The sequence below is a fragment of the Ammodytes marinus genome, assembly GCF_949987685.1.
Source record: "Ammodytes marinus genome assembly, chromosome: 7".
Classification (NCBI taxonomy): Eukaryota; Metazoa; Chordata; class Actinopteri; order Uranoscopiformes; family Ammodytidae; genus Ammodytes; species Ammodytes marinus.
In genome coordinates this window covers 24,328,282-24,472,460 of record NC_137211.1, presented here as the reverse complement: position 1 = coordinate 24,472,460, position 144,179 = coordinate 24,328,282, and the positions used below count along the sequence as shown (strand labels likewise).

General features: G+C 41.1%; 8 protein-coding genes across 10 annotated transcripts in view; 6 read left to right on the top strand and 2 right to left on the bottom strand.

Moving 5' to 3' along the window:
• Positions 1-45,201: 45,201 nt before the first annotated feature.
• Positions 45,202-56,979, top strand: efhd2 (EF-hand domain family, member D2). The gene is made up of 4 exons (XM_080031168.1): positions 45,202-45,764; positions 51,477-51,624; positions 51,727-51,861; positions 53,067-56,979. The coding sequence occupies exons 1-4, from the start codon at positions 45,478-45,480 to the stop codon at positions 53,196-53,198; spliced, it is 702 nt and encodes a 233-aa protein (XP_079887294.1). The 5' UTR covers positions 45,202-45,477; the 3' UTR covers positions 53,199-56,979.
• A 2,916-nt stretch (positions 56,980-59,895) lies between these two features.
• LOC307252933 (protein FAM107B) lies at positions 59,896-63,537 on the top strand (the record flags this gene model as incomplete). The annotated part of the gene is made up of 4 exons (XM_080030755.1): positions 59,896-59,947; positions 61,418-61,520; positions 62,567-62,708; positions 63,400-63,537. The coding sequence occupies 4 exons, from the start codon at positions 59,896-59,898 to the stop codon at positions 63,535-63,537; spliced, it is 435 nt and encodes a 144-aa protein (XP_079886881.1).
• Positions 63,538-66,398: 2,861 nt separating this feature from the next.
• Positions 66,399-71,649, top strand: LOC307253080 (troponin C, slow skeletal and cardiac muscles-like). Its single transcript, XM_080030936.1, has 6 exons — positions 66,399-66,507; positions 68,353-68,383; positions 69,248-69,394; positions 69,521-69,635; positions 70,191-70,327; positions 71,343-71,649. The coding sequence occupies exons 1-6, from the start codon at positions 66,484-66,486 to the stop codon at positions 71,372-71,374; spliced, it is 486 nt and encodes a 161-aa protein (XP_079887062.1). The 5' UTR covers positions 66,399-66,483; the 3' UTR covers positions 71,375-71,649.
• A 3,304-nt stretch (positions 71,650-74,953) lies between these two features.
• On the top strand, positions 74,954-85,473 carry LOC307252932 (biglycan-like; the record flags this gene model as incomplete). Its single annotated transcript, XM_080030754.1, has 8 exons — positions 74,954-75,206; positions 75,495-75,607; positions 76,762-76,975; positions 77,184-77,294; positions 77,462-77,555; positions 79,990-79,994; positions 83,874-84,103; positions 84,834-85,473. The coding sequence occupies 8 exons, from the start codon at positions 74,954-74,956 to the stop codon at positions 85,026-85,028; spliced, it is 1,215 nt and encodes a 404-aa protein (XP_079886880.1). The 3' UTR covers positions 85,029-85,473.
• Positions 85,474-86,109: 636 nt separating this feature from the next.
• LOC307253299 (phospholipase A and acyltransferase 2-like) lies at positions 86,110-88,876 on the top strand. 2 transcript variants are annotated; one of them, XM_080031281.1, is made up of 4 exons: positions 86,110-86,232; positions 86,706-86,826; positions 86,939-87,156; positions 87,678-88,876. In XM_080031281.1, exons 1-4 carry the CDS (start codon positions 86,215-86,217, stop codon positions 87,774-87,776), a joined length of 456 nt encoding a protein of 151 aa, XP_079887407.1. In that variant the 5' UTR covers positions 86,110-86,214; the 3' UTR covers positions 87,777-88,876. The 2 variants fall into 2 exon arrangements, with proteins under 2 accessions (XP_079887407.1, XP_079887406.1); XM_080031280.1 differs by having other exon boundaries at positions 86,939-87,237.
• A 264-nt stretch (positions 88,877-89,140) lies between these two features.
• dedd (death effector domain containing) lies at positions 89,141-95,336 on the top strand. The gene is made up of 5 exons (XM_080031025.1): positions 89,141-89,420; positions 91,401-92,046; positions 92,716-92,820; positions 92,948-93,085; positions 93,840-95,336. Exons 2-5 carry the CDS (start codon positions 91,476-91,478, stop codon positions 94,244-94,246), a joined length of 1,221 nt encoding a protein of 406 aa, XP_079887151.1. The 5' UTR covers positions 89,141-89,420; positions 91,401-91,475; the 3' UTR covers positions 94,247-95,336.
• Positions 95,337-99,566: 4,230 nt separating this feature from the next.
• LOC307253317 (voltage-gated potassium channel subunit beta-2-like) lies at positions 99,567-108,241 on the bottom strand (the record flags this gene model as incomplete). Its single annotated transcript, XM_080031300.1, has 15 exons — positions 99,567-99,656; positions 100,433-100,521; positions 101,035-101,155; positions 101,480-101,574; positions 101,868-101,988; positions 102,118-102,203; positions 102,560-102,646; positions 102,837-102,880; positions 103,405-103,449; positions 103,943-103,987; positions 104,822-104,901; positions 105,196-105,233; positions 105,381-105,424; positions 105,568-105,899; positions 108,191-108,241. The coding sequence occupies 15 exons, from the start codon at positions 108,239-108,241 to the stop codon at positions 99,567-99,569; spliced, it is 1,368 nt and encodes a 455-aa protein (XP_079887426.1).
• A 33,704-nt stretch (positions 108,242-141,945) lies between these two features.
• LOC307253310 (paired box protein Pax-7-like) overlaps positions 141,946-144,179 on the bottom strand; it is a gene marked incomplete at both ends in the record, with an annotated part of 41,582 nt that continues 39,348 nt past the window's right edge. For both annotated transcript variants that reach the window (XM_080031292.1, XM_080031293.1), the window contains 2 exons: positions 141,946-142,061; positions 143,638-143,899. In XM_080031292.1, coding sequence (XP_079887418.1) covers positions 141,946-142,061; positions 143,638-143,899 — 378 coding nt within the window. The remainder of the gene's footprint in view (positions 142,062-143,637; positions 143,900-144,179) is intronic.

Sequence of the window (144,179 nt, the reverse complement as noted above, 5' to 3'; positions counted from 1 at the left end):
CTATACATCATTATAACAACGTTTATAGGTCATAAAAGTCGAAAAGTATCATAGGTCCTCTTTAAAATATTTACAGTAGCTACTAAAAATTAATAATATTCAGAAACTCCACTCTTGTATCTCTTCCAGCTACCACAATGTTTGAGAGAAATGGTAATATTGTGTATTCTGGAATGAATTTTAGATCTTTAAGTCCATCTCATGAAAAATGGGAGCAAAAACAAAAGTGTTGCGTTTATATTTTTGTTGAGTGTATATATATATATATATATGTGTGTATGATTATGAAAACCTTTCAAGACATCTTGACAATATTCAATTTCATTTTGTTTTGTTTGTGTGTGCATTTGTTAGAGCAAGCTTATTAGACATGAAGAAGAGAGTAAATCTAACCTTTTCTTTTAACCAGTGGGAGAGAAGCCTGAGAGGAGGTGGAGGGTGGAGGTAGAGAAGCATGAGAGGAGGTGGAGGGTGGAGGTGGAGAAGCATGAGAGGAGGTGGAGGTGGAGAAGCATGAGGGGAGGTGCAGGGTGGAGGTAGAGAAGCATGAGAGGAGGTGGAGAAGCATGAGTGGAGGTGGAGAAGCCAGAGAGAAAGGTGAGGGTGGAGGTAGAGAAGCATGAGAGGAGGTGGAGAAGCATGAGTGGAGGTGGAGAAGCCAGAGAGAAAGGTGAGGGTGGAGGTAGAGAAGCATGAGAGGAGGTGGAGAAGCATGAGTGGAGGTGGAGGTGGAGAAGCCTGAGAGGAGGTGGAGAAGCCAGAGAGAAAGGTGAGGGTGGAGGTGGAGCAGCCAGAGAGAAAGGTGAGGGTGGAGGTGGAAAAGCCGGAGAGGAGGTGGAGGGTGGCCCAGGAACAGCTGTTGATGCAGTTGTTGCTGCTTGCGGAAGTTGCAGCTCTGCAAATAAAGTATTGAAACAAATAAATGAATTAATTCCAAGGAAAAATAACAGTAACTACTTTGAAGACTTAAGGGTTACAGCAGTGGATTCACTCTCTTAAAGGCTCAGGTAGATGAGGTTTAAATGATGCAATGGTCTAGATGTAACATTTATAATGTAGGTATGGGCACGTTTAGTGTATTCCATGACTCAAGCACCATTGCAAATAAAAATCGTAGAAAGTAAAATATAAAAGCAAAGAGGAAAAACCACTACGCTTAACGTCTAGGCCAGGGGTGGCCAACCCGCGGCTCGCGAGCCGCATGCGGCTCTTTGCCCAGCTTCGTGCGGCTCTTCAGTTCATATCAAATTATGTGATAATAATATATTTTTTTTTTTTATACTTTTTTTTTGTGTGGGCCTATGTGTGTGCATGTTCGCAAACGTTTCATGCGGCTCTTATGTTCGTTTTACATGTTGCCTATTATTTCATTTTTTATTTTATTAATGTGTAGGCCCTATGTGTATGCCTGTTCGCAAATGTTTAATTGAGGACGCAACATAACGTTCGCAAACGTTTGGTGCGGACGCAACATAAAACTGCCCGCTCAGCTTGGAGGGAGGTTTTCCGTGAGTAAACTATTTGTGTCAAGTTCGCTCCGATACAGAGTGGGAGAGTTCATATTTTTTGTTGAACGTTATGCCAAGCCATTCTGCCTTATATGCCAGGTGTCATTTGCGCATTTCAAGGCTTCAAATCTTCAGCGCCACTTCAGCTCTCTCCATGCTAAAAGTAAGTCCCACAAAGCAACATGCATAGTAAGAGAAAAACGCTATTTTAAATTGTTATATTTTTGTTTGTGGACTTGGTTGAACTGAGAGTTTGTGTGTGAGGCAGTGCACACAATGTTCATTGTTGAAAATGACTGCCCTGTCGTCTTAAGTCCAGTCCTGTCATTATCACAGGGGCGGCCTTAACGATCTGGGGGCCCGTTTCAAGTCCTAGTGTGGGGCCCCCTGTTTTTTTTTTTTTTTTTTTTTTTAATAAATAATGCTTGTGCATACATGTGCAAGCTCCCCGCGAAAATAAAAACGCCCCCCCCCCCCCCCTGAAATCTTACTGGCCACTCCAGTGCCCCCCCCCCAGTTCAAATGTTATTTTTTATTTTCATTTTATTTTTTTAATTAAATTTTTTTCCTGATATGTATCCTAGTTCAGAGATGATATGTATTATTTTTTCTTTCTTAACTTTTTTTGATAGGTAGTTGCCAAGTTCATCACACAAACACTCCAATCCACTGATATGAGATCAGTTTGCAATTTTAAATTACTAAATTAATGGTAGGACTGTGGCCACTAGAACTGGTCTCTGGTCAGCAAAGGTCTTGAAAACAGCATAAGTGTGCTTGTGACATGCGTGCCACCCATGCACGTGTATAGGCACGTGTCCCAGCAGATTTTTGAAATCTGAATAAAAATATTAAAGTTTGTAGTTCGCGAGTGTAACATGTTCTTAGCAAGGGCAGACTTTCATAAATAAAGGTTTATATTTTTAGCAAGATATTTGGTCAACAGCTAGTGGTCATCCGTCCCTCTGTCCAGTTGTTAGGCATCTGGCTGCTAGCAAGTTATGTTGTCTTGCTAATTTTACTATTCATCTGAGCTGAAATAAATATTGACTTTTTCCTTTATTATCTTCGCGAGAATGCACCAGAATGCTTAGATTACATGTTAAAAACACAAAAAAATCTGCCCCCAGACCCCCCCTTCAGGGGTTTAGTTTTCTGACAAACATTACAATGGATACTAACATGATTTGGGCATTTGGGATTATAAATCATCTTTGAATTGGTTGTACAGCATATCACATGCTATTCATTCAGGTGTGCGATGGCCACCCCACTCTAACTCTGTGGCCCACCTTGGCCACCCCCAGTCAAAATTTCCTGGAATCGCCACTGTGTGTACCCGTGTGTACGATGTGGCTCTTTGCAGTAACACAGTAAAAAATGTGGCTCTTTGTCTCTGACTGGTTGGCCACCCCTGGTCTAGGCTGTTTAAAAAAAATCTAAGCAACATGTGAGGCTGGTGGACAGACATTTGAGCTGTATTTTACATGTACATTTTTTTTTAATAATTTTAGCCAACATGAAAAAAAAAGTGTACCTTTACAGACTACACTTGTTTCCTTGTTTGTCAAGGAATCAATGACTCGCGCCCATCTCTATATACAAATGTATATACAGTATATACTAGAGTTTACATATATTTGATGAATTTAGTGACACAGCACCCATTAACCAATACACTATGGGATTATAATGTAGGGCTGCTCGATTATTGCAAAAATTACAATCACGATTATTTTGATTGATATTGTATTCACGATTATTAAAGACGATTATTCACTGTAGGGATGCCCCAAAATGGAAATTCTGTAAATTCTTTCAACATTGCATAAATTAAACTCCCAAATGTGCTCCTCAAACATAGCCTACAAATAAAAAGCCACCCTAAATAAATAAACAGTGAAAACTTCCAATCTAAGAGTAAAATTTATATTTTATAGGGATGTGATTGTGAACAACTCATTTATTTGCACGTTGAGGAGGTGTGAATCTACAAAAAGATCAACTCATTGCCTTTTTTTTTTACAGTGCAGGTTGAGTTGCTGAAAAAAAACTGCACAGCAGCTGCCAACGTAATATTCAGACTTCAGAATTTGCATCAAAGCCATAATGATCATAAAAACAAGAGGCTTTATTTAAACGATGTCCGTGGTGGTTATTGTAATTTGTTCGGCTGTAGACTGAAACTAATAACGGAGGGAGGCGGATCACTGTATATTTTCTCTAGTCGCGCTGACAGTTTGGCGACATGGCTCTGTGTATCCAGGCTCAAGAAATGCAATCCGATCGCGGAAGCCTTCCACATCAACAACGTTAACGGGCAGGATATTCCCGGTTCATTTTAGCCGTAAAGCCACAGGGCTTTTCTGTGCGGCGGCTCACACTGGCGAGGTTTCACTGTGAATGACACCGTTACCCACCGCCAAGGAGTTTCAACTGGCCACTTGCTATTTCGTTCGCACAAGTTTGTGTTTCGTTTTAACATCAGTCTTGGGCGAGTAGCCTACTTTAACTTTATGCTGAATAAACCAAATTTGCACTGCAATCGCTGAAAGCAAAAGTGTTCGAGCAGGGACGGGGCAAAGCGCACACAGAAGGGGTCGCTGCATTTACCACACAAGACACGGCGTGCGACATAATAATCGTTTTATTACGATTATCTTGTTTTTGTGATCGAGAGAAGCCAAAATCGTAATCGAAATTGAATTTCAATTACCGTACTTTCCGTACTATATGCCGCACTGGACAATAAGCCGCAGGTGTTATAATGTTTAATTACCATATGTAAGAGTTCGTGCACAGAAGGGATTGTCGGGAAAGAGATGGCTGCTTGAGGAAGCTCCCACATTTCAACAAACAAGTTGCATATTTGCATAACGTACGTAAGTGTTACCATTTTGTGCAATAGTAGCTATTAGGGATGGGTACGAGTGTTTTCGCTACTCGTGTGATCGCTTGCATTCCTCGAGGATCAATCGATTCCTCGTTAAACTTTTTTCTATTTTTAGGACGCAACGCATCTGTCTACAGAACAACGGTTGACCGCAATAAAGCGCTCAATGCTTATGTCAAACAGTCAAAGTTGCCATATGATATTAAGGATTTATTTTCCACAAGTTTAAAACACATTTTCCTAACTGAAAGTAATTAAATAAGCGGGCCACAATTTAAACCGATCGAGTAGGTCTGCGGTGGAGAGAGAAAAAAAGCATGGGCTGTAGTTGGCTAACATTCAAAATAGACATTTAAAATAAGAAGGGCAGCAAATACAATACAATTATTGTCCTACAATGTAAACACATAGATAGGCTAAATAACTCACCAAAGCAGTAGAAGTAGTAGGCTAGTATATCCAACCGCGTAGCCTAATGCTCACTCCTGTCCGTGACTAATTACCGCGACTAATTCCTCGTTAACGGAACGTTACACCGTCGGCTTTTGAATCTCAATCCTATATTCCATAATAAAGGCTTCTTAAATGTCGAAGTCAGCCTGGCTTCTTAACGTGATTTTCCAAGTTTTCCAGCACCGCATTCAGCTCTGCGGTGCTGTGGAGACCACACAGTGGCTGCGCTGCACGGAGGTGGCAGTTATTTGCGGTTTCTGTTTGACACAACGCTTAGTTTATTTAACTTGGATCAAAATATTTAATTTTGTTAAACTTTATATCCGTTTTGTGCCGTTTTATACACGTATAACATTTTAAAATAGGGGCGGCCCGCCGGCCGGCCTAAAGGCTACAAACACTAAAAAATCAAAAAACGATTTTCCTCATCCACCAATCGAGATCATTTGAAACGAGGAGTACTCGATTACTAACGCCCATCCCCAGTAGCTACAGAATATATACTGTGCTGTGTAATAACAGGGTCGAAAAACGGGGAAAAAGTCGCGGCTTGTAGGCCGAGAAGTACGGTAATCGCCCAGCCCTAGTATAATGTAATAATTCTTAACTAAGATGATCTTACTCTTCAGCAGGCACTATAATGCACATTTTCTTCATCAACTCCCTCGCTGATCCATCATTGACAGGGAGGTGGTGAACCATGTCAGCTTTAATGTTTCCCTTTCGGCCATGTTGTGCCACAAACAGCAACGGGAAGTAGCCAAGAGCATTTAATTTAGTGACCTGCAAGATATAGGGTGAAGAACAAGTATATGGAATTACACAGTGACTTGACAAATAAGTTTAACTGGAGTTTAAGCATGTAAACAAGGCTAATCAGCACCAACTCAAAAGCTTCAACTTCATGTTCACCTCTTGGCAGCAAAGCTTTTTGCATTCAGTCACAAAATATGTATATATTATGAACATTATTTTTTTTAGTGAAAGTGTAACAGGCATATTAATCAATGATGTAAAAAAAATCATGATTTGCTACAGCCCTAATGGTAGTTTCACATTCACTAAATGACTAATTGATCAAAAAATTATCATTATGTAAATATGTATGCAGCCAAAACCCTTGTTACATTGAAGGGATTAAAACTCACCAATACTTGGGCTGACTTCAAGGACCTGTGCTGGTTCTTGTTTGCCTTAACGCACAATGCCCAACTTTTAAAATCGTTTACACTCTGCTGAAGAGGGCAGTAACAATGATTGCAGGTCTTCCTCCTTGTTGAGTTTGGGGCCTGGCAGGAAGGGCACGGCTTGGTCTTTGGGTGTGTCATTCTGAAAATGATAGTGGAATGTTTGATGTCAGCTCATTACAGTACCAAATACATAAATATGGTAGCCTACGCAGTTACATTCATATGTATTAGTCCTATTGCAATTGGAGTGATTGAAGCTATAATATGCAGTCAATAGGCTACTTGTGATAGAAAACTTCCACTTTAATAGTGTTTATTTTATTGATGCACATTGTAAATATACATTCAAAGACAAATGGCAAGGTGTATCCCATCTGGATGTAGGCCTCTGTAAGAGCTGCCAGTGGAAGGGCAACAATGGTATGGTTAAATTTCTATCAGGATTAGCCTATCCTCGTGTATGGATTTTTTTTTAAATTCAAATGAAACGGCAAATATAATAAAACTAATAAAGTTGTGTGAAATGTCTATTTTGCTGCCGGGGGAACTTGTAGGCTAATACATGTGTCCTCATACCGTGCAGGCTCTGTCACTACACGATCTGAGGAGCCACAGAGTTTGACTAAAGGAACATGCAATGTGACGTGGACTACAGTCGCACTTTGACGTTCTAGGAGTGAGACTGTGTTGCCCCCTTGTATTCAGCCCGCTGCTTCAAAACCTCCGCGCTGTAATCCTCGTAGAACCGGAGCTTGTGGCCGTGGTATTCCAGCTCGCCTTGTTTACGTGCCTCTCTCATGATTAAGTCTTTAATCTGGTATCGGTGGAAGCGGATGATGACGGGACGTGGTCTCTCACGCAGGCCAGGTTTGGGTGCCAAAGTGCGATGAGCTCTGGTTGATTACCAAAAACCTCGACGAGAAGCTCGGAGAAAAAGGCGGTGGGGCGTGCGCCCTCAAGTGACTCTGGTAAGCCCACAATACGAACGTTCTGTCTCCTACTTCTCCCTTCCAAATCCGATAGTTTAGATTTCAGCGACTTGTTATCTTCCTGCAGTGAGGAGCACGTATCCTCAAGTTGCTCCAGGCGTCCGCAAACAGCTTCTGCATTCTCCTCGAGATCGGTTATACGTTTCCCGTGGCCTGAGACCACGGCCTGGATGTTGTCTAGCTTAGTGTCCATGCTGGCGAACGATGACTTGAACTCAGCGGCTATGGCTGCTCTATGCTGCTCAAGCAAATCCGGAATGGAAGCCGTTGAGCTAGCACCAATGCTAACGCTGTCCGAGGACATATATCTGACTCTGCCGAATCTCTTTTTGCGTTTTTCTTTCCTTTAGGCATTTTTCCAAATCAGTGTTAGTGTTACCGGCAATACAAGCACAAAAAAAAAAACGGTGAAAATAGGGTTTAGTCAGTTAAGTCTGAAATAGTTAGTGGGAGCTAGAAAGCGATCGCACCTACTCCATGCTCTGTAACCCGGAAGTCCGAGGCTGTGTTTCTAACTTTCTTTTATAGCTTCTTTTAACACAGGCAGTGCTGACACGTTATTATGGAACCCACTGCACTTCTAGGCAAGACCCGCTTCCTGCGCTACGTTTACGATTGGGCATACGATTCAAGCGCGACAATTGAAAAAAATGTATAGGCAATGTTTAAAAAGTGCATCCCGTGTATTACATTTCGGTTTCTTCTCCTGCGAACTGATCTTGTGCAACATGAATTAAAACTAGGCTACCACAAATGTCAAGTTACCTTGAAAATAACTGTTTTCCCCCTCCAGGTGACGATCTGCTTTTTAAGCCACATCATTATTTCCTCCTGTAGAGAGAGCCATCCTTACAATGGCTTTATAATCTACATGACCCGGGGGTCTGGTTTGATTCGCTATATTTACAAATATGATATCCATACGCGTCTGGCAGACAGTCCTATGAAACACAACAGAATCACATTAGGCTATTTAAATCACACAAAAAAATTTTAAACAAAATACATTTGTTTTTATCATTAATGTTAATAGACCTTCAAAGCAGGGAAGTTGGATAGATTTTCGGTTGATGAAGGCGAATCTGAGGAGAAAGATGAAAAAAATAAGAAGCCTATAAAAAAGTATAGGCTAACAACTTTTAGATGACAGAAACTGAGTTAACGTTTAGGCAAATCTGAGGATAAAGATTCTGGCCTATATATTTTAGAAATATTATTCCAAATAGGCCATCTTAGCCTATGGGGAAAGGGAACGTTAAAAGTAAAAACAAAAGTAGGCTATAAAATGATCATTAACGGCTCTAATGACAGTAACTGAGCTAATGGTTAGGCCAGTTATAGCCGTTAACGCTTTAATGCTTTCATTATCTATGATGGCTTTCTCCTTTGATTTGATAACAGACTAACAAAAACATGAAAGTGGAAATACATAATGGTTACATTACCGTTTTGATTGTTAATTTTGAGTGACGTATTGAGAAAGGTTAAAGCTGGGGTGGAGAATTTGCGGAGGAAATAGCAGTTGGGATAGAGATTTTAATCCAAATACCTCAACCGCTTCACTTGTTCTCTTTGGTCCCTCCCTGACAAGCTCTACACCAACAACCTCGGTGCCTTGTGTTTGTTTTGTTTTACTGCCGGCGTTCACCTAGCGGTGAATAAAAACAAGACACAGTTTCCACCGGTTATGGTGCTAGTAGACAGTAAAATAAGTCAGTTTGTTAAGGGTCCCAAGTGGCCAGGACAGTGGTAAAAAGTAGATGTTGCGGTAAAAGATGAATGAAGCAACGAAGCTTTGTGTACATCTTCCGAAATCCGTCTCTTTAATTCACAATTATCACAAGTAGGTCAATCACATACAAATATAAACTCTTATAAATAAAACACAAAAAGTGCCACCACATTAAAATAAACAGCTCATTTTAAAAAGTGGGGTGAAAGACATCTAACACATAAGGTGACAGTTTCCATTGTAGATCCTGATTGATTTATTACCAGATTCCTTGTCCTCTAGTGATCACAGTTGTAATTATTATATAATTTCTATATTCATATTAGGCTATTGATCACGCAAATTAACAGTAACGATCTCGTGCAGCCGCAGAATTACATTTCAACCAGACATAAATAGCCTATGTTCAGTGGCACAGACGTGAAAAAAACTCCTGTTAATAAATAAATATATAATGAGATACATACAATACAATAGGTTTATTAATCTGAATGTAGAGCATGTTCTCGATGTGTAAGGTGGCCGCATATGAACGGCACGAGGGCTGAGAACTACGCTACTGATCAGATCAATGATCGATCAAACGTATTATCATCAGGAAATGATAAAAACATCCCGATGGAGATTTCTATGGAGTGATTTTGTTTTAAACTGTACAGGGTCGCGTTGTGGCAGTGACACTCTTTCTTCAGTCGGAGCTGCAGCGTAAAGTGAAAACAATCTCAGAGTAGGTTACAATTCTGACCAATGAAATGAGTTCGGGGCGTGGCCCCATCGTGTTTCCGGTGGAGCTCCGTTTCTCCATGGGTCTGCAAATAGGTACTCTTGAGTAGGTTTGGGAGTTGATTTTGAAGCCATCTTCAACCCGAAAAGGTCCAACTAGCTCATCTTTAAAGGCAACTATTAGTATAATTTTGTACTCTGCCATCTCCTGCTCCCTTCCGGCCACCACAAAAAGCGCAGAAGGTCTGTTTCTTCTTCTGGAACTTGGTGATACATGGCCAGTGTTGCCAACTCTTCAGTAAGGAAAGTAGCTATTGGCTGTCCAAAAAGTCGCCAGATGACGTCATCGCCTAATTTACATATTTGTAGACCGGGGTTTTATCATAGATAGTATATGTATGTATGTATGTATGTGTATATATATATATATATATACACACATACACACACATATATATATATATATATACACAGTAATATTTGAATAGGTGGTGTTATGAACGTGACAATCGCATAAACAACCAACGTGATAATGTTAAGTCTAGCAGTAATCATACATGCTCATAGTTTTAAAAAGCACTGCATGACATTTTGAATTGTTTTTGCTGAGCTTTCTCTTGAGATGCAGCACACGCTGCACTGCAGCACTTCTGTTATTTGGCACATTGATCACAGGTTTTTTCGTGGGGAGGTTGATGTAGTAATGCCCATCTGTATGACGTACTGACCCGGACACAGAGTCAATAAACCGCTTGTCTTCTTGAGACATTTCCAGAGTGTCGTTGCAATTATGCTCAGGAAAATCTGCATTGTATTGCTGGATGAGTTGCTCTTCCACTGACTCTATGGAAATCCTGTTGACTGTGACTGGGTGCTGTTCACTGTCTCTGTGTTCTCTAAGCGGGCCATTAACAGTCCAACCAAGAACAGTTTTCACAGCATATGGGCCGCTGTCTTGGCTGTGGATAACATCCCATGGCTCAACAGCTTCATGAACATTATTACCTATAAGGATCCCTATTTCAGCATCAATGCATGGCAACTTCACTCCCTGAAGATATGGCCACTTTCCCACATCCTCCTGCAAAGGAATTACCGGGATGCTTTTTGGGGTGAAAACCTTAGGGCCCGTGTCCACCTACCGCCTTTTTCCCACCGCAAGCGCCTTTTTTCAATTGATTCCCAATGAGAAGCGGCCCGCTCTGAGAAAAGGCGCAGCGCCCATCGTTTTTTTTTCAAGCGTTTTTTGTCTTTTTGTGCGGCCGCTTCGAGATTTGCAAGTTGAAAAAAGTTTAACTTTTCAGAAAGGTGGTGGGGACGTCACCACCGCTTTTTTCAAAGGGCCAATCAGATAGTAGATCGTCAGGACTCGTCGCCTTGGCAACAACGCAACGCAAAAAGATGGAGGAAAAACTCGTTCTTGCGGTGTCCGTATACCCGGAGCTATATGATATGTCAGACAAACTATATCACAATCGTGATCGAAAGGCCCGTTTGTGGGAGCAGATCGGGATATCTTTGGATGTTTCTGGTGAGTGTTTTTAATTGTGTTCATTTCATCCTACAAGTTGTTAACAGACAGTTGTTTACATTGTAGCATTGCCGTTAACGCATCAACGGTGATTAACGTTTGTTTTACACAATCTGATTATAGGGGATCGTTGCCAAACAAAATGGAAATACTTAAGGGACAAGTACAAAAAGGAAAGAAAGGCTGAGAAAGAGAAGAGGAGTGGGGCAGAATGCGAAGTCAAGAAAAGATGGAAGTTCATGAATATATTGGCTTTCCTGGAGCCACATATCCAGGACCGGGAGACGTGCTCCAATTACAGGGAGGAGAGTGAGGAGACCGCATCCTCCCTACTCAATGCCATGTCCGAGGTAAACAGGGAGCAAACAGTTTTTATTACCGATAAATGCTGAATGTAGATTGGACGTGTATTTGTGTGGGTAGCCTACACTAATAGCTTAGTCCAGCCCAAGTTGACGCACCCCCAATCCCCCACACCTTCATAAAAACAAAATGCAACAAGCTTTTTTTATAGCCATATTAAAGGTGGCATGTTTAATCATGCTAAAATGACCAGAACACGCATTTAATAAAATAATCACGATCGCAACAATGCGCTCTGGCATTTGAATTAATCTGAAACACTGTAACACTGTTTCAATATAATGCAAAAAAGTTATGCGCCAGCTTCCACAAGCCCGTCATCATAACACAGGCTTTGAATTGGCCTTGGCGATTTCCAGTGCCTCTTTTTTCTCTCCACACAAAGCGCTCAATTTTCCCAGAGCACATACGCATGCCCCGGCCGCTCCCGAGAGGTTCCACCCGGTAAAACAAAACAAAAAATACACAACATTTGTTATTCACCATCTGCCATATTAAGGCTTTATACTTTTTTATATGTTACTGTCATTTTATTCCTTGATTTTATTTATGAACTACATTAACTGAAATATCTTTCAACCAGAGCACCTGGAGCGATGATGAGGAGTCGCAAGAGGACATCAGTCCTCGTGGTCCACCGCCACCCCTGTCTACCTCACCAACACCACTCGAGATATCTACTGCCTCATTCAGGCCCCTGCGAACAGGAGAAGGGCTCCACCTCCACAGAATAAAATAAATAATTTTCAGCAGGGAATGTTGGAGGTCCTATGCAAGCAGGACACGAGCGAGGAGGATAATTTTTTATTAAGCCTGGCACCGGCCTTAAAACGATTGGACAAAAAAAAAAAAAGCTCTTGCTAGAATCAAACTACAGCAAGTTTTGTTTGACATTGAATTTTCTGATTAGTCTTTTTTTTTAACTAAATTAAAAAAAACATCCTCCTCGCTCATGTCCTGTTTGAATCTAATCTAATCAGCAGTTACATTTGTCTTTTTTTTAAAAATATGTACATATCATTCATACTGTTTTAATGTTAGTAATATAATAAGTCTTTTCAACTGTTAAATTTGTCCTTTTTATTATTTATTTCTATATTTTTATTGTAAATATGTCATTCAGTTCATACACAGTTCCATACAAATATGCTTTTTCATTAAATAATTTAATTCACTCTATGCCTTTTGAAGTTATTTGTTTGTATTAACATTTCTGTAAATGATGAATTTTTGAGCTGTTACTTAAAATTAAAACAGGTAAATGAAGATATAAAAAATATCAGTCTCCCTTACCTATAAAAGCAAGCTTTTATTGTGAGGTCTATCATTACAGATTACTCTGCTTAATATTTTCCCCATCAATATAATAATAAAGTACAAGAGTCTCAAGTCTGTATGATTAAAACATATGTATTTATTGTTTAAGAATTGATTGGATTCTGCACTACTACTATTACTACATCTATACTATCATTAAAACTATTTATTCAACTATACTAAAGCTATTTACTAAAACTATACTATCATTAAAACTAAAGCTATTCATTTACAACTATGTCCTCAGATTATTTCATTTTGCAATAACTCCTGTCATGGAAAAATATGTGGTGAATTTTTCACGGACAGCAATGGCTTCTTTTGTGGCATTATTGCTACCAACTCGTCCAATGTCTTGCACACCCAGGTTTGGCTCTGCAGGTGGGACTACTGCTGCTGTAGGCACAGAGCTTCCATTTTCCCAGCGCAGGAAATTGTGGAGCATGCAAGTTGCCTTCACCACGGTTTCGGCAACATCTGGAGACACACATAGAACCCTCCTATAGAGCCTCCACTGAGCCACCATGATCCCAAAGGAGCACTCGACCATCCTCCTAGTGTGGGACAGCCTGTAATTAAAAATAAGTTTCTCTCCCTTTGTATGCCCAGCATAGGGCCGCATGATGTCACGCCTTAGGGGGAACGCCTCATCAGCCAAAAACACAGGACCAGCACCAGGAAGAGGGGCGTCATCTGGGAGATCAAGTGTCCCTTGACGTAGGGCCCGACCAAAAGCAGAGGCATGCAGCGTTCCTCCATCGCTGTTCCTCCCATATGCTCCCACATCAACAACACGAAAACGATAGTGTGCATCAACGATGGCGAAGAGCACAATCGAAAAGGTCCCTTTGTAATTGAAGTACAATGAACCGCTGCATGGTGGGGCTTGGATCACCGCATGTTTCCCGTCAATAGCTCCCAAGCAGTTTGGAAGAGCCCGGAGGGAACTGTATTCCTCCGCGATCTTCTTCCAGTCGTCTTTTTTTGGGACAGGCATGTATTCGCAACCTGGTATCAAGCCGAGGCGTCTAATAGACACGCATGGACCGGCGTCTAACTCACACGCCTTGCCTGACCAGGGCGTGTGAGTTACACGCGCACCTCCCGCCGTCTAAATGAATGGAGGAATAGTCTAAATGAACGGAGGAATAGCACCAACAGGGGCCGACATGTTCTCCCAGGAATAGCACGACATGTTCTCCCAGCATTTCAATACTATCTAGCTGCAGCCCCCTCGGTGGTTAGGGTTAGGGCAAGGGGACAGGGAGAGGTTATAATATAGATAAAACATTGACGGAAAACCGCGGCCGCCATCTTGACTACGGGCGGCCGCGACAGCGTCCGCCATCTTGACTACGGGAGGTGCGCGTGTAACTCACACGCCCTGGTCAGGCAAGGCGTGTGAGTTAGACGCCGGTCCATGCGTGTGTATCTCACGCCTCGGCGTGAGATCGGGTTGGTATTCGTCCAGAAGGCAGCTCCATATCGCCTCACACACGTCCTTGACTATCCGTCCCACAGTGCAGTGCCCAACTCTATAGCTAAATGCAATAGTCCTGTACGAGTCTCCAGTTGCTAGGAACCTAATGTGAGAAAAATGTTGTTGCAATTATATTTGTCATAATACTCAATACCTGTTCTAATCTTCAGTTACATTTTATTGAATGCGTACATATAATAACTATTCTAATCTAACACACCGCACACACACACACACATATTTTTTAATGTGTAGCCTACATATAATCCTAACTGTTCTAATCAACAGTTACATTTTTCTTTGTTTTTTGAATGAGCACATATAATCCTAACTGCTCTAATCAACAGTTACATTTTTCTTTGTTTTTTGAAAGAGTACATATAGCCTAATAACTGTTCCAATCAACTGTTACATTTTAATTTTTTTGTCAAATACACAATTGTATTGTAGGATAGGCTAGATATGTAATAACAAGTTAATACACAGCAGACAAAGGCCTACACAGACAGACAGACTGACACACACACACACAAACTCACCGTAGGCATATGCATAGACGCTCTGCGGGGCGGATAGTCTCCCTGAAAGATGTGTTTTCCTTAGATATTTGCCCACCGATCTTGAGGAGTAATTCCTCGAACTTGGTCAGCCGGAAATAGGTCTGGAATCGGGGTCCGTCTAATTTTAACTCCTGGACGAGGCGGTGATACTCGCCAAATTGGTTTCTCCGGCGGATAGTTTCGTGAACCCACAGCCTCCTCCTTGCTCCGCGATTCATTGTCGTGATAGCGGGACCACCACTAAGATCCTCCTCAATAAAAAGCAGGATCAGAGCCAGAATTCTTTTCTTTTTGAAATCCATGTTAGGCATTTTTAAGGCTACAATAAACAGTGAGTGCTCAGACCGAGACAAGAGTGAAGACAAGTAAAAGAGACAAGAGGCAGTCATAGAAACTAGACGAGACGTTCGGTTCGATCAACGTTTATTTTGACAGCGTTCTCCCAGCGCATAAACGCTTGAAAAAAGCAGTCGAAAAAAACGCTCAGTAGACGCACTCCCGAGCGCAAAAGGCGCTAGGTGGACACGGGCCCTTAGGCAAGTCGATGAAGTCATTTACCTGAAGTCCAAGTTCTGATTTAGACTTACCAGTGCGCTTGAAACTACTGTTTGTTCTGAACAGGCCGCCTCCTGACTTTCTGCACCTGCCTGTTGGGAAACAGCATTCTTTCTTTGAATGTGCAGCATGTTCGGATGTTTTTTATCTTCATCTCCTATCTATTGTAAGAGTTAAGACACTATGAAACTAAACATCAGAGCAGCTACATGTCCTGATAAATGTGTTATTTTTGCAAAGTGGCCCGGCCCTTCGTAGATTTTTCTGTATGTGGCCCTCAGTGAAAAAAGTTTGGAGACCCCTGGTTTAAATCTTTAAATCCAGTGGTTGTCCAGACGGTCTCCCCTCCAAAGAGCAGACATGGAAAGCAGTAGAGCGACTTTTATGACGAGCTCCCGGTAAGCCAAGTTTTCCGCTTAAACCACTCCTGGTTGAACGATCTCGTCTTGTCCTTTCCCTCTTGAATAATGTTTAAATCCGTCGGGCGATGTGGTCCCAAACGTTTTATCTCCAACTTCTGTTCAAGTGGTCAAGTGCTCGCACAGTAGACAGATACTCAACACGATTCATCATCATGTAATGCAGTGGTTCTCAACCGGTGGGGCGCGCCCCCCCGGGGGGGCGCGGACACTCTACCGGGGGGGCGCGAGAGGGATGAAAAAAAAAAAAAAATATTTTTTTTTTTTTTTTTTTTTTGTAATTTCAATTTTTTTCCTGATATGTAGCCTAGTTCAGAGATGATATGTATTTTTTTTCTTTCTTAACTTTTTTTGATAGGTAGTTGCCAAGTTCATCACACAAACACTCCAATCCACTGATATGAGATCAGTTTGCAATTTTCAAGTACTGAATTAATGGTAGGACTGTGGCCACTAGAACTGGTCTCTGGTCAGCAAAGGTCTTGAAAACAGCATAAGTGTGCTTGTGACATGCGTGCAACCCATGCATGTGTATGGGCACGTGTCCCAGCATATTTTTGAAATCTGAATAAAAAAATGTAAGTTTGTAGTTAGCAAGTGTAACATGTTCTTAGGGCAGAATTTCATAAATAAAGGTTTATTTTTTTAGCAAGATATTTGGTCAAAAGCTAGTTGTCATCCGTCCCTCTGTCCAGTTGTTAGGCATCTGGCTGCTAGCAAGTTATGTTGTCTTGCTAATTTTACTATTCATCTGAACTGAAATAAATATTGACTTTTTCCTTTATTATCTTCGCTAGAATGCACCAGAATGCTTAGATTACATGTTAAAAACACAAAAAAATCTTCTGGGGGGGATGCGCCCAGACCCCCCTTCAGGGGTTTAGTTTTCTGACAAACATTACAATGGATACTAACATGATTTGGGCATTTGGGATTATAAATCATCTTTGAATTGGTTGTACAGCATATCACATGCTATTCGTTCAGGGGTGCGATGGCCACCCCATTCTAGCTCTGTGGCCCACCTTGGCCACCCCCAGTCAAAATTTCCTGGAATCGCCACTGAGACACACACAACTCCGCGTTCAGGCTGCACAGCACATTAATCGCAGGTAGCATTTTGAGCTAAATCTGGCCACTTTCCAAATCCAAGACTCAATAGTTGAAACATTCTCTGAACTGGGTTGTCAGACAGCAGTGTTTCCCATTGATCATAGACTTTGTTTTGTGAAGCTTTTTCATAACAGGTATACCTATTGTAGAATTTATTCTGTGTATGTTTGATTTTAAAAAAAAAACATTTCCTCAGTGTCTCATTGATACAATCTCATAATTAGCTTTTAAAGTGCACCAGAATTTAACGTTAAAATATAAGAAATTTCCGGACCCCAACCCTAAACCCAATGTTCAACTCAAAGGTGCGCCACTGGCCTAGCCCTTGTGATAATAACAATAATAGATTATCTATCTATCTATCTATCTATCTATCTATCTATCTATCTATCTATCTATCTATCTATCTATCTAGGGTGGTGTTTGTGTGTGTGTGTGTGTGGGGGGGGGGGGGTGTCAGGGTCGGTGGGGGGGCCCAACTGCAATGACCCAGCTTTGGGGGGGCCCAGCTTGCAGAAGGTTGAGAACCCCTGATGTAATGAATGAATGAAACGTCTATTTGTTATTAGGCCTACTGTATTACTACCTTAGCCGAGCTAGCAAGATCTGAGCAGCTCCCGCCGTAAACGCCGCCAATGAGAAGCGCTCTGGGGCCCTAAACTTCTGGCCCCACAGCCAAAACTAAAGGGCGTTTCAGACGGAACGTGTTTGTCGCCCCTTGCAATGCATTCTCAATGGAGAGGCGAACGGGCAGAGAGAAGGCGTGGCGTTCTGCCAGGCGGCACGATAAGCGGGCGCACTCCCGTGGAACTGCCGCGGCCGTGCTCGTCAAAACGTGTGCGCGAACACGCGGGAGCCGTCGGTATAGTTGAGAACTGTTTAACTTTTGACGTGAGAGCTCTTTATAGGTTCAGGCGCGGGAGTTGAAAATCCAGGAAAATGGATGAGAAAATAGTCATCGCTTTCGCTGAATTCCCAGAAATATTCAACTGCTTCTTGAGCGCTTACCGGGACATTAACCGGAAGGCGTTTGCTTGGCAGACAATTGGAGCATCGCTGGGCATATCAGGTAACATAATATTAGAAGTTTTAACTACATTAATAATAAGCTAGGCTAGGCTATAAAGTTGTGAATGCTAATTCAACCAATGTGTGCTATTGTAGCAGAGGCAGTGAGGCCTGTCAGTCATTCAGCGGTGACTCGCCAAAATTAGGTGGGATGGTTTATTGTTGATGCTGCCACTCGTGGGACCTGTGAACTAGCACTGATAATTAATTGTTCTTCATCTAGTTTTATTGTTTTGGCCAAAAGTACATATTCAGTTTGATATAAATAAGTCATAACATTTTTGATTGTAAATTATATAATTATATACATTTTAATTTAATTTGTAGATTGAAAGCCTCCTTCAGACTACTCCTGTTTGCCATGAAACTTCTCCCGCAGTGGATGAGAAGTATTCGGAGAACTTCTCCCTTACGAGGGAGGCCTCTTCACTGGCATTGTTTGACCCAAACCTGCCAATCCGCTGGATGCCCGCCAGTGGAACTGGGGCAGTCAACCCTGTCACTACACGATCTGAGGAGCCTGCACGATATGAGGACCGCATGCGCACAGGGTGTCCATAAAAGTCTTAAATTCATGAATCTAAAATTAAGGCCTTAAAAAGTCTTAAATTCATTAAAAATGTGATATGCTGGTCTTAAAGGGATAGTTTGGAAATTTGGACATAGGGCCTGATTCCCAAGTTAGCCTAAGTGTTCTTTATCATTGAAGACCGTTTTCAACACATTTCATTCAGTCCTTCTAGTTTTATAGTTTGCTCGTGCTAGGCTAGCGCACCTGATTGGGGTCAAACCTAGCCTGCTACTAAAACAGTTTTACCCACTCCACAGTACACCCAAGGCAAATCAATTATAACGCCAGACTATAGATGTAAATGTCTGTGTTGATAGAATAATGTTAGAAATAAAACCAACCTTGCATATTACATTTTGAGGGGTTTGTTGTGTCTCAGCAGCAGCGTTATATTCCTGGTAGTAGGCTTCGGTAGCGGCGGATTGATATTACCTGGAGGCTCTAATAGTTTGTTTATCTGCCGCTGTCATTGCTACAGACGCAGAGTACATTTCACAAAGGAATTTTATTAGCCTATTTAATTAACAAGATATGGCCACGTTTGGAGGACTTAGCGATGCGTCTGCTTTTGAAGACGATTATGAGGAATTTGTTGTATCCAACACTATAATCTCCACTAACGTTGTCATCAATCTGTCAGTAGGCTAACATTATGAAAGGGGCCCGCTTTATTAGCTAGTGTAGCCTACCAAACGTTATTACCTGTTCATCAGTGGCTGTTGATGCATCTGAAAAGACGGATGGCACCGCTTTCGTTTTCAGTGATGTAATGCTCTTTAGATTGCGGGGTTTCGTCCGGTCGAAATTGTCGCTACAAATATTCCGTTTGCAAACAGTTTCCACCGGTGTTTTTATGTCCAAACCAGAAGAAACAAGCCACTGGAAATTGGTGGAAACTTTGTGGTGCACATCTGTAGGGTTTATTTTTACAATTCCTAAATGCACACTGAACCACCGTGTTGCTTAGTCCTTCGTTTCCGCTTCTGTCCCACGCTGCTCTGTTTACTTTCTGCTGTAGTGATTCGGTTACACAACTAGCCGGAGCAAAGTAAAATTCCGCTGCTGCTGAGAAAGTAGTACCTCAAAATGCGATGATTCAGCGATGCGAGGTTGGTTTTATTTCTAACATTATTCTATCAACACAGACATTTACATCGATAGTCTGGCGTTATAATTGATTTGCCTCGGGTGTACTGTGGAGTGGGTAAGACTGTTTTAGTAGCAGGCTAGGTTTGACCCCAATCAGGTGCGCTAGCCTAGCACGAGCAAACTATAAAACTAGAAGGACTGAATGAAATGTGTTGAAAACTGTCTTCAATGATAAAGAACACTTAGGCTAACTTGGGAATCAGGCCCTATGTCCACAATTCCAAACTATCCCTTTAAATCCATTACTCAAAGGTCTTAAATTTGTCGGGGCAGGACTATTCAATGTTATATATTTTTTTTCTTCCTCGACTTTCCGAGAAGGAGCTGTAGAGAGGCTACTTTCTAACTAACTGCTCATATAAAAGTCCGACACTACACTAGAGTACGGCCGTGTGTGGCTGTGATCCGCATTTAAACGTAGAAGAAGAGTGTGTGTGCCCTGCCTCCGAATTTGAAGTCGGTCGCGTGAAAGCAAGAACGGGTAGAACGACCCAGCGAAATGCATGTCCTGCTATTTTAAATTCAGTGAGAGGTGGAGGGTGCACGACAAATATCATGGCTGGCTTTATTCACCCCGCGACCACACACTGCCGCTACTCCGTAGGTGTGCAACCACCCACCCGCCCGCTGGCGATGTAGGTAGGCTACTGACCCAAATGCGAATCACACAGAAACAGAGTTATTGTGTTTAGTAAAAATGTTTATGTATCTATATTTATTAATTAATAGCTGCTCATCAGACGGTCATTCGGGTCGCGTTGCCGTGAGCTCACAGAGTGAGACTCTACTTCTCACTCTGTCAGTCGCTTTCTTTCTCTCCACTCTGCCCTCGCTCTCTGACGGCTAGTTAAGAACTATTGCCTATCGTCCCGTCAATCGCAGACAGTAGCCTACATTTCCATCACCATTCGGTACAACCCTAATACCCGCAGTTTATTAACCTGGCTGCCTGCGATAATATGAAGAAAATAAAACATTTAGCAAATTACTGCAGGTCCCATGGGCATCCCCCAGTTATGCAAACCTGTATACAGTATGCTATGCCTACTTTACAGTAGCCTATTTCCCGATTTTGAAAGTGCAAAAACATTCACCTCTGGAACCAATTTTTAAATAGTTTCTGCCATAAGTTCTGAAAAATAAAGTTAATGGACTAAGTTTGTTGTTTATTGAATAAGTAGGCTAATTAAAATTTGAAGGACATTCTTCCCCATAAATTACCAGATTTTTGTATTTCATTCTAATAGCCTACTGCATGCTGCAGCTAACACATTTTCTTTATTGATTAAACTGTTCTTGTGACTCGATTAATCAGAAAATGTAAACAAATTGATACAGCTCTATAATGGGTTGAAAAGGTGTTAATGATGGGTTTTCACGTTGCCTTTACAGTGATCAGTAGCGGCCTTAGCTATGTTTCAACCCATTCAATTGAATGGGGCCCCGCCCTCTGGGGAGCCCCCAAGCCCCCCCTAAAAAAAATAATAATAATCTTTTTTTTTTGATAAATAATTCTTGAGCAGGCTACCGGGCCCTAGGCCTCATAGTAACTTTTCATGTTACATTGTCAAAGAGCTCAGTCACTCATGTCAATAACAGGGTCCAAAAAGGAATAAGCCTAAATATAATGGTGCACACTAGGCACTTTACACGCGTACAGACGCGTATGAAATCGGCCGTTTTTCCATAGGGAACCATTGGTTTACGCGTGTACATGGCGCGTAAATGCGTCACTCGCGCTAAAGCAACATTTTCACTCGCGCTAAAGCAACATTTTTACGTGCGTATATATTACGCAGCTACGCGAGGAGTTCAAAAAATGTAACTTTTGTTGCTCCTACGCGAGACGATTAGCCGCGTTGGCCAATCAGCGTTGAGCTTGACCCGACGTCACATACATTGGCAGGGTCGGAGAACAGTGTACTGTACACAGAGGCTGATGAGAGACACCGAGGAGAAAAATGTATTGCGGGCGGCCGGTGTTGTATGAAGCCGCTAGGGGTTAGAAGACGTGGGGAAAGTAAACCAGGAGAATGGACTTCCTGGTTAAGTGAATATGTGCGGCTGTGCTTTAGCCGATAAACAAAGTTAGCGCCGTATAGCATTAGTTAACTCACCCTGTTGTGTGCGGGCAGCTAGCGCCTCATATTATGAACCCAAACATGACGACTGTCCGCGGGACTTTCACGACAAGTAGAGCGAAGCACCGGTGTTGATCTACGCCAGCCACGGTCCCCTGTCACAGCCAGGTAGGGTAATTTTGGCTACTTGCCTTTATGTTGTGCCGCTGTGCACCGATGCTGCTGTAACTGTGTTTGTTATGTAGCTGCCGTGAATATGCAATGCTGTTTTAATGCTAGGCTATTTGTTTTGTTCAGTTTGTCTTTTTGCACAGTTGTTGGCCGTGTTGTTGATGTTTTTGTGCGGACATGCACGCTGTTGCGTCGGGTCTGATCAGCCATGGTTGATAAGGGAAATACAATATCGGGAGGGAGACTAGGCACGTTACGCGCGTATAACCATTTTTGACACAAAATGATCAAGCAACATTTTAGCTGCGTTACGCACGTAAATCTTACGCGTGTAAAATGCCTAGTGTGTTCGCACCTTTAGGAAATAAATCATCATGGGCCCCTCAACTAGTAGGGGAGAAATACAAAAGCATAAGAAAACAGCATTAGTAGCTCTGTCTAAGGGGCTTCATGATGAGCCTTTAGGGCCCCCACACACATACAGGAATACGATTTCTATGTGTAAATTCTATGATGTTCATAAAAAGTAGCTATCCACCCTGTATCTGTTGAAATGAGTCTCACCATCATAGAACATGGGTCTGCAGACCAATCTACTGTACTGTTTTTACAGTAGCAGAGTAAAGAGTGCTGCCTGATTAAGAAAAATCTGAAAAATAATGTTCCTGCTGCATCTCAGGATTTGATATAGCCTCTAAATTTTCCCCTCAAAGTGCACCAGATTGATGCATTTTAATTCAAAAGGCACACATTTTCTTCCGGGGGGGATGCCCCCGGACCCCCCCAACAAGGACCAGGGTCCCTCCCACAGTATCCCTAAATCCTGTGAGAAAAACTGACTTCATTAATATGTTTTTACCATTAATTGTATATGTGCTGAAAAGTCAGTGTACCTGACTGGATAGGGAGGAGTGGGGGGGCCCTTTAAGAGTCTGCACCCAGTGGCCCATCATCTCATAAAACTCTACTATCTGTTTTCTTTTTGTGGGAAGCATGCACAAGCATGCACAAGAAATATGTATTAAAAAAAAAAAAAAAAATACAAAAAAAGTGGGGGGCCCCACACTAGGTCTTGAATGGGGCCCCCAGATCGTTAAGGCCGCCTCTGACATTGATATTATATTTATTTGATGGTAAATGCGGGGGGACATTGTCTTCATTCAGACTGCTGAACATTTTTTATCTTCTGTAATTAGACAGCAGTTGTTAGCTTAAGTGCATTGAATATTTGATATTCAAACTTAATAAAACTCTTAACAGAGCATATACTGTAGGGTAGTTTGTAGATTTGCCAAGGTATTGGTATTCATTAGAGGTCTTAAAATGTGCAGATACCCTGAGATAGTATCTAGGAGAGGCTACTTTCTTCCTAGCTTCTGATATAAATGAGTATCACTTTATGTTCAATAAACAGACAAAAAGTAAACTTGAATGAGTCTCATTGAGTGACACACAAGCTATGCTTGGGTTGTAATACAGCTGGACCCCCCAAATATCGCCTATAGTTATTGTGTTTTAAATTTAATTCAAGGTGGTATTAAAAAAGGTCTTAAAGGTGCAGTGTGTAAGATGACATCATCGAGAAAGTTCTACAAAGTTCTAGAATGCAACGCTCCCTGGGTAACCCCACCCCTTTAGAATAATAACAGAAGCTACAGTGGCCTTCAAGGACAAGAACAATTCTAAATTTTAAACAATGCACCTGATGACATTCCAACTATGACACTTTCAAGATGGCGGCACTAGGCCTTGGTCTAAAATATGCAGAAATATGGACAAATATGAGACCCTTTCTAAGGAAAACAAAAATAATTAAAAAAAATGTTTCGGCTATTATGCACTAAATTAAATGTACTTATAGATATTATAATTACTTTCTACAAAATCTGCTAGGAAATAAAACCCAAAGTTCTACACACTGCAGGTTTAAAAAGTCTTAAATTTGACATGCTGAAACCTGCAGATACCCTGGCGCAGAACGGCCGCCATCTTGGAAAGCCCCCAGTCGCCTAGGCAACGCCTAAAGTTCCCAGAGAGCACACATAGGGCCCTATGATTTCCGTGATAGCGAAAACGCAGACGGAATCACGGAATTGGACAATTAAAGGTGGGGTTGAGAGTTTTTTCACTGTAATATTTGGCAAAACTGTCATAATAGCCATTCAGCTATATGTAGGTGAAGTGGTCAGAAAATATTTTTTCATCACTTTGCTCCCCCCTGCCGCTGTGCTGCCCCCAAAAATTGCCACCGCTCATGTTAATTTTGACCAATCGAGCGAGGCTCAGATTCTCCGTTCTTATTGGCTGTGGGACTGTCCGTTCACTTGGCAACGACGTTGATGCGTCAGTTGCGTGAGCGTTCATGACCCTAGCAGTCTGACACTACTGTTTGGACCTACTACGGCGGACAGCGAACAGCAATGTTTTCACCAACGAACTATCTATACTATACTATGCAACAAACCCTCAATTTACCATTCCCCGGATACCAACAACTAACACGGTGGGAGGACCATGTGTACACAGAGGCTGAGAAACACAGAGGAGGAAATGTATTGGGCCTCCTGGTTAATTCAGTGAATATGTGCCCGGCTGTGCTTTAGCCGATAAAGTTAGCACCGGTCGGATAGCATTATTTAACTCATCCGGTTGTGTGCAGCCACCACCTCCATATAATGAACCGAAACATAACGGCTAAGTCCGGGGAACTTTCACGAAAGGTACAGCTAAGCACCGGTGTTTATCTACGCCAGCCACGGTCCTGTCACAGCCAGGTAGGGTAATGTAGGCTACTTGCCTTTATTTTGTACTGCCGTGCTCTAGGGCTGGCCCGAATTATTCGAATACTCGTTCGGAAAATTAGTATTCGGACCTTAAATTAGTATTCGGAGCTTCGGTTTTTTTTTTTCATTTTTTTTTGCAAGAAGCTAGTACTGCAATATAATGTCACCAAATAATTTTATATTTGGATATAAAAGTTAGTAATATTTTAGTAGTAGTAGTAGTAGTAGGCTATTGCTCATTTAGGAGGATATTACATCATTAAGTGTCATAGCGCATCCATTACTTCACCTCCGAGCGCGTAACTATTCAACAAAATATGCAGATACTGTCAAAATCGGTTCAAGGGAGTATAGGGATTATTAACGTTTTTTTTTTTTTATGTTGTTTTGATGGTGTGTTTTTCTGGAACGAATATTCGCTCGGAAAAACCAACAAATATTCGAAGCCTGAAAAATGGCATTCGGGCCAGCCCTACCGTGCTCACAATGCTGCTGTAAATGTGTTTGGTAAAGTGCTCCCTTGCTGTTTTTGTGAATCTGCAATGCTGTTTTAAGGGTATTTGTTCCGTTCAGTTGCTGTTAATTTGTCTTTTGGCACAATTGTTGGCTGTGTTGTTGTTGCTTTTGTGCGGACATGATCGCTGTTGGGTCGGGTCGGGTCTGATCGCAGCCATGGTTGATTAGGGGAATACATATATGGGGGGGGGGACTCTAGCTGACGTAGGTGCGCTGGGCGCTTTGAACCATTTTTGACACAAAATTATGAAGATTAGGAGCAACATGAATGCGTATAGCTGTCGTTCGGAGGGAGGAGCTACAGCAGGTAGAGCGTTAGGAAAACAGCCGTTGGGAAACTCTCAACTGCAGCTTTAAAACTGAATCTACGGTTAAACATGGAATGCCGCGGAATTCGCCATTATTTTGGTGAAATTCAGTTTCGAGGGAAAAGGGAAACAACACGGGTGACATTAACGTCACGTAATGTTTAGCAGTCACTCCCACAACAATGTTGGAAGAAAACAAACAATTCCACGGTCCACCACCCCAGCCTAGGTGGCGGGAATGCAAACAATAGGCCCCGCTCCCGCTTCTAAATAGAAGCAGAAGAAGAAGCAGGAAGTTGAGGCGGCCGCAGCTGACAGCTGAAATGCCCTGTGTGCGCCGAATCTGACATCCCCCATGAAAAGCTTAAAAAGTTACGCACGTTTCTCGTCAAACACTGTAAACAGGGAGGAGCGCTGCCTCAAAATGTGACTAGCCTCCGCCAGACTCACCTGCCTCGAGTGTTTGATCAACACATACATGACTGCCGTTTTAAACCAGATCAGAGGGAAGAAGGTCTTTGTGGATGAAACAACGGATGCACGGGATTGTAGCGTCCTAAACAACGTCATTGGTGAGTTAACTTAGCAGCCTGTTATTATATTGTTGCAATAGCGTTGCTTTTGTAGAACAACATAAAACATACCTAAAAACAACATACCTATGAATATATTGTAAAACAACATGCGTAAAGGGCATATAGGCTAGGTTTTGTTTCATCATTTGGGGGTACAAATTATAGGTGGGGGTATGGGCCCCCCCCCCCTATTGTGACATAAACCTGTATTGAAACAACTTTAATAGGGCTGCACTTTTAAGAAAATACGTTTTGTAATTATTTGTATTGATTGATATTACCATTAAGAGCAGATATTTTAATATTTTATATCACGGTTCTCTCCCAAAACACATTTATATGAATATGTTATGATTTTGGCAGATATCACATGTCAGAGCTGAACTATAACCTGTAGAAATGTGTGAATTTGTAGAATGCGTTATGTGCTATAATAGACACCCTGAAATTACTTAAATAATTTATATATACTCCTATGCAAAAAACTAAAAATCTTTCTCACTACCATAGATCAGTCCTCGGACAGTGAAGCCTCAACTCCTGCCGGTCCTGCTGCTGCTGCTTCTCGTGCTCCTGCCCCTGCTGTAGCACCAAGAGCACGTAACGGTATGTACCAAACAGAAGCTGGATTGCCTTTATTTTTTACCCTTTGTTCATGCTGTGTTGCATGATTGTTGTTTTCCCCATGATAATTCTGCTGTTTGACTTTCCTTGTCATGTGATTGTGGCTTGATTATAATAAGTTATAACAAAGTTATAATACATTAATAAAGTATGGCACTGATTTACTGTTCACACAGCAACAAGAAGGACCAGGAAGAGGCCGAGGGAGCTCTCTGTGAGGCAGGACACGCTTGAGCAGCTTCTGGTAGAGAGCCTGCAGAGAGGGCAAGCCCTCCAGCCACCCCCACCATGCCTGGACCAGCAGTTTTTAAACGGCCTGCTTCCTTCCCTGCAGAGGTTGACACCCGAGGCTAAAGAACATGTGAAATTTCACATACATAAATTAATCTATGACTCGAGCACAGCAACGCTCAATTTGGAACCATTGGGGTAGCTTATTAGCAGCTCGGGTGACAATCTATGCAGGGAATGAACCAGTGCCTGCTTTTTTTTTTTTTTTTGCAAATCAATATTTATTTTATTTTTATGTTGAAATCTTTATTTTTTGTAATCAATTAATAAATATATATGTCTTTAACTTTCTTTCGTCACATCCTTTCAGTGTAACCTGGCAAAATGAATGCTGATGTATTGAATGCACAGACAGATATAAATTGTGGTACCTGTAAAAAAAAAAAATACAGCAATATTGCAGGATTTATGCTCATTTATTATGTGTGGGTGGCTCTTAAAAGAGCCGTTTCTGGAGTGCGTACGCACTATACGTTGTTCTGCCACGACAGCGTTCCTTCTGAGGAGAAGAAAGAGGCGAAGGTCTCCCGAACCCTGAGGGCCTCTCTCGTGGCGTTGTTCGTAGCCACTCTCCCCAGACCTGGCAGCGGCTCCTCCTCACTAGCCGGGAGGCCCCCTCCAGCGGTCGTCTTGTGCAAAAAGTTGTGAAGAACGCAGGTGGCCTGCACACACCTTTCTGCCAGCTCGGGATGCAGCTCGATAACACGCCGGTACATCCTCCACTGTGAAGACAGAATACCAAAGGCATTCTCCACCACCAACCTTGCTCGGGACAGACGGTAATTGAATACCCGCCGCTCTCAGGGGAGGACACGTCCAGGGAATGGCCTCATGAGGTCGGTCCGGAGTGGAAAGGCCTCGTCCGCCACGAAGACATGAGGCAGCGGTCCTCTGTGCTCAGCCCCAGGGAGTGCTCTTGCAGCAGGGAGCTGGAGGGTGCCAGCGCGGAGGGCCTGTCCAAACGCCGAGTTGGCCAGAATGCCTCCATCGCTGGAGGGCCTGTTGTAGCCACCGACATCGATCACCCAGAAGCACTTGTCGGCATCGACCACTGCCAGGAGAACAATGGAGAAAGTGCCCTTGTAGTTAAAAAACTGCGACCCAGAATTTGCAGGGGCTTTAAGGACCAAATGTTTCCCATCTATGGTACCACAACACAGAGGGAAGTTCCACCGCTGCTCAAACTTCTCGGCTATCACTCTCCAGTCCTCTTCAGTAGGCACAGCCATGTACTCCTCCACCAGGCTGTCCCAGATAGCTGTGACCGCATCAGACACAATGGAACCCACGGTGGAGGCCCCGACCCGAAAGCTACTGGCGATCGTCTGGAAGGAGTCACCAGTAGCCAGGAATCTGAAGCACAGAAGAAGAAAAAAAAATGTATTTCAAGTTTCTGTTTATATCTAATAATTATTTTTTTATAATAAATCTGTAGTTGTAGCCCTACTATTTCACTGATATGACTGATAATATCCTAAAATATCTACTTGCCTTATGTGTCCGGAGAAAGTTGATCAGTTGAAAAAGTAGCCGAACAGTTGGCAGCAGCAGTGCCGTGATTGGCTTGGAACGTTGATAACTTGAAGGCTCCGTTGGGAGGACAAAACACCATTGAGCACATTTATATCGCTTTTTCTTACTCTAAACTCCGCCAAACACTCATCATTAGGGCTGGGTATTGTCAAGAATCTCACGATTCGATTTCGATTCATTAAGTCACGATTCGATTTCGATTCGATATTGATTGAAATGCTTCGATATCGATTCAGTATCAAGTAGAAATACACAAGAAAGAGTAAAATAATTAAAATTGAATTTAAATAATTATCTATTTAATTGTATGCCTTGTGAACAAACAGCCATGGTATAACTCTCTCCTCTTGGAAATTGTAACATAATCTGCACAATTGACAGTGCTGTATTAAATGTAATGTATTTAAATCATGTCTTCTTTCTCACATGACATATTTGAACAATAATAACACATAAGAACCAGGTGCCTTAATTTCTGGTAACAAATAAAACATTAGCACAATACCAGTATAAGGTGTACAAAAGTGAAGAAAAAAGTGCTGTATTGGAATTCAGCTCTCATACAAAACGTAAACAGACACAAAGCCAGCGCAGGTCATATGGGTTTGCTGCTCTCTGCCCTTTTGTCGCCACTTTTAACAACTCGCACTTGTGTGGTGTGCATGCGCAGTGGCGCAGGAAATACTAATATTAAATACTAGTTTAAAAAAAATAAAAATGATTATATTTTTCTTTAAATTAATCGATTATTAACTTTTATGAATTGATTCGGAATCGTTCGAGAATCGCAATGCATCGGAGAATCGATATTTTTACCCACCCCTACTCATCATCCTCCATTTCCTCAAGACAGAATTTCCCATATTCATGGTATGGCAAATCTAAATTAGCCGATCTGTTGATATTATACTGTAGAGAACAGCAAATTCTTTGTCGGATATCAAGTTGTCTTCCAGACAACATGCCAAGAGCTCTCGGGACACTTTGAAAGACATTCTTCTTTAAAGGTGAATAAAAACAAATAGACACAATTGTAGCCTACTGTATTTTGTTTCCGCCGCAAGTAGCCGTATTGAGAGTTACAATGTTGCTTAGTGATATTGGATTCCACTATAACGGCAACACCTTAGAATCTTCAGAGGACGCCGTAGCTGTCCTCTCAACTGTCGTTGCTTTAAGTCCCTATTGCCCCATGAGGCCGCTGCTCGGGGCCTTTGCTCGCCGCAGCCTGTGATTGAGGCGGGAGAGGCTGGTAAGCCGGCGGGGCAGGAGGAGTTGCCGGCAGCGCCGTGACAGTGGTTGTCTGAGGTCGGCGGCGGGAGCCAGGAGCAGAGCGCTGCTGCTGGGGTGGAGGAGCAGAGCGGGAGACGTGTCTCTGGAACTTCTCTGCTTCCTCAGAAGCAGCCTGCATGTCGTCGACCATAGATGACAGGTGGGGCCCTAACAGCTGTCGTCGCATCGGCTCAGGGATGCCCGGGGTCTGCTGCAGCCAGAGGTGCTGTATGAGGTGCTGCCATGCCGCCGTTGGAGCAGAGGCAGAGGATGACGCCGGCTGTTTTGTCGACTGTCGGTCGGCCAGTCGATCGGGATCAGCCACCATTGTGGAGATATTGTGCGCCAGCAGGGCGATGTTGTTTACGACGGCCTGCTGCTGCATCATACACTGATGCGCCCTGTCTGTGAGCTTGGCCGTCAGCTGGTCTTTGGGAGTGGGGCGGCTTCGCTCCAAAAACACTGCACAGCGCGGGATCCAGCGGCGGTACCGCCCCTGTAACCCCGGTCTGTCAGACTCTCCGTCTTGGTGACCTGGATAAATGTTTTCACCGGGGCTCCAAGCCTCCCTTGCTCCGTCGCAGCACCGCTGAAATATGGTTTGATGGTGGGAAACATCGGCCAGATCGGGTCGAGACGGATTCCATGAAGCTGGTCCGGGCGTTGGGGGGCCTTAAGGGCCTTTCCCACCGCCACGCGGCAACCGCCTCCTTGCCGGAGGACTCCACCGGTGAGCCCGGCGTTTTTAGAAGCGGCTGCTGCCTCGGCGGCCATGACAGCGAGATGCTTCGGTGATTGTATCGTTGATAGCCCGACCAGAAGTCCACCACTTATTTCTCTCTTTCTCTCTCGTATAACGATGTTATAGTCTCTCTATATGAGCTTTTATGAAGAATAAAAGTACAGAGAGAAAATACAGTTCCGTCTAAAAAATATTTCCCCTACTAGAAAATCGTCTTCAATCACTGGTTCCACATGTTTGTGTTCAACGTCGAATATATATCCAATCTTTTTTAAACGACAGACACTTTAACATTGACTTAAAACATGGTAGATCCGTGTTGTTTATGTCTGTACTCCGTTTGCAACGATGCCTTGTATTCCCGCCTTGCCGCCGGGCGGCTGCCGCTGAAAGTTTCAACACGGGGAAAGCTGAGCGGTTGGGGAAAATCTGCGGAAAGTAGCGCAGATGCGGATCGTCTTAGAATCCATGATAATTCAATGCTACAGGATCGTCCTGAAGAAAATGGGAGCAGAACAGGGTCAACTATCCCCTGAAAGAGGCCCTGGTACATCTTCTTAATCAGGAGATGATCAACATGGAGGATAGCACAACAACATTCTGTGTGTCCAACCTCATTTGCCAGGTTTCCACTATTGGAATCGATAGAACTTTGAAAGGTTGTAATGCACACAGGATCCCAGGTATTTAACCCCGTAAAAAAACCTCAAACCAAGATAGTAGTAGGTGACGCAACCTATTGGCCAGGCCATCTCAACTCCCTTTTTCCCTACGTGGCAAAGATTCGACAAGACTATGGGTATGTTCAAATGGAACCCTCATTGGCGCAGAAAGCTTAAGCAAGCAGGATTTAAGATTGGATTTACAATGGATGGCGAGAACTTACTTGCTCCTGCAGCTTTCTGGGCAAATGTCAGCTCTAGCTTAAGACACCAGAAACGTGCATAGGGACACTGAAATCAAGTCTATTAAGTAAGAGACCATTATTAAAATAAAAAGATATGTTTCGCTCTGTCAGGAAATTACAGGTGTTTACGTTTTGTACCAGCTACAGGGATACCAAATTAACTGGCTGGAGGTGGGTGTCCTGCAAAGGTCCCAGAGGAGCTACTGCCACATGCCTCTGTAGTTGCTGATATGTATTCCTGCCTGACCAGGACATCAACCTTTGGAAGAGACCCCTTTGAGTGTGAGGAAGACCGGATCCAGGCAGAACAGACTTTCGCTGACCAGTACCCAGATACCACTTTTTTTTTTGACCAGGCTGTCAACTACAACTTCACACCATTCATAGAGGCACTCCAATACCTGATTGATGTGACAAGGAGATACTAACAGAAAGCTTGTGTGCTAGATAATAGAGACCAAGATGTCTGTTTTTATTAAATAACATTTTCAAGTTGTAAATGGCATTTGTCTTGTGTTATTCCTTATTCTTAACTCTCATATAACATTATGAAAAAAGTGCAGTGCTTTAACTCACATGACAGTAACCGATCCAACAGAACTATCATTAAAACAATTTTACATGTGAAATGTTTGCTTAAGGTTTGCAGAGAACCAGCTGTACAAAAACATGTATTTCAACATTGACAAAAAGTGCAGTCAGTGCTTCAACTCACATGACGGTAACAGTTCCAACAGAACTATCAGTTATTACAAATGTACATGAACTGTTTGCATAAGGTTAAAAACAGAACCAGCTTTAAAAAATGATTCACCTTTTAATCTTTTATAACGTCACCCAGAGAAGACAGTTCCCCACCAAGTACAGTGAGTCTGAATGAGTTCTCTATGCGGTTGTCAGCTCTGCATTTGAGGAACTGATTGGAAGTCAGCAGCCACTGCTCAATGCATGCTTGGCATGCAACAAGACTTTTGCAGCAAAAGGTGACAAATGGCTCAATCATGGGACCTGCTAGATACAATCAGAATTACAAATGAGTCCAGTGTTTGGTTAAGTGTTTTGTTTTGCCTTCTTTCATGCAAACCAAGCATGCAAATGCATCCTTGAGGGCAGCAATTTGGTCCTGCGTGAAGGAGAGTCTGCCTCCTGTTTGCTGATGCAAAGTTGGTTAGTTCCCGGATTGACTGTGACACATCTGACAGCTCCTGTGCTGCCAGGACCACCTCCTCAATCTTCTCAGCAACCTCTGGTAGCTGGGAAATATCATCTTGTCGACTGGAGAAGAGGACAAAAATCTAAAAAAAACTTTTTAACAAAATTATATTATATTTTCCATGTGGCAACATCCGTTCCACACAATTCTTCTCTTGACAATTTACAATAAATGAGTAGTTATCTTGTTATTTTCTAACAATACAATATTAATACTTGACAGTGACATTAAATATAAATATGCCATTTAACAGACGGCATAATGGGTCCACAACCACAACGGACTAAAGTAAAGTTAATGAGGACCACTGAAAGGTCTTAGGAGTACTACTCCAAAAAAAGGTACATGTGACAGTCAGCGCGTAAACGATTTATTTACCTATAAGCCTTCTCTTCTTATTCCTCGACTTTCAAAAAGACATATGACAGAGGCGCAGTCCGCCTACAAGACCATTGTTGTGACGGGAAATGTTAATTAATGTTAATAATTGTAGAATTGAGGACGGAGTAGAAGGACTTCCGGTTCATGGAGTCGCCTCCTCTTACTGGTGGCCTCTGTACCCTGATGTGGCACCCATCGATCGCGCCAGTGACGCCATTTATGCCGCAGACGCGTTGGAAGGCAGCAGCAGATGCAGCTTTCTCACAGGGACTTGGCCATGAAATGAAGGTGTGCCCCTTGGTGCAAACTGCTTAGAGCACTTGTACAATAACTCTGTGTGCTGATGATTGGGATGTGGCAAATTTGTCGGAGATCCCTCTGAAACTGTTCTGGTTGGCCATGTACCAAGGGAACATCAGCACCTTCTTATTAACAGGAACTGGTGGTAGACCTTGGCCATGTTCTTGATTTATCCCGTTCTCCTCCAACTTGTTAAGGAGATGATGGAACTGTGTCTTGGTGATTCTTAAATGCCGTGCAAAGGTGCAGTCGTCCATGTCCAGCATGACCTCCCACTCTGTTCCGGTCTTGAGGATTATCACTTGTTGTCTGGAACGCAGGATCATGGACATAAGTATCCTAAGTCAGAAAAAAAGCGAGGTTAAAATAAAGAATAAAAATCTATAGAATATATTAAAGTACTATCACTGTTTAAGTTGCTTCATTTCGAAATGATTAGAAAAAATCGGGTTGGGGGTGTTTTTATCTTATTTGAAATTAAGTGTTTGCAAATAACGAATGCTTCAATGCATGACACAATATTATACACATAGGTCCTGCCTACTACTACATCCTCATAAAAAACAATTGACTGCATTATATTGTTTGATCAAGGTGTAGGCTACCTAACACTCGTAACTAAACAGGCCCTGGTTTGCAGTGAGCCAATAGCAAACCCAAAAACTGTAGCAATCTTCTGTATTATAATTTGTTATCAACACAACCAATTAAACAAGAAATGACAGTGAAACAGATAGCCTACTATGCTAATCAAACTTGAGTCAGAGGCTTTTTGTCAATCAGCATTACGCCTAGGCTTATAAGAAAATAGCGATACGATTTTTTTTTCTTGTCAGACCCAAGAGGCTATTTTAATAAGGTGAGCCGGCCTCCACAAAACGGTTGACGGTTGATGCCAAAAATCAGCCCAGCCACAACAAGAAATGCAAGACGTGATGTTTTTATTTTATTTTAAATATTCAAGTAGCCTAATTAAAACCGGTCATAACCCATTGTTATTGTGTCTAAAGTAAATATAATGGGATTTCTCATTGAAGTTGTTGTATGGTTGTACCCGTTTATTCTGATACGGTAAATTGAAACAAAACTCTAATGAAACATCCCGTTAGCCGTATAAACTAAACAAAAAAAAACATTTATCAAAACAAACAGACATGCCTTCTGCGCCTACTGTCATGTTATGTTTTTGAAGTGGACTGCATATTTTCCTTGTAGTTTCTTGTACTTGGCAAGAGCTAAAACAGCAACAGCTTTTCTTCGGGCATCCATCGTTCTTCTCACTTTTTTTCCCCGAGTTCCGACTATGGTAACTGGAACGCAAGCAAGTCGGGGGTGACGTCACTCCCAGTTCCGACCTCCGACTTCCGATATGTTTTGATGTAACTGGAACGCACCACCAGTGTGGCCAACTGTTCCATTCTGTGCTGTAGAGCTGATGACATTCCAACCATGACACTTCTAACATGGATTCCTCCATAAGACGTACCCGCTCAATGTAAAAAATTTGATATTAATATTTGTAATTCTCCGCTCAGGAGGATACTTCAGATTATTGGCAGAGGGGATTTTACACCAATGAGGACATATTTATGAATGCGGATATTCATTTTAGCTAATAAATTACTCAAAACGTTACACAGTGTCCCTTTAACCCTGTTGGGAACAACAAAGCTTTGCTCACAGCCTCACATAAATATTGTTGTTTCAATAAATCATTGTACAAATAATGAATTGAATCTTTTTTCATCCTAGCATTTTTTCATCCTAGCATTCTAGTCATCTTTACTCGTAAACCCAAAAGTATTGCTGAAGATTGATGTGTATTCCACCTCTACCTTATTTTCCAGAAGGTTTGCAAGTGTAGGCCTACATCCTTTAGCGTCAAGAAATACAGAGTAACAGAAAGCATAAACGTGATCCATTAGAAGGTTCCTTCACCCTCATCCCCATGGATCTTTCCTTAAATCTAGTCTACTGTACATGAAGGATGTTATCACATCTTATTAAATGAACGATCCATTTTGTTCTTTATTATTTTATGGTCACTGTCAGCAGACATTTTCTGACTACAAATTTACATTTCATTGTCAAAACAAATTTCATTGAGGTCCCCTCACACCTTGGGTGTCATTACCTCGGCTGTTTAGTCTGGCGCCAGGCTATGACCATCACGTATATGGGTAAGTTTAGAATGTGAATGATTGTAATTTAGGAGGCTTCGGGTTTGACTATTTTCTTTGCAAGAACATGAATAAAAATTAAGAATAGTGTTAAACAAAGGTGTCTGGTTGAAATCCAGTGTCTCGTAGTAGGCTGTCAGCTGTGTCACTGTCAAACCTGTCCGCCGCTTACTTCTGGTGACGTCATGCGGCAGCGTCGTTATGGCAGCGCGTGCCCTAGGCTTTCACCGGCTAATATCTTTAAATAAGTCAAATACTTTAGCGAACTATTAAGGTGATTAAGCTTCACCTGAGCGTTTTTGTTTTTTTGCAAGACATTTGTTTATAAAGTCCCAAGAATAACAAGAACGCAGAACAATTAGGCATCAATAATAAAGTCATAGGTGCCTTTAGCTGCGGTTTGTGTGAAAACATGCATAGCCTAAGCCGTCAAATATTGATATATTTAGAATAATTCAAGGCCTACTGTACACATAGCGTTAGACTTCTGTATAATGGGGAGTTATATTAACTACGTCCCCATGCAGCAGTGGTTATAAAAACGTGTTGGGAAGCATGAAAATAGTCGTATTTAATGTGTGTATCAGATACGTAGTCTAATATGTGACACATATTTGTGTCACCATGGCAACGCGTGGGCATTACGGCCTAACGTCGGTTCACAACATTTTATGACGTCGATTCAGAACATTTCTGCCGGCAGGACCGAGCTATATCTGCGTAACATCTAAACTAAAGCTAATATGCATTCGCTGAATCAAGATTGTGAACATGAAGTACACATTTCTCGCTAAAAGTGTTATCAAAAAACCTTAAGATACAGAAACGTTTTTGACGTTGTGTATTGCTTTGTGTGTTGATTTCTTAATGCAGGACTGTTTGTGATTGGGTGGGATATGTTCGGGAGGGAAAAAAGGGGAAACAATTAATAATCCATTGTATTGCAGCTGTCTGATACTTTGTGATTTAATAAAAAAACCTTTGAAGAAAGATACAGAAACGGCCATAAAATTCACCATTTTACATGGCCTGCCGCCATCTTTCTTCTGTGCTGAAAGTGAAAACTTGAAAGTCACGTGGTGCGGGCGCAGTGTCCACTCTTTACAATGGAACGTTGATTCAAAACTTATTTTTGCTCTGAACCGTTGTCTGAGGGCTTGATCGTCGTTTGCGGAAGAGTTCTCTGAGGACGTTTTTCTCCTTAGACTGGGTCGTGTCACCGGGATCATAATCACCTGGTCCGAAATGAGCGCAACAAATGACAGCACAATCCGAGAAAGAGTTGGCAGAGAAGTCCCTTCTTTTTAGCTGAACGAAACGCACCCAGGCATTAAGCCTAGCTACATCCTTTTCCTATTCGGAAAAGTGTGGACTTGATGCCCGGACTTGTATGAATTCATACTTCCACCATAGACACAGTACCTCCCTATGTTGAAACCTATGGTAGAAAACACAGCAATTCTCTTTAAAAAGACTGCTGAAGTAGATTACCACCAACTACTACGCACTGCACAGAGGCAGTCAAGTTCAGCAACTCCTTCACGTGATGTCAAATGATGCGTTCGACTTCTGTGAACTTTCTGGAAGTTTAGCTCAAAATCGCCACTTTTCTTGACATTGACATACTTGTGTTATGAAACATTTATAAAATCCTGCATGTTCCTTTTGAAGGGGCGTGTCCGGAGTAGATTATTTATAGATTTTGATGTTTTTTTAACCTGCGAGTTGCTCTTTAAACCCTATAGAGCATGCATTTTACCTGCTAAAGAGGAAACTGAAGAGAGTAACCCTCCAAAACAAACAGCAACTGAAAGAGGCTGCGGTGAAAGCCTGGAAAAGCATCACAAAAGAATGCAAAAGTTTGGTGATGTCAATGGGTTACAGGCTTGATGCAGTTATTGCAAGTGAAGGATTCGCAACAACATATTAAGTCTTATTCACCTAAATTGATTTTAAGCCTTTCTGTTCCAATATTTATGCTCAGCTTAAAATGTGGTGTTCCTTTATAAATAATGCTATCTTCTCAGTTGTCTGTCAGTCCAAATGTAAATACCTGGAAATGAAAGCTCAAATGTTGATCTCTTGTCTCATGTTAATATTTTGGTGTCAAACCCAAATGTTTCCAGTCTACAGCATTAAGAAAGGAATTGGCCTCACTGTTCTAATACTTTTGGAGAGCACTGTACACACAGCAGACATACCCCGGGCGGGCACACACACAAACTCACTGTAGGCATATGCAAAGATGCTCTGCGGGGTGGAAAGTCACCCTGAACGCTGTTTTCCTTGGAGATGGTCCCACCGATCTTTATGAGCAAGACCTCAAATTGCCTTGGTCAGGCCTGGAATCAGGCTTCATCTAATCTCAACTCCTGGACGAGGCGGTGACACTCGCCAAATTGATTTCTCTGGAGGAGAGTTTCGTGAACCCACAGCCTCCTCCTTGCTCCGTGATTCATTGTCGGAGCCTTGATAGCGGGAACACTAAGCTCCTCATCAAGAAATATTAGAGACAGAATTCTCCTATTGTTGAAATTAATGTTAAAATTAGGCATATAGGCTATAATAAAAAGCAATGCTGCCCAGATAGAGAGAAGACAAGAGGCAGTCATAGAAACTAGACGAGAAGTTCTGTTCGATCAACGTTTATTTTGACAGCGTTCTTCCAGCGCATAAAACGCCCAAAAGAAAACGCTTAGTGGACACACTCCTGAGCGCACAGCCAGCGTTTAACGCCGGAAAAAAGCGCTAGGTGGACACAGGCAGAAATATCTTTTACTTTAATTTATTCTCTGTTTGAGCAAAACTTCTTTATCTGTACAGGTTTACCAGAATAAATAAATATTACCTTATGTCTTAAAGCTGGGATATGATTTCTGATTGGTCAAAGTTAACATGAGCTGACACTTTGACCAATCAGAGCGAGGCTCCGATTCTCTGTTCTTATTGGCTGTTTGGACTCTCCATTCACTTTGGCACAACTTTGTTGGTGTAGAGCGTGTCAGGGAGGGACCATAGGGGAGGAACCAAAGAGAACAAGTGGAGCGGTTGAGGTATTTGGATTTGAACAAGCCCCAACCTCAGCGATTTTTACCAGCATCCAATAAGGAAGTGACCACAACTGTAGTAACCCGGAAGTGCCACTGGGAGGTGGTACCAAGACTGAGCAATTTTTCTTTGACTCACTTGTTAAGACAGGCCGTTTTCAAAGTCTTATTAAACCTATTTACAGCCTGGTCCACAAAACCACTTTAGTCTGTATGTTTCGGTCATATCTCCATGACAACACTGAGGGGGGTGAATGTTTTTGGACCACGCTAGTTTTTATTCTTTTGGAGGTTAAAATGTATTGGCGCGATCTCTTAAAGCCACTACGAGTAAGTCGGCACGTTGGCGACACCTTTGAACAAAAGCGGTAGTATTATTACGACGCCAGGTGTCGTGAAGCTGTTTTCTAGCTCGTGCAGGCAGCGTGCAGGGCGTGCAGATTCAAATAATCAGGAAGCAATATGGTGCGTGTCCGTGTGTTGAAAGCAAAGTGTGAGGGCACCGGACTCTTTTCGGCTCCGTGAGTCTATGGGTGACACAGCATCAACTAATGCCAGTAAGTGCTAAACACACCTGATTGCAATGAGTTGATGCATTGTCACCTCTCACGGAGCTGAACGAGTCCGTGTCCCCCACACAAAGCGAATGAACGAGAGATGGCAGTTAATTAGTATCACGATGAGGTAATGTGTTTATGTTGTAAATAATGACTATTTCAGATGAATAATGGTCATCTGATGATGCTGGTGAGGCAAAGTAAACTTTGTTTTAGTAGGCTACCGCTCATTCATTTAGGAGTAAACACTGCAGTCCATGCTGCAGTCTAGGTTCGCTGCGTGAAATTGTGTATACGTTGCTTGGCAACGCCCTCCCGCCCGACTATCACTCTCCCTTTTCGCTTTTCTTCATTGCATTTTCTTTTTTTTCTTTTATGGTTCAGCCCCGTTATCAGTCATTATGACGACAAACAACTGTCTCAAACAAGGCTCCCGCTCCCATTCCCTCACCTGGAGGGATAGGCTTCTCAAATCGCGTAACTGCGCCACACTGAAATCTGTGACCAATACGGATATGTGACCATAGAGCATGCACGCGTGAACCGAAAATCGGACTGGGTGTACGACCAGATCAAATGCAGTAATAAAAACTATATAAAAACGTCTTTCTTTGCACTGATGGTCTCGTTTGCTGTTAAAGGTAATTTATGATTATGAGAGGAAACATGAGGCTGTTTAAAAGATATTTAAAAGTTACTCGTTGCCGCTTTAAGTGACAGCTCTCCGCCCGTTGTCACTCACTTTGCCTCAGATGTATATGTCAGCTATCTCCCTCACCCCGACGTGAGGCGGAGTAAAAATCTCACAAAATGGCAACGCGCACAAACCAGGATTATTGGATGCCGTGTGAATAACTGAGGTCAGCCCGGATGCTACATTCATATTATTTACCATCTATGGATTCGAATCTCTATCCCAACTGCCATTTTCTCCCCAAATCCTCCACCCCAGCTTTAAGTTTGCCTTCGTGTGTTTACATTATTGCTATCAGATGAAAAAACTTTTCAAGAAACTATATATCTTTCCTCTGCTTTCATGCCATAATGTGCCACAATGCCGCATCTTATCACAAAGCTGTCTGACTCTTTGAGTAGATCCTGAAATCCTCCTTTATCCTGATTCGATTTTGAATCGAATCGTGGGATTCCAGAAGCTGCAGATCAAAACCGGAACCGAACCGTTGGTATAAGAAAATCTTCTGTCCTATATTTTGATGGACTGATGCCCCATAATAGGAGGACAATATAGTAAGGTTATGTCGTAGGCTTTCACAATAATAAAACCTTGGGTCTGATAACCGATTTAGATGTTTAAAATACTGCACATTTTTACAGTTTTAGACAGTTTATCTTACTTTCATTTGCTGCTGTTTCTTGCTGAACTTTTTTATGTTTGATTTCTGAATGTTCAATGTCCACTAGTTAAGGAGGTGGCAGGGCTCAGATGGTTTATAAACCTTATGAGACAAACAAATGAAAAGTACAGTATTATAAGGTAATATAATATTAAAATTGTAAAAAGGCCAATATGTCACAAATGTGATGACAATAATTGTCACCCAAAAATCTTCTAATACTTGTGAGCGTAATAACACCTAGGTAGGACAACAACATCAAAACAACCATAGAGAAACCATAAACTACCTCTATCGGTGTATGCTACTTACTGTATTTCATATCAAAAGATTAACACAAGTTTATTTGGCATGCATTGATAACACTGAACAAACTATATAATTAATATTAATAATGACAGTAATATTATTGCAGAAAAGTTTAAACATCAAACATTTCTAGGTAAAGGTTAATTAATCCATGATTTCAACCTCATATATTTTTATTTTACTGTACATGTGCATTTGTTTACAAATGATGATAATACAATAAATTATAGAATGTGTGTGGGTGTGTCTATGGAGATAGAATGCTTTGGACTTGTGCAGCTGTAATGTTCTGTTGCCTTTGAACAATTCTGTTCTACAGACACTTAATAGAATACCTCACAGCCGAGACAGAGGGAACACATAAACACAGACTTTCCCCACGAACACAAGCAAGAAAACTACAAGGACAAAGTTTCCAAATATCACTACACATGGATCACAAGGTAAGAAAATCTAGCCTTGAACCTCTCACACACACACACAACAGAGAGATGGTTGTGTGTAACACCAAGTACCATCGCAGTTTTGTAGATATATTTTCTTGGTGTTAACTTGTGTGTAAAAAATGCCAGGTTAATGAAACCTGATTGTTTTTCTTTCTAGATTCCATCAGATGAAATGGGGACACTGAGATGCAGCGATTTGGAAGTGCCTCTGTTCACATTAGAAGACACTGAACAAGTGATCAGTTCATTTATAAATATAATCACATATGAGTAAGTCACAGGTTCAAAGCAGAAATTATGACTATACATATACACAATCAATATACAGTTTATTACACACACACACACACACACACACACACTGGTTAGTATGTTTGTTTTGCTTAACCATTGCTCATCATTCCTTGCAGGCAGTGGACGTTGATGGCAGATGGCCAAATTGAATCAGGCATTATTGTTCTGCTATCTGACATGTGTCATGACATTCTAGAGGGGCTCAGCGATTCAGTCCTGGAAGTGGTGGCACCTCAGGGTGAAAGCAAGATGAATGGCCAGAATGCCCAGAACTCCAGCACCCCTTCTATCACAGAGTAAGTCAAATGCTTCCACAGCAAACAAATACTTTATTCACTTAAACTTTCTTCTGAGTAATCGAAATTAAGTGTCCAAAAACACAAAGTTATTGATCAATATTGTTATTAAAACACTCTCAATCAGATTCTCGTACCACCTGCTACCAGGGTTGATTTATGTTACTTTTTAAAATAAAGACTTCTGAAAAAAGGTTAATATGTATATAAATGTATGAACCATTGCCAACCGTTGACTAATGTCTGATTGTCCTCACACTCTTTATAAGGAACCGGATTGAAACTCCACAGAGAAAGACTAACTTTCACAGGGTGACGGAGGAAGACATGCAAGCCAGCCTTGGGAATGTGCTTCACCGATGTTTTGGTGTAGCAATGGGACTCCCACAGGAAAACTCATTTGAGTCTAATATGCTACTGGGGTTGGTCGCAGCAGAGTTGAAGAGGAGGGTGAACCAGTCACTGGCCGTCATCAGGTCGCCAATCTCTTCTCCACTGTCAACGGAGTCTGGTGATTCAGACACATCAACTGCATCTCAAACTGGAGATATGGTTTACTATCTCTTCAATCTTTTGAAGAGCTTGATGATGAAGGACCTTGAGTCACCTAAAGATGAAGAATGTCAGGACGTTCAGGAGTTCAGCACAGACAATGCTGTAAAAATCCCCTCCTCATCAGACCTCTCAGTTTGCCAAACCGTAGAGCGTTCTGCCCGTTCAATAGAAGAGTCAATAGAGCAGCATAGAGCAGACCCTTCAGATTGTCAGAACGTAGAGCGTTTCAAGTCTTCAAATAGGCAACGAGAAGAACCCTCAGGTGTTAAGAAAGTCATGCTTTCTGAACATTTTGCAGAGGAGTCATCCAAGAAGCAAGAAGCAGAACCTTCTGGTGTTAAGAAAGTCAAGCGTTCTGAACATTTTGCAGAGGAATCAGTCAAGAAGCAAGAAGCAGAACCTTCTGGTGTTAAGAAAGTCAAGCGTTCTGTCCATTTTGCAGAGGAATCAGTCAAGAAGCAAAGAGCAGAACCCTCAGGATGTAGGGACACCAAGCATTCTCTCAGTTCAGCAGTGGAGATGCCACAGCAAAATAAGACCTTCCTTGTTGTGTTTCTTGGGAAGCTTCTGGACCACATCGCTCAAACCACCAAGACATCGATATACGAAGCTGACTTTGATGCGATGGTGGAATGTCTCAGAGAGAAGACAGTAGGAGAAATAAGTTCCCCTTTCCCACGCACTGTTGGAAACATCCACATCCCCATCTACAAAGAACTTTGCCGCAAGTTTGGCTCTGCAATGCTGCTGCAGGCTGCCATGGTGTCCTGTGATGTGGCTTTTGAAGAAGCTGTTTCCAGGTTATTAAAATCACAGCTACAGAAATCGTCACAAAAGAAAATAAGCTTTGCGACCAAACTAAGGAGCTTTTTTGGCCAAAAGACGATGAAAGTTACGCCAGGCTGTGAGAGTAAAACATCGGCCGCTCATACTACAGTCATCAGTCTTGAGAAACGCCCTCTGTACTGATGCAGTTGAAAGAACACATCCTTTTTAAGAGTGGTCTCGGCTCTTTCTGTTGTAGTTTGCATGTTCTTCTCCGGGTGCTCAGGTTATCCCACATTCCAAAGACATGCAGATCAATTGGATACTTAAAATTACCCATATATTTGATACACATATAATCCTTCATTTGGATTTCAATAAAAAAAATTAACTAACTAATATTGTTAATGACTGTTTTTCATAATTTACTATCATAATAAGAATAGAGGTCAGAGTACTTTCTCTTGAACATGTGTTAAGTTTCAGGGGATGAAGTCTGTCTGTAGTAAACCTAATTAGCCACTTGGTGGCGTCAAATAACCATTACTGTTTTAGCACACCCTGTTAACATTGAGACATTCACAAGCTTAACATAATGGTGTGCAACTCACACACAAACACACACATACAAAGGAAGGACACAGACCAGTCACTGGTTTTGAGGTTGTAGATACTCAAAAATTAAAAGTCACTAGTCAGTATTTCATGTGAAAATGTGTCTCCAAGCATTGCATTTGTTTCAGTCTCAAAATTCTGAAGAATACAATTTATGTCGACCAAAGTACAACGCTCAGCATCCATATGATAAAACCATGCAGGTTATTGTTGAATCAATATGATTTGTTGATGTGGTTATCAAAATAAAAAAATTATTATGAAAAGTTAGGTGTACTTATACATGATTAATATAACAAAAAATCTAATTTTAAGATACTGTTAGAAAATAGAAATACACTTAAATCTATTATTCTCTCAGTTAAAAGATATATAGCCAGAATATTTGGAATTTAAATAGGAATTTGTCATTTGAACACTTAACTGATGAAATGTTTAACTGTAAAACTTACCTTTTAAGAAATAGGTCATGCCATTAAGGTTTTTCTTTAGATTGAGGAAAGTCCTATGTATTTAGGCCTCTGATGCACCAAACATTACTCGTCGTCAAAACAAATTCACTGGTAAGAATCCATTGTTATGAAAATATTGTGGAGCCCAAAGTAGAAAAATGAACGACTAAAGGGATCTATGGCCCAGCTTTTCATGATGAGCAAACAAACACACAAGTATGTATAAAGGTGCAGTGACAAACCTATGCACTACTTGGGAAAACATTCACGTGTATTGCTGCTTGGCTGACAGACAAACTGTCTGAGCTGAAGTAGCACACAGATGTGACAGACGTAAGATAAAGGAAGATCACAAATGATGAAGTTAACATGTCAAGCAAGTTTCAGTTGCATGAAAAATGCTTTATAAATATATTAGTATGAGTGTTTAAGATGGAATACAACTAAAACCCTGCAACAATGTATGCTGAATTACATTGTTGCAGGATACTAGCATATGTGCTGGTTTATCCTGTTTGGAAAAAGGATAAACCAGGCATCCAAAAACCCTTTTGGATGCCTTGTAGTAAAAACATTTTTTTTAAAACACCCCAAAAAAACGTAATTGTTCCCTCCTGTTTTATTGCAGAGATGTGATTAAGTTTTCATAAATCTGGGTAACGTAATAAAACAATTTCAATGGAACTGTTTCATCAATAAATGCTGTGTGACTTCCCACCACATAAAGCAGGTGCCTTATTTATTTTTTTGCACACCTGCACCTCAGACAGCCTGAGTCCACGGCAAACCGACCATGAAAGAAAGACTGAGCCATATATCATTTACACAAAAGTCGCATGTTCTCTATACACACACACTGACCTGGGCATAAAATGTTGATGTACATCACTGAATTCCTACATAGGCAACTGAAGGTTCAGGTTGGAAACAAACGCAGGTTCTCAGTGTGTGTCTGCCTCTTTAAAAGGCGTGGTGACGTTGTGACAATGCTACGTCGCTAATGAGCCAACGTACAACAACATCCTGGAGTGGAGGTATTTATCTTATGTGAACTTGGAGCTTTAGCCCTAGAAAATTAAAACATAAAACGTTAGATAATCCAGTATATTGGTGTTTATTTGCTTCGCGCCCTGCCCCTGATACCATTATACATCCTGATCGTATATATATTTATGGGGGGTGGGGGGCAACCCGAACAGAAGGCTGTCTATAAGTCTGTGAGCTGACGCCTTCTTCTTCATACTGTAGTTAGCTAAATAACGCCCTCTTTTGATTATTAGCTACCCAGTTTGAAAATGGCCACAGACGAGCTCTCGTCCAAGCTCAGCCGTCGGCTGCAAATCGAAGATGGAGCCGAGGAGCCCGTCGCTGTGGACCTCCACGGAGAGCAGAATGGTTCGGAGGAGAAGCCGAGCACGGCCAACGCGGACTCGGAGCTGGGCGCTAAGCTGATGCGGCGAGACCAGCTGAACGAGGGACAGGGGGAGCACTCCCAGCCCAGCATGAGGGTCTTCAACCCCTACACCGAGTTCAAAGAGTTCTCCCGAAACCAGATCAAAGACATGGAGAAGCTGTTCAAAACGTGAGTGTGTGACAGTCCGGGTGAACACCGATACCTTTTGGAAAGGTGGGAGGCTAAATCTCAAACATGCCTCAGGGCCACTGGCTGTCCATTTTAATGTCATGTAATGGCAGTAGCCTATGTTTTGATAGGGAAACGCTCAGGAAGTTGGCAGGTTGAACATGTGGGCTGCGTCTTGATTAAAACAATGTGTATAATTTATTCGTCTTTATAGGCCTACCTTACTTCTGAAAAGCAGAGCACAGAATAACACAAACTTGAATCCATATTGAAGGATGAAGAATCCGGAAATAGTATTGTAATTGGTCAAACGGGAGCTAAAAGACAGTAAGGTGATGGGCGATGTACTTTATGGAATCCATAGTTAATTAGAAAACTAAACTTAAATGGTTAATCTATCAAAAATATTTGAAGCTTTGAAAATCAAATGCAGGACCTACCCATAGCCTATGTTTATTGTCTCCAGCGTGAGTGATGCAAGGTGGGGACATTAGCCTGTGAGAGTAATTTAAATTAAAAAGGTCAGTTTGTCATCAAGTACTACGTGAGTATAGAGTTCTCAGTCATGTGCCTGATGGTGTGGTTAGTATGTTAACAATAAAAAAGAAGGTTGTGAAATGAACCTGATAAGTGTGCCAGATAATCAGTAACCCTCAGTTCACTCTCAAAAATGAATTATATTGCAACATAGTTGAAATGTGATCACTCTAACACTTATGATCATACGGTCAGAGATGGTGAAAGATTAAAATGCATGGATATGAATGCTCTTCTACAGAACATTATGGTCCTAAGCCTCAGTGAAACAAGTTCTGCTAACGTTGGGGTTTCAGGTCCACCTACGAGATGTTCATTTGACAGAGGCAGAGCTGGTAATAGCAGGCAACATGATCAGAATCATGACGGAGGTAGGCCCTACCTCATATGATGAGGGGGTGACCACAGGAACATTTGCTTACAGCAATTGGCAGAAAGGAATATTCAACAAGGTGAATTTTAAACAAGAACACGAAGCTGTAGAAAAACACTTGAAAACATTTCCAAATATCAAAAGTTCATAGCGGCTAAAAAAAATAGCCTATGAATAAATGGGGGAAGTACTGTATAGTATATAGAGAGAGTGTTCTTTGGCTTTTATGTCTGATGATGAACAAACTATTATGAATAATGCATATAAAAATGTTAAAAGTATGTCAGATGATTTCTGTGGTTGGAAGAGACGGGAGAAGAAAAGTGGCTGAAATGTGGCATCATGGGAGATCTTGTACAGTGTGCAGATTTTAATTGTTTTCATAAAAGACAACAGAGGTTTTTAGTTTTTACTTCCATTTATCACTGAAATATCACCTCTTGTTCTCCTGAGCTGCAGTGATACAATACACAGGTCAGTCTTTTAAAATGGTCTAGTAGTGTGAGGCCGACGTTGCTGTCACTCGCAGAGGGGAAGTGGTTGTGGTGTACTATATTAGTCAGATGTCTATTTAAGTGTTGTTAGGCTTGCATGGCCAAATTAGACAGAGGCAGAAGGTGCTTTTGTTGTGGGTTGCTTTATTGGCTATTTTCACACACATCACTTAGTTTAATAGGAAAGTAATTATTGCTTAGTTGTTGGCCAGGCGGCCTGCAGTGTGACTTCAGAGTGAGTCACTGCTGAATTGTAGCTGAATGGCCGGAATTTAAGGTCATCAAGCCCTCAGCATGACGCCATGTTGCAACAATTAGTCATGATTGTGGGTGGTAGGCATGGGTGAAATGAGTGTGTGTTTTACTGTATACCTCTGCTTAGCACTTCCTCTTACTCATGCTATGTGTAGTTAGTTAACCAAGCTATGAACTCCTAAATTAAGAGAAAAATGGAAGCTCCTATTACTAGAATCTAGGCTATATCTTGTGACACATCTATTCTGTAACAATGGGGTCTTCTGTTCATTCTGCTGCTCCTCTTGGCATTCATTGGCGTGTGTTCAAGCTGAAGAGGTTCACACTGTTGCTCTGATTGACTCAGAGCTTTTGTCTTTGCATGTGCATGAACTCTGGCTGTTACTGTGCAAAGCCCTGCCTGGATTCTTCAAGTTCCTGTCATGTCCAGTCCTGTCCAGACACGTTTAACAAACTAGTACTTACGAACGCACTACTCTTTTTGTGTTTAGCCATTTTATTAACAGGGCTCACACACTCAATGAGACAGCATTTATCTTGTAAGTCAAAATAAACATTATATTTTGTGACTATGATGGGAAGCAAGTGTGTCCATGTTTAAACATATCAATAAACACATAACTACAATAACTGGATCTATTTTAACATGTCAATAACTGTTTTTTTTTTTATTATTATTTTAAAACAAGCCACTATATTCTATATTAAGCCTCTATGTATGTGTTTGATTGACAGCTGACCTGGCAAAGGCACAGGTCAAGACATTATGTACAGGAAAACATTTTTAGTTTTCTGCCCATTTTCATTCCATGGTGCACCTGGCCAATGAGCACAGAAAGCAGTGAGTGACGTTACGTTGGGAAAGTACCACTTCTGCTTTTGAAGCTGATACAAATCTAAAGGAGGAAATGGTTTGGAATGGAGAAGAAGAAGAAAAAAACACTGAGCTAGCTTCCTTCATGGGAAACGAAGCCCTTGTGTATCTCTTTTGCTTTCTTTCTCAGACGTCTCTCCGGAAAACAAATGTCTCAAAATAGATGTGGAGCCGTGCCAGCCAGCGAGAAAGAAAGAAAACGGATTGAAATGTTCTCCAACACAGAGAGAGAGAGAGAGAGAGACCACAGAGATTTAACTAGTGAAAGTGCTCATACTTGAGTTAAAGTTGATTGTAGTCTGTGACAGGATGGATAAGTAATAGAGGATGTAAACAAGTCAATAATTGCACGATTGACAGATTTTGGCCGCTCCACTGACTTTGAAGTGAGCATTCAGGAAGACATGAGTTTGTCTGCCAAAGAGGAAGTGCTTAAGGAGAGGCACAGACCTCTTCAGTTCTGTGTCGCACAGCTGACTGACTGCAGTTGTTAGCCTAGAGGAGGGGTTTAGGCAGCCCTGCTCTATGCTAACAGTACCTGCCTGTCTTAACTCCCCTTATAAGGACACAAATATACCCCCCTGCTACACACACACACATGACTGCTCTCTCAACACAGACATACGAAATTAATTTGCAAAACGACAACTGACCAGAAAGCTGAATGCAACATGTGACTTTCACAGTTGCTACATCAACACAGCATTGTCTTATTTAGAAGTGTATCATACAGTCTGGTAGGGTTAGGTTTCAAGCTCAAGTTACAAATAGGTAAAACTATGGTTGACTGAGAATGAAAAAAATAAAAAGTTTTTAGCATAGTTCCTTCTGTTAACCTAGGAAGGGATAGGAAATGTTGCTAAAATATGTATCGGACACACTGGTAACATCTGCAGCCAACTGGCTTTACACCTCATTTTCCCCCAGTGACTTGCTCCAAATGCCAGAGGTCCTGATTCAGATGTACTAAGTCGATCAGCTTAAAATATCATGTTATCAGGTTGTGTGATTAGCTGGATTGGCATGCTAACAGGACCCAACCCCTAAGGACAGGGATTCCTGTGTACACACCTTCATTTCAAGTTCAAAGTTCAGCTTTATTGTCTCTATCTCGACCTGTGTATATGTCTGTAGCACAGTGAAAAGCAGTTGTTACCCCTCTAGCTGGTCGAATAAAGACAGTATTCACTAGTCTCAAAATACATTATTAAATATTTATTAAAATGTAAACTTTCAAGGAGAACGAGCAGGCACTTTATCGCACAGCAAAGCAAAGCAAAACACACATCATTTTGTAATTGAATTGATCACAAGATCCTTGTTTTATCAGTCAGAAAAATTGCAATTTGAAATGTATTTAAATTATTCAGCCGTAAACTGACGAAGGCTTTGTCTAGTAAACAGTCTTGCCAGATAGTGCTGTATTGTTCTGTATTGTTCATTGTCAAGCAATCTCATGTGCTGACTCAAGCCATCACTGATTGTATCAAGTACTGTGTGTGTGTGTGCGTGTGCCCGTGCGCGTGTGTGTCACAGCCTGGTGTATGTTTTTATTCTGAGCTATATAGCTCTAAGTTAGTGAGCTACACTGGTGCACTAAATGAGATCTTCCTTCATCACCATGAACACTACACACACTGTAGTTTATTTGAACTAAATCCTAAATACACTGTCCTGCTGCCCCAAAGACTTACTAGAGCAGCAAACGGCGAAAATAGTTCCCAGAATTGCACTCCGGAACACATTGTCGGTTACTGTCTGCACATGGTTTTTGGTCACAATAAAGAAGACTATAGATTCAGAACAACGCCAGACCTCTCCTTTTTAAGTGTTTCTCTCCTGTGTGTTTAAAGAAGGTTTATTATAGATTTAATTACTAGGCTTTACACTCCAAACGGGGCAGCTATGCACATGAATACCTCTGAGGACTGTTGGACCTTCAGACAGAGTGTAAACTGCCTTTTTTGCCAAAATCCTATCTAGAGTCCGTGCAGCTTTTAGGTGGAGCACATTCGCTGCGGTTTGATAAAAAGAGGATGTTTATCATTCCGCTTTGGATTCAACACTTCCTGTGTAAACATTTTCCTCCAATCACTGGTCCACACTGGCTGAATCAGCGTGGAGGGGCAGGGCACTGCTCTTTGCTGCACACACAGGGGGAAGACAGTATTACTTCTTAGGAAACTTAAATGTTAGAATTCTTTATGGTTGGTGAACAGTTTAAAACGTATTGTTCTGATACGAACAATATCAATGACCATTGTTCTTCAGTTCTCAGTGGAAGTTAATCATCATCTGAAAATTATTGAAAGGGAATCAATCATTCATCTTCAGTCAATAACACAGACATGCCCTTAAACCTGCAGTGTGTAGAATTTTGGGTTTTATTTCCTAGCAGATTTTGTAGAAAGTAATTATAATATCCATAAGTACGTTTAATTGAGTGCATAATAGCTGAAATTTTTTTTTGAATTATTATTTTTTTCCTTAGAAAGGGTCTCATATATGTCCATATTTCTGCATATTTTGGACCAAGGCCTAGTGCCGCCATCTTGAAAGTGTCATAGTTGGAATGTCATCAGGTGCATTGTTTAAAATGTAGAATTGTTCTTGTCCTTGAAGGCCACTGTAGCTTCTGTTATTATTCTAAAGGGTTGGGGTTACCCAGGGAGTGTTGCATTCTAGAACTTTGTAGAACTTTCTTGATGATGTCATATTACACACTGCACCTTTAAGCCTGCTGACCACAGAAAGCACTGTCTCATACAAGTTAGTTTGTACCACTTGTTGGCCGACAACATCACAAGGCAAAAGTGTTGATACATTTTCTGAAAGGCTACACTGTAAAGCGGGTTGAAAAGCCAGCAGAAATAAAGAGGGAACAGATCTGCAATAATAGTTTAATAACGGGCTTAATGGAGCACAATTTAAGTCCAATCCTGGAAGACACGCATGATGTCTGTTACAATTTCCTATAAAAAAAAAAATCTGCTGTGGAAATGGTCTTTATCCGTTCAGTAGAAAGTACTTCGAGTGCAAACTGTAGACGGTGACGTCTGGGGATTAAAAATGTCACTAATCTTATTCAATCTCATTTGTCCAATGCAATAATCATCTCAAACTAAATTCTTTACACCGTCATTATAATGGGCCGCATGGTTTCCGTTGGTTCTGTCCAGGTATGACGCTGGGAGAGACAACTTCATCGACCTGATGGAGCTGAAGCTGATGATGGAGAAGCTCGGAGCTCCACAGACGCATCTGGGCCTGAAGAACATGATCAAGGAGGTGGACGAGGATCTGGACAACAAGCTCAGCTTCAGAGAGGTGAAACCAGAAGAAAGAAAAATAGTTTAGAGTCAGTCAGGGGATTTGATATTTCTTCTGATCCTAACATTCCTGTTCCTCTGTTCTTCCTGTCATCCTCAGTTCCTGCTGATCTTCAGGAAGTCAGCAGCAGGAGAGCTTTCAGAGGACAGCGGCCTCAGTGTCCTCGCTCGACTCTCTGAGATCGATGTCTCCACAGAGGGGGTCAAGGGAGCCAAGACCTTCTTTGAAGCCAAAGTAAGTTGACTCCAGAATTCTTATACAGTCAATGCAATGTGTTTTTTGAAGAAAAAAACTACACACACAAGATAACACGCGCATGTATTATGCTCAAGATTTGTTGATGTCTTCATAGATTATTCAAACGGCCTTATTACCTTTTGCTCTCAGCTCACATTAAAACATGACACTTGCAGTGTCAGGACATCTTAACATTCTCTTATGTTTTGTAAGTCACACTTGTACTGGTTTCCTTAGTTTGTTGTATAATGTTTATCTGTAAGTATTGTTTGTCAAATTCTATTGAGGTATGTGTTTTTTTATATTTAATATATATATATATATATATATATATATATATATATATATACACACACACACACAATGGTCTCTCGAAATAGAGATCTCGATCTCAATGGGACTACCTGTTTAAATAAAGGAATATACTGAATATAGATGCATAATGGAAGATGCATATCAGTACAGCAGCAGATTCAGTCCTCCGTCAGCGTCTGCATTCAGGCACTGTTCTAGGTGTACAGATGGTCAGCCATGTTTTGGCGGCAGGCATAGCCCAATACGTCAAATAGGAGAAAATAGACCTCAAGCCAAAAAAAAAAAGTGCTATGGGTTGCGGTTTCTGTTATAGAGCCGTCATGCAGCGTGTGTGTGTTGACTAAAACAGACGTGAATCTGTTACCGTCGAACACATGTAAGAAAAGTAAATAAATAAAATGTACTAAGAGGTTTCTGTGTATTCAAGGCTAAACGGTAAATTAATGGTGATTGGACTTATATAGCCCAAAGCGCTTGACATGTCTTACCACATTCACACACACACACTCATACACCGATGGCATGTTTAAATTATACATAAAAAAGCATGTCAAAATATAGAAAAAGATGCTGTGGATGACAGGTGTCTGGTTTATTTAGCAAGTGACTGTTTTAATGCAAAGTCTTAGTTGATGACTTGGGATACAGGTTTAGAATCACACATGGCACGTAGCTGGTTATAGAATGTTCTCCTTGAGTTCTTGCCTCTCTGCTTCAGAAGTTGATTTAGCTTGAAGCAACAACTTGACACTAATACACCAAAGGGCAATTACGCTACAGGTCTTTGAATTTAGTTTTTGATTCTGTACACTTGGCTGTGGCTGCACCTCCCATCACATCATCATCGTGTGTGTGTGTGTGTTTATTCCTTATTCCTTGTGTGACAGGTCCAGGCCATCAATGAGTCCAACCGGTTTGAAGCAGAGATCCGCCAGGAGCAGGAGGCCAAGAAGCAGGAGCTCGAGGACAAGAAACAGAAACGCGCTGCTTTCAAAGAACTGCAGTCAGCCTTCAAGTGACCACCTCTCTCTCTCTCTCTCTCTCGCTCTCTCTCTCTCTCTCTCTCACACTCCCTCTCTCTCTCCTTCCCCTCTGGACCTGCCACTGTCTGTGCCGTGTCGGAACTAATGCTGTCAAAGTTTGTCAATGTGTGTGTGTCTGAATGCGCCGTGTGTGTGTCAGACTGTGGTCCCCGAGTCAAACACAGGCTCAAAGTCACTAGTCTACACAGTACAATGGACTGGACACATAATGAGAATATCAACACTGTCTATGCTTAATGCCGATCTGTCTAGAATCATCTATTCATTTAGCTCTGTTCTCGGTACTGAGCTAAATTAAATGATGATTCTTAACAGTATTTATCGTCCACATCTGTGTCCCCGAAATCAGAAGAGATAATTGTTTCCTCCAATATCAACCCATGTGACCCACCAGGGCTCCAGAAAAAAATAGTTGAAGTGATTGTGACCATGAAAACATTCCAGAGTATTGAAAATCATTTCTATTATTATAAAAAAAACTGCTGTGCAATGTTCTTGCATCTAATAAACCTTCAAATGCACAAGCTTTTCCCTCCAGTGGGCCTTCCTGACTCAAATACTATTGTCCCACCTGAACGTGACACAAAAAAGCGCACGCCAACACAGCCCATTTTCAGTCTGGACACCCAATACCAGCTGTGTTTGGATCCTAAAATATGTAAACTTTGGCTAAAATGACCAAGTGTCCAGTTCTTAGTGTGTGTGATGACTAGTGTTGAGCGTACGCTATAATTTAAATTGAATCATTCCAGGACTCGTCGCAAAACCCACAGTGACACTTGGCAGACATCAGAGAAAAATCCAATGAGTGTTAAATGTTTTAGCGAATGAACAAATATCTGAGCTCTGCATTTTTACTGTCAGCTCTGTATTTTTGTACAATGGGATTAGGGTGGGTTTGGAGTTGGGATGGGTGTGGAATTTTGTCATTCAAAATGTTTTGCATGTACCCTCGAAGGTAACACCAAGTTGTTTTTAGAAACGTACCGAAATGTTATTTTTTTTTTCTAGTTTCGGCTATTTTTCCCCGTCCTATCAGATCTGTTAACATGTGATTCATTCTGAGATCTGGATATGTTTACATTAACCACATGAGCAGCCACCAGTGATCTGTTAAAAGTTAAATTTCCACATGGTCCAAGACCACTTCCTGTTTGATTAGCTTGTGTTCACTTTACCAAGAGAAGTGAGTAAGTAAAATGTTTTCACAACTGATAGGACTGATAGCCAAAACTATGCAAATACAGTAAGACCCAGGCTTTTTCTTTCTTTTCAACTGTTCGGTGGAGGTTTGACACAGTGCATCACATGTGCCATGATTAGCAGTATGACCATTACCACTGATGGTGTTTAAAAGCTTACTCTGCTTTACAGAGTAAGCTGTTGTCTCGCTGTGAGATTAGGATATAATAATAATATAAATGTTTACCTTTGTCTGCAGTGTAGATAGTGTGTCGCTACTTTGACATTAGCGCCAACGAAAGGGAAGTTGTGAGGTCCTGCAGAGATGTGAACAGTGCTTCCCCCTCATGTAAAATGCTGTGTTCACTTCTTAGCAAAAGAGCAAGTATTCTTCGCCATTTGAATCCAAGCTTGAATGCCAATCAGATGATATCCTGTGCTCCTTATGCTTGTGAAATCCAGCTGGTGTATTGTCTCTTATCAGGTAAATCTTTTTTTAGCAAAGAGATTGGCAGAGTTTGCACTTACTTGGTCATTTGATGTAAGTGTCTTAATCGAGAGAAATAGTAGATTTAGCCTTGATAGAGTTGATAGACTTTTATATTAATTCTGTCGTTCAAACGTCTAAGTGCTTATCCTGAAGATAGTTTGGTGGATTGTGCTTACTGATGTACAGCACTATCAATCACTTTAACAACACAGACTTTAGAGTTAACCGACTGCCATTTATTTCACAGATAATCATCTTTTACAAAAGTAGGTGTTGGTCATTCAAGCCAGTGAACAAGTACAAACACCAACAAATGTCAAAACAAAACATTTGTTTAAATTGATTTAAATTAAATGCAACCCATACAGCCCAAACCTGAACTAACGTTGTTCCAATCATTCCCATTCTAAGTGACAACTTCCTCATACAGTTGTGTAAGGCAGGTGCATTTTTAAGAGGGAGAAAGCAACCTTCATATCCCAAAAATAATCCACCTATGATGTCTGGAGGAGCCTGAATTGGCTACTTGCTAAGTGTAGAGACAATGGGATTTTCTACATGTTTATCTTTACATGGATTATTCCCTGTGTAGTGGACCAGCAGTAAAAAAAAAAACTGCATACTGTGTGTGAAGTACTGGACAATTATTAACCAAACATCGTTTATTGATTTGGAGTTGTTATTAATTGGTCATAGTGTTATATATTTTCATACAAATTAGTGATTCCAAGCAACTAAAGTAAAAAAAAAAAATTTGATGTAAAGAAGTGAAACACTGTCATAGTGTAGGGGGTCTAATGTATAAGAAAACTATTCCTAATGATGCAGTAGTGTATTCAGGCATATGGCCTCATTTGACAAGCATATCTTACTATTTTTTTAAACACACGAGTAAAATATCACTTCTTCAGGATTATCACTTTAAATAATTACCTGGTTACATGGCACAGAGCGATTTCAATTCTTAGATTTCTTATCGTTAAGTGTTTGCGTTGGGGCCATTTTGTAGAAACGTTTGGTCAATACTGTGTGAGATAATATGCAAGCTCTCATTGTGTTCTCGGTGCATGCCAGCATCTTACAATACATTGTGACTAAAATGCTCTTAAAGAATAATCAATCGAATCATTTCATCACAGTATGAAAAATACTGTTGTTTTTGTTTAGTTGTTTTTGGTTAAATGTCCTCCCAGTCCTTTGTTTAAGAGTGAAGAGAATTCCCAGTTCATCAGTGAGCTGGGCGGACATTTTGGGTTTTCAAGGTTTTAACATGTTCTGTTGTGTAAAGTGCAGGGTGGTCGTTGAGTAACTGTGAGTTTAGGTTTTTGTCATGTGTTTTTGGTGTGTAGTTTATATTCACTAATGAGGCTCAATGGCATCTGATGTCATCTGATCCTTCCCCACACAATTAAAAAACCCACTGTAACAAGACACTGTAGCTGTAATATTTGAATTTATGTGTTGATTTTTACTGATGTACCCTCTTTTTGAAATATTCCAAAAAACAAGACACCAATACACAATCATCTTTGTTTTTTGGGAAAAAAATAAAATAAGCCCTTATTAAATGTGCAAACCTTTAATTGTCGTGTCTACTTAGTTATCTGTTGATCTTGTTCAGATCAGGGAGCAAAATTATAATATATTTTAAAGTTCATTCCATGAGTCATGACTTAATTACTCATACAGAATAGAGATGCCGAGCTGAGTTTATTGTGGATTCCATGAATAGTTTTCCCACTTCATTCCTGCATGAACTTAATGTTACCAGAACAGTGCCAATTGTATAAACTACTGTCATTAAGCCCAGTCCAGTGAAGTATGTCACTCTACAGAAACATAAATGTGAATGGAAATTATATTGACAATGGTAATGACAAAATGTGATTTAGAAAGCTAAAAAAAGATGTGCTTAATATCAATTAGGGAGGGTATGATAGGTTTGGTTTCTATGGTTTGATGTTCATACCGTTTTCCTTTCTTGCTTTTTTTGTATCCTGAAAATACATTGGAAACTGTCTAATACACATTTATTTAGATTTTCAATAACATGCATTCTTTTATCACAATAAATTGTCAATAGTGTGTGTGTCATTGCCACCTTTCTGTCAAATGTCACATCCACCTGAAACCCAGCAATTTTTTCTCTGTAGGTTTGCTAAAAAAAAATGTTTTAGCTGTGATTTATAGCAGAGCAAGAAAGATTTGCAAACTTGTTCTCTTTAGTTTTGGACCGTGTAAGAAACTATTTTCAATTCCATCTTGACTGATAGATTCCAGTCGCCTCTAGACTGAACTGCTTCACCCAGTTAATATATTAATAAAACTGATTTTGAACTTTACTTAAATAGTTTTTGAATTCAAAACTCTGCAGAATGAAGGTTCTGTGTTCAGGCTTGTAACAATAATGGCCACCACTGAACATATCAAGTAAATTGTGTAGAACATAGCTTCGTATACTTGTCTGCATGCAATGCATTTAGTTGAAAAATCCCTAAAAGGTTTTATAACATGTCAGATGAGTCACTGTTTAATGCTTGGATCAGAATTAAAACACTGCTTACTATGATGAAGACATGCAGCCACTTAAACTCTGCCCAACTTTATTCAAATGATCTATGATTTCATTCAAAATGACTTTTGATTTTTCACAAAATTTGAATTTAAAAGTTGTAACTATGTCCAATTATAATCGACATGTACCTTTTAATAAGGGTAATTTAAAAAAATAGATAACTTAATTTTGGCAAACATTAAGTAAAAATTGTATATATTTTAAAATGTCAGCTTTACTGCGGAAAGTATCAGGCAGCATGGGCCTGTGCCCAGAAGTGTGGCAGTCTCCTACAGCTTCACTAGATTTAACATTGGGATGGTGGTTATACATTCATTTCAGGAGCTAGATAAAGCAGGGTTTATACTGCACATCTGCTTGGAGACTGGGAAAGGAACTAGAGTCTAGACGATGATTTAAGTCTTTTTCAAGACAGTTGTTTTATACAACCCAATATCCTGAATTTTCCTCAAGGGGCTTTACAGCATACAACACCTTCTGTTCTTACATTCTTGCTGTGGATAAGGATGTGTATCTGTAACATTGAAAGAGCACCCCTAGATAAGATACCCATAGATAAGTAACAGGCATTAACAAAATAAGTTATCTTTAATCTCATCTTCATCCACTTTTCCGGGGTCATGTCGCAAGGGCAACCGATCCAAACTTCCCTTTCCCGGGCCACATCGACCAGCTCCAAATTGGGGATCCTGAGACGTCCCTAGGCCAGTGTGGAGATACTGTATAATCTGTCTACCTAGTCCTGGATCTTCCACAGGGCATCCCCCTAGCTGGACATGCTTGTAACACCTCCCTATGAAGGCTCCCAGGGGGCATCCTTAACTTTTGACCAAAACCACCTTAATTGGCTCCTTTCCACACAAAGGAGCAGCAGTTTTACTCTGAATTCCTCAATGCTGACTGACCCTGTCATCTTAGCTCTAAAAGAGAGGACAGCCACCCTCCTGAGAAAACCCATTTTGGCCGCTTGTACATGCAATATAGTTCTTTGAGTCATTAACCAGCCTTCATGACCATAGGTGAGGGTAGGAACGAAGATCTGTCGGTAGGTCAAGAGCTTTGCCTTTCTGCTCAGCTCTCTTTTAGTCACAATGGTAAAGTGAGTGCTATAAAGCCCCTGCTGCTCTGATTTTCCAGCCAATGTCACACTCCATTGTCCCCTTACTCTGGCACAAGACCCTGAGGTACTTGAACTCCTTCATTTGGGGTAAGGACTCATTCCCCACCCGGAATAGGCAATCCATTTGTTTTCTGATCAAAACCATGGCCTCAGATTTAGAGATGCTGTTCCTCGTCTCAGCAGCTGCACACTCCGCTGTGAAGCGATCCAGTGAGGTCTGAAGATCACAGGCCGATGATGCCATCATCAAGACCACATCATCTGCAAAAAGCAGCGATGAGCTCCTCAGCCCACCGAACTGCAACCCCTCCCCACCACAACTAGGCATCGATATCCTGTCCATGAAAATCACAAACAGGATTTGTGACAAAACGCTGCCCTGGCGGAGGCCCGACCCCACAAACACGGACCCAGCTCTCGCTTTGAGCTTACTGATCTTCAGGTCCACAAAACACATGTTAACCATGTAAACATGCGAGAGTGAAGAGCTGGTACGTCGAATCCAGCGAGTTTCATCTTCTATCTGAAGTTCAACTATTGGCCTAACCCTCCTTTCAAGCACATTGGTAGTCTTTACCATGAGGCTGAGAAGTGTGACATCCCTGTAGTTGGCACACACTCTCTTGTCTTCCCTTTTTAAAAGGGGGACCACCACCCGGTCTGTCACTCCTTGGTATGTCACTCCTTGGTCTCCTTGGTCTGTCAAAGTTGGTCTGTCACTACTTGGAGTGACAGACCAACTTTCCCAGACAACACAATGTTGAAGAGGTAAGTCATCCAAGAGCCCCTGCACACCTTCAGCATTTCCGGACGGATCTCCTTAATCTCTGGGGCTTTGCCACTGTGGAGTTGTTTGACTACCTCAGTGACTTCCACCAGGGACATTGACAACGATCCCCCCCCCCCCCCACCCCATCAGTGACAGTGGCTTCATCCAGACATTCCAGAGTCTTCCCCCACCCTTTTACCCAACACACCATGTGATAGAATGGTGATAAAACCTTTGAATATAGGCTACATAAACACGGACATATAATAATAGTATATTTATTTGAAAAAAATAAGATCATGTAGAATCCCAGCAGAAGTGACAGAATTGTCTGCAGAGTCGACCAATGATGTCATGGATGTTGTATATGAAATATAAACGGGTAAAAGCCTTGTCATAAGGATTGCATGGCTTAGTCCCACTTATCGAACAGTGTCTCCCTGTTAATTGTGAACATGAGGGGCCGGACAGAGTGCCCAGTCAGGGCTCTCAAGTAACACTGCTCTCAATAGTATCACTGTCCGTCAGCTCCACACGATGGCTAATGTTCTCAGACAGCAGCCTCTCATGAAGGACCACCACAACACAGGTAGGGCTTAATTCTGTTTACATGTTCCTTTAGATTCTAATCCGTAATGTAAAGTGTATATCTACATGCAGCTGGCAGGGTTTTTAATGCATTCCTCCTCTGTGGAAGTGACCTGCTTAAATTTCAGCAAGCTCTTAAAACACATGATCACAAAATATTCTAGATGTGATGTGGTATGAGAAATGCACAATGTCTGCCTTTTTAGAATCGGTTCTTATAATCTTTGTAGCATTACATACAGTGTTACATGTGTGTTAGGCATGTCATTATATCCCCATGTCAACAATTGACATGTACATGTAATTCTGTCTTTCAAGTATACATACCAAAAAGAACAAGAAAGTAATATCAGTTCTTGTTGAAATTTGATGCAACATCCAGAGTTTACATATTGATGTTTTTTTTTTGGTTTAATAATTGTTATGCAACGAGCCTTTCATCAGTTTCTTCATTTTCTAGTTCTGTAATCCTACACCATTTCTTTTCTCCCGCCTCTCCTGGTTTCTAGTTCACTGAGCTAGATTGTAGATTTGGCATAGAATCTCTGTCACTGTTCCATTGTTTATCTGCTCCGTCATGAGCCATTTACATGTACACCTGCTGACTGACGGGATAAATTATACATCTCTACTTAAGCTATCTGTTTCCAAACTACTGTGTGTCCGTCCGCTTTGTTTTCCTAATTTTAAACTCTCTTCTCATGATGCTGATTCTGCTCCCTCTCCCAACCTAGCAGCTACCCAGCATGCAGCAGGAGCTGGCGCGCCAGGCCAGGTCATCAGGTGCTGCCCTCCATCAATCCTTTTCATGCCCTGAGAACCACCTCTCCTGCCCCTTCCTTCAGTCTCCCACAACGGCCAAACCATCCTTCCATCCCTCTTCCAGAAGTATTACTCCAACTGAATACACTTCACCAACGGGCTGCCATGTCCCTCAATGGTTCTTTTTCAAACAGCAGTAATCACACACATACAGATATCCAGCCAGCCTCCAGAAGCAGGATGATAAACAATACTCACCTTCAGAGCGGCAATCACAGAAGAGGTCGGTACAACTTTAAGAAGACAGGTCTCTGCAGTTTTATAACAAGACGGCAATCCAATGTGGTTGATGACATTCTATATTTGGCACCATCAGGATGAGAATATGTCTCACTCTAAGAAATAAGATAATTATATTTTAGAAAATGTTGAATGTTTCTTTTATGAAACGTTTACCTCCTACATACAGTATGTGATGTTATAAACCACCAAGCTACAAGCAATGCAAACACCACTTGCCACAGCGGCTGAATACAATAAGATGCATGTTTTTCAGAGTTTTTCATGATAATTCTACCATTTGAATGGGCAGCTGGACAAAATCTCTTTATTTTCTCCCTGCTGCTGCACAGTTCGATCTTCATGTGTTGAGGGATAAGACGCTGTTCTGATGTGTTTAATGCATTATTTCATGTGATTTCTCCGTCAGATAATGGAGTCAGAGCAGAAGCCCCTACAGGTCAGTCAAACCTCGTTAAGTCTTCCAGGACTCACAACGAGCTTCACAAGGAACTGCTACTGACCCACAAGAGGTAGGTACCATAGGAGCAACACAATGGTCAAATCCTTCCTAAAATATGATTCGGAAATCTAATGTGATTGTATTAGAAACAGGCCTTATTCCTTTTCATAATGAGGACATGTGCATAGGGCCACTATGTTAACTCAAGCTTTTGTAAAAATGAATGTGCTTTTGTATCCATCATCAAAATGCAGCTCATGTCTCTCTCTTTTCTAAAGCAGGTGTCATTAAGAATACATGAGAGTCTCTTTCTTTCTCTCACACACCTGCAATCATACACCTTCTCTCCATGCCGCTGCAGCCCCGTAGGCCACTGTGAGCATGAATCTGTGTAAAGTGATATGTCAATAGGAGGAGTGACCTGGCTCCACTGTCGGCTTGCCCTGATAACACACACCATAACAGTGAAAGCAATGGATGTTTGTGTTGCTGCCTGTTTATCTGACCTCACAGTTCACAAAATTCCAACCAGAAGTTCTTTTTTAGTAGATCTTAACACCGTTTTTCATGATCCGAAGATTAATTTAAAAGTATTTTGGTTCTTGGCTTCCAAATTTCAGAAACTGGTTAAAACCCTGTTGGTGATTTTATTTTCCCAGTTGTATCATGTGTGGTGGACAGCAAATATAATGCCATGAGTGTATGGGTAAGTTACAGAGACCCAAATGTGGTATCATTAATAAATAAATAACAGGATACAACTTCAACTTGAACTTACACATGTGAACTGGCTCAAATTTTCAGTTTCATATTTTAAGGAATGCTCAAGTTGCACATCCAATAATACACACGATAGCTCAAGCAAATCAACCTTTGCTTATAGGTGATAATGGCAATTGTGTTTCAATAACACCTGTGGGTTCCTAAGTCATTCAAACCAAATCCATTGGCAACAAAAATGGCAACAGGTATGGATGGGATGGACCAGAGGGGTTGTAGACCGACTTACAGAAATAACAGTTCTTAAATTGACATATTTCTTTCTTTTTAATTGATAGGGTAGAACTGAAGCATTTTCATCTTACGCCTGCTCTGTCTCTTCCTCTATGGGCTAAGGGGTCTGGCTCTGAGCAGCAGGTCTGAACTTCAGACGGTGCTGGAGAGGAGGAAGAGGGTGCAGAAGGACCAGGAGGTAGGGGAAGAGAGCAAGACTCCTCTGGAGGGCGTGCTGCTCAGACGTCAACAAAAACAGCAACAGGTAGGAAAACCTGTTTAAAGGCTTAGGTTAAGTATTTAAGATATTTTTTTTGGCATGTTTATGCTTTATTGATAGTGTAGAGATAGAGTTGAAATGGAGCAGAGAGGGGAGTGACATGCAGAGAACGACCGCAGGCTGGAATCGAACCCGGGTCCGCTGCTGGCCGAGGCCCATGGGGGGGACGCCCTACCAACTGAGCTAAGGGCGCCCCCACTTTCAGTTCAGTATTGGCAGTAAAGCTTAATTTAATGGAAACATATTGTGTGCATTTGTTATTCTGTCTGAAACACTCCCTCAGCTTCTCCCGTTATGACATCATAGTGGGGGTTCAAAAGGAGGACATGGAAAAGAGAGAGAAGGTTGTTTTTTCTCATACTTTGGAAATCTTTAGACAGACCAATGTCCCATATTACTTTTATGTTGAAAAGGGTTAGGTTTAGGGTTAACCTTAGGATTAGGATAACCCTAACCCTAGGTGACCTAAGGTGATGCACCTTCATCCCTTTCACAGTAAAATGATGCAAAGTGAATCTACTGCTGATTAAATTAAAAAAGGGCCTTGTATTGTTGTGCAGGTTTTGACTCAAATTTGATCGTGTTCTTTATCTCTAAAAAATATTCATCTGTTATGACTGAATGCCATCTTCACGTGGATATGTAGTGGCCAAGCCTCTTATTTCTCTCTTGTCAGACGGAGAAGAAAGAAGAGGAGAAAGTACAGGAGGAAGCCCAGTTGATGGAATTTGTTAGAGTCCGACAGAACCTAAGAAAGATCCACTCAGCCATGCAGAACAAGGCTGCAAACTCCTCAAGTGCTACACAAGAATGAACTTTACACATCCTCCAAGAGCTACAAAGTGCATGCTGAAAGACAATGAGTGCATATGGGTTTAAGTTGGACACGTTTTCACAGATACTTGTGGAAACAGTATTCTTTTATGGCTATGTAAAATATAACAATAATAATTCTGCCGCTTGTCTAAGACAAATGTTTGTAAATATTTTTGCTTGATAAAGTAGTTGTTAAACATCAACAGTATGTAGCAGATTAAGATTTCATAATGATTTGTTTATATAATGATTGTGAATGCATGTCAAAGATTTCTTTATGATATCAGCTAATGAAACTACTGAATATTTTCTATTAAAATGCCAGAGTGGGACATTTAAAGATTCTGATAACGCTACCCATTCGGGTGACACAGTGTTGAGATCATTTGTTTGCTAGTTTAGCTTTGCATGCTTTGTTATGTCTGACTTTGTAAAGCGGCTTTGGGTCAATTGAAAGGTGCTTTATGAAGCTAAATTTGGACAGAATAGTGAGGACAGCAGAACAGATCAGTCCAGTCATCCCTGTTAGATATCTACAGTCAGAGGTATATCCGCAGAGGAGCCAGCATCATAAATGACCCTTCTTATCATCCCTCTCACAGTCTCCTCTCTCTCTCTCTCTCTCTCTCTCTCTCTCTCTCTCTCTCACAGTCTCCTCTCTCTCTCTCTCTCTCTCTATGTCTCTCTCGATCTTTCTCTCTCTCATGCCTCAGGGAGGAGGCACAGAGCATCTGCTCAAGACAACTCTAATAAAAACAGTTGTTATCCTTCGGTGATCTGACCGATGAATCAGAAAATGCACAATCAAACCTAACTGCTTTTTTACTAACAGCTGCATTTTGTTTTATTATTTAAAAAAAATCATATCTATTTATTTATTTTTTACTACTGAAAGTCTTAACTTTTTTTGTTTAATTTTCCTGAATAAAAATAACAAATAAATGAATCTTGTTCTTGCCTTTGTTATTTGTACGTTTGTGTAAGTTATGTCTGTCTTATGGCCATGTTGTTTGGAAAAAGTTGGCTAAGTCTGAGGTAGAAGAACGGTGTCACCTCTGACTGGGCTGTCTTTTGCTCAAATCTGGTGCTAGTCCTTAGCTGATAGTTAATCATCATCCATTTTACATCAGTGTCAGTTAAGCTAGTCACAAATTACTTAAATCCCAATTTATTATTACATTTGACATGACACAGAAGCAATACATTTTTGTAAAGCGTGTCTCTGCTGGTCTATTGAAACTCTTTGTGTCACAAGTGTCTTGTGTCTTGAAGCCATGCGATAACCTGTGAGGCTCAGCTTGGTGTCCCTTTTGTCAATACAATTTAACAATAGATTAGTTAAAATATTACTGTCCATCCTTAATAGACCAGGCCTAAGATCAGAAGCTTGTCCTCTGGCCTCTGAGCTTACTACAGCTGCTGCACACAGGCAGGTGCTATCTGTCTGTCTTGCATAGCGTTAGCCTCACAACATAGATTTATCGCCATAGTCCCTCTGTCACCCTCCCCACCGGTGGAGGACTACTATTTCTAGTCAAGGACACACATTCAAAATAGCCCTATCTGTGTATCTATTGTAATGTGGACATCCGACGCCACTCTATTCTCAGGGAATAGTAAACATGGAGGATTGTATGTAGTAAAGAAAACCTCATTTCCTTTATTTCCTTCAATCGGAATAGTGTGACTGACCTTCAAAATGTGCAAACAGGGAGAGCTGAAGTGTTTATGGTGAAATGGATACGATTGACCCAACAAGCATTTTCTATGTTGCCTTCCCGATTGTTGGCAGGACTTTGCAACAGACCCTTCACGTTGCCTTGCGAGCACCAGTAGCCAGACTGATCAACAGATATAGGGTGATATTGACTTCTTGCAGATGTACTGGATTAGGTAAATGAAAGCCAATAAGTGAAAATATACACAGGTACAAAAAAGATTAAACAGCTGTCATAGATTGTACTGCCTCCTTATTTATTTTAGAACAAACTGAATTACTAAAATATAATATATATATATTTTTCAATTACAGGGAGTAAAAAGTAGTTCTGTCCCACCGTTTAAAGGCTGTCTATGGGCATCATTCCAGGTAGCTTTAAATAAATCTTGCTCTGTTACTTTAACAGTCTTGTTGGCTGTCCCTGTGTGGCAGTGCGTGCAGTAAAGCTGTCAGTATGCTTTTTCAGAAGTCAGGTGGGCCAATAGCTTCAGGAACCCCCTCCCCCCAAAATACCTTTCTGATCCAGTGAAGCTATGAAGTTCAAACCATTCAACCCCTCGCTACGCTCTGATTGGTCAGATTGTACTATTCATTCTGTCACTTTTTATGTGCACATTTCAGTTCAACAACAGGAAATAACAGTATTGCATCTCCCCCCTCGGTGTAACGGCCGGCTTTTCACCCTACCTTACAATGTGTCCGTCCACAACAGGTATCAATACTTTAGTTTGATTACCTGTGAACATCACAGCACATAAACAAGGTGCTATTCAAGCTTTTATTGTGACAACCTGTGAGACCAGAGTCAATATTTTTAAGATATTTCATATATGGAAAATTCTTCATACACAAAAACAGATGTCACATTCTGCTCAAACATCAATTTGACCAGAATATGTGTATACCAGGTTAAGGCTCTGCCACGCAGTAGGGGTGAAATCTAAGACTAAAATGACATATAGGGTCTCATTCATACTTAACCTAACTGATGCTAAGGTGCTGCTGTCAATGTTCAACTATTGTTGGGGTGGCTCCTGCTGTTTCCTATTTATAGATCTCTCTGTCTCTCTCTCCCTCCATCACCCTTGGATTTTGCGGGATGGGCCGAGGGCTTTTTTAGTGCCACACTCCTCCTACCATAAAGGCCGAGGCCGTTCCTGTTGGCAGTATTTGTCCTGTGTGTGAGTGCAGTGGTGTGTCAGAGGCAGGGACAAACCAGCAGCCATGGATGACGTATATAAAGCAGCGGTAAGTACCGATAGGGCCAAATATGACATGCTGTTTTATTTATTTATTTATTCTAAAGCTTGTAATAATCAGAAAACCATGGAACATATAAAGTCCTTGACATAGAAAAATATATTGAAACAAACAAGAAGCAACACTGTGGCGCATGGAATGATATGGGAGGCCTCTACTGGCACACATCTATTTGCTAAAGTGCAGAAGCCATTGTGACAGCTGTTAACTGTGACAGCTGCTTCTCTAATTCCAGTAAAGTCAAGTTCAATAGTCACAGAAAAGAAAGACACACACTTTTTTTTAAATCCATTACTACAGCGGTACAGTGACTTCTATCTTTGTGAAGCTACAATATCCACTGATTCAACTCGATGTTTCTTTGAGGTCCCATAGTTTGTGCTGTTGTATTATTGGTTTAAATTATATTGTCAGCAATGAGACTGCATCGCATGCAAGATGGACAGACAAAATAACTTTAACCAGTGATTTAGACTGCAGAATTGAGTTTAGCACATGTGTTTTTCACTTAAATTGTACAGTATATGTCAAGGTCCTTGTGTTGGACATGTGTAGGATAATTTGGAAAAGGAGAACCTCAGGGATAGAGTGTTGGATTATTGAAAAATAAATATATTCAATTTCTACTTCTGGTCAAAGCTGTAGTTTCTGGTGAGGACACTGAGGTCATGTCCTTGGTAGTTTGAGGTGGGAGTTAGGAGGGCTTTTACAAACTCGGGCGGAGGTTAGAATCTACATTTCAAATAGGGGGGTAACACTTTACAATAAGGGTACATTAATGAACTTATAGTTAATGCTTACTTAGCGCTATTAATGGTTAGTTAATGCAGAGTTAATGCTCATAAATCATTAACTAACTGTTAATAAGTTATTATGGGTTACTTAATGGTTGGTTAAGCATGAACTATTCATATGTAACTAATGCTTAGTTAAGCATTAACTGAGCAGGTATTAATGGTTAGTTAATGCTAAGTTAATGCTTATTTAGCATTAACTAAGCATTAACTAACAGTTAATTAATGGACCCTTATTGTAAAGTGTAAATATAAATGATCTAAATCAAGGAACTGTCAGAAGAATATAAAGGTTCTGTATTTTCTTTCAGTTTCATTCCATCAGTGTGTAGACCAATTTTTCACAGCATTACAGAAAATATACTGATCAGAATGATTGGAATATGATGTAAAAAATGACATCAGGTCATTCAAAGTTTCCTGTCTGCAGTCGTGCTCGTTTGTGTTGATATTTGACCAAGTATTACAGTATATATTCCACCGTGGTGATGACCACGTTCTAAATATTATTTAATTTTAATTTTTTTTGGTAATAAAGGAAAGAAAGAAAGAAAATAGGTTTGACAGCTGCACAGAACAAGAGCCTCTGTGTAATGAACTTGTATGCCACTGAAACAATGGGTGAGATAAGCTGAGACGGATTGACGCGCTGCTGTGTTAGTTCATACGTCTGGCTGGGCCTGACAATAGAACAGTTGGACAGTTCAGGCGAAGAAGAGAAAGGACAGCTGATGTCTTAAAACAAATGGGTGACACCAGTACCAGCTTAGCCCACAGGACCACCGCCTTCCTAGCCCCCCACCCCCCATGGTATACTCTGCCAAACAACAAGAATAGTAAGTGTAGAAAGCTGTGTGACATTGCAGCCATACTGCACAGAGAGCAGCACAGTCCTGAGATTATCGCCATAGTAAGGGAGCTGAAGCTGAAGCTCTGCTCCAACGTGCAGTGGTTAAAGAAGTGAAAGTGTGAGAAACACAGTGATACATATGAATATGTATACAAATCCAATGATAATCCTGGTTTTCTTTCCATTAAGGTTGAGAACTTGACAGAGGAGCAGAAGAATGGTGAGGACTACTACTACTATATCATATGTCTACTTTAACATCATGACACTTAACCACAGGTGTCACTACCAATACTACTAATCAGTTAAAGTCTTTAAGTTTGATTGACTTTCACAATTTGCTGAAATGATAAAATAAATATAAAGGATGCACATGCAAAGTCCTTAATATAAGTATGTATAAGGCTTAAGGCTGACAGTGTGACCCTCCCTTTTAAAGATGAGATCAGTGACACATTTATGACTGGCTGCAGTGCACACATCCCTGAAGTCCCTGTCATGGACTTGGCTTTGAGTCCTATGAGTGATTTATTGTATTGCCCTGTTGTAACACAGCAGGAACTTTTCCAAGACTTGTTCTTTACCATCTGCATTGTTTCAAGGGGATTGTCCTTTAAAGCATATACTGTATCCTGGAGCAACGAAAAGTCACAGATTGTTCACATTGTCACAGATCTACTTCACAGACGGATAGGCTAACTTATTTCTTTGCGTATCCACATCTTTGTGTCACCATTCAAAGATCCTTATCTGCTTAGTTCCAGGACAATGTGATCAAAAAGCTGTTCTTAAAAATCCACATTTCCCTATAATTTACAATTACAACTAAATTATAATTCTTCCCAGGAAAGTATAAGTAACCCAAGACCTTTATAACAAAGGGTACACAAGAAGAAGTGTCTGGCCCTGCTTGTGAATTACTTCCGATTTTTTTTCCCGTGTTTTATAACATTTCTAGATGTCTTTTTTAATGTCAGCAATCCTTATTTGTGTTCCATTTTTCATGTGGATTTCCGTTTTTGCAGTCATGAGTAACCGAAAGATCTCCTTGCCAGCCACTAACAGTTGCTGTGTCCCTTCCTAGAGTTCAAGGCTGCGTTTGATATCTTCATCCAGGATGCAGAGGACGGCTGCATCAGCACCAAAGAGTTGGGCAAGGTGATGAGGATGCTGGGTCAGAATCCCACCCCGGAAGAGTTAACAGAGATGATTGACGAGGTGGATGAAGATGGTAAAGCACCAATAAGCCTGTTGCTGTTGCACTGTTGACTTCGGGAGCGACTGGAGTGTAAATTCGAGTGTGGAACTGGATTTTTGAGATGTGGAGTGTTTCTAATACCATGGTGTATGTTCGCAGGCAGCGGCACGGTAGACTTCGATGAGTTCTTGGTCATGATGGTGCGCTGCATGAAGGAGGAGAGCAAAGGAAAATCAGAGGAAGAGTTGGCCGACCTGTACCGCATGTTTGACAAGTAGGTCTCTCTTTGTTATTTATTTTCAAGTTAAAGGAATACTTCACCCATACGGAACCGGCGTTCTATCATTATAAAATCGCAATTATGATATAACAAATTAGGTTTTTCTTCCCTCAGTCTTCCACTGACCCAGCTGTCCTGTTAAGCTTAACCCTTCATTTTACCATGTGTGATGTCAAACAGGAAGTGTAGGGTTAGACAGTGAGACCATAAAAAACTCTTTCTGCCTTTTCCCAGGCTAGGATAAACCGATTTTTAAAATGTTTGCACATTTATGCTACATAGGATCTCAGAGTTCAATACACCTTCATATTTCCACCGGTAAAGTAGGTCTTTAATAGTGCTGACTCACACTAGAAGATTGGAAGATGGTATTTTACATATCACTTCATTGAAACAAATCTCTTTGACTTTGACCAGTACCCAAAATCACACTGTAACAGACTGTGTAAGAATTATCTAATATGGGTTAACAAAGTACGCTGAGAACAGTTTTGTGTTAAAAGTGTTCAGATCATGAGTATAAGACCGATGCCCTTATCTCGTGTTTAGGAACGGAGATGGATACATAGACCTAGAAGAGCTGAAGAACATGCTGGAGTCCACTGGAGAGGCCATCACGGAAGACGACATCGAGGAGCTGATGAAGGACGGAGACAAAAACAATGATGGGAAAATTGATTATGACGGTAAAACTGGAAGTCTTTGTTAAATACTTAAAGAGAGGTGGTTTAAGTGTTTTAACTTAGAAGATGTTAAGGAAGGATTTGAATATAATGCCATCCAGGCACTGTTATTTTACACATTTCAGATTTTTTGTTTTTGCAAGCAAACTCTGTGATTATAGCTCCATTCATCCTTTGTCTTTATTTGCTTGACCACTTTGGGGTGAACAAAAAAAAAACAAGTTCAACATGTCAAAAAAGTTGCATTCATCTGGAGTTGTGGTTGTCCAATATTTACTCTTTTTTTAGTTCTGGTTTGGTCTTCACCAACTCCAGAGAAAAATATCGGACTGTTAAGCTGCTGAATGTGGGCAACTAAAATCAAATGGTTCCTGTAAAGGGGAAGATTGTCGTCATTGTTTCAATAATAGAAACTGTATTTAAATGATCACCTATTAGGGACATCAAGTGAGGCACTAGCCACTGCATGGCTTTCATGCTAACCCACCTCTAAGCCTTTTAAATCAAGCGGGCGGATTTCCAATACGCACAACTATTCTTCCGCCAAATGTAAAATTTGTTTGCACACATTTATCAACAAACTTATTCAAGATATTTATCTCGAATCATTGCTTTTGGACATAATCAAAAATTAGAGAAAACCAACCTGTATCTTGCAGTGTATAGAAGACCAGAAAGTACTCACTCCATTTATAATCCCCACTTCATCCCCCAAATTCCTGTGTATCTATAATATTTGGCCTACATTACTTAACAGGAGTCTATTATAGTATTTTAACGATAAGAAACTGAATGAATGTACAGATAATCCTGGATAACATTAAAGTTTGTATTCATGCACCTTTCCTACAATGCTTTTAGCATAGGAGTGGGGGAATGCAGTCAGCTGGTTTTACATACCTAATGTATTTAAAGTGAAACCTATGGGAAAAGGGATACTATCAGGAGAATCCATTATATATCATATGTCATTGTATAGTATATAGACGGTATATTGACTATGTGTTCTTTCTTACAGAGTTCCTGGAGTTCATGAAAGGTGTTGAATAAAGGATTCAGCTGAAGGCCTCGATCTGCAGCATCTCTACTTTCCATCGACCGCGTCATCATCTAAGACCATTTCTGAAGACATGCCTCCACCTTTTGTCTGCCTTCAACAAGACACACCACACACCCGTCCTCAGCAGACCAAGTTATTCTCACCACCGAGTTCCTGGGAGGTTTGCGAATGGGATCTCATTGACTGCAAATATCTTTAGTTCCGATAGCGATGATACATCAAAGTGAATAAAAAGACTATTTTCATTAAAAGATTTTCACATTTGCATCTCTTGTCTGTCATATTTACTGTATGTGATTTTACATTTTGAACACGATGACTCGAGATGATAGATTTAGAGATTTTAGGTCCTAAAAACCTTATGGTTTTCAGAGCCAAAAGGTTGGTTCATTTTGGTCAGGCGGTTGAATTTGAAGGTGCATTCATGATAATTTCCATGGGGTGATGCGTATAATATTTATTAGAACATGCTGCTGTAGATTTAGGTTATGGTTTACCATTTAAATTAATATTACAAACAACATTTCATAATTATATGAGAAGTTTGCCCTTATCTGAATTTTATGAAGATATGATAAACCTTTTCAATCATGCAGCCTCACCTTTCAAGGATCATTAGGCTGGTTTTGGTCATGCTTCACTTGCTCACAACCGATTAAAGATGGACAACTGTGATGTAGCTTAAGCATAATGCTCTGTCATAAGTGTGGTTGATGACTTAATGTGAAGCAGAGAAAGTGGGAGTTGTGGAGGCCTTTCAGTGGTGTTGTACTAATACTGATGTCACATGAACTTTGACCTCGGATCAAGGGGAGAATGTACTTGTTGACTTGGCGACAGAACAGTATTAGCAAGTGGGAGAGTAGGATGGAGCGTTTGAGTACATCACTAGTCCTACATACAGCGTGTACCGCCACCTAGTGTAGGAGCTCTTATGGAACTTTGATGACAAAAGATGCATTTCTATTTCAAGTAATGTATGGCACACTATAGAAATAACACTGACAACATGATATCTTTATTTTCTTTTTTTCTTCTCTTTATTCACCTTTCTTCTCTTTAGATGTATCGGTGTCACAGGCTGGTGGCCTTTTGTTTTGAAATCTAAAACTTCCCTTCTGTCAATGGGAGCGTGTATATGTTCCCACAGCTCTATGTTCCCACATTTCTACGTAGTCTAACTATACAATAATAGAGAATAGTGTGTGTGTGTGTTTGTGTGTGTGTGTGTGTGTGTTCGTGCGCGTGTGTGTGTGTGTGTGCCACTCCAATTCTAACCTCTCCCTGTCCCCTTACCCAGTTGATGCCTGAACCTAATTGCCAATTTCAGGAACATAAGGCTGTGGGGCCTTCGGGATGATCCCCTGTCAATACAAGGCAGGTAAAGATTGTTACTTTAAAGGAAATTGATGCCGCTAGCTGATTGACAGTAACTGCTTCTTTATTGTTAGTTTTTTTTGTAGGACCCCAATAAGCTGTTCATTTATTGACGGCTATGTCTATGTGGTCCGGACAACATTGACTATTTTTGATGATCCCAAGAAGCGGGATAATCTGTCATAATGAAGTGTCAGCAACCTGAAAATCTCTGTAGTTTAAAATGTGGCCTTGAGCCGCCCCCCTCCATCTCTCTCTCTCTCTCTCTCTCTCCCAGTGCTGCAACTTTTTTTTGGATCTCTCGTAACCTTAGTCAAAAAGATGAAGACATAAGGAGGACGTACAACCTGTCCATTATTGGAGTGGAGCATTTTATTGCATTTTCACAGTTGTTTTTTCATTTAGCTGGGGCAGAAATGGTATGTATACTTTTCTACTGGAAGACTCTATCACTTATATTATTTGCATTGATTTAAAAAATTACGCTCAAACATGAATTATGTTCAGGTAGGTTAAAGCCAGTTTATTAGTGCAAAACTGGTTTGCATTGTTTGTTTCCCTTCGTATAAGAGATTGATCTAATGAGAGCTTCAAATGTATGTGTGTAGGTGTTTGGGGGTTGTTGGTGTGTGTGTGGAGGGGGTTCATAATAAGCAATTCATTAAGACAGGTTTGCAGGTTGGTGAAGAGATCAGGGTTGAACAATATTTTGTCTATCATTTATTTTGGTTCCCAGATCCTAGCAGCACTCTCCTGCAACACATGCCTCATCAGCCCTGCAAATGCCTGGCCTTCACCGTCCATCTCCTTACCTGTATCTCTTTCCCACATCATACTCATTGCTACTGTGTTGCCTATAGCTTTGTTTTGACATTGATTCCAATGCATGCATACCCGCGTACCTGCCTGTTTGAATAAACCATTGACATTATCCAGCTGCCTCAACCGTTAACCTTAGAGTCCTTCCCTTGTTGCCACTCACTTCTCAAGATGAACGTGACTATTTGTCCTGACCCTGTGCCCATGGCTGGGAACAAAAACGTTCCCTTGGAGTTGTATGGTGTAAGGACTCAGCTGGAGCGAAGGCCTAGTTTAGTGGCTTCCTGTGGGGTTTCCCATGGTAAAGGGTGTGGGAATTTCACTGTGGAGTAAAAGAATACAGCGGAGGGCAAGTTGTTCACAACATGTGGCATGCAGAGGGATCTGGAGCTCCGTGCAGACGCCTTTGGTCTCGTTTACGCTCGTGTTATATGAAGAGAGGAGAAAAGCATAAACAACCATGTGTACTGAATTGTTAAACGTGTACTTGTGAATTTGAATGATGTGTTTTGGGTTGGTATGAACATGGACTGATGTGATTTTTATCCGGAAATTGAATCAGTAGTCTTTTTTACTAATGATCTTGTAGGCATGATAACAAATTATTGTCCAGCGAGCTGATTAGTTAGGCAGTCTGTTTTACATCCAGTCCACTTGGGTGTTTTTTTAAAGGGGCCTATTGTACTGTTCAAGTAGCTTAAACATGACTGATTGAAATAGGCAAGATTCAATACCTTGTTCAAAAACTAAATTTTCTATTTCTACATGTGACATTTAAATTCAAATAGATGTGTCTCTGAGCGGAGGGGACCAACTCCAAATCATGAAGACCACATCTCCTCCCCATACGCCACAATTGATGCCTTTTTAGATCTAACCATTCAATTGGTGGCTTTTTGCTCTCTGAAGATATACTGTATATATCTTCACAAATGTAGAGTCTGCATTTTGCAGACATCTATACAAAGCAGAGACACATTATGGGACACATGATTTAAATGAAGCAGTGGCTCCAAATTGGGTTCTGGACTCTGTGTTGTTTACGTGCACCGTGCCAATCAAGTCAATTTACATTTAAAGCAAAGTTGTACCGTTACCCTATCTTGGTTGTGTAATTACTGAAGACCACATCTCCTCCCTTCTCCATAGTTTGTGGCTTTTTGGTTCTAACCATTAAATTGATGGTTTTTGCTCTGTGAAGAGTGAAGACAGATCTTGTCATATATGGAAGGTCTATAGCCAATCTTTGTTAAAAACAATGTAAGTAAAGCAAAACTGTGAATGCTTATACAGTGCTTGTTTTTTCGTTTAAAAGAAAATATCTTTTTCTTTATCTTCAGCATCAGAGCCAGATCCAAACAGGTGGTCCAGTCATGTATGCCATCATAGTTCTGTTCCTGGTGGTGTGTGTAACACCATCACCCCTCCCCTCCATGGTCATGCCCATCGAGCAGAGAGGCCTCTCAGACCTGGGGAAGACTGTTGATGTTGAGAGCTTGATGATGATGATGATGATGAATGATGAAGAAGGGGGATCAGCCTTCCAAGAATTGTACCACATTGAACAGCCATCATGTCCGTTTGGATGCCAATGTCACCTCAAGATAGTGCAGTGCTCTGACCTGGGTGAGTCAATGTTTAGAAGTTGTTCACACGTGTCTAACTGTTTATACCATATTCATATTATACATTCACTGTCTACAGTCCCTTTTTACGCAACAAAGTGCAGCATACTGCTCACACCAACCAAAGCCCACAAAGAATGATTTGTCGCATTTTAAAATGCATTCAGATACAGACAGGCCTATGAATAGCCGATCTGTCAGGAAACACCAGTTGCATAGAGTAAATACAGCAGTACAAAGTATTTAAGAGCTTGGTTTGACTCATCTTCTCATTTTGGACTCTCATCAGGTTTACATTACGTGCCGTTCGACATTCCTACTGATACCAGACTGCTAGACCTCCAGGGCAACCAGATCACAGAGATCAGAGAGGATGACTTTAAGGGACTAAACAACCTCTATGTAAGAGCCAGACTAAGTATAATGACTTTTTTTTTCATATATTGTATTTTGCACCACAGACAGGTTGCAGGGGGACCTGCACATCACATTACGATTTCAAAGTCTCTGCAGAGCATGACCAGAAGACTAGGTCATTTTGACAGCCTTTCAGAAATTGCAGTCCAAAAACCTATGGACTGCATCATCTGAACATATCCACCTATGTATATGTAGCAGTCCAGTGTGGTATGAACCCACTGCATGCATGTCTAGTGTCTGTGTCAATTTTGAAGCATTTTAGGCCCCTCTGACCACCTGATTTAAGGACCATGTGATGAGCCACTATATGAAATAATCTTGAGCCCGAACCAGATCATGCTTCAACTATTACCAAATGTTTCTTTTTCTTGCAGATGTTTGTAGCTGCTCTTCAGCTTAGTGTGATGCATCTTCGTTAAGCACAGATATACAACTTTGAGGCCAAAAATAGAGCTGCTGTGGTTAACACATGACTGAACTCCATCTTGTGCCTGGTTGCGTTGCTGAGCAGGTTCATAAATCTTGCGTGAGATCCTTCTGTAAACTGTATTTACTTTCAAACCCAAGGTGCATTTTTTCTCCCATGCTCGCCATAATTATTCCTCTGGTCTGTGCAGCACCATCAAAGAGTGACCTTTCCTATAAGTAATATGAGACAAACTCCACACTCCTTGTAGATATTTGAGTTGCTCAAATCTGTTTATGGTCAAATTTCATGTTTTAGAAACAAGCTTTGATGTGACACTGGGAAATGTGCCTCCACCAAGACCCAGCAAGGAAACACTGAGGGAATATCACAGTAAAAATAGGTGATTTTGGAGGGATCCTCACTTGTTTTGTGCAACTCAGACCACTGAAACCTCGCATTAGCCTCTGATAAACTTCAGAATCCCTTTTGATAGAACAAGGGCTGTTTGCTTTTCTCAACATGAATCATTTCACACCTATAGATGTGCAGGGACCAATAACTACTTTGACATACATATAGGACGTGAGTGTTAAGATAGAAAAAAAAGTACCCTTTACATACCTAGTAGTTGGCCTCAGCATCACAACTTTGATTACTTTGGATAAAACAAGTTCAGCTGACGGGACTCCACTGACCATCTTCTTTTTTTTTCAAATATTTGCGGCAGGCTCTTGTGTTGGTTAACAATCTCATCTCCAAGATCCATCCACGTGCCTTCTTGCCTCTTGGCCAAATGCACAAGCTTTATTTATCCCACAACCTGCTGACTGCTGTTCCCAAGAAACTGCCCCGCTCACTGCAGGAGCTGCGTATCCACGACAACCGCATCAAGAAAGTGGCATCAAAGACATTCTCTGGTCTCCACAGCATGAACTGTATTGGTGAGACTACCTTCCTATGTTAACCCGTACGGGATGTGGGTATATGCAACTGATCTTGAACTTTTTAAAGTGTAGTCACTGTAGTTACAAATAATAATAATTGATAATACTTCAAATGGACATATTGACTGCAAGGTAGGTTTTTTTTTAATTCTTTATGTATATTACCAATTTTCAAAGTTAATGGTTTAATATGTCCTAAACACAGAGTTGGGTCGTAATCCCATCAGGAACAGTGGTTTGGAGCCCGGTGCATTTGATGGACTGAAACTAAAATTCCTGCGGATATCGGAGGCAAAACTCACAAGTATTCCAAAAGGTGAGCGTTCACCTAACAATAATTTAATATTTGTCATGGACATAAGGTGGGTCCTGTCATGTCCTTTGGGGCAGGGCTGCAGTCAGCAGCTCAAAGTAGCACTGGAAACGTGTGGAACATTAAATACCAGCTGAACTGACCACGTCTGCTTTTCTCCCACCTGTCAGGTCTACCTCATAATCTCAATGAGTTGCATTTGGATCATAATCAGATTCGCACCATTGAGTTCGAGGACCTGACACCATATGCCCACTTGTACAGGTGAGTGAGTAAATGAGACAGTGACATCACAATATTGTTGTTGTGGTTACTGTTATAATTGATATTGGCTGTGGATTCATTTTGAAAGGTGACAAAAGGTTTGCAGAGTATAACTTTTACATTTAATCCGTAATTGTAGTACATGCATGTGAAACTGTGTCTTCTTAAAGCCACTACGAGTAACATTGTCCGTTAGCGGCCCCTTTGAACAAGCTTTTACTAGCATTTATTAATAGAAAGAACAGCTTAACATGTGAAAAAAGTTGCCTCGTATCCTACTAACTGCCTTTGCAAAGGAATTGAGTGATAGGTTCATAGACGGATTATGAGATAATGCGCCCCTGGGCACACACTCTTAAAGGGCCCCCCACTCGTAAATATCCATTCAGGTACACTGATATTTCCATACAGATACATACAATTAATGGCAAAAACATATTTTGCCATTTTGGGATATTGTTGGAGGCACCCTGTTGCCCCCCCGGATTTTTTTTTACCTTTTTAAAGTAAAATGCATCAATCTGGTGCACTTTGAGAGGAAATTTTAGAGGCTATATCAACTCCTGAGATGCAGAAGGAACATTATTTTTCAGATTTTTCTTAAACAGGCAGCACTCCTTACTCTGCAACTGTAAAAACAGTACAGTAGATCCATGTTCTATGATGGAGGGGCCCATTTCAACAGATAAAGGGTGGATAGCTACTTTTTATGAACAATTTAGAATTCACACATAGAAAACTTATTTGTGTATGTGTGAGGGGGCCTTCAAGGCCCCTCATGGAGCCCCTTACACAGAGCTAGTAATGCTGTTGTTTTTAACTTGCCTTTGTATTTCTCCCCTACTAGTTGAGGGGCCCATGATGATTTCTATCTTGTTACATACTGATGAGTATACTTATATTTAGGCTATTCCTTTTTGGACCCTGTTATTGACCCTGTTATTGACATCAGTGACAGAGCTCTTTGACTATGCAACATGAAAGGTTACTATCAGTATCTCTGGCTAAGGGCCCCCCTGAGCCCTTGGGCCCCTGGGCCTGTGCCTGGTATGCCTGTGCAGTAATCCACCCCTGGATAGGTTGCACAATTAAGACAAAACAACAATGGGCCTGTTCATAACTATTTTTTTTTTTTTTTTTCGTAATGTAATGATCATGAAGTTTTTTAAAAAACCTCAATGTTGGGGGGCCCCCCGGATCATATATTTTTCCTTTTTCAAAAAATAAATAAATAAATAAATAAATTATATATAAAACATTTTTTGGGGGGGCCCCCAGGAACTTGGTGCCCTACGCACTCTGCGTACCCTGCGTATAGGGAGCGGCGGCCCTGCGTGCGAGATTCAAATGATCAGGAAACAATATAGTGCATGTCCATGTGTTGAAAGTTGAAAATGTGAGGACTCTTTTCAGCTCCGTGAGAGTGGTTAGTGACACAGCATCAACTAATGCCAGTAAGTGCTACACACACCTGCTTGCAATGAGTTGATGCAGTGTCACCTAACTCTCACGGACAGGCCCGCCCACACAAATGACTGGGCCCCTGAAAAAGGACTGTTTTGTGATTATTATACTGTATATATTTTCAAAAATAGTAGCACATTTCTGACTTACTTACACATTTATTGTTTTACCCTAAAACTCAAGCAATTGCTTAATATTCAACAGATTTTTACAAAATAACATTGGTTTTCTTGAGTATTCACTAGGTTTATCACAGGAGCAGGCAACAACAAAGGACACTGTCACAGATATCGCCTATGCCCTGAGGTGCAGTAAAGAACTGGCCAGACATCCTTATGGTGTGACACCTGGGTCTGGTCTATGCAGTATGTTCAGTATGTGACATGAAACTCATGGAACATTTTTCAAATTGTACCTGGCTGCGCGTGTCAACCTGAAGACATAGGTCAAAGATGTTGGACGTTATTGTCCCCAAAGGGAAATTCTTTAACACAAAAATGTAAGTTACGAATTTAAACCTCTTTGTAGACTCAGGAAAATAACAGAGTAATAACCCTGTTCACTTTATAATAATGAAGAATAACAACAAAAGGTATACCTGTTTTCTGTTTTACCTGAGGGGTCCAAATACTTTTCACAATTCATTGAATAACACCCAGACACAAGTAGCAGAATGACTCAGGTAAAATAATCCATATGCCAAAACTGTACAACAAAAACAATATATAAAAACCAAAATTTGTAACCATATGGCACACAAAAAAGTAAAGGAAAGTAATGCATAATTGTATTGAAGAACTACATTTATCTGATGTGGAGACACCTGAATTCATCAAGGAAATAATTGTACTGTAACTCAAACTTAAAAAAGCTCTTCAAGACTAGATCATTTTTTGAGAGTAATCTCTAGCGAACACTTGGCGAATGTTTGTTTATGTTTATACTAACCACGTTAATATTTGTCTCTCAGAGCCAGTGCCCCGTCTAGCTCATTCCCCGAAACGTCAAAATCGTAAATATAAACTGCTATTGGCTCTGAGCCAGGCTTTTTAAAATTGGTTAGCGACTTTTTTTCAGCGTGCCGTGCACACAGGACGGACATAAAGCGGAGGGTAGCGGAGGAGTAGATATTGGCAAGTTTTAAATGGTTATAGTGAATATTTCTGTTAAAAATAATGTTAAGTTTAGTTAGGTTCTTGGCCTCTGAAGACCATGGGCCCCCCAAGGGCTGGGCCCTAGAAAGCTTTCCCACTTTCTACCCCTCATGGGCGGCCCTGCTCACGGAGCTGAAAGATTACGTGTCCTCACAGAAAGCGAATGAACGAGAGACGGCAGTTAGTATGGATCACGATGAGGTAGCCTAATGTGTTATGTTGTTGTAAATAATGACTATTTCAGATGAATAATGGTCATCTGATGATGCCGAGGCAAAGTAAACTTTGTTTTAGTAGGCTACCGCTCATTCATTTAGGAGTAAACACTGCAGTCTAGTTCACTCCCGTGAAATTGTGTATACGTTGCTTGGCAACACCCTCCCACCTGTCTACCACTCTCCCTTTTAGCTTTTCTTCATTGCATTTTCTTTTTTTTCTTTGATGGTTCAGCCCCCTTATCAGTCATTATGACGACAAATAACTGTCTCAAACAAGGCTCCCGCTCCCCTTCCCTCACTTGGAGGGATAGGCTTCTCAAATCGCGTTGCTGCGCCACACTGAAATCTGCGACCAATAGGGATATGCGACTATATAATCGGACTGGGTGTGCGACCAGACCAAACGCAGTAATAAAAACTATAGAAAAACGTCTTTCTTTGCACTGATGGTCTTGTTTGCTGTTAAAGGTAATTTATGATTATCAGAGGAAACATGAGGCTGTTTAAAAGATATTTAAATGTTACTCGTAGCTGCTTTAATACATGTTGGAAAAAATGAGTAACAAAGGTTTCTCTGCTGCTGAACAGAAAGGGCACTGTTAGTTTCCCATCCCGATGTATTGATTGAAACAGGGCCGGCGGTAGCCAGGGGCCAGGGGGGGCCGTGCCCCCCCAGATGTGAGCTGTGCCCCCCCAACCAAAATTTGAGATTATTTTTTTTTTTTTTTTTTTTTTTTTTTTTTTTTTTTTTCCGATAGTGGGTCTGGGTTTTTTCCCGACCCACTATCGGACGGAAAATTTCGTTCGCTGTCCAAGAAAATGTCAAATAAAATTAATTGGGTCCACACACACATATATATGATTGAAATAGCCTACTGTTAAATTAATATTGATCAGCTGGCTGCTGTTGAATGCTGTTAACTAAATCAAAAAACCCCCAAAAAATCTGTTCTGCATTTGTCCTGTTGGACACACAAACACACACATGATTTAAATTGCCTACTGTAAAATACATTCAAGTGCGAAAGTTTGTGAACCCCTTGAGCCTTTTGGAATTTTATTTATTTTAACCATTATTAATTCATTTTTATCAATACCAGTATTTTTTATATGAAATAACAGATGTTTGTTTATCAATTCAACATTTTTATTTTCCAGAAATCAATTGTTAAAACAGATAAAACAAATTATTTGACGAATGTTGTATGTGCAAAAGTTTGTGAACCCTGAGCTGCATTGCTTAAATCGAGCAAGGTAAACACAATCAGGTTGGCCAAATTGGTTGATGAAATAGACCAATGTAATGAGAGATCTTTAGGAAAGAAATTGGGCGGCACTAGATAAAACAGAGATAAAACCAGGTCAGTTTAGGCTCACCAAAGTGAACCCATACAGGTCAGACATGCTAAAAGGGAAACAAATCTCAGAGGATCTCAGGAATAGAGTTTTGATGTTACACATTTGTCTGGGGACAGTTATAAATTCATAAAAAAAAATTTGAGCTCAATCGGTCCACCGTGAGGCAAATCATCTACAAATGGAGAGCTTTAAGAGTGACTTAACATCTGCCTAGAAGTGGACTTCCTTCAAAAATATCCTCAAGCGCCACAAGAAAAGTGATTTTTCAGGTAAAAGCCAACCCAAACATTACACCTGGAGATTTGCAGACAATTTGAAACCACCATTATTCACTTGGGAGAAGGTTCTCTAGGTGGTAGGCAGAATTGCGTTTTTGCCCAAACATGGCGGTTTTGGTTATGACCAAACAGTTCAATTTTTGACTAATCTGTCCACAGAATAAGACTTCAGGTATCTCCAGGTGCTCTCTGGCAAAGTTGTGACAAGCAGTTTTGTTCTTTTTTGAGAGCAGAGGCTTCTTCAGCAACCATCCCATGAAAGCCATGTTGACTGAGTTTTCTTCTTATTGTGGAACCATGCACATCTGTCCCAGATGCTGCAAGAGAGGTCTGCAAATCACCAGATGTAATGTTTGGGTTGGCTTTTAACTGAAAAATCACTTATCTTGTGGCGCTTGTGGATATTTTTGAAGGAAGTCCACTTCTAGGCAGATGTTCAGTCACTCTTAAAGCTCTTCATTTGTAGATGATTTGCCTCACGGTGGACCGATGGAGCTCAAACTTTTTTTAAAATAATTTATAGCTGTCCCCAGACAAATGTGCAGCATCACAACTCTATTCCTGAGATCCTCTGAGATTGTTTCCCCTTTTAGCATGTCTGACCTGTATGGGTTCACTTTGGTGAGCCTAAACTGACCTGGTTTTATCTCTGTTGTATCTAGTGCCGCCCAATTTCTTCCCTAAAGATCTCTCACTACATTGGTCCATTTCATGACTCAATTTGGCCCATCTGATTGTGTTTACCTGCTCCATTTAAGCAATGCAGCTCAGGGTTCACAAACTTTTGCACATACAACATTCGTCAAATAATTTGTTTTATCTGTTTTAACAATTGATTTCTGGAAAAGAAAAATGTTGAATTGATAAACAAACATCTGTTATTTCATATAAAAAATACTGGTATTGATAAAAATGAATTAATGATGGTTACAATAAATAAAATTCCAAAATGTTCAAGGGGTTCACAAACTTTCGCACTTGACTGTATAGATTAGCTGGCTACTGTTGGCTGCTGTTAACCAAGTGTATTTTTTTTTTAAATCAGTTCTGCATTATCCTGTTGAGAACACATTCAGACACACAATGCATTGACTAATAGGAAGTAGGCCTATTTAATTCACCATTTGAGGCATCAAATAAAATTAGCCAATAAAACACTTACATCACAATCATTTATTTTATATATATACACATTATGTTGTATATAATGTATATTATATGTTATTCATAAACATTTTGGAGAAAAAAAACATGCAATAATCAAATTTCCCACACAGCAACACTCAACGTTTATTTGCATATTGTGTTCTACACAATTCACAGTAAATGTGCCAAAAAGCAGACGCAGAGATCTTACAAGGGCAAAAAATTTCTTCGGTCTCCCGGCCCAGTGTGCCCCCCCAAAATTTCTACGGGCCCCCCCAAGTCTGACTTTCTAGAACCGGGCCTGGATTGAAAGATTAACAAGAAATCAATGCGGGTCACTCATGTTACAACATTATTTCTGTAAACAGAGTAATAAGTATTTCTGGCAGCTTCATTCATATCTGGAACTGTTGTCAGAGCAGATTCAAGCCGGCAAACAAAAGAAAACAAACAGGCTAATGGGGCTGCTCTTTTGTCTTGTGGCCATGAACCGACTGTGAACTCCCTCTCCAGCCTCTCTCTCTCTCTCTCTCTCTCTCTCTCTCTCTCAGCAATGAGTCAGCAGTGATAAATCATGGGCAGCAGCAGCATTTCATATAATCTTCAACTCCACACTTCTTCAGTGGTGTCCATTTTCTTCCACAAAACCCCTTGAGCAGTTTTTGAGTAAACAAGGCAAAGCAACATTTGACTGCTAAGCTAAAGAAGTACTGCAAAGCCTAGTTAATATTCATCCTACTGTGTGTGATTTTATCATTGTAAGTGTGTGTGCACTTGCTTCCTGGTATAGACTGGGCCTCGGGCACAACAAGATCGGACATATTGAGCATGGCAGCCTGTACTACGCGTATAATCTCCGGGAACTAGGCTTGAATAATAACCTGCTGTCCCACGTGCCTGGTAATCTGGCAGAGATGAAGCACCTGCAGGTAAGCAGCACATGCAGACACAAATTAACAGCACATTCTTGTAAAGAATACGAAAAGATTTTGGATTATTTACCATATGTAGTATCAACATAATTATAACTGTAGGGAATATTTGAAGGGCAGAGGCGCTGTCTTGCACTACCAGTGACACATTAGCCATTAAAAGTGACCCACATGTGAGTTGTGTTGTCTGGGGGCATTCTGGCATGTAGAGGGTGGCATAATGGGTGGAATGAAGAGAAACATCCCTCTTAAAGGGCCCACGCATCTATGGCACTTAATATAAAAGGTTGTTTAAGAGGGTGGATGTGGGTTGAGGATACTAATTTTTATTTTTGGTTTGTATGCTGCCCTTTGGAAGTATTGAATGTTGGGTGTTGGCCCTTCAGTAGCATTGTTACTTTCTTCCTGTTGCAAGCCAGATTGCTTTCAGATCACAAAACATACATGTTGTCACTTTTTGGGTAAAGGCATCTTATACTGACCCAGTCAATGCCCACACATTCACCTGCCACAGGTTAAAACAATATTCCCAAGCTCTACTGAAATGTACACATAACCGGAGCCAGGTAGGTTTGTGTAGTTTGGGGGCCACATTTTCTGGTGACTCTACAATATATTAATATCGATATTGCAATAAATGGATTGGTAGATCATTCTCCAGCAGAAGGCTGTTTGTGAAACATTATGGCGCATACTTACCTCAGTGTTTGTTTGTGTGTTTCCCTAGGTGGTCTACCTGCACTCTAACAACATCAGCTTTGTGGAAGTGAATGATTTCTGCCCTCGGGCCTACAGCATGAAGAAGACTTCATATAACGCCATCAGCCTTTACAATAATCCCATCCAGTACTGGGATGTGAAACCTTCAACGTTTCACTGTGTTAGCAGCAACATGGCCGTACGGTTTGGCAACAATAAGTAATACTTTCCTGTTTGTGTAACCTTTTAACCAGGCTTTGCATAGATGTCTTACAATCATGGTCATTACAAGGCTCAAAAATAGGGAGGTCACTTAACAAAGCTACTTGATCTCAATTATGTGTCCTAACCATTTAGAGGGGATTGGGTTAAGATCTAGTTTTAATATTAATTCAGTTGATATTGTTCTTACATTGTACATAGGCCTATACAGATTTATGTTCATTCTGTCCACAAATGTATTCGACATTCACAAACCCTGGGCCAAGGTTATATTCCAGCAAAGGAGCAGCACTCCAGGCAAAATACAGTAAAGTGTGATCTGTACATAAAGGCAGAGGGTACATACATAATGAGGCTGGATGAGTGGGGGCCGCTGTTCATTTTTGCCCTGGCGCCTCACAGTGGTGAAATCCAGCCATGGCTATATGTGTGCTTTATACCATACAACAATGATCACACATGGTGTTTGAGGAACCCTTTAATGTCCATCTGTGCTACTGCTACAAATGTTTTTTTTTGTTGCTTTGTTTAGCAGGTATGTTGCTCATTTCTAGAGCTTCACACCCCTCTTCTTTAATAATGTAAAATGTTCAATCAATAAAAGGAAATAAAAAAAATGGAACTCATGCTTGGAAGGGTCATGGAACTTCAATTGTTGATTAAAGAAAAGGATTCAGGCTCAGGTTTTACTGAAATCTATTCTCTATAGGGGCCACGCTATTTCAAGAAGCATGGCCAAAATAGGCAAACAAGGAATGGGCTAAAAAACAAAGATACTTTAACTAAATAGATACAAATATGATTATAAAAGGTCACATTTACATTTGATTTGATATGGCCAATGGAAATTGGCCTCTGGTGACTCTCTAAAAATGATTGGGAGAGAAACGATTGTTTACTCATAATTCAGCAAAAGTGATGCAGTTAGATTTATATATATTTCAACGAAGGCCAAATCAGTTAAGTGCAAAGAAAAACCTGAAAGTTTAGCTTTATGCACGTGTTCTAGTTTGAAGCAGCGTTTGAGGTAGCTGTTATTGTATTAGCCAATCAGCTCTCTCTCTCTTTCCCCTAATGTAAATTCCAAGCAACAAACAGTCCAAACCAGATTTTTACACTACACACCCATTAAAGACGAACTTCCCACAGCTACCACAGTTCTTTCACTCGCTTACCAGGAGTCAGCCATGGATTATGACGGACAGGTAAGAACCAACAACACAAAGACAAGCTTTAAAACATCTCGCAATGGCAGCGAATTAATGACAATAACTGAAATAAATAAGTACTCTTAAGTATAGGCCATTACATAATGTAAGAGCAGGAAAGCTTCTCACCTTTAAGTCATACCTTATTCTTCTGAAAGCAATGTTATGTAAAGTAATCAGAGTGATGTATTAGAACTATAAAAACATCCTGTATTAATACATTGGATGTCCATAGGAACGAGAGCTAGATTTAATCAAATTGTTAGTGCATGTATGCAAACAAACAACACCAAGCGTGATCGGTTGTAGTTATTTGTGACAGCAATTCTGCCCTGAGCTGAATAATGTAGCTAAACCTGCTTTGAGATAGGGAGTGGAGCAGGGTGGAGACATGTCTAGAGATTAAACTGCTTCTTTTTCTTCTTTTTTCGTTTTTTTTTCTACTGCCATGTGTTTTGTAATGAACGCAGGTTGAGAAAATTGTCTCCACTGCCAAATTTGGAGACTTGATAGAATTTTCCTACCCCATTGGATATTCACACTGGGGAGTGTATGATGGGGATGGACATGTGGTCCATTTTGCTGTGGCAGGTGTGTAATATGGTGTTCCAATGAGAGATACACATTGATTAATGATTGAAAAAAATAAGATTGATTGTTTTCCAACTTGAGAAAAAGTAAAATGTTCAATATTTTTTTAAAGATGAGGGACATGTAATGAACAGGATACGCACCACCCTGCAATCAGTCTTCCCAATATGTGGGGACCTTCTTATTGGAGAAACCAGGATCTGCCGGGTGCCTCTTGGGGAGGTCAACATCCCAAAGGGAGCGCAGGTCTTGATCTGTAACAACCGCCATTCCTTCGAACCATCAGCACCTGAGGAGATGAAGCTACGGCGCGATGCCCTTCTTGATAAGGTGTTAGCATATAATGTCTTAACCCTCAACTGCGAGCACTTTGCCTCCTTCGTACGCTATGGAAAAGCTGTGTGCAACCAGGTACGAATTTGGCACTGTAAAGAAATAATGTCTTGCAGTGTTCCTGATTACTTTGTTTGCCTAAGAGTAATTAATTGTACCCAATGAAATAATTTTTTTATATAAATGTTAGATATTTTCAGTTGTAGTTCTATCTATCTATCTATCTATCTATCTATCTATCTATCTATCTATCTATCTATCTATCTATCTATCTATCTATCTATCTATCTATCTATCTATCTATCTATCTATCTATCTATCTATCTATCTATCTATCTATCTATCTATCTATCTATCTATCTATCTATCTATTTTGAGAAATAAACACTATAATATGACTAATAATGAACAAATACTATTTGAAGTGTGTTGCTATAAGTGGTCTGAAATAGGTTTTTGACTTGCTGACCATTATTGAATGACCACTGACAGACATAACCTTCTTTTAATTCTCGTAGATTCCTACAAGAGCAAAGAATGACGAGTGTGAGGAGGCAACTGCAGCCTTCAATGCACTCGTCAGCCCCAAAGAAACTGACCAAGAGAATTCTGAATGAGCAATCTGTCTTTTATGATTGATGTTTTTTTCCTCTCTCTCTCTTTTGTTTAAATGTGAATAGTTTTTTTTATTGTTATGGAAATCTGCCAAATGTTTTCTTAATGAAATGATTGATCGTTCTGTCTGTAAAATACAAATGATAAATTCCCAGAGCAAATGATGATTTATTCATATGTTATCTAGCCAACAGGCCAAATCGCAAAGATATATTTGGTTTCCTATCGTACATGGCTAAGAAAAGCTGCAAATCGTCACTCAGAGAGACCGAGACCTGACTGTACTGAGAACCCCACGGGTAATGGTGGAAAATAAATATTGGTGGTAAACAGGTTAGAATGGCTGTTTAATTAATATTTTGCCATAGTTTTTTTTCTTATTTATATATTGTCTGTTTATGTTGTCAGCTAGTATTACATTTAAATGCAGCTCTTGCTAACAAGCATTCAGTGTTTGGTGACCACGACATATTCAGACAAAACAAAAAAATATGTATAGGTGGCAAACAGTAGTACCGTGAGATCTGCTGACACTTAAAACTGCAAGTTCAGCCACAAATAATCTGGTACCATCTAAGTGAGCTGCAAACAAGTAACCCATGTATGCATAACAGGTTTAAACCGTTAATCAAAATAAAATGTTTAGGCAGGCGCATTTATTTAATTATTTTATAAAATTGCCTGCTGTAGAGTGCAGTATGGACTCAATACAGCAAGAAGCATCTACAACTTTGCTCCTTTGGTATAATATAGGCCTATGTATATAGTTAGCAACACATGAATAAAAAGAAGTAGGCCTATATAAAACAAGACTTCAAATATAAAATATAATCTATGAAAGACATTTCAACTGAAACTGACTAGACAAGCAGTACAGTCCCCACAAATAATGCTATTACAGCACTATACCTTTGCACCAATTTCCACATCAATATCTTTTCTATCTGAGTTTCCTTTGAATTACATTGTTGTTTGAAAAACTTGACTTTGATATAGCTACACAAAACATTCAGGGCATCATGAATGAAGGTTGTTATAATTAAATTACCTTAAATTTGTCAAATGTAATGTAAAAGACTTATGTAATATAAATGTTACTGAATTTAAACCGGGGCTGGTCTTTTTTTGTTTTCCATCTCCTGTGTATTTCTATGCATACAAGTTTATAAATATATCCTTTACGTTACACAGTGAAGATTTGCCCAATCTGTAGTCCTATAATTTGGAGAATATAAAAAGAATGCATGTAATTTACTTTTTACAATGTCTAGCAGATGTCGCCTCCCTCAGGCAGCTCATGGCATTACACCGGAAGTGAAGCGTGCTCTGAACTGGAAGTTCTTTCATTTTAGCTGAAGAACACAAATGTTCTGCTTATTTTCCCCATGATGTCTGTCGGAGGACCAAAAGCATTGAACGAACAGTGTTTTTTGTAATGAAAGGGGCCGAGCCTCACGTCGAGAGACTGGAAACACATGTGCACAACACCCATCGTGTAGTCAACAGAAATAATTAAGCGCCTAGTCGTGTTCTGAGCTCCTAGCTTTGCTTTGCATCAGACACTGGGGAGCTAACTCCGCGTTAGCAACCCAACACCGAGCTGTGATACTGTCGGGACTCGTCAACAACATCAAAAGAGAAAGCAGGTAAAGTGAAGTTAATGCTACATAATGATACATGATTTAATTACTGCTTAACCTTGCGTCATGTCACTTGTTTTGTGTAACGCTGACAAGCTGCAGTTACAATAAACCAAGACGCTAATTGAGGTTACATATGTTATTATCCGCAGGTTTACAATACCGGAGCAAATGACTAGCTAATTAGCTGCAAATAACATGACACGAACCAGAAAGTAGTTCTCCGTCCTGTTAGTAAAGCCGACACATCAACACCTTGCATCTGTTTTTTTTATTTCCAGACAACGAACCTTAGCTTGCTAGCTAACTTCCGTCTGGCACCTAGCTAGCTAGTTGTTAGCCTGTTATGTGTGTGAGCAGCTGTATTTGTCATGAAGTGTGTGCGTGTATGTTTGGTCCACAGGAGGAGAAGCCTTACCGTTATTCAAATGACAGCAGCGCTGTTTATCGGGCTATTGTGTGTACATATGTCCTGCTTTAGCTTTAGTTAAATTACCTTTAGCTAGCTTAACGGTAATTGTAGGTCCAAACGGCCTCATGATGAATATGCTGAATCCCTGTGTTCAAAGTTGTTGTTTAATTGCACCATTTGTACATAACGAACAACTAGATGCTGCAATCAAAAGTGTGACACGTTGCTTTAGACTAAATATCTCAATGTCAACACCTGACTGAGTGATTTCTTCCTCACTACTCCATGCCTTTTTAGTCTTTTGGTGCCCCCTGACTTGGTGTAGGCTAGAGGTTAACAGCACACATACTTTTCAGCCTGCCAGGTGTGACAGTATTCTCAGGGTACTCTCTTTTTCTGCATGATGGTCGTTTAATTATTGAACTGTCTGCCAGCCACAAAGTGAATCCAATTCATGTCACTAACACATGAAAAGATGTTACAGGACTTTCCCCCGCTGACATTTTGACTTGTATGCAAAGAGCATTGATGAGGGCTTCAGTGAAACCCTGTAAGCCATTACATCATGACAGTGAGCCAGCATGCACAGCACCAAGACCCCTTAACTAAGGCAATTAAATGGACTTAGGTTGACAGTAACTTGTTGCTTATTAACAGCTGTGCTTTCCTGGTGACACGTCAAAGTGTTGACTATTTTGGCCTGTAATCGGAAATATAGATTGACAGATATCAGGAATACGTTCAGGCGGGGTTTCACTAATTAACAGAAAGAAAGGAGAAGGGACAAGTTGTTACCACGTAGAGTGATAAACGGCATGTTATTCAGCTTCCTCAAGGTTACGTCAGGGCTGTTGTATGGTCATTAGCTTAGCTGTACTCTATGTTTAAAAAGGGTCTTAACCTGTGTTGTTGTATGAAACACAATCATGTGGTCCTCAAACCCCATTGCTGTGCCCTCTCAGACTCTTTATTCTAAACCTAGCTGCTGTGTCCTAAGGAAAGCACAGGGCAGTATCTTAGTTATGTAGGTCAGGTGAGACACATGATGAACTGTCACATAGCCTACTTGAGGCCAAATGTCAGAGGAATATAAACATAGATGCATGCATGACAGACATAATGTTAAACAATATGAGTAACATATGGTAAATATTTTTAAATGTTGAAACTAAGTAGCTAATCCAGTCGGAGTACTTCATCAAAGGTAGTCGAAAATCATGCAAACATCACATTTTTACCTAAAACAATCTTTTTTATTGATTTTTCAATTTGTTAACAATTTCCTAATACACCCAGTGTCAGATATATTGAAGATGTACAACAACATAAAACAAATGGCACTTAACAGATTTATATAATCGCACCCGCACCGTGCATATTATTGTAATATCACTTTCCCTTAGTCTAAACAGTTATCTCCTTCTCCTGTATTAAATTAGGTGGCCAATGCAGTTTCCGCTGAAGGTTATATGTAATAAATGAATTGTGGTTGCTCGTCTGCAGTCTAAAATCTGCAAGAGACTATGCATGGTCTGAAACGATTGTACAATAACATTCTCTCTCTGTGTCCATAGCTCATCGGCTGGGGCAGACGTGGTCAGCGGGAGCCGCGGGGATCGGAGCGCCCCTCTTCACCGCCGGGCCCTGAGATGACATCACAGCCGCCTCAGCTCCACAACGCTGTCATCGCTCCCCAGCTCGCCCACAACTCCTCGTCAGCCCAGCAGCCAGCGCGGCCTCACATCCAGGCCAACCCACTGGACTCCAGTCATAGCAGTGCAACGGCCGCACCACTGGACCACAGAGCGCTGACGAGCAGGCCGGGCTGCTCCGGCGTGGCAGCCACCAGCGGGGGCGCGGCCTGCAGGAACGTGTCTGCGTCCTGCTCCAGCTCCAGCGTGTCCAGGAGAGATGGGGGCTTTGAGCCGTGGCCCGAGGAGGCAGTGGACAACTCCCACGGCCTGTACTCGCTCCACCGCATGTTTGATATAGTGGGAGCCCAGCTAACGCACAGGGATGTCAGGGTGCTGTCATTCTTGTTTGTGGACGTGATTGACGAGTACGAGCGCGGAGGCATCAGGAGCGGGAGGGATTTCCTGCTGGCGCTAGAACGCCAGGGTCGCTGTGACGAGACCAACTTCAGACACGTTCTCCAGCTTCTGAGGATTATCACCCGCCACGACCTATTGCCTTATGTTACACTCAGGAAACGACAGGCTGGTGAGTACAGCAGTGAACCACATTATTTGTTCTCAGGATGGTTTAGGTTCCCTAAGCAGTGGTTTTGTAAAAGAAAAACTATGCAATTATTGTTGCATCTCTGTTAGACAGTATATGAGCGATCCTCAGTGTGATCTCAGGTTTATCAGTGGATTGTACACTGCAGACTGGAGTGTTTGCTAAAAGTTCTAAGTCAACAGGCCTAACTCCTACTTTAGTTTACCTTGTTGCAGTCACCCTGATAATGTGAGGATATTGAATCATGGCTCCAACCACTAGTTACAGCGATCACAATATCGTCACATGAAAGTGTCTCTTCAGTCTTTTTCTTCTTTCTTGTAACATTCAGTGCCGGGTGGCCCTCTGCAAGTTTTTTTGTGTTTGTCTTCTTTCTTTTGATGTTTTATAGTGGCTGACAAATAATGAAGTGGCACACTACTGTCACCCTGCAGGACTTTAACTTGTAGCATAGTAAAGTTACATTGAGTTATTGGTACTTTTACTCAAGTCTAAAATCTGAATACCTCTTCTTTCACCACTGTGTATTAACCCTGGCGGTCCTCACATTTTTTTTAATGTGTCATTCTGTGTGATGGATACCAATAGTTTGAATGTGATGATTTAGTTCTGCGACCAGAAATAACGTCAGAAATCCACTGTTGTTTTCAGTGTGCCCAGACCCTGTCGACAAGTACCTGGAAGAGACATCAGTGCGCTACATTTCTCCTAGAGGAGCATTGCAGAGCAAAGACAGTCCCCCTCACAGAAGAACAGGTGTTTTTTTTGTTTGTTTTTTGTTTTTACACTGTCTCCTCCTATCTTCAATCAGCAAGACGAGTAAGACCGGTAATATGTGCTGATACAGAAAGTTGATTAACGTTTAAAATGATGTCACTTCCAGGTCCTCAGCCAGTCCTCTGCTGCTCCCCATCAGGACCTCATGTTGGCCCTGCCCGAACAAAACCGAGTCCTCCTGTACCCAACCGCAAACGCAGGAGAAGTCATTCTTCAGCCGACTGCAGAGAGAAGCAAACATGTGGTAAAAAGAAGCGCACGATAGAGAGAGATTATCGTTTTTGCTGGGTCTAAATTAATATGATGACAAAAAATGAGCCCAGTCTGGTGGCATCTGTTCAGAACAACCAGGAACAACATTTTGAATTGTCAGATAGTGCCTGAAAGGCCTTCCACCACATCTTCTCCATATTTGAATTTGTGGGCGATGAGTCTGACAGTTTCTTTCAATCCTCCTGTATACAAGCACACTCAGACATTAGCTTGGTGTCAATTTGTGTGTGAACAGCCTAGTGTAAATGGGAGGGGAGGTTGTCTAGTTGTGTGAGCTATTATGCCCATTGGTACGATTCATTACATCACCCTCTGACTGCATGCATTTTTCCTCACATTTCAGTGTGTAAGTTCTGAACAGTCCTAAAGGATCATAAATATTATAAAGTCATTTTTAACTTTTGATTTTTGATTATGTGTTACTGAAACAATACAATTTCCCTTTTGGGGATGAATCAAGCAATTATTTAACTATATAAATCCTTTTGCCGTGAGGCGTATTTGGACGACAGGTTGGACAAACTAAATCGTTTAAATCAAACCTTGGCCTTGAGTCTTCAGGCTTATACAAATGCCAGGCCATTGTGTATGATCATGCTAGCTATTGCTCAGCTTTGCACGTTAGGGGTGTTATCATTTCAGACATAAAAGGTTTGCGCTCTTAGCGTGTTTGTTCCTTCTCCTACTTTAGTCTAAACTCCTCCCTTTTGCTCTCGTCCCTTTAGACATCCGCCTGCGGGTTCGAGCCGAATACTGCCAACACGAGTCTGCGCTTCAGGGCAACGTCTTCTCCAACAAGCAGGAGGCCGTGGAGCGACAGTTTGAGCGCTTCAACCAGGCAAACACTATCCTCAAATCCCGAGACTTGGGCTCCATCATCTGTGACATCAAGTTCTCTGAGCTCACCTACTTGGATGCCTTCTGGAGGGACTACATCAATGGCTCATTGCTAGAGGCCCTTAAAGGGGTCTTTATCACAGATTCCTTAAAACAGGCTGTGGGCCACGAAGCTATAAAACTGTTGGTCAACGTAGATGAGGAGGACTACCAGGCCGGGCGACGCAAACTGCTCCGTAATTTGGTCACGAGTGGAGGGACCCCACCGGCCGTTAGCAAAGACTCTGTATCTTAAAAAACTGTCTCCACATAATGGCATATGGAAGGAATGCTGCTGTGTGCCCCCCTCCCCTCCACCACCCTTTGCCACAGGGACTAGAGTGAGATGTGGTCGTGTCGTTTGAGGTGCCTGAAGTGTGTGCCTGAAAGGACCTAAAGAACCTCTTGCCACCGCGTTGATTCCTTGAGAACTAAGGTCTTAGGATATATAGTAGATCTACTTGGCACCCCTATGCGTAGCATGCGAGGTGATTGAGAACTATGTTAGCAAAAAGAAGTAGGCGATGCATACAGGTTGACATTGTTTTGAATGTTAAGCTGTTTAATTTTTTCTTCACGGAGGAGAATGCTGATTCATGCGTGCATTGAATTTAATTTCTTGTTTCTGGTATGTTAGCTCATTGAATACATATGTTAACTCTAATGTTACTCTTCACCCCCTGTTCAAAAGTGGAGTTATTTTCAATCCAGGAAACTTGCATAACGCTGACAAGTTACTCCCAGTGGGAGTTGTACCTTATTTTCAAACTGGTTCACCTTTCTTTCCAGGATTTTCAGGTACATAAATTGAATTGGATTAACCCAATGAGAGTGTTCTGTATGTTATAGAGGCGCGCAGACTGTAGTTGACTTGTTTTTCCAATATCTTTGAGCTTATTATCCTTCTTTCCCAAGACTTTGCAGAGTTTCCTTGTTTGTAAAGATGAACCCATTTTGTATTGGCTCATGTGGTCACTGTCTACATCATTGTGTCTTACCTTTTATTTTAACAGATTCTTTATTTTACAACATTGCTTGTAACCAGCGGTTGTAATCCCGGCCTAATTTGAAATGTCCCATGTCCAGTCACTGCCAATATTTACAACTCTGTGGCTCGTTTAAAATGTGTCGAATCGTATCCAACCAAACATCGAGTCATTCACTGGTGTTTTAAATTCTGTCTGATTTGCAATTCAGTGCCAGTTTCTTTGTCAGCTTGTACTTCTGGACCTCTGCTCACTCACCCTCACCCTCTCACTCAAGTTCACTCATAACACTATACGTTTTCTAAATTACATTTTAAAGGAAAATACAATAAATAAAATAGCAAATTAACAGCAGCTGAAAATCACAGCCAGTTTGTCTAGTCATCTCTCTTGTGGTGAAAGATGCCAAAACAAGTTAAAATATATTTTTTTTGTGTGTGTGTGAAGTTCAAGATGTTTCACCCAGCTGTCGTTGTACACTCACATTAAATCATCAGTAGTCTTCTCTGTGCATATAGGGATTCTTATTTTAAAACGGAAATAGCATTGAGCAGTCTAACATAATTATAGTGTTATATAGCATATTAATCCTCTACAATGATATGCTTTTCAGTGGCACAATACCACACAGTGTAGCCTGAAATGCTTAATAACCAAAATGTGAATCTATATTAATTTCGTCTTGGTATCCATGGGATGAGATGGGTTACCTGTGGCAGATGGACGTTGACAGTATTACTGATGATAGCTTTTCATTGTATGCAGTTGTAAAATGTACTCAGTGGCCACTTTATTTGAACCTGTAAATTTCTGGAAAAGTCCCCGAAAGAGACGGACATTTTCATGACATGGACCCAACGAGATTCGACTTCACGTTGCTGTGATAGCCTCACACTGTTACTGCAGATTCAAGCTGCAAATCTCTCATCCTTCCTCAGATTACCGGAGCTGTCTGCTAAACTGGATATCACAAGCCGTGTGTGTGTGTGTGTGTGTGTGTGTGTGTGTGTGTGTGTGTGTGTGTGTGTGTGTGTGTGTGTGTGTGTGTGTGTGTGTGTGTGTGTGTGTGTGTGTATATATGTATATGTATATGTATATATATATATATGTATATGTATATATATATATATATATATATATATATATATATATATATATATATATAACTCAACTGAAATAGTGTTAAGCTGTGAAAAATTATCAGGAGATCAGAAGCTTGTATTACACATTCATCCCATACATCTTGTTTATTTTAACTTCACCCGTTCAGTTTCAACGTCACAGTGTCAGAAATCAAAGGTTCCTGATATACCTAACCAAGAGTCAGCAGCTATGTGCCGCAAAACACCTCGGGCTGACTGTGCCGGGTGCAAAACAAAATATCTCTGTTCCAGTTGCAATCTTTTGCTCAAACTTACTGTACATTCAGAGCATATAAACAGTTTAATTAGTTTGACAGTGGTAGGACAAAGTCAGGCTAGCTTTTTTGGTCATCTTTCATTGATACATTAAAGAGTAGGAATTCACACTACTACTGCCGGGTTATATCTTATGCTGGTGCAGAGCTGCCATGCTTATTGGTGGCTAACTGGCTGTAGGCTGTGGTCTCTGTACTGTCCAACTTGTAACAATAAGTCGACAACATTATCATCAGACAAGAATCAGTCTGTATTGGGCAAATCCTTAATTGTGTTCAGTGACAACCTCCTTCAAATTATTGCTCTCTACACTGCAATCCTGTATGTTAGAGCTTGAGAAAGTGTTGTTATATCTAATACATAGCAAATGTCAGTTGCTGGTCTGTTGGATGCAATATCCAAACTTAGACACACACATGCCATCCATCACCAAAACTCCTCATCTTTACTGTCGGGTAGCTGCATAGGACACAATACTTTCTGCCTATTTCCTCCTGTTATTGTTCAGTATTGACACAATTCCTTTGGATACTGGGCTGAAGTGGACTTCAATTTTTCCAGGGGGCGCCATATTCTTCCTACATTTCTCCATGATTGTGGCTTAAAAAAAGCCTTATAGCAGGACTGGTTATGACTTCATGCAAACTCAAAGTACCTTTGTTTGGAAATGTTGGAATATCAGTGATAATATATCAGAGACAAATTATAAGAATAATGCTGTTTTGTGATGATTTTGTAACACAAGTAGATTAGAGACTGAATGTAATTTGAAATGCCAGTCTCTAATACTAATATTTGACACGTTTCCTTCAATTTTCTTTTACTCTGTGCACATAGCCAAATTGAAATGCGAAAAAATATGTGTACCCTATTAAAGTGCAGTGTATGTTCTTACCAAATATATTCTTCCTGCTAAGAGAGCCCTGTTATCCACAGGTACATATCACAACACAAACCATGATTGACAGGCCACTATTACTGTGAATTATATAGAGTAGGCTTACATTTTATATTTTCACCCCAGTGGAATTTCATGTGAAGGTTGCAAGTTAGTATCTATTATATAGGTTGGTGTATTTTATGTTGATTGTATGTTATGTTAGTTGTTCAACGCAGCTGTCTCTTACACAAAACTGCATGTAACCTGTTATGATCTCCAGAAATGTCATAGAAACTCTCACAGTGCTAACATTTGGTAAATACCTTATTGGATGTCAGGTTTTTCTTACTTCAATTTTTGCATTTCTTTCAGAAAACAGGCAAGTAGGACTGTTAATAAATGGAAATGGATGGGTTTTGTTGAAGTCCCAGTCCTAATTATTATTATTTTTTACGTCACTACACATATAAAAACTATTATTTTTTGGAAAACAGTTTACAGACTCCAGATAAGACAATATAGAGGACATATTTAACTGCTTCCTGATGGATCAAATGCTTATTATGCGCTACACCAACATCTTAGAAATCACACACAAACCCTGCGTATGATATGGAATGTTAGAGTCTGTGTTCAAACTGAGTAGCCTACAATAATTTGCATTAGAGCGGTCCTGGGTCAATCTCATTCCCTTCTTTCACCTCTTCTTCAGGTCATCACACTCGGGATGTGAGGAAGATGTACAAGGAAGGAAAATTGCAGGGACTGCAGAGACTTGAATGTAATGTGGGGTGGTTTTGCTTTCATCACAGATGATAAAGGAAATGATAAAGAATTCGGTGGTTAGACCTGTTGACCAATAAAAGCTAACTTTGCTGTGTTCCTATATGCTATGGATACTCTGCAATCAGTTAATTTATTAATCATCAAACTGAGCTTTGACTAACCACTGGTCTGCTGTCACTCAGTATGATCCAACTTTGCACAAAATAGATTAGACAAATGTATGAAAATATGCTGGCTAGTCCTGTGTACTTCTGATCTAGTGGGGATTTTGTATGTGTTATTATAGAGTTTGTAATTAGTTTAGTAACTCAAGTCACAGAATATGAATCTGTGAGGCAGTCAGGAGGATTCAAATTTCCACTGAACAGATTATAAATAAATAATCTCTTTTTCATTTCTGACTGATGGAAAGTAAGGCAAGGCAAGGCAATTTTATTTATATAGCACATTTCAGACACAGGGCCATTCAAGCCCAGCAAATATAATTACACTGTAAAAATACTCCATCACAAGCAAACCAATTGCAAATTCGGAACAAACTCACACTTTGATGAGAGGATAAATTGATTTCATTGACATTTGGGTGTCAAGGTCACTGTGACCTTGTGTATTGTGAACTCAATATCTCTAGAACACTGAGGGATTTTCTTCATACCTAAGCATATACAATCTCTGATTCTGCATTCCTCCAAAGTTGGCCCCCTTTAGCAAAGACATATTTTCAATGTCTAAATACTGTCAATACTGAACACCTCGATAGCTCTAGCCCTAAACAAACTAACACCCGCATTAAAAAATGGAGCATTGAATTCTATCACAACACTCAATAAATTGTTGGGTCATTATTAAGTTTACAATATTGTTGATGTGTTCATAGGAATAACTTGAGGCACCACTGCAGAATGTTTGACAAAAGGTCACAGTAAAGATTTTAATAAAAGTACAACTTACAAAAAAAATCAAACATAGGTAAATTAAACTTGAACTGAATAGAACACGACCACATTAATGTCCCTATATATCAAACTGATACAGATCACTGTAATAACAGTCTTTAAACATGTATATTTTAACATTGAAAAGACTAATGCATCAAACCCTCATGTTTTGTGCTCAGGCCTTGTGCAACGCCTGTTAAATTGTACAAACAATCAACAAATTAATTTTGTGATTTACCACTAACCATGCTGCAACTCACTCAACCAGAAGGTGCTTTCTTTAGTGTGTCAGTGGCTCGGCTGATTAGAACAACGTGTTTATTTTATTTTATTTTATTCATTACTAGAATAAGTATTGCATATTGTAGAACTTGATATTACCAAATGGAAATAAGTGAAAAAGTGACCAAGAAAGTAAATTGACAGTGCATTGACTTGGTGAAATGAAGAATGGCACTTTTTGCTTTACACTCATAGCTTTACATTTCCCATATGAGTTGCTGTTCCTCATTCAAAAGACACCTTCTTCCAAAACAGAGGCGAGTGAGAGAGTTCATTGCCGGTGATTCTAGGATCTGAAGTCCTTTTTACTGAAGGGCTTGTTTCCCAAGAGGTTATCCACTTCAGATACAATGGACATTGATAACTTGGGAAGAACCTGTGGAATGAGAAGAGAGGAAGATTTGTTTAAAACTATTTATTTACCTCACCTGCTGAGCGAACAAGGTTTTTACAGCCTAATAAAAGAGGCCTTTTATATCTGACGAAGAACTCTGGTTTATTTGGTTCTGGTCCTTTTAGTGTGAAAGGTGTCATTTAAACTTTGGTGTTTCCAAAACAACCTAACAAAGAATTATTTGACAAAATCGTTGAGCTGATCATGGGCTTCAGTGCAAATCCAGTGGGCAATAGTACTATGAACCTGTAAACTATTCCTATATTTATATGTTTTTGTGTTGTCCAGCAGTTGTCTATATTGTAATGGTGTTGAATTATCAAAGCAGTTTTTACAGTGCATTGATGACAAACCACTCAGTGATGCCATAGGTTATCCAAAGTGTTATTGGACACACAACGCCTGCACTTGAAAGCTGCTGGCGTTGACTCATGTCTTGAACTAGGGTTAGGTGGGTACGTTGTTACTCTTTGCCGGTGCAGAGTTTGAAGTGTAAAGCACCTGACAAGTATGGAAGGTGCTGCTGTGGGTGATTGTGCCACCTTTAGGTACATATGACTTACTTAACACCTGGTTTAACTGATAACTGTTACTGTTTTAACACTTCTTGGTTTATCCATCCAATGTCAGTTTGAGAAGATACACAGACCAGAATTTAATGGCGACAATGGGTCATACACTTCTTAGTCACTTTTTTTGCTGTAGCTATGACACAACTAACTAAGTGGTTCCAGCTGTTGTCTGTTTTTCTTTCTGACCTGTATTGCTCTGATATTCTCCATCAGCTGCTCAGTTCTGGAAGCTCCCAGCAGCACAGAGTTCACCCTTTCACTCCTCAGGCACCATGCTGTGGGAATGAGGCAGCACAGGACAAAAAGGTGAATGCAATCCTTCAATGCTAGTTGTCTAGAGAGTGAGAGTAAGGGTCATCTGGACTACAACACTGGCTATGGAATTACAACAGGCTGCATGTGTGCTGGACACATTTGTGCAAGTGTAGTCATGTGTTTTGAATGATTCCCAAAATATTTCTACATGCTGTGTGAGAAAAAGTTGGTCTTTGTTTTTTTGTTTTGTGAGGGGGGAAAAACACATAACTTGACTTTCTTGAGGTTATGCCAATGTAAGTCTTAAAATCTATAAGACTCTGCTACTAACAAGTTTCCACAAAACATGGGAAATAAAAGACAGTATTATGGAAAATGAGCATACAATTAACCATGGATATAATAAGGAAACAACTCATTTTAATAAAGCCAGTATGACAGCGTTGGATATGTGAGTTATTGTGGTAGAAAAATCAACAGTTAAGTAGTATATTAACTGTATATAATGTAAATAAAGACAGGTTTTGATTTACCAATAGCCAGTTGGGGCAGAGTGCAGCCTAGTCGCTCAGCAACTGCCTTCAACTCTTTGAGCTTCAGCTGCTGTCGGTGCCCCTCCTCACTCAGGATCTTGTCCTTCATCCACTGATAACCCTGTCACAGAATACACAGTACAGTTATACATCTAAGAGGGATATATCTCATCATATTATAAGAAGATACAACTAAACTATCTGCATGGCTTAATACCACTGGAGCTTTGCAACAACTTTTGGGTATTTCATTTGAACCAAAAAATGTGTTCGCTTGCTATTTGGTGTATTTATGATTAGCTTCTTTGTCTCCACGGCAATTAGTAGGAGTATAAAGTATAAGGGAAGTATGTGAGGATGATGGGGATTAATCAGATAAGTGACATGATAAACACTCACGGGGATACACAATAGCATTATTCGTGGATAACAAGAGAAGTGTTACCTTAAGCGAGGCACGTGAATACGCCGGGATCCCGCTGTTATACTTCCCTGAGATGATCCCACATGCCAGCGGAGACCATGTCATAGCTCCAATGCCTGCATGCCCAAAACAGGCCTCATTATGGAATAAAACCAAACATACAGCTAATCCCTAACGTTCAACCACTCGTTTATTAACAGTTTTACAATCTGCTGGACTACAAGGCGAGCATTAGCATCAGGATTTAAAGTAATACTGCTAAAATACAATCCACTGATTAAACTGCCCACTACTATAATTTACCAACAAAAATGCTTTTGTAATGGCTGATTCCATATCTAATTTATATGACATAGTACTAAAGAGAAACATAATTGGGATTTCTTTACAGACTATGGCAGCTACCTACCTATCTTGTGGTAGAGGTCGGGGAGTTGCACTTCAACCTTCTCCCTTTGAAACATGTGGTACTCTGCCTGCTCGCAGATGGGTGGGATCTGGTTGAACTGTCGTGCCACTGAGTACGCCTCCTACAGCACACACAGGGAACAATCACTGAACAGTTGTGCATACAGTTCCAAAGGTTTTGGGAACAAAAAGGAAAGACTACCCAAACCGAGGTTGGGCTCGCTTAAATGACTTTGGACCCATGAACTCACCATGATCTCCATGGAGGTCCATCGTGATGTCCCCCAATACATGGCCATCCCCTGGTTGATCACATGGGTCATTGCCCTCACAGTCTCTACCGGGACAGCCCAAAAGTACAAGTTACAAAGTTTCAGAAATCATCAGACACACTACCAAAGACAGAGAAAAACACTTTGCAAAGAAAAAGGACGCCCGGTTTGAATTTTCTTTGATGCGATTAAACAAACCAGATAGAAAGACATAAACATTGATATCTATACTCAATTATATTGTATTATGTATAAAAACATCATGACAGATGCTCATGTTTTATAAAGTTATATAATATCATCTGGTCAACCAACATTCCCAAGTCCTGTATGATTAGACCAAACTAGAATAAATAAGCTTCAGTATATTTTCCACACAATACAAAGAAACAAAACTGATCTGTTGGGAGAGCACATCCACCTTCTATAGGTGTGTTAGGATCTGGACGATTGGCGAAAACCACATCTACGTACTCCAGCTGAAGTCTCTCGAGTGATGCTCTTAGACCTGTTTCACAGAGATAATTACATATTTATTGAATTATTACATAGTACAAGTATTCTGATGTTATGGGGCTATGGTGACACATGCAGCTATGGATAACCTGGTTGTGGTATTTTTCAAACAAATAAATGTACGATTACTGCCATGACAAAATCCATTTAGATCTTTACAATCATGGCTTAAAAAGTCTTACCTTCAATAATATGTTTTCTAGACAATCCTCTTTCCATTTCTGCTCTGGAAAAATAAATAATAATTATTATTATTATAAAATAATTTATGTGGATAAAATCAGTCACGCAGAAATATGATGTTCATAATTTGAAACACAATGACAGGATTGAAGAGCAGCACGGAGAGTGTTTATGCACAGCCACAGTGGGCTTGTATTGTGTATTGTATTTGTGTAAAAAAAAATTATATTCAATAATATTTCCATGAATAAGCATCTCCTGCTTTCCTATGATGACGAGAGATGTGTATGGTCATACAAAACCTGGAAAAGTCATTCGAAATAAAAAGTTCTGGAAAAAGAAGTTTGAACCCAAAAGGCTTTGGAAGACTCATGAAAAATAGTGAAATACATATTTAAATGCAGGTACGACTATGATATTTAATCTTAAAGTAATACAGTTTGATCTCCACTTATTTGCCTCCTTTTAATAACCTAGTTTAAGGCTAGCAGGGATCAATGGTATTCACATTGCAATCATAGAAAGAGAGAAAGAAGGAGAGGAGATAAAAAGATAATGTATACATACTTTCCGCCCCAGAAGATTTTGGTGGTGATAACTAAACTGGAACGCCTGCATGTAAGAATGTTAAAATAGAAACAGAATGTGGTTTCCTTCTCTGAAAAATGCCTCAGTTCAAATATTAAAGTGAAACAAAACTTCCCTTACTCTGCCTAGTTATGAGCAGCTTGGATTTCTCTTTACCTCAACCAACATTTTCTGCCATTGACGCAGACACACAAACTGGTTTCATCTCCAATGCCCATTTGTCTCAGTCAATTAAAATACCAACTATCAAAGTGTGCCTTAGAGGAATTACTTTCTTTGCCAAACTGCTCACAGGTTCCCCTCTGTTTTTCCCTCAACACTGACTTGCCCAGTTGTCATTACTCATTAAAAGGCCTTCAGCACCAAAACCCAGTGCCAACCTCTTGTCATCTCCCATGGACCAGGGACCTTCACTCTTCACTCAGCACCTGGCCTGCACACTGGAATCCATGTTTCTGCTGGCTTTTGCCTTTAACATATTACTGCACAAAAAAGACACACAATCTGAAAACTCTACCTCCATCCTTTCTTCTTTATGATGTTTCCCAAGACAACTTCAGCCCTGAGAAAAAAAGGCAAAGAGAGGAATTCTTATTGTTACAAATAATAATAACATTTCAGAATCCATACAAAGTTCTTCTACTAGTCATGTTTGGAAATAAATGATGTGTATACAATGACAAGATGACTGACGAATTTGGCATGAGTTGGGTTGTTCCAAGTATGGTATTTAGTTAATGCTTTTTTCACTTGCTGTACATGGGATATTTTGGCACCGAGTACATTTAATTTTAAGACTTTGACAAAGTATCTGTCCTTCCTCTTTGACCCTTTGACCAGGGTTCCCTACATTTGTGTTTGCAAATTTGCTCGTTGTAACTCAACTGCTGAAGTGCAAAAAATATTCTAATATATTATACTGTTTGTATTTGTTATTACATTTGTCCAGGCGCTTATGCTGATTTACATTTAATAATAATAAAGATTAAAAATCAGCACTTAAGATCAGGTGTAATGTAAATATGTAAAATTGAATAGTATCATTGGCTGTAGGCTATTCTTAAGAGGTGTGTTTTGATAAGTGATTTGAATATGTCCAAGTCTTTACAGTCTCAAATGTGTATGGGTAAGGGGTTCCAGAGGGAGGGGGCTGCGTTGGTGAAATCTCACCCCAGGTACAGTGCTTGGTCCTGAGTGGTGGGGAGAGGAGGTTGGCATCAGAGGAGCGGAGGTTACTGGGGGGGATTGTGGAGACGGAGCAGGTCTGAGTGTGTGGAGGGCTTTGTGAGGAGGAGGACTTTGAATTGGATGCGTTGGGTAACAGGGAGCCAGTGAAGATTCTGAAGGAGGGGGGTGAGAGACTTGCACTGACAAGTTGAAATGGAGCCATGCTTACTTTCCAGCAGTATACACTTCAGCTGTGTCGAACAGATTAATTCCATTCTCGTATGCCAATGTCATCAGCTCCTCTGCCACCTGCAACGACAAAATGTGAGAAGATAAGCAGAGTGTGATGCCCTTTCTGCTTACTGGTTTGAAAACGTCTTCAAAAGTCAAACATTTGCATTAATAACGCTTCTGTTATGATCAAGAACATACAGCGAAGACCTAACAGGGATCAGTATTTCTGTTTTTCAGTTTATTACAATCTATGCATCAGCTTGAGAAGTTTGTTCCTTACAATAAAAATCCGTCCCTAGTTAGCACAGATACAGACATGAGCCTGGATAACATGAGACTGTCAAGGTGTTCAGGTGTTCTCTCGCCTACCTCTTCTGTTATCTGGCCTCCAAAGGTAACCCACGAGCCTGCACAAAAGAAAATACATTTTGTTTGTTTGTGTGTGTGTGTGTGTGTTAGTGCTCATTCGATTATTATGCCTCTTTATACTTCTGCAGATATGTATGGTCTTATTGTCATTATAGCTGGGCTTGCATACTGTATACCTTACTCACCTAATCCAAGACAGGACACCCTCAGCCCTGATTTGCCCAGATTTCTATTGACAAAAACAAGCAGATTATAACATGTACTTTATATTATCAATATATTTTATTACAAACAGGCATATACTGCATTTCTGTTATTTCACATATTTGGCCATCTATAAATCTATGAATGTCTTATATGGTCTCATCTTACCTGTAAGTCATGCCAGTGGCATAAGACATGGTGTCCCTGAGTGAAACATGGTTCATCCTAAGGAAATCCTCCAGGTTTTTGAGTTGAGCAGCTGCGCGGACCTCTTTCAGGCGCTGAAACTCTGCTATCTGGCTACTGCGCTGCTGCTTCTCCTCCTGCTCCAGCGCTTGCTCCGACAGGAAACAGCTCAGGCCGCTGTGCACACTCTCACTCATGGAGGACAGGGACATCATCTTTCCTCCATTTCCACTGCTGACGCTACTGCTCCGGCTTCTACCACTGCTATCTCGAGTCCCAGGTGGCGCCCCTCCACCGCCCCCAGGCTTGGGCATCTATAGAATTTGAGGACGAAACTAAAAATTTGGTGTCAGAATCAAACAGGGGTGTGAAAGAGCGGTGGCTGTGAATACTAGCTGTTCCTCTGCTGATGTGAGTGTGTCGGTCAATCATTATGACAATCCTAGTACTCTTTTAAACCCTTCCCGCTGCCACGTGCATCGTGGCTCGTTATATAATCACAGCTGTGTTTCTTGGTCTCTGCTTGCTGCATTATTGAAGTTCAAACACTGAATAATATATGGGCGAGTGAATTATGTGAAGGACTGTTGTGCTTTACTGTTTTGTCTGTGTGGATGAAAACATGAACGTGCACAGATGACAGTGCGGTTTATAACAGTGCAGGAACTATACTTACATACTAGGTGCCTGGGCAGACATCTCAGGGATTGTGACATGCATGAGCATAATTCACTTTGGGGGAGACATAGCAGTGTTGGCTGAAGGAAGAATTAAAAGACAAGATGATCTTTTAAGAACTGACAGTCTCACTTTAAACTTAAAAGGTCCCCTAAGGGGGACTTCTCCCCTTATGATGTCATATCAGGAGAAGCCCCCTCCTCCCATTACTAACCTAACCCAGCACTACCTCCATCTATGACTATCACACACCCGGATACCCCTGGATCTTACTGGCAGTTAGATTCAAGCCGGCAGTTGATTCAGCGTTAATCAAAGCAGACTGGGGTATTTTGGAAGGCGGGGCTTATAGAGACAGGCTCTAAAACACAGTGTTTCAGACAGAGGCTGCAAAGAGGAGATTCAGTAATGGCACTGTGAGAAATATAAAGTTTTTTATCAAACACTACATCATGAAAGCCATTTCTAGAAGAAACCCAAATTACAGACTTGAACCTGAAAATGAGCATCATAGGTGACCTTTAAGATTTAAGTTTAAGACAAAAAGCAAAAATCAAACAAATAGCGATTATAGGCCTAAACAATATAAAATGTTTTACATTGATGGTGTTGACTTCATAGGCAAACAATTCACACACCACACTATCTCTAAATAGTGGGCTGTGCACTGTTCAGTAGGCCATTTGTACAATTGGAAGTGTGATTTATCTCCTATGGTAGATACATATATAGATTCTCACTAAAAGTTAGGGATATTCGACTTTCGGGTGAAGTTTATGAAAAATGTAAAAAGCTCATGCTATACAGTGACATTATATCATGAAAGTAGGCTACTTGAGTAGAGACATGAAATAGTGATATCATCATCTCAAACTATTTATTGAAATAAAAGTTAACAACAGTGGTGAGTATACCACAACAAAACATATAGATGTATTGGTCTCATGTCAAAATTTGAGCTGCAAAATGAATAGGACTGTTTAAATACACATTGTCATTGAACCAGAACCTTCAGTGGTCGATTCATGGATCAGCTGTTGCAATTGTTGCGGTTAACTAGCTTGTTAGAGAACAGCTTGTCATGCAATAAGTACCGAAACACTGAACAGTTGGACATGAGCCTTCAAAAGGGAAGGTCAAATTAAGTTCACTTGACTTTTTGTCAGTAGGTAGTGTATACTGTGTATAGAGAGAATTTCTAATCACCATTCAAATGAATGCAATATCTTGAGTTGTGCAGCATTATGTCATTATATGGACGACTTTCTCTCTGCACCCACTGTCTGCACTTGCTCTCTGCATCAGTCACCCCCTGACTGACTTAAACCCGGACTTCACCAGCACCAGTCAAACACTAACCTGTTTTTACAAAGACTATAAGCCTTAAAGAGGTAGTATTCAATTTAAAAAAACACTGTTATCACTCAAAATGAAATCTGAAGCAAATATGAGAATGAATGCTCATGAGAAAATATCAGACTGAATGCTCATAAGCATGTATTGAATACATGCTCATGAGCTCACAGTATAAATCCAGATGTACAATAAATTAGAATTCCATGAAATCCAAGCTTTATGATATCCTCACATACAAATTAATCCATAGCGCAATCTCGGCTTTCTACATTTTCCTGACATGCAAGAGTGCATACACTAGAAAATCCCCAACGACTCAATTATTCAAGACCCTCTTTCTACATTGTGATGAAGAGGATGGAGCGTATCATCTGGCTACTTTCAATGAGAATGAACCGTCGAACAGCTGTGAAAATAGACATAAGAGAAGCAGCCATCAAACCATCTTGGACCACCACAATTATCCCCTTTTCACACCTCTGTATAGTACTCCAGACACGGGCAGAATGTGTGCATCAAGTCTTTTATCCCATGATCAATAAATCCATCGTAAACAGTATTAGATACTCACCCGAGAAGATGGTGTTCGTCCGATGTAGGGGCCCTGGACTACACTGCTCATGACGGAGCTTGGTGTTGGCCAGATGAAACAGTATGTGTTTTACCCGGCCTTATGCCTAGCAGAGTGGCTTCTGGATCGCTTTAAAAGAAGCTGGTGCAGGAGTTAACATGGTTTTCCACTCCCTCCTGCTTGGTCACACGGCTAGCACAGAGCCCTATCAGCATCCCTGTCTGCACTGCAGAGGACGTCAAATAATCTCACAAGTGAATTATTTATCCTGGCACTAAAACTAGCATCTGCACTAAAAGCTTATGATTGTCTGAAACAGCAGAAAGCATGCTGAAAGCCTGTCATTTTAGCCTGTTCAGTCATGTTTCTCTTTTCAGACAAACTATGTATTTTTTTTTTCAAAAGGAAACTACTACTGGTCCTACTTGGGAACAAAGTGCCAAAGGTCTAGATTTAGGAATTTTATGTAGGAAGTGGAAACTGGAAAAGTCTATGCTGTACCCAGGTGTGTGTGTTATGCAAAATGTTGGCCACTTTGATGTACTGAACTTATATAACCTGATCTGATTATCTATGAAACCTCAGTAACCTAACTGTTACTATTGTATTCAATAAAAATAACATAACAAGAAGTATTTAGTGGACTAACGTGAAATAAAGTGTTAAAAAACAACCACCCTGACAGCAGTGTGACCTTTACTTTCTATAGGTCAAACAGATGGGTAAGGGGATAAGGTTCTTGCAGTAGGAAATCACTAGTGTAGAGGGCTCAAAATGGTTAAATGGGACACCACTTTCTGACCCATCACATTACCGTGGCGACACCAAAACATGTGACGGCCCCTCGTATAAATATAGCCATTGTGGCGGCTCATAGTTCATAGTTAGTTTAATAATTATAAAAATAAAAGGAAAACACTTAATGGACTATTTATTTTTTGTTAACTACTTTCCTCACGGTCAAGGCACTTCAGGGATAAGCTGCCTGATTTGATTGTGTCTGAAGGCTCTTGCCTCAGTGAGTGGAACACAGTTATAAAATAATACATTCGTTATTTTTTTCCATTCTTTTTTTTTCAAAACAGCGTCACTAAGCAAACTATCACTGAGGGAACTTGGAGCGCGTATGGAAAGTGGGCGGGGGAGGAGCGGGGAGTATAAATGGAACACACCCGCCCTCGTAGTCAGTCACAATTGACCGTCGGCCAGTTGAGAATGTGGCGCTTTATTGGGGCTTGACAGTTCTTCTGAACAACAGAAGATACCCGTCAATGAGGCGACGGCATCTCCTTTGGAGGATTGCATAACGTTGGCATTTGTTAAGTCGGCGTGCAATTTCAGAAATGTCTCTTGTGAGCTTAGAAAAGCAGAATACATTTCCCAGATGTCGAACTTTAATGTGAAGTTGAAGATAATATCATTATTTTTACTGCTAAAACTAGGCTACACTACTGTGCTTGTGTAAAAGTTTCAAACTATGTCAGTGGCTTGACATTTATTTTATTCTGTCATTCCAGACATCACCTAATCACTATGCAGTCTTGAACCCATCAGTTCCCCTGCTGAAGCTGTACTTCGATGGGGTAGCAGATCTAAAGAAAGATTTCTAGCTCAGACGTGGTGCTGTTAACATGCTGATGGCATTAGCTTGTGAAAAAAAACAACGCACGGCTGGGAACCAGAGCTCGAAGTTCTAACATTCCTCTACTGGCTGTCTCATGGGGCATCATATACTGTAGTATCGTATGCCGTACATTAGACATCCCAAAGATCAGCATCTTCCGTGCTGTCTATAAGGTGGACCAGAAGATTGTGGACAATAGGACGCGGTGCATCCAACTACCAAAGCCCCATGAGCTGGATGCAGTTGGACACAACCCCCTGGCCCTACAAATTGCAATCGGTTGGGTCAGGAAACGCTATGGGGGCAGACTGAAACCTGAAACATTACACACACTAGAACATACACTTAGCATGAACACACCACCACCAGCAAAGCTTTGCTGCTTTGGCACAGCAAGATGCCTTTGAAACCTGTGTCGGGCAATTGATGTCGTGCTACAAGACATTCAAAGCACCTGCAGGTCCGGCCTCCGATGATTATTTGAACAGGAAGCTGGTTTATTCCATCCAGCTCCAGGCAGTCTGTGACAGTAGTGGCAAGGTCATCAGGTCACCCCTCCCCACCTTGGTATGTACATACAGCAAGAGGGTGAGGGCAAGAGCCAGTAAAATCAGACAAGACGCCTCTCACCCAGATGCTGGCCTCTTCACCCTGCTGCCGTCAGGCAGACGCCTACGCTGCCTCAAAGCTCGCACTGAGAGACTGAGGAGGAGCTTCTTTCTGCAGGCAGTTAGACTGCTTAACTCCGATGGACTATAGCTGGCACTCTTGCACTTTCTGCACCACTTTCTAGGCACTTTTATATTTATACATTTTTATATATATATATTTTTACTTACTTACTTACTGTTTTTATAGCATAACCTATAAGGGATGTTTTTAAATTACTAATTACTATTACCTATTATTTATTCAGGTTACAGTAATTTGCACAACAAATGACAGAGTGATAACCCTTTTTAATTTCACTGTATGTAAAATGTTATTTTTGCAATCATGTGACAAATAAAACTTTGAACTTGAACTTGGATACGTTGGCAGGCTACCCGGGATCAGTCCACGAAACAAGAGTCCTCAAAACCAGCCCGGATGCTTCCTTGTAGGGGATGGTGGGTAGCCCTGCATGGAGCAGCCAGTCTGCTTCCTGACACCCTACATGAAACCACTACACGGCAGAGTCAAGGACCGCTTCAATTTTCATCATGCCAAGGCCCGCTGTATCATATAGCGGGCCTTTGGTATGATGAAAACAAGGTGGCGTTGCATTTTCTTGGGAGTTGGGGACTTTGAGGAGGCTGTGCAGGATGAATGCAGGAACAATGTCCGCTTGTGCTGTTGAGGTCAGTGGCGCAAGGTTTTAAGCTCAAAACAATAGTATTTTTCTAACGACTGATCATGTCAGTCATTTCTATAATGGAGTAACATGCCTTCCCTCTCTCTTATAGGTCAGTGGCGCAGCAACGAGGAAAATACTCGCAGGCCGCATCTCTGCACCAGCCCAGCAGCTGCTGGGCCATGATTATTTGTAATCACGTTTGTACACATGGAAATAGTTGCAATGCATTTTTTAATTTTGTCTCCTCTGTCTTTCGTTTGTTTTGTGTTGGGTCATTGTAGTGTTCCTTGTTCTGAACCAGGTTGTTCTAATATTATTTTAGTTAAATAAATCATCACGTCCACAACGTCATCTGCGTTTGGGTCCTTCACCTGCTACCAGCTAACAGAGTGTAATTCAGTATACTGTATGTATGTTGTTTCAAGACAGGCTTTCAATGGCCTAGTTAGCATGTTGAACCATGAGAGATCATGGATGGGGTCTCCAAATCTCCAGATGTAATGTTTGGGTTGGCTTTTACTGGAAAAATCCTACTTGGTGGAATATAAACCAGGGAACTTTGAGCCAAGGCTGACTTTTTATTGTGACCAGCTTAAGGCACACCTGTGCAGTAATCATGCTGTCTAATCAGCATCTTGATATGCCACACCTGTCGGGGGTCCACACGTACACCAGTATTTTTGTAACCGTTTGTTTTTCTGTGCTGTTTGGCCTTTTGTCCACACGCAAACATTATAACAGGACACTATAACCAGAGGGTTTAAAAATAACTCCAGACAAATTGGAAATTTTGAAAAACTCAGTATTTGAGTATTAATGGAGACATCGAAACCAGAGGTCTGAAGACTATGTCGAAGACAGAATCAATGGTGACAACAACCTTTGGTCACCTGTCAAGAAACAAAACAACAAAATGTTCATGTCAGGCAACCTTAAATCCTCTGTAAAACTTAGAGACACAACTGTGGATCTGAGAGAGACCAAAGATCTCTATTAGGCCTTTCACACCGCCGCAAAATCGGAGCTAGTTCTGGGCTAGTTCGGAGCTAGAGACAGTGTTTTGGTTTCACAACGCCAGAGAACCGGCTCCGGCCTGTAAAAACCGGTTCAACTCAAACACCAGTATTGAGCAGGGTCTAAATCAAGAACTGCTTTTACGCCAGGGCCAGGGGGCGGGGTTATCCTTAAACAGGAAGAAGAAGACCGGCATTTTTACACCGAAGTAAACAATGGACGTGAAGACGAAAACGCACTGGACCGTGGAGGAGACAAACTGTCTCATTGGATTCTGGTCTTCTGCCGAGGTCCAGAAGAAGTTAGATGGAGCAACCCGGACAAAGGCTATCTTCGAGCAGCTGCAGCGGGAGATGACTGCGGCGGGGTATGACCGGAGCGTCGACCAGATTGTGCACAAGCTAAAAAAGTTGAAAAAAGACTTCAGGGACCAGAAGAAAGACCTGGGGCGAAGCGGCAATGGACGGCCAAAGAAAGGGCCACATTTCGACGTCCTTGACTCGGTCCTCGGCGACAGACCGTCATGCCAAATCACCGGGGCATTGAATTCAAGGCTCGAGTCGATCATCCAAAGAACCCCTGATATCGGTAAGTTCCACTTCTCAAATGTTTCACCCCGTCTCCCAACCACCTATTCATTTACCTTGCTGTGCGTTTTATAATTAGTGTTATGTTAAGTCCCGTGGCTATGTGTTCGTATAAAGTAAGCTGCCCGGGCAGCTAGCTAGCTTGCTACTGTAACTGATAATAAAAGCCTCCCAGCTGAGCTATAAAATGTGAGCGTGCAACACTTGCCATTGCTCAACTACAGGCTTCCTACACACATTGCATTTGGTTCCACAAGGGCCTAACCTCGTATACATTGTTTGGGAAAAGTTTTTGTTTTAAAGCATTGTTGTTGTTGTTGTTTACAGAGTTGTCTGCCGTCGAAGAAGATTGTAACGCGGAGCTACAACCGCCGCTGAGCTGTAGCTCACCATCACCAGCACCATCACCGTCCAGCCAAGGACTTGCCAGACAAGGTAAAAATGTTGTGTTATTTATAAAGTATGCTTCACAACAGACGCCATGTAGACGTACAGATATATTCATATTACCACCAGGCTGTGACATACAGTATAGATTTGGTGTACTTATCTGTACACCCTGTTAAATACTGGCAACATCCTACTATACTCATATCAAACCAACTCCAGCTACACTTACCTGCAAGAAACAATAAATTACTTTATGATCTGCATTTAGCAGGATATTTAATCCCCTGCTAAAATGTGTATTTAAATGTTATGAGTATACAATATAAATCTGATTTAATATTTCTTGTTCACAGGAAAAAGAAGGCGGGACAAGGACGACACCGACTGGTTGCAGTTCATGGAGAGGTCTGACGAGCGCCACCTCCAATCCCAGGAGGCCTCCAGAGAGCAGATGAGCACAAGCAACGCCGCTTTGCTCGGGCTGATGGGATGTGTTGTGGCGTTGACGGAGGCCCGGCCATAATGATGACCCCAAAACAAAAAGACTCAAACCCCAAAAAGTGTTTTTGTCAAAAGACAACACTGTTCCTTTTATCTTTGTACTTTGCACATTTTTGGTATTTTGCACACGTTTTTCATACATTTGTATTTTTTTATATTTAAATAAACTTTTAAAACAGACACTGGTTATTCTGTGTTGTTTATAGTATGAAACTCTTCATGTCCTGCAAACAAATAGCGTAGGCAGTATTACAAGAGGGGGTTGTAACAAAAAATAGGAATAATATACCACATTATCTGAAGTTTCTCTGGAATTGCAATTAGCTTACATCAACATGCTCAGTTACAATCTTAAAGCTCAGCATTTAAGGTGTTTTAAATCATTTTATGTTTTTCTATCAATTAATGTCCAATTGAATCACCACCTGTAGTAGCTCACAAGCTGCTGCTATCCACCTAGCATACTCATCACATTTAGAGTAGGTTGTGGCTTAAGATAGAAATATGATTCACAGTGTGGCAAGGAACACTGTTTATTAATAAATGTATACTGTAAAAGATTATAAGCCCCTGGCTTTTAGCATCTTTAGAATGTGGTTTCTCTGTTTGAAAGAGTTACCCATGATGGCCTATTAAATGGTGTTTTTAATATGTATGAGCTGACGCCCGATAAGATCTACACTTGTAAAGATCAGCTCTGAACAGTGTGTGTGATAGCAACACTCCCAGTCAGGGTTGATCTACATTTGAACACACACACACACAACAATGGCCTGTGTTTGTATGTGGTAATTGGTTTCATTCAGAATATTGGTGATCAGCCCAACGTCTTAAGGCCAGGACACACCGTTCCGACTACCCAAAAACTGGAGTCGCCGTTTCAGGAAGCCAGTCTTTCCGTCACGGCCAAAAACACACCGAGACGACTGCTTATTTTCCGTACGTCCCGTGCTTGTAATGTCTCCACAACAGCAGGCGGCGCTAATCTGTATTGTGGCCCGAAAAAATACGAAAGCCGGAAATGATGGGACAGCTCTCTAGAGCATAAACATAGATAGAAATACGTATTTATATTTATGGACCATAAGAGCACAATTTTTAGCAGAGTGTCGAGCATGGTGTCGAGCAGTCAACAAGGGTTGATACATGTGAGTACTCGCAAAACGAAACGAACAAACACATTAAACCGATGGCTAGCTGTTGTTAGCTGTTTGTGCTACCCGCCTCACTTCCGGGCTTCACTGATTCGCTAGCCCTCCACCAATCAAATTGCTCCAAATGAAAGACGGTCGGCCGCCGACTGAACATGTTCAATCGGTGGCCGACAGGCTCAAAACAAGCCCGATGACCTCTACGTCGGCCGACGTCACGGCACACACCAAACAGATTCGTCTTTTTTTTTGACGACGGCGATTATCGGGCTGGTGTGTCCTGGCCTTTACATCTAAAGTCAATCTGAAATGTGTTTTTAGTGGGAGGATACGGCAGCTAAACTGCAAGGACAGATTCAAAAACACTTTACTGCAATTGCACTTTATAATGACTCTCCTTTAAGTAAGGATAGATTACATTTAAACTGTAGCCAGAGCTGCATATCAATTGTATATTTGGACACTTGACTACTTTATCATAATTTTTTATTTCCTATCATACCATGCACTGGAAGAGCTAGTATTTCTGCATCTACGTTATCTACCTACAAGTAACAGCTACTTATGCACATGGACCATCCATACCACTTTTTTTAAATCTAGGCTGTATTGTGGGCTCATGTTTTTTGTAAGGGTGGGATATGTATCTATATGTGTTGTGTGTATATGTATGCTGGCTGCTGGAACACCTACATTTCCCAGCTGGGATGAATAAAGTATATATTATCTTATAAGGATTAAAAGACAGGATAATCAGTCAGTGATATGCCGATGAGGTGAGTCACAGAAAACTGATACAGTAGATTCTACTCCTGTATATCATTTCAATCTTAGTTTATGTGGTTTCCATGGGCACAGCGACTCAACAAAAAGAATCCACAACAAAGTGACTTGTCGAAAGACTTTTATTCAAATTGCATATTTCAGACACCTCAAGTGACAACACTTACTTTTTTTTAAAAATATTGCACGTTTTGTATTTTTAAAACAGACATTGGCTATCCTGACTTTTCTACAGTATGAACTCTTCATGTCCTGCACACAAATGTTATAGGCAGTACTACAAAAGAGAAATGGGGGATGTTGTAACTAAAAAATTAAATCACTCATCCCCTCTGTTAAAGTACGCCATTAATGCAGCTCTAATGTTTGACCCTTCCAGATTGCCATGCTCAGGTAAAGCTTGCCCTTGTGGCTGAATGTTAACAGGCCTATCTGTGCCCTCCAATGCAAAATTGTCACCATGTTCCTCACAGATATTGTGAAGAACACAGCAGGTCAGCGCCATCTTCTTGCTGAGCTCCAGCTTGCCGTCATTTCTTTTCAAGAGGCATCTCCATCTTCCAAGTGTGAGCTTGCTTCCTGCTTTCCTACTGTGCAGACGCTTTTCTGCTTGCTCTCTCCTCCTCTTGCACTTTTTGCTTACATTCTTATTTTTCCTCGATAATAAATTTAGCAGCAGCTCCTGGATACATACAAATCAATGGGACTGTAATATATTTTTACTTTTATAGATACTACAGGCATTTTTGGACACTTTTACGACCTCAATAGAACGTGAGGGGGGGCCTAACAACAGGACAAGCCTGTGGTGACTGGAAGCGAGGCGCTAAGCTAAAGCTAATTAGCAGCAAGATGCCTCCCTTATCTAACGAGGACTATCAAACACTCCTACAGAGGATTACAGCACTGGAAACAAAAATTAATCGAATAGAAATGAACATTGAAGTGAATGGACTATGTGGGAACGACAACACTCTACCAGTGACTTTAAACAGTGGACAAGATCGAGCTAACGCACAGCTAACTAGCACCGACAAGGCTATGAAGAAACAAAAGGGCCGTGTCCAGGTTAGTGATAACCCTCCCTGGAATCGTCTTGGTGGAAGGCCAAAGAGATTGGAACAGGGAGGACGGATAACCGGCAGGGCCGAGCACCATGAGATGACTGATCTGGATGGCTGGCCTGCGTTATCATTCAGGCACGGTGCCTCCTCAACCCCCGCGCCTCGGAGGCCGCAGCAATGGATTACTGCAAGGGGGAGAGGTAACAACAAACTTCCACAGCAAACAAGTGTGCAAGTGTCGAACCGGTTTACTCCACTGATGCAAGTCCCTGGATTTCCCTCCGATGACCAAGATAGCATAGCGCCTTCACACAACAAGGTAAGGCCCGAAAGCCAAGAGCCACAGAGAGAGCTAACAACCGGGCTAACCAAGCAAACGACCGAGCCTGCACATCTGATTGCTGGAGACTTTTCTGTTAGAGATATGAAAAGCATGTTTAGTGTTGATACCAAAGTACTCTGCTTTCCCAATGATATGGTGTCGGACCTAGAAGAGAGAATCCTGGAAATTGCAGCTGCACACACAACTGTAAAGAACATCATTCTGCACATCGGGTCAAATGATGTTGTAAGACAAGAGTCTGAAATGTTGAAACAGGACTTTAAGAATCTCCTGAACACGGTCAGCTCACTGAATGCTGAGGTGTTTATCAGTGGTCCTCTGCCACCAATCAGAAGAGGACCTGAGCGATTCACTAGACTGTTAGCACTGGACACATGGCTTTCAACTGCGTGCCCTGACCACTCAGTGCATTTTATTGACAATTGTAATATTTTCTGGAACCGCAAACAGCTTTTTAAGACAGATGGACTTTGTCTAAATAAGGCTGGAGTCAAACTATTCACATCCAACGTGATGTACGTCCTACGTCACCAATCTGTTCGTGCCAAGGACAAGGCCCAGGAGGAGAAGATAACACAGCGTAGCAGCAGCGCCGAAGGACAACTGCCGGCCCCAGATGACAGCTCAGACCAGGAGAGATATCAGGGCAGAGAGGAGGGGGCTCCACCCATCCCCGTCTCCCCTGGATCCCGCAGGTCATCACCAAGCCGACCTCTCTCTCCTCCTTTCTCTCCTACAACCACCCTTTCTCCATCCTCTCCTGATCTGGGATTTAAAGAAATCATATGTACCCCTCAACTCGCCAATCTAAGCCACAGTGCCTGGCTCTTCACCCCTCCACGCACACTCCCTCCGATCCCACGGTCACAGATGTACTCGAACGACTCCCGGGACACACGGAAATTCTGCACAAATTGTTGCGGGCTGAAATCGGGAACAATTGTCTCCCACCAGTGCTGAGATCGCGGGTGCGCCCAGATAGGATGTGGCCTCCGCCTGGCTATCCGCAACAACATTAACTGTAATCAAAGAAGAAAACAAGGTATCATTACTTGATTCACTTTTTAGGTGCCAGTTTAGTCGATGCTAGAGGGGTTAGCTATAATGAGCTAGCCGGCTCGTTTACAACAAAGGCTAACAGCGACAATAAAAAAGTGCTTGATAATTACCCTTCTTCTTGAACGTTGCACACGATCAGTATCACAAATCTGCTGGATCAGTTGTGTTTGGTTGCCAAAGTAGGCGCCCAAAGCAAGGAGCAAAACCTGAACAGCGGCGTATTCCACCATTGTTGTTGTTGTGTTTGAAACTGGCGCGAGGGTTCTTCTTCTTATTGTACAGTTCCGGCAAGGCGCGAGGGTTGCTGGGAAAGCGGAGACGTATGCAGACGTTTGCAGTGACGTCATGACGTTGCTCTCGCCGGCTCCATGGCTAGCTCTAGCCGGTGAGAAACCAACCGGTTCATAACTGGGATAAGGCTGGAACCAGTTTTGAACTGGCCCTAGCACTAGCCCGGAACTGACTCTTGGTTCTTTTTGGTGTGAAAGGCCTATCAGGGAGACTACTGGTCCTTGCCAGGTCTAACAGACATGTTGACCAAAAGCAGGCTGTGGGCAACTATGAGTTCACACAAACAACCCAACCTCTCTTTGCCCCTAGTGGGGATGTACTTCAATGCTGAGACAAATCTAAATTGTTCAGTTTGAAAGAAACAACCATGAAGAAGCAGACAACTTGTTGATTCATCATGCAATTTTGGCATCACATCGCAACCAAGCCCCAACCTCAGCGATTTTTACCAGCATCCAATAAGGAAGTGACCACAACTGTAGTAACCCGAAAGTGCCACTGGGGGCTGGATGCAGAAGACAGCCATTTCTCATTGACTCCAATGATAAACATGCCGTTTTCACAGCATTATTAAACCTATTTCAGGCCTGGATTAAAAAAACATTCTAGTCTGTATGTTTAGGTCATATCTCCATGACAACACAGAGGGGGGTGAATTTCTTTGGACCACGCTAGTTTTTATTCTTTTGGAAGTTAAAATGTATTGGCGCGATCTCTTGAGTGACAGCTCTCCGCCCGTTGTCCCTCACTTTGCCTCAGAGGTATACGTCAGCTATCTCCCTCTCCCCAACGTGAGGCAGAGTAAAAATCTCACAAAATGGCGACGCGCACAAACCAGGATTATTGGATGCTGTGTGAATAAATAACTGAGGTCAGCCCGGATGCTACATCCATATTATTTACTACCTATGATTGCAACCCCTCTGATGCAAAGCTGGGGCTTGTTTCAGGTAGCTGGTTTTACATACTCTGGGTTGATAAGCAAATCTGGGTTTTCGGTTTCAGAACAGGTGATCCGCGTTGGGTTAATTAACTCTGAGCATGTTCACTCTGGGTTGAGGGCGTGCCTGTTGACTATAAAGAGCCATCATCAATGGATCTCTGATAACATGATCAAACATGGAAACTAAGCGCAGATCCTCCTACTTCTCCCCCAGGGAATTGGACATTCTTATGTCATCTTATGACGAACATACTGAAATTTTCAACAAAAAAAGTAATACCGCGGCGGCAGCAAGAGCGCGAGAGAGAGCTTGGCAGGAAATTGCTGATCAAGTCAATGCGTGAGTATTAATAAAATAAAATAAGAGGAAAGTTTAATATATTCCACTTATTCAATATGTAAATTGTGTGTGTGTGTGTGTCAATTTACGCAGGAACAACCCGAGTAGCCCTAAGAGGACTTGGCAGCAGATGAAAATGAAATATAAAAATATAGTTCAAACAGGTAAACTAATGTTTTATTGAAATCAAATCAATTGTGCTGTTTTGCCTGCTCTACCTAATTTAACAGCTATAATCAACATGTGATGGGCCTATATTCAAGCAGTAAATGTAAGTAGTACATTTCTCAGCCACCCCAACACTGCCAATATATAGGATTTAGATATATTTGAAGGCTACACCTAGGCAAAATGCATTATATATATATATACACATATGTGTGTGTCTTCAAAATAGCGCTTACTGAATATTAGGGTTTTTAATATGTTAGGGTAACATTTTCCTCCTCCTTGTTAGCAAATCGAAAAAAAGCAGAGGCCCGGAAGACTGGAGGGGGTCCACCACCTGCAGCCCTCACAGAGGCTGAGGAGATGGCCCTCAGCCAACAGAGTGGGCGTCCTGTGGCTGAGGGCATCCCTGGGGGGAGCTCCTCTGATCCCCCCACCCCCCAGGATAGAAGTGCCTTTATAAGAGGTTGGTTATTCAAAATAATTAAATATGTACACACAACCCAGCGCGTTGCAAATTAGATGGGGCAATATTCTGGCTCAAGTAATAATTTCACTGTCTAATCATCTTCTTCCAGTTACTGGTGGCGTCATCGCCCTCCTTGAACCGGATGCCCTCACCAACCTCCATGCAATTGTAACAATTCTTCACCTTCCACAGATTATTAATAATGTCTTGGTAATTGTTTAACACAACTATTAATGTCATTACAGGGAGATGATGAAGAGACATTATCAGCTGCTTTTGAAAGGGAAGAGGAAAGGCCTATTGAGGTTAACACCTTTTAAAAATAACATCTAAAAGTTGATGATAGCGTTGTACAATTTAAAACTGACCTTTCTCTCAAACAGGATGAAATCGAATCAAATGAGAGGCCAACCACACATCTACTGCACAGCTTACCTCTGTAAGATTCTCCCTGGAATTATAATGAAACGCTCTACTTGGCACTGTGAAATCCAATGTCATTTTTTGTATTCCTATAGCTTCCAGTCAAAGAGCTCTATAAATTATATTTAGAAAGGCAAATCCAGAAATCAGACTTGGAAATGGACCAGATAAAGCAGCAGATGCAGAAGGGTGCTTTGGAGATCCAAATTTTGGAACATAAGTTAAAGGTGGGTGAGGTGCAAACTGGGATACTGTTCCCTGCTCTAAAAACATACACAATATGAATGACTTTTTTTTGTGCTTAGAGGAAATAAAGAAATCATCATAAAAAGTAGATTGTCTTTATTAGAACACGGGCTGTGGTGGTTGCGCTGAACCTGCTACCTGAAACGGAAAACCCAGAGTTTCCACTAACTCAGAGCGAACAAACTCTGGGTTGCCTCAAAACCAGCTACCTGAAACAGGCCTCTGGTTATTGACTCCGTTTGTCTTTGTTTGTGTGTTAAATGGTGAGGGTATAGTCACAGGTGTGTGTACAATAGGCGAGAAAGGTAGTGAGGGTAAGAAGGGAGTCACAGGTGGGTGTAGATAAAGAGTAGGTATAGTGAGAGAAGGGATAGCTAGGATATAGATCCCAACCGAGTTCGCGAGCTCATGGCTGTACCACATCAAGAGAAGAGCAGAGACCTTCAGGATAAAGGGTAAAGAATCAGATGCATGTCAATGTGCCTTAGGAAAAGGAGCTATGACAATACGATGACTAATAGTATAACATTACAATTCTAGATGGAGTCGCACTATATCTGCAGGCGCAAAAAAAAAAAAATGAGCACCTGGCAAAGGTGGTTTGCACTGCAGAGGAGGCAAATACAAATAGACTGTTTTTGGAATTCCACTGCAGCGGCCTCTTAGGCATTTACAGAGAGGGTCTTCAGTGTAACTGGCTACCTCTCTTGCGGCCGCAGAAACAGGGCTAGGACCATTTTGGAAAGAAGTGCTTTCCTCAAAGTAAACAAGCCTAAGTAGTATTTAATGGCTTGCCTGAACAGACATGCAACACGCCTGCATGTATTGTACGCACACCCCACAGTGCCATCCTCAGCCGCTTTTACTGGCCTGGCATGGAGGACGACATTCGTAAGTGGGCGAGTTGGATGTTTTCACAATGGCCGTAGAGCATAAAGTTGTGATGTAAATGTATTACTTAAAATGTAGAACTGTTGTCTGTAAATACAACTAAAATTCTCCATTGCAATTGTATGTGGATAACTCCTCCTGATAAGATACTCAAAAGGCTTAGCACACGTTTTCAACATTATCTTTCTGTTTAGATCTTGCAGTGACCACAGTGCCAGTCCAAGAGGGCCATTTTAAAAGAAAAAAAGTCGGTAACACTTTAGTTTGATAGTCCACTGTTGACACTCAACAAGCTATCAGTAGATACACAGTGAATGAGTTGACATTCAACAGAACTATCTCAACAGATAAGTAACATGTATTCAACTAACTGTAAGTTAACTATAAGTTGCACTATTAGTAGATGGTTAGTTGATATTCAACAGAGCTTGATCGAAGTAAAGGAAACAATGGCACACATTGTCAGCGTTCAAACAATCAATAATATAATCAATTATAGAATGCTCATGTTTTATCTTCCCACAACTCACAGAGCCGCTTGAACTTGTTGGGATGGACCAAGTGGGTAAACTCACTCAAACCGAAAGGTGGTAACCAGTACATTTGTGTCATGATTGACTATTTTACTAAATGGGCAGAGGCCTATCCACTAAAGAGCAAAACAGCAGATTGGGTCACCAATTGTATTCTTAATTTATTTTACAAATTTGGTGCACCTAAAAGACTGCTAACATATCAAGGTTCTGAATTTCAGAACAAGGTAAAGTAAACCACTGTTGTGTTTGCACCCCGCTTGTGGCACACACCATATGTGTTACAGTATAATGTCAGTAGGGGGTGCTCAGCTTACACCTAGTTTTGCACACACACATTAACCTATTACAGCTCTTTGGCTTGGTATGTCATGTCACAGTGCGTTGAGTTTGTGCTGTACACGTCACTTTGATTTTAAATCAGCTTTGAATAACCCCCAAAATGCATAGTGTAAATTTTCCTTTTCCATTATATTATTACATACATATTCTTTCCGTGTCTGTCCATAACAATGAAACAAAGAGGAAATAGCCTATTGAGTTCATCGTGGCTCAAGCTGTTCACCACCGTGGTAATCAAATTTAGTATACAGTATTTGACAAAAAAAAGCATAGATACAGGTAACAACTACTATCAGGTTCTGTGAGTCTTTTTGAAAGAGATTTGATCTGGGATAAAACAACTGAACAGATAAAAACACCCCACTAACGTCGTAATCTAAAATATTCAGTCACAGATGCATGCGTGCTAGGACAGCTATACCAGTGAAACATGTAGGCCTATAAGTAACAAACTAGGTATCACTGACAACCGCCCATTGATTTGGAAACAAGAGCCGTCTGACTACCACCTGGGTTTTGTTTTATTTTACCACAGCTGTGAGTAGCTCCTATGTCCATTGTGCAGTGTACTGTACTATTTGAATGCACAAAACGACCCACAAAGTGTGTGTTGTGTGGAGTCTTAGTAAACTTAATTGTGTCACTGGCTCAACGCGTACAAACTTAACGATTCAAAACCTGCCGAGAACGACTTTCTAAATGCTTTGTAGTCTGGACAAAGCAGTTGCAGACTCGGTCAAGCTGTTGAGCAGGCACACAGACCGAGCACTGATATGCAACTGTACAGTACAAATGGAGTCCAACCCAATAGGCGTTATAATTTGAAAATCCTCCCCATGTGACCACTGTAGTAATTAGCCCAAACATCCATTCTCCAGCTGCACCAACATCCCCACGTTATCCTTTGTCCACTCTCCGCTGCCCTCCAGTGTTAGTAAAGTGATAGGACAAATCAGAGATGCACTCTGATTTGGGGGGGGGGGGGGGGGGGGGGGGGGGGGGGTAGCCAACAGTTCAAACCATAACTTTCAATGGCACTGGTTTGAACCATGACAGTATAAGTTTAAAAATAAAATAAACTAAACACAAATAATACTTTGAAAAATGGCAAAACCTTTTGAGGAGAAGTTGTGTGAGTTGGTACGTCACTATGTGATAGAAAATAATTATTTTCTTAAATTCAATTTATTGAACTAACAGGAGCGGCAGTACATTGAAACACAACATGACGTTAGGAACTCACAAAGACCAAATGGGCTTGAATATATGGAGTGTAGTTGACGAGGGGAGTGGCAACAGGTGAGCAGGAGCACGAACTGAGTGGCTGATTAGTCGGTGGAAACAGGTGAGTGGAGCTGGCCAGGAGAGGTAGGGGGCTAACGAGTACCAAGTGGAAACAGGTGTGGAGCAAATCATTACAACAATTCTGTACTGAATTCTTCCAAACCAGCTTTTTTATGAGTTGTTTTATTCAGAAACTCAGGGAACTCGAACTGTAGTGATAAAAAAAATTGTCTTTGTGAAACTGCTCTTGTAAACATGCTAATATTTTAATGTTTCTATACAGTGTCATCTTACACCCATTTCTTTAGTCATGATCAATCTGATAGGACAGTTTGACTAAAGTATGAAACACATTACTTTCTTCTGAATAGTGAGTATTTGTGCATGCAGTGGATGAGAGCAACAAAAATGCTCAATGTTTTTTTTATTTTTAATTAAATATTCCCAGTATGTTCAACATTGTATCAACCAAAACACCTGCAATTTTTTTAGTGGTGTGTTTCTCGCTGTACATTTCTAAAAATCAAACATGTAGTGCACTGCATTTTTTTGTGTTTTTCAACGTTGCCCACTGTGTTGTTATGAAGAGTGAAGCTCTTCTCAATGTCACTGAAAAAAATTATGTTGAGCCATCTCATCCTTTCCCACCTCTCAGTGTATCTCTCCCTGTATAAATCTCATCCAAGAACACACTGAGGCTGTATCCCATTACAGAGACCGCCTCCTTGGTAGGACGCGGTCTCGCGGTCTATGAAGGCTATAGCCTATGAAGGCCGATTCGAAGGCCGAACCAGGGCCGAACGAGCGTTGTTAAACGGGACTGTCTCCGCAGGTCTCCGTTTACGCGCATTTCCGGTTTGCGTAACAAGCCGTTACCTTGCGTGAGGACTCGCCACTCCTGTGCTGCCTAGCAACCCTGATAGCTGCCAACGGAAACAGCCTTGTCAACGGAGGAAAAAAGAAAAATAAGTTGCCTACCAGACGAAAAGAAAAAAAAGTACAAGAAAAAAAGAAAGGAAGATAAAAGTTAAGAAGATGGCGCAACACGTTGCTGTTTTGTTATTTTTAATTTTATTGTATGCCATCTCTGAAAAAAACGCAATGAATCATGGTATATGTTGGGCTGCGAAGGATACATCTGATGCAGCCTTCAAAACCGTGAAACGAAGGCTGCATTTCACGGCTGCATATGAGGAGCCTTGCAAGGAGCCTTGCAAATGGAACAACCTTTGCGCGCCGCTATGACGCAATCGGTCTTCGAATGCAGCCTTCGTAGACCGCAACCCCTGAATCGAGATACAGCCTGAGTGTTAATAGTGCAACAGCTGCATGCGTCTCCTTCTGTCTGACAAGTCTGAGCAAATACAGCTAATATAGACAACTATTGTAGACCATTCATATAAAAGCATCTGAAATATAATATGCAGTTGTAAGCACATATGTTGAAATGTTTATTAATGCATGTGTAAAACATCTTGACTGAAACCTTTAACGAATAATCTGTGATGGGTTTATTATCTCTATTAATTGGGGATGTAACACATGTCGGTCGCCTAGTTGTCTCCCAGCCCCCAAAACAGTCCCCATTAAATGCACCTGTGTCTGACTGATCAACGTTTGTTTGCCGAAACAACTGACATTTTTAGTTTTTTTGTTTTTTTTCTAAAATGAAACTATACATTTTAGACCTGATTTTAAAGATAGGCCTATATGTTTTCAGTAGGAACCAATGGGCTTGGAGCGGCTGAGTATCCCAGTGTAAAGAAGTCAGACAACACCATAGACTGTACACTAACACATTGTTGGTTTTGCTTTTTTCGTGGGACTTGTTGACAAATGAAGAATATAAAACAGATTATTTTGTTAAAAATAACAATGCTTTGGTAACACTGAATAAGGAATTTTACAGCAATAAAGAATATTACAATTGTGACAGTGTGAAAACAGAGATGTGTGGAGAGAGAGAGAGAGAGGGAGCAAGCACAGCTGCTGTCCCACTCTCATCATCCTGCTACTGATGGGAAGAAAAACATCATCGTCTCAGCTCTCTCCCTCTCTTTCTCATTACACAACTCTCCCTCATTGGCACAACATCACAAGCGCCAACCCTCACACACAAACACACAGATACACACATACAGTACATACATCTGTGTGTGGGGGGCAGTGAATGGGTGTTGGGGGGATTGGGGGTGTATCTCAGCTGTTGGGCATGTCAAAAGCCTGGGAAAGTGGCGTGTCCCTCCTCGGCCACGTCCTTGACAGTCCAGCCTGCTCACTGGTTCTCTTCATCCCCGACTCATGTCTGTGTGAAACCTGAAGCCCTGATTCTGATCATTTTTCGGGGATGACTTTGTGTTTGGGAGAGCAGAGGAGCACCGGAGGGCTTAAACAGTCATTTGGACCCAAACATGAGAGCGTTTATTTGCCAGTGATTCATGGGAAGTTGTGAGGGCGTGATTCCAGAGCTCAACTCCTCTCCAAATTACAAGCAAATCTGGAGCGATTCCCTAAAGCAAAACAACTCAGCAGTATTATTCATCGCACTGTACACCTAATCACATAGATTTTGAATGCCATATTATATTAATGCACCAGATACATACTCTGCATATAGTGTCTGCTTGGATTTGAATGTTCAGTATCAAGTTCTGTGATGTGATCAAATACCCAAATAGATGTTATTTCCTTCAACTGACCCCTTTCTAGGAGTGTTATACCAAGCCACTATCTGTGTATGTCACACCCTCCATGCAGCCACACACACCCCACTGCTGTTGCATTTAATAAATATATGCAGAGATGGAAGGTTCTTGCAGATTTGAGGGTGGCGATCACAACAATGGGAGATTATTAATCATGGCAACATTTGTTTCATCGCATGAGTGCAATAATTTACCCTGATACATTCATATACAGAATTCAGCTTCTTTATAATGCAGGAGTAGCCTGGCTCCGCCCGCCCGCCTACTTCCGGCCAAATTTCATTTTCCCTTCTGTACAAATGAAATGAAGTACGATGGTCTGGTTGGACCAGGCTAATGCAGGAGCAGGAAAAACTTGAGAATGCTTTTTATTGCATATGGGCTCATAACAAATCCCACTGCTGAACTTTCACTCACCTGCAATGTGCCATGAAGACATGACTGTGTAGTATACTATCTTGCCAAAATGCCCTTACTGGCCCCATAATGTCACCAGCTTATTCTTTTCACCTGCCATCTTTGAGATTCAGGGTTAACCATCAATTGTAGACTGATTATCCCCTGACAGTTCCACCAGCAGCAAAACTAATGACATTCCATCATGAACATGGAAAACAATACCTGTTAAACATAAGTATATTACTATTTGAGACATTACCTTTGGCCAAAAGCCATGCGTCACTTAAGGACAGCCTCATAGATCTGCTAGTATGGTTGCAGATATTTTTCTTTGTAATTTGTACAAATGTTTAGGGAGCCGCAATATGCGTGAAGATGACGTCCAATTTACTACAGTTGAGAACCAGGGACCGGCCACTACTTGCTGTCAGCAGGTTAGGCAAGCTTTATAAGGCCCAGTTCAGTGATACTACTGGTCCAAGATTGAACCATTACACAGCGCAAGGGGAAAAGACTAGTCTTAAATCAGTGATAACGGAAACGTATACACCAGGTAATGGCGCACAAATATTACCTCTTTGGAAGCATTGCTTCTTCAAAATAAAAATGAATGTATCTGGGACACGTTATAAAAATGGTAAAAATTATAATAATAATTGTCATCATAACTGTGGACAAATAAAAGAAGCCTATAATACAGAAAGCTGTAACGAGTGTGTACTAAGTCCTCAGTTACTGTAAATCATGTTTTCACTCTTTGTCTGATCAACGGTTCTTGAAAACACAAATGAGCTGAATAAACGATTAACCCGTGATTTACTTTCTAGAACAAAGTCCAAGAGACTTGTCTTTTCATTCTTTAATGTCAGAAATTGAAGTGTCAATTTTTTATTTTGCCATTTATGAATTTGTCTTTTTGTTAAATCTTAATCATTATGATCAATTGTTTGAGGGTCATTATGTTATATATTATAATATAGTATTATGATTAGACAGTGTCGCCATAGATGAAAATATTGTTTCCCCTCTGTTTTAGATATACTTTTTATTTTCCTAATGTGGCCATTACAATGCTGCTCACACAGGCAATTCCCTTACATCCACCTGTTTCAGTGGGCCTTCACATAGCAGCATTAACATGCACTGTCACTGCTGCCTTTGCTTGTTGATGTGATATTTCAGAGGCCTCATGCTAGTCTGCATGCTCAGTAGTCAAGGATTTGACTCTGTAGTCAGTGAAGAAAAGCTTTAGCTGAAATACACGGTGCATTTGAGAGACACAGAGTACAGTGTGGTGACAGGGTCATCACTATAGATAGGGGTGAGGAGAAATTAGCATAGCCATTGTTTTCTCCGCTGTCTTCTCATGTACTATAACCCCTAAATTAATCTTTTCCTTTTTTTGAAATTGAGTCACCAAACCCTGGTAATCCCGTCTCTCGGAATCTCTCACAGTCCACTGCTGGAATGGGAGTGATTATCATAAAGGCCTGTGATCTTCAAAAATTAAATTTACCTCCCAGGTCTGGACTTTTCTCATCCCAGCTGGAGACAGCGGATACCTCCTAAGGAGCCACAATGGAGGGTGGGGTCGCACCATCCTGATACAAGGCTTTTGTAATCCTGAGCTGTGGTGTACACGAAATCCCACTGTAATTGCCTTCCTTCCCAAAGGCAGGTCGGTTAGAGCTAAGATATTCACCATTCTCAAGACAGCTCACAAGGACAATGGAGGGGATTTAGTTCCAATGCAGATCCTCACACATGCTGAATATTTTTAGCGCCGGTGCTTTTGAAAGTCTCTGTGTTCTCACAATACGCACAGGTATGTCAGAAAGAAGTTTAGCAACAAATTCAAAAATGAGCTGAGAAGCTTCTGGGGAAAAAAAATCAACCTAGAACTGAAGACTCTGATATTTTCAGTTACGCTTTGCAACCAAGTCAACAGTGTAGAATACTGTGTTCCTTTTCTAAAAAAGAAAAACAGACATTTTCAAGCTCAAACTGCAGATGTTTATCTGCAATCTAAAGATACAGCACATTTTAAATTAATACCGTCTGTCAAACAGAAAATATTTTTGGCAAGAGAAATCCTCGCAACCAGATAGTAGGTAAAGGCAGACACAAGTGTTCTCCAAGGTAATAATACTAATAATACATGCAGTGGGAGTCACAGACAGAATCCTGATAAATCTTCACTTTGTCATTCACGGAAGCTCATCTGGGGAAAAAGGGTGGAGGGGAGTCTACTATTATGTTTTCTTATTATAAGATGATCATATGTGTGCATGATCTTATGATTATGGATAATTTAATAAAATAGTTAGATATTTATTTATAAGAGTTATTACTTTGCCTACATATTGCCCTGCCACATAAATGTGATTAGTGACATGGTGGCCAGAGAGAGAGAGAGAGAGAGTCCTGCGTAACACCCCTGGCAGAAGCTGCTGCTGCTGCTTCAGACATCCTCCACGTATTGGATGCATGTTGCAGAGTTGCAAACGAACAATTCTGTTCTTACTGCCCCTCTATTGTAGTGGTTTAATCTGGAGCATCCATAAATCCCATCCCTGATGTCTGAAGAGCATTCAATGTGCCTGCTTACACATGTACGTCAGACAGTCAGGCCTCCACTGATCTTGCCAATAAAGCAACTGGAGTCTCAAGCCCCAGCGGTTTACTAACTGAACGCAAAGGGGACTTAAGGACACAGGCAGGGAGCACAAAGAGCAGAGGGCCATGTCTTTAAGACCGCGTGTGTGTGTGTGTGTGTGTGTGTGTGTGTGTGTGTGTGTGTGTGTGTGTGTGTGTGTGTGTGTGTGTGTGTGTGTGTGTGTGTGTGTGTGTGTGTGTGTGTGTGTGTGTGTGTGTGTGTGTGTGTGTGTGTGTGTATATATATTACATTTTGTTGCTAATATTGCAGTCCTCAATATAAGTGCATGCAGGCAAGTGGCTTCCGATTTGCCGGTAAAACATTTAATCAGAAGTAAAGTTGACATAATTATTTTCAGAATATTTGTATCACAAAGACATTTTAAATATTGATAAAAAAATTATGTTGAATTATCTATTTTTGAAAGAAAGTGTAAAGGATGGATCCGAAAGCTTCTGCTACAGCAGTAAATGGAAATCCCCTCTTTGAAAGGATTAGGGTAGGGTCCCCTCTTGGCAATTTCTTTACCAAAAAATATAAGGACAGTTTAAGTAATATTCTGGGGGGGAAGAACTTTAAATGCAAAATATCTATTTGTGTTTGTGTGTGTGTGTATTTTAACGACCAAAATAGAGGTCCGCACTTGGTCCATGAAGTACGACAGTCCCCTGTTGGCAGTATAGAAAGGTGTGTCAGTGTCTGTGTGTGTGTGTGTGTGTGTGTGTGAACAAGACTTGACACAAGAAAATGAAACATCTTGCTTAAGAGAATCAGTGATGAGTCTAACTTTAGAGGACAATCTTAGAATTCCCAATATGCCCTCGATGACAAAATCCAACACAATGCTAAATCACCAGCCATAATGTTCAACTGATCTGTAGTCAAGAGAGATGATGAGTAGGAGTAAAGAAACACAGACATGAAATTGAATTAGAAGAGATAGAGGGATGTGGCTTTGTTTTTCTTTGCACGGCTTACACGACACAGGGGAGATAGTTGTGAGATGTGTTTCTAAACCCTCAACAAAAGACATCTCCACCACATGTTCTGCTCAGGAGAGTTTTCTGTAGAGGCTTGCTTTGTTTCCAGGCTGGAAAAATAGAAAAAAAAAAAGTCTATAAGAAATATTAAATCTGTTTTTCCTGACACACTTCTCTGGAAAATGGAGGAAATAGAAAGTTGTCTCGTCTTGTCTCTGAATGTAGACGCGGTCCGGAAAAACTAAATAATTTGTGGTTGACAATTTTACATCTACAAACTTGAATACCAGCATTTTCTGTAATGCCCCCGTTTGGAAAAGCTACAGTAGCAAGGACTCATGATAATGATATATAATAAAAATGTAATGCATAATGTATACATGTCATGGGCACAGGAACCAGCTTCATAATGATTTTGGCAAATTCTGTCTCTGACCACTCTCCCGCCCGATGCATCCATGATGTGGTTTGGGTTAATGTGTGGTTCATCTCCAACTTGAGGAGGGCAATTTCCGCCTATCATCATAGCGATGTATGCTGTAATGACTGGGGGGGGGGGGGGGTTGGACACATGTGCGGACCCAGGGGTGTCTTAAAGTTATCCCCAGAGGGATAACCACTGAATCGCTAAAGCGAAGAAAGGGAAGGGGAGAAAACAAAAACACAAAGAGCTTTAAAGGGCCACACAGGCTACCTTTAATATAACAATATAACACACAGCTGAAAGAATAGACAAATAACTCAACAGTTATCTTGGGAACTCTAAACACAGAGAGCACTAAGAGAGAACCTCTCACTATCCCAGAGGGCGAGACAATGAGCAGCACAGAGCATTGGGGTCTCAGGGCAGATATAACCTCTTCACACCTGGGCTCAATTAGCCAATCAGTGCCACACACCTGATTGCAGTGAGTGAGCATTAACCATTCTCACGGAGCCGAAAGATTCCGTGTCCTCACAGTATGCAATGATAATTTCACAGGCCCTTTCGAGTGTGACTCGCAGCTTGCGAAGGCAATGAAATCGGGCCTTCAGAATCCCGAATGTTTTCTTGACCCTGGATCTTGTCCTTGTATGAGTCAGGTTGTAACGTTGCTGTGGACCTGCCTCAGGATCTGCATACGGGGTCAGAAGGGAAGGCTGGCAGGGGGACCCTCTGTCACCTAAAAGGTGACCGTCAAACTCTCCTAGGAAACAAGATATTAATCTTCAGAAAAACTATGAATTATAAATCATTCAAATAAAGGTTATAGTCTTAACTCACCACGGGCAAAGCGAGTGCTCAGATTAGACTCTCAAAATATGTGCACGTCATGAACAGACCCCAGCCACTTGTATAATGATGTGTGTGGCATCACATACTACCTTCAAATTGCAGAAAATTATAATTAGATACAGAGGCTGTTTTGTTAAGTATCTTTAATTTAGAATGCTGAAGGATAAAATGCAGGCCTATTAGGCCTACACTTGTACCTGCACATTGATACTGTGGAAGGATTTCCTATTAACATAGTCTCCTTAATTGACTGAAGGAGCTTGAATAGGAATGTGCGTTCCATCTATGCAGCCAATGACACCCGGAAAACCTACAACATTGCAAATGAATTTATAAAATGAAATATTGCAAATGTATTAATTAAATTAAAATGTTCCAATAAACAAATAGGCTACACAAACGTGTTAAGAAAACGTTTCAGTGCCACAGTCACATTTCTGACAGCCCGACACACTGTTGACCTCGAAATGTGCTCGGTGTCACCGACGTTGTTCAAAAAGCTACCGTTTGCATGAAAACGGAGTGCAACACAAATAATTTGCACAGAACTTGTGTGCCCACGGTGCATTTAACAGTGAATATGAGGGCTAAGAAGGTGGTCTAAATAAATAATAGGTTGCAATGAAAAAACAATAGCGCTCCAACAGAACATTTTTGGGAAAGGAAGTAAGTACAAACAGGGTCTAAATACTCTTTCCTGATGGAGATTCCTTCTAAGGATCAAAGCCTCTTGGTCCACAGGCTCTCTGACAAAAGGACATGCCATTTCTAACACTTCCTTCTGTCTGACAGCAGCCTTCATATCAGCCTTATATAGACAACAAACTCAGAGCAGGTCAAACCACCTATCCAGGAGGTTAGAGTCACGGCGTATGTTGCCGCAGTATCTGACCGTAGCGCTGAACCTGCTTCCTGCTACCAGGCCCGGTTCTAGACAGTTAGATTTGGGTGGGCCTGCAGAAATTTTAGGTGGGCACACTGGGCAGAGAGACCGAAGATGCGAGCGCGCGCAGAGCGCGCAAGCAGAACTTTTTAGCCCTTGTGAGATCTCTGCGTCTGCTTTTTGGCACATTTACTGTGAATTGTGTAGAACACAATATGCAAATAAACTTTGAGTGTTGCTGTGTGGGAGATTTGATTCTTGCATGTTTTTTTTCCCAAATGTTTATGAATAACATATACATTATATACAACATAATGTATCTTGTAGGCAGCCTGAGCTGATTGAAGAGAAAGCTTTGGGACTGGGCAACCTGGATGGTGGTAGTCCAGAGCTATATACTATACACACCACTTTCCACTATTGCCTCTGATGTCCAAATGGGTGAAAATAGTAGCCAGCCAAGGTCACAACCCTGCTAGAGGGGTCCGGGGGTATGCCCCCCCGGGAGATTTTTTTTTACCTTTTTAAAGTGAAATGCATGAAACTGGTAGCCTGGCATTCCCAGACCTGCCACTAGGCGCTGGCAAATTAAATTTGCTGCGCGTGTTGGTCTGGAGACGCTCCGTTGAAGCTTATCAAGACTACCAGAAATCTGGTATAACGTTTCAATTGGTTCTATCTAATATGGGCGCGCCAGAGCCCTTTATATGGTGCTCTGGGGAGGACGTAACCGGATGACGACAGTGACGTGCATGCGACGTCGAAGCTGTGATAGTAAACATCAAAGATGGCTGCGGATATGTTGTGTGAGTTTGAGACTGCTTTGGCCTCGACCCTTAACGAATTGGAAGACGGGACTCATAGCTTTCACTAGCAAGTAAGTGGAATGTTCTGTTTTGCCGACCGACAACGGCAAACGTTTAATTGAACAGTTTAACAGCTGTTCGCTAAACGAACGGGGCTTACGTCACTTGTGCATCGCTCTGATTGGTTGTAGTGCTATCCAACTGCGTGCAGTGGCATTTGAAATGCACGAGTAGGAGCCGCCCCTAGAGTTGGAAATTACTATTGATCGTCGCCAGACCCTCTATCGTTCAAGATATCAGGGTCAGGATTTCCAGGCTATGAAACTGGTGCACTTTGAGAGGAAAATTAAGAGGCTAAATCTGAGGAATTCTGTGTGAACAAATAATTTGGAGACACTGGGTCGGATGAATTAGAAGCAATTGAAGAAAGACACATGGATTTTCCATAGAAATATAAATTAGAAATAAAATATTATGCAGGATCCTCTGGGATGGGCTTGGAGCTCTTTTTGGGACATATTTTTCTGTAATATAATTAATTAATTTAAATGCAGTGAGAGGAACGAAGCAGAAGAACTCTGTTGTCCAGTTATCTTTTTTTCCACAGACGAGGCTGAAATAGGCTATAGACTATAGGCCTACACAGTGCATGGGCAACTAAGGGCAGCCCCATTTTCAAATATTTTTAAATAAACTCAATACACACTGTGCATGCCATGGACTTGAACGTGACGTGATCAGTTAACCTCGGATTACCTCCCAGATTAACTGATTCAATTATTAAGATATTAACTATCTACCAAAACATTGTATTCCTTTTATTGTATGATAATTTACATTCACATACTATGATGTTGATATCAAACACAAACGTGTGCCTCGGGCCGGCGCTGCTGACCAGTGACCACTATAAGCGGGTGGAGGCAGGCTGTCCTGCCCACCCAATAATACAATTAGAAGCAATGCATGGTAATGGTATATTCTTTAGTATTAATTAATTTTCTGATTTGTTTTTGACATTTTCTTGTACAGCGAATGAACAGGTCCGTCCGATAGTGGGTCTGGACTTCCACCTAAAAAAAAATAAAAAATTGGGTGGGCACAGCCCACATTTGTGTGGGCACGGCCCACCCTGGCCCCTGGCTACCGCCGGCCCTGCCTGCTACAGTATATCTTGTTTCCTGTTAAACAGATTACATTTAAATCAATCAAGTTCTACAGTACTACACCTGTTTGAAGAGAACGGTTAAATAAAGACAGAGTGGTTGTGGAATAGTGGGGAGCCATTGTTTAACTTATTTAATTTTGAGATCATCATGGCCAACTTTAAACTCGACACAATGTCACAATGTAAAATTTGGTACAAAAAAAAGTATATATTTTCTTTTTTATAAATTCCTGTTATTGTCTATATAATTGTTTTTTGGGACAGGGGTCAATAATTTGTATCTATTGGGAAAAGCTGGCCCGGGACCCTCCCCAAAGCCCTACCCTCGTTTTTAACTAGAGAAGTTTGATTTATGGCGAACATAAGGGTCATGACAGACAATGTAAAATGCTTGGTACGAGATTAGGGCGACAGAAAAGTAAAAAAAATTGGAAGGGGTAAGGCTGGATGGGAAATTGCTGCAGTGGAGATTTTTCATTAAGGTGTGTCACATTTCATTTTTGAAGGTCCCTAGATGTGAGGCCCATATCATTACTAACACTTTAGTAATATAATAAGGCCATTTTATTTCGCCACAGTAGCACACGGCTCATGAATGCATAAAGAGGCAGTCTCCAGCTGTGTCTTCTTACCCATGATGCTATGGGGTGGGAGTATTGAAATATTAGGCCTCAAACCTAAACATCTATAGACAACATGCAGAACTACTGGATACACCACACAGGACAAAGGGTGGCAGTAACATCTGCCCCATCACCAATGGTCCAACTCCCAGTTATTCTGTGCTGCCTGTTCTTTTGTATGATGTGACTGCTTTCAACATATTTTGCTATATCACCTTAACATTAACACTCAGATGGATCTTTCCAGGAATAAAATGCTGTGATTTTGGTTTTGAAGATAACAAGGGGCTGGCTCGGGTGTTCTTCATTTCTTTGTTTCTCAACGGCCATTTATGACTTCCTTTTTCCTTTCTTGTTTTCTCATCCCATCAGAGTAAGTGAGTTCAAGCTTTACAATAAAGAGATATTGCTGAAATGCTGTAATTTCTATAGAACTTTTAGGGCAAAATTGCATTTCAAATTTAACACGATATGATGTGATATGATACGATATGATATGCCATTATCTCATAAATGCTCTCTGGGCATATATCAATGCAAATATGTAATGCCTGTTAGAGATATATTCTGCTGAATAAAAGGTTGTATCAGCATTTTCTCACCATAACATTTGCCATAAACTGGTCTGCAATGGCAACCAACAAAGTCAATAAGAAACATTATTAAGCGATACATCTCCATGTTTTTTATTTGCTTTGGAGCATTGTAGAGTCAAGCTGCCTTTTTAAAGCCAAGGTCTTGGGAGCGGCTGTCGGCTCAGACGTGTTGACTCAGACGTACTGAAGTCTATTTCCACAATGAGGCTGATTGAGGGCCTGGTGTCAGACAGGTTAGAAATACACCCCGGCTTGCTCCCAGCTTAATTTCAAAGTGCTACTGTAGTGAGGAGATTAGAATGAGTGGGGTGCTGGGAGTGAGGGGGCAGGGTGTGTGATAGCGGGGCACGGAACAACAGAGGTAGCTACAGAGCCCGGTAATCGTTCATTCGGGGGGACCGCTGCGATAAGACATAAAAGACACGAGACTTGAGGAAAAACCCTGACACTTAATGGAAGACGAGGAAGGTGATAGCAGCAGCAGCAGTAGTCTGGTGGGGTGGGGGATAGGCGTACTACGTCTCACTTTCTTTTGTTATCTGGGGGAAAAAGAAATCTGCTAGGTAAATAAAAGATGGAACTGTAGAAACAACATGCAGTGGCCATCAACAGCGGTTTGGGAGGAGGGAGAGAGAGAGAGGGATCCGACAGTTTATTTTCTTTTGTCTGTTTCGCACTGCTTAAGCACACTACTTACAAGCTGATATATTATTAGCCAATCATAACAATCTGTCTCCCGTAAGCTGATTGTAGAAGGTGCAATCCCCTCACTGTGGTGATCAGACAGCTGGGGCCCAGGTACATAATGTATCCGGGGAATAATTATGGGATTTACGGAGATGTTAGGCTTTGTAAGTGCTCTCATTGTGACAGTGTTGGGTGCTTGACACAGCGGTACTCCCAGTGCACAATACCCCTAGGGCGGCTGCTGCTGCTGGGGGGCTGGGTGGGGGGGTGAACTCAGACGTGTCCTTTAATCACTGCATTCCTCTTGGCACTTTATGCTCTCAGTCAGTGATGACATTTGTGCTGACCGTGTTTTAATCGCTACTTTGAAAGTCTTGCTGCTCATGAGGTCTTGATGTTGAGGTTAATTGCTTATTAAATAAACTTCACAAATATTTGCCATGACTCTCTTTGGAAATTGTCATGTTCCTCTTTGGTTAAATGTCTTAAGGTGTCCTCTTTAAAGCTCATTTGAATTCATAAAATAAAAGTATATTCACTCGTTCTGCTCATTGCACTGCTCGATTTCTGAATAAAACAAATAACTTCCAATTCAAATTAAGCTTGGTGAAGTGACTTTTTAGATATTTTCCCTATACTCTTATACAAAACCGGATACCGTTAATGTGTTTTAATTAATTTTCACTTTCAGAAATGATATGAAAGCCAAATACTAAAGGGGATATTCAAATACTACCAACAAAAAAAAAAAAACCCTGATGAAATTGAATATCTATTCTCTTTTATAGTTCTGGTTTGGTGTTCACCACCTCATGACGGACATATCTGATATTTAATATCTAATATGTCTCTGCTGCAGGGCAGGTAGTGTGTTTTTCTTTTAGAGCTTTTCCCTTGAAAACAGCTGATGAGAGCAGTGACAGTGGGCAAAACTGTGTATTTGTACATATTGACTTGTAATACATTTTTAATATAAAAATTATAATAATAATAATCGAGACCTCAAACCTGCTGTTGAACAATGGGTTTCTGTCAACTGATTGAATGACAGTCAAAAGTGAAGATCTGAATAGAATAATTTGCTATGTTGAAAGCACTTATTGTGGGCTCTCATTGCTAAAAATGTCTGTCATCCCAAAACAGTGTTGTTATACAACTCCAACTCGATTTTCATAATACAATCTGAAATGACCAACCAAGATTTTGGGCAACCATAAAAAAATGGCATCTGACCTCTCATCCATTAAATCTGTTTTTATTCCAGCTGTCTTTTCAAGCTTTGCCCTCTGCTCCTATTGAACACTGCCCAGCCAGTGGGCCTGAGTGGCATGTCGCACTGTCCTGAAAATAGCCATGTTGTGGTCAGGTCTGGGTCACAGGCCCTCAGGCAGCAGTCAACACTGTGCTCCACTGTGGGCTTTAGACAGCCTTCTTCATTAACAGGACTCCATTCACTCAGCTCGGCTTCCAAGGTTTTATTTCTACTATCTTAAATAACTGGAGCTGTCATCAAAGCCTGCAGAGTCTTAGATTATCAAAGGGGGCTCAGATCATGGTTAGGGATTACATCATCAGTTCTATAGGAGAAGAACGATACCAGAGGATTATCGTCATAGCACTGACTGCTCATACCATCAAATGAATACGTGTCAGCATTGAATATGATCATAAATGTGAAGCGCAAACATAGTCTCATGTGCCTCCACTCAAAACACCTGAGTTCCATTACCTTAGAAGAAAGAAAATACATATCTTGTATATGGTAGCTGTGGTACAGGAGGTAGAGTACGTATTGGAAGTATTATACCCAGCTTTTGCTGCCCACATAAGTAAAAGTGTCCAAAGGCAAGACACTGAACCCCAATTGCTCTCCAGGCTAGCACTTTGCTGGTTAACTAATATCGTTGGGTGAGTGTGTGTGAATGAGTGGCAAATTGTAAACCTGTATAAATGCAGCCATTTACAGTTTATCCTTTTGACATGGCTGAAAAAGAGCATGTATGGAGGATGGAAACCTGGTAAAAGCTACACCTCGTCAGATATACTGTTTTCTTTCCAAACAGCCTGGATACAAATGGTTTTGACATATTTGGTCCTTCTTCCCCCTTTACTGCCTCTCTTGTGAAGGTGTTTTCGGTACGAGGCTACTGCTTACATGAGCTTTTAATGACTTATTAAATCATCTGTATCTTAACATTAGTTTCCATTACCACAAAACAATTTGCATGGACTTTTGAACAACTGTACATTTTAATCTGTTATTGTCCCCCCCCCCCCCCCCGTCCGCCCCTGTAGGCTGTGCATCCAAAACTCTGGCACTGAATACAGTAAATATCGTATATAAAGAAACAACATCTCCAGTGTGTGTAAATAAAGAGCAAAAAACACAGCACAACCCTGAGGTCTTGGTCCATTCGTAGAGCTTTAATGAACAGACAGTTACGCCAGTGTTACAGTTGACACACAAACAGGCCGAGGGGAGTAAATGCCAATACAAATTTTTCTCACTAGTCTAATACTTCCTACAGGTAGAATAAATTATACTATGGCAACATACATACATGCCAAAAAAAAAACAGAAAGCATAAACAAAACAAGCAAAGAAAGGACCAAGAGGTAAAACAGGAGAGGTTCGGGGGCTGAATGAACATATCTGTACATTTGATCCTTAAATGCTCTCCTTGGTTTGCTGTCGTTGAAAAAATATTATATACACAAGGTAGAAGGTTAACCCAGCCAGCTGTCCCAAAGAGTTTCCATGGCTATTGTGGAGGTGCAGGGACATTATAAAAAAGCCTCTGTATCAGACGGTGATGATTGCCCTCACCATTAGACATACATGAACACCAGCATCCAGTGGGGAATGGACATGAAACTGATCAGTTGCATTTCACGGCATCATCTTTAAGTTTGTGATGGGCCCGTGTGAGCCCAGGAACAAACACTGAGAGAGTCTGGAATGGCATCAAATACAGAACGAAAAAAAAGGAAAATTAACTTTCATAACGCAGAAGCATATTGTCATTGCTCGAGTACTGTTTATGTGTGGAATGATGCGATAAGGGGGGAATGATTCTCTGTCTGGTCTCAGTGTGTCCTCCTGCCTATTAACCTTCAAAGTAGTTTGAGCCGAGGAACTAAACACAAAGCTCAGGACGGCGGCAGCATCCATGCCACATTTAAGTGTCTTTGAGTACCTTGAAAAGCGCTATATAAATAAACTGTATTATTATCATTTTTGTTCCTCTACTGAGCAGTGCAGTATTTCCTTTAATGAGCACAGTGGAAGTGGAATGGCCAGGAGCTTTCCCTTTGGTCGGTACCAGGGATTGGAGGCGAGGGATATCAGATCTAGGACAATGCTCCCTCTCTCTGTGACTGTGCTACTCATCCTCAATGGAATCCATTATGGGACTGTTTGTAGTAGTTTGTACCAGAACGACAAACTGCTTTCTTAATTTTGGGGTGTTGACATGACAGAAATCTGTAACTCCTTTGTGGCATGCAGTCTCTGAATACATACTGGGGTTGATCTTCAAAATGTCGACAAATTAAAAAGCGTCTTCAAATAATCGCCATGTGAATACAATTTTAAAAGATACTGAGAATTTCTATTAAGACTGTTAATGGGAATGAATTGTAAATGCTCACATAAAGTCCATTGTTTGATCATATCAAGTATCCTAATTTAGTGGTTTCATATATTGACCCAATTTGCTCAACTGAATTTCAAAATATAGTAGGTATGCTCAATATGTTTCCTCAAGGAGCACATTAAAACAAAAAGGAGTGAAGAAAATAACCCATAGGAGATGCACAAGTTAACTGAACAACGCTGTCGACTGGTCCAATTGTAATTGCAGATATGACTCATGGAAAGCAATCTAAAAGGAAATTTCTGAAAAGTTGCATGTTGGTTTATCATTGTACTAGCCAGTGCTTTTTTTTTCAAAATAATGCTAATAAATGGTACTGAGCTGCCTGGAGAAATGTCCATCTCCATCCATGTGGGGAGTGATCTTCTGCTCAGTCAGGAGCTTGTTTGACCTCCAACTATGGCCTGAGCTCTTCAGGAGGTCTTGTTGGTGATAAGAGGGACTGCAGTGTCAGAACAGAGAATTTTTTTTTTTTTCTGGAATGGCTGAATTTGTCCATATCGGTCTGCTACAGAGGTGTTATCTCCCTCACATACTTACACACACATGCACACATGGGTTCCTGAAGGCTGACCCCCCCGCCCCCTTTTTTTTAAGCTGCCAATATTTAGTGCTATTGGTCTGTATCTATAAAGTTAAGCAGTTGCTAATAAAAAATAGAAGGTATTGGGTTGGCCCAGCATTTTATGTTCTTCTCAAGATGAAAAACACTAAAGCCAGGACTTATCTAGTTGGAATGCAACTTCTTAAAGACAGCAGCTGAATATATTATATTGTTTGGCAGAAATCACAAGTACAGCAGACTTGAGTTTGAGGTAGCGTCCATGAGCCGTAATCAAATCACACGTGCGGTTGTCTGACAACACAACACAGAAAAAACGATGTCATTGAATGAAACACAATCTCAGTGATCATGGAGGGTAAGGGGTGGCTAAAACAGTGAGTGCCATGCATTGAGGCAAAATAAATTGTACTTGGCTTTTTGTCTGACTGAAGGACTGAAATGCATTGAGAACTGAAATGCATCACTTTGTTGTCTGCTGACCCACAGAAAAGAGCTGTCATTGCTGCTACTATTCATCTGCATCAATGTGGACAGACATTTTTGGAAAGCACCTGAAATCACTTGTGGTCCCCAGGCTTCAAATAGCAGGTCATAAGTTATACTCAGTCTAAATGGATTGGTTCAGGGTCACGTAGTAATTGTTTACATCACTAGTATCCAGTAAAGTTAAATCACTCTGATGCTGTCTACAAAATGTTGTGCAACATGAACAAAAAAAAAACAGTGGAAATCCTTGTTGTGGATTGGTCCCATGGGGAATGTTTAAAGCTTGGACAGCTGCATAATTCAATCCATAAACCCTGGAGAAACAATACGATAAGATAAAGTATGGCTGTGACTCTTTCTCTCTCTCTCACACACACACACACACACATACATATTCTCTCTGGGAGATTGGTATGGATGGTAGCAGGAGGTGTGAGTTGTGCTGGTGTGCCCGGGTGTCATGTTGTTTGAGATGAGGAGGTGAGTGCTAGTAGGCCTGGCCAGTCTCCACCTGCAGCAGTCCCAGTACAGCTGAGTGATCGGTCAGCTTCATCCTGCGCTGACTGGACAGACCCACGTTCTTCGCCAGGTAATCCACCGCCGCTGGAGAGGAAACAGAGACAGGAGGGAGAGTTAATGATGAGCTGATAGAAAACTATTCAACTTTTCATTTTTTTCCCAATTTCTTATTTTTTGTTTGAATTGAATTTAAAATCTTTCAATACGTCCAACAGTATCACAACATGTAAACATATGTATTCAATTGGCGTGGAAAAAGGCAAATGTGTTGGGTGCTTCTCCCAGTGGGATGCAAGGTAAAAGATAAATCTGGTATGATTAAAAAATACTATTTTAATCTATCAGTAACATTAATAAAGTAAACTTATTTAACCCCTTCATATGTTTCTGTACATTCGGATTTAATACTGGGCAAATACATTCAGTGTTGGTTTGGATCTGAAAATGTGATGTATTGACAATAATTATTATATAGAATATCACTATACTTATCGTTTAACATGTATCTTATTGTACGTCCAGTCACACTGACTGACAAGAGAACACAGTGTTTGACAGACGGACAAAGGCAGCCATCCTTTGGGCTTCACAGACAGAGAGATAGACGGACAGGTAGTCTGTAGAATAACTACAGCTCTTAGAAAGCTGGCATTAACGCTCATCATATTTTACTCTTAGAGTGGTGGATGAGGCCCCTCCCTGGTTCAGCTGGTGATAACTTCTCTTTTATAGGAGGGCTGACAACAGATGTGACGAGACATGGTGTGTTTTGGTGTGTGTGTGTTGTGGCTATCTGGTGTGTGTGTGTGTGTGTGTGTGTGTGTGTGTGTGTGTGTGTGTGTGTGTGTGTGTGTGTGTGTGTGTGTGTGTGTGTGTGTGTTTGCGAGGGGGGGGGATAAGTAAGGCGTGTCAGTTAGGATGCTAGCACGCACAGAAAGGAAGCTATCAATCAAGAGCACCTATGGGTGGGCAGGTCTGTCTGCCAAGATGCCAGTTACCCAGACAGCTAGTGGGGGAGCAGTGTGTGTGTGTGTGTTTGTGTTTCACAAGGGTTTAGCGAGGCCCCTCTAAAGGGAGCTGTTTTTCCTGTCAACCAGGTTTATACCTTAAATCCCTGTCGAGAGTCCTCTGCCTCCCAGATAGAGCCTATCTGATAACACACACTCTAACACACATGCACAAAAACACACACGCTCACACGCCTCAACTATTTTGACACTATGTACTTTAATCTGTCAGGAGCTTCCTGCAATAGAACAAGAGACGAGTCAAATGTCTGAGGTAAACTGTTAACTCTGTCTGCAGGAGGGAGAGATGGGAATGGAGGGCTGCAGCCCAACCACCAACGTCACGTCGCAGAGGATCAATTACAGCATCAGAGTTATTTTATTATTATGTTTTACTATATATTAACACCCTATATAAAAGTCCCTTAAGTCCTATTGGACTGCTTACTGTGGGAAAGAGAGGTTGAGTGGACCATTTGGTATTTCTGTGCCACAGCAATTGTCTATGAATAAATGTGAATTCCAGATGAACCGCTACAACATTAAACCCCAAGTCACTCATTGACTGAATGAACGGTGCTACGTCAGTTAGTGAATCCCAACACGGTTTATGTCTTACTGTTTCTGTTTCAATCAGAGGTAGCTGGACTCACTCTGTCCATATTGACTGTACTGGTATCCGGCGGCCACAGCGGGGTCCATGCTGTAGCTGGAGGTGCTGTATGTGGGGTGGCAGTAGGACTGGGAGGAGGGCAGGCTGTCCACTGTCTTGATGGAGCCCTCTGCTGAGCGCTGGCTGCAGCTGGCTGACAGGCCGTTAGAGGGAGAGTCCAGAGCGCTGTGGAGCGGGGAGATGGAGAAGTCGTGTTGCTGCTGTGAGGAGACGCCACTGGGGTTACTCAGGATGCTCATCACCTGCAAACACACAGAGGAGAGGAAGGATTCTTTAAGCAGGCTTCTTCTATTCAACACTTTGATACACTGCTATGACTGTCATGTGTAATCATTCTGTTGATCACCTGAGCTCTCAACAGGTGGATTGCCCTCACATTTGCTGATAACATGTACATTCTCCCCAGAGGATACATTTTTTGTCTTTTATTCTGAAGTGCTACCTTCAGGGAAACTGGGAATTTTAGTCACACATCCAGTGAAGATTCACAAACATTTATCATGTATCATAGCTTTGAGAAAT

Bases quoted from the DNA above. Each gene is read 5' to 3' on its own strand.
- LOC307253080 (XM_080030936.1), top strand. From the start codon at position 66,484: ATGGATGACGTATATAAAGCAGCG. The intron at 66,508-68,352 runs GTAAGTACCGAT...CTTTCCATTAAG, and splicing joins ATGACGTATATAAAGCAGCG to GTTGAGAACTTGACAGAGGA. The intron at 68,384-69,247 runs GTGAGGACTACT...GTCCCTTCCTAG, and splicing joins GACAGAGGAGCAGAAGAATG to AGTTCAAGGCTGCGTTTGAT.
- efhd2 (XM_080031168.1), top strand. From the start codon at position 45,478: ATGGCCACAGACGAGCTCTCGTCCAAGCTCAGCCGTCGGCTGCAAATC. The intron at 45,765-51,476 runs GTGAGTGTGTGA...GGTTCTGTCCAG, and splicing joins ATGGAGAAGCTGTTCAAAAC to GTATGACGCTGGGAGAGACA. The intron at 51,625-51,726 runs GTGAAACCAGAA...TGTCATCCTCAG, and splicing joins ACAAGCTCAGCTTCAGAGAG to TTCCTGCTGATCTTCAGGAA.
- LOC307253299 (XM_080031280.1), top strand. The intron at 86,827-86,938 runs GTGTGTAATATG...ATTTTTTTAAAG, and splicing joins GGTCCATTTTGCTGTGGCAG to ATGAGGGACATGTAATGAAC. The intron at 87,238-87,677 runs GTACGAATTTGG...TAATTCTCGTAG, and splicing joins GAAAAGCTGTGTGCAACCAG to ATTCCTACAAGAGCAAAGAA.
- dedd (XM_080031025.1), top strand. From the start codon at position 91,476: ATGACATCACAGCCGCCTCAGCTCCACAACGCTGTCATCGCTCCCCAG. The intron at 92,047-92,715 runs GTGAGTACAGCA...TGTTGTTTTCAG, and splicing joins ACTCAGGAAACGACAGGCTG to TGTGCCCAGACCCTGTCGAC. The intron at 92,821-92,947 runs GTGTTTTTTTTG...TGTCACTTCCAG, and splicing joins TCCCCCTCACAGAAGAACAG to GTCCTCAGCCAGTCCTCTGC.